Genomic DNA, 141022 nt, shown 5'->3' with positions numbered 1-141022 from the left:
GTCCCCATGAACTTACATTCTGCTGCTTTAAGTCAATTATGTCAATGTATCATGTAGTTGAAGCCAATGCAAATTCAGCAAAATTCTTGTCACAATGAAGAATGAATGAAATCCAAACATCAAACTATTACTATAAAGGTGTCGTCCAAGAGTGTGTGTGTGTGTGTGTGTGTGTGTGTGTGTGTGTGTGTGTGTGTGTGTGTGTGTGTGTGTGTGTGTGTGTGTGTGTGTGTGTGTGTGTGTGTGTGTGTGTGTGTGTGTGTGTGTGTGTGTGTGTGTGTGTGTGTGTGCGCGCGCCTTGATACGTGTTCCAAGTGTAAGATTAAGTAGAAGATTAAGCAAAGACTTTATTTTTGCTCTTGACTACCCGGCAGTCAAAGAATGTCTGAGCTCTAAATCTCTCACTGGCTTTAACAGCCTGCCTCTCGCCCGCCCTAGGTGTCTCTCAGCCCCTCTTTCGCTCTCACCCATACACACTTAAATGAGCGATCCCAGAGTAAAGGGGGCAACCCAGATTTCTGCACGTTACACACAACTGTACTACTGTAGAAAGACCAAAGGGTGCTGAGGTGTGTGTGGGGGGAAAGGGGCCTGGGGTGCTGAGTGGCAGGTTGGGGTCAGAGTCAGTGAGGCTCCTGTCATTGGTTTGTGTCAAAAAGTGTGTATTTAAGATTCTATTTTCTTCTTCTACTGCTCCTCTTCTCCCTCTTGAATCATCGGTCCCTGGTTTGATTCACTTAATGTTGTTGTTTGTATCATGTGTGGTTGCTATTTTGTGTTCCGCACGACTATATTTCCTTAACCTTCTCTTTAATCGATGGTGTCGGATAAAACAAAGTGAAGTCTCTCTGTTCTAAATATTAAGCAGGTTTTAGTGCGAGATGTTTCATTCTTAGACTGACCTCGACTCCATTATGAAGAGCTGAGGCGAGAGAGAGGAAGATGAGGAAGCACTCAGCAGAATACATCAGACCGATTTGGCTGAGAGCTCAGAGTGTGTGTGCGTGTGAGTGTCTGTGTGTTTGTTTACTTACACACTTTTCTGCGTTAGCTCAAATTTGATACGCAAGATAATGGTCAATGCAGAGTTTCTCAACCTCTGACTCCAGGCCCTGTTCTGGGTCCCTTTCAGATGAACATTAGGATGTGAGGCTCTCTGGGTCCTTTTGACCTGAAGCTGATATTGTCCACTTTCACACACACACAGCTCATCTGTGGGCATCAGATGCTCTTCATCACGACGCCCTCCGCTCTGCTCTTTATCTCGTACCTTCACCAATGAGGCAGTAACACATTAACGAGCCGAGCGTGAACAGAAGAACATTAAGATGAAGCTGATGGCCTAGAAAACCTGATAATGGACTGAATCCCACGCCGATTTCAACTGGGAACATTACACCTCATTGTGTTTTGTGTCTTTTTTGGGTTTTTGCTTTAGGCCAAATGATCTCTTGGGGAAGTAAAGTTAGAGCAGAAAAATATGTTTTCTATTCCAGATGAGTTGCACATTTATTCCTTTTGTGTTCTGTTGTGGTGAGACCTTCTCTGACCTTCTCTGTGGCGTGTGTGTGTTTGTCAGTGTTGATCAATCTCTCCTCATGGATGGATCATCATCAAAAGTTTAATTCTCCAATAAGTTTCTACTGCATGATTCAAATTCTTAGAGCTCTTCTCAGGTTCTCCTATTCCCAAGGAAAGGAGACCGTGTGTGTGTGTGTGTGTGTGTGTGTGTGTGTGTGTATGTGTGTGTGTGTGTGTGTGTGTGTGTGTGTGTGTGTGTGTGTGTGTGTGTGTGTGCCTCATGAAGAATCACAGAGGCATCAAAAGTCTGCCACACTTAATTCAACTTATTTCAAACACACACACACACACATACAGATTGATGGGCGTGTAGGTTGGCCTGATGTATTCACCTCACACACTCTGCCCTGTGTGGCTCCCTGCTGTTGTGTTAATTTCCTAGTGGTAATCACAGCATTGGATCAGCATCAGGGCCAGGCTGTGCACTAATGATTACAGTCGTTAGCAGGGCGATCAAGACGTCGCAGGTGCAAATCCCTGAATGAGAATCCACTGAAGTTGGAAGTTTTGACAGGTTAGACCTCCGAGCAGCAAGCTGATAAGGAGCTGGCTTAACCTGACTTGGTCTCCAGTGTGATCCTCTGTAAACACACTTTTCACGCAGTGTGACTGGTGTGCAGGGGGGGGGGTGAGAGAGGACGGAGTGAACAAAGTCTTAATCGGAGGGAGGAGGTGAAGGGAACGCTTTAATCAAAGCAGCTCCCAGACCATCCTCTCTTTTGTTTACCGTGCTTTTCCTGTGATTGGATCGAATTCCCCTTTGTCCCCCCCAATGCCAAGACTACGAGAGGACACAGAGAAGCACCGGCGAACCTCTGCGGGCGATCCGTGATCAACGACCCGTAGAGCCAGTGACGAGGAGGGAGGGATGGAGAGAGAGACAGAGAGAGATAGAGAGAGTTAGAGAGATAGAGAGGGAGAGATAGAGACAGAGTTGGCTGGCTTTGATGTATGTGGAAAGACTGGAAAAACCCAGAAAGATGGAGATACAGAGGGGGAACGTTGACTCAGCCGAGGTGACAGAGAGGAATAGTGATGGTGCAGAGATAGAGAAAGAACGGAGGGAGGCGCAGACGTTGAGGAATGTCGCAGTGTAGTCTTATATCACATTGCGGTTAGATACATACACAGGGTTTGCAGAGTGACACATCTCTTAGCAGCGCTGTCAGCTGCTGTTATGGATGTTCCTCTGGGGACCTGAGCGCCAACAAAAAAGAGCTGCCAGATAAAGACCAACCTACCTGAACGAGTGGGACGCTGGCACACTGGAGCGCATTTAGGGAAATTAAATGGATGCCTTCAAGTTAATTTACTTCCATTGGAGAGTGATGTAAGTGACACGGAAAACAAAACTAGATATTAAAGCAGAAGGAAGAGACATCGAGGGTGAGACGGACAAATTGGGCGCAGGGCTAAAGAACATGGCCCCCACCCTGTCGACCTCCGACTAGGCTTCCCTCCGCAGAGATTGCCGTGTTCATTGATGGGGAAACCGCCACAGGGATCACAACCCGCAACCATCAAGCAGCCAAGATTCCAAATTAGGGCAAATATTGAGGAAAGCACAGAGAAATGACAGAGAAACGAATGCCAGTGATGAAGAGCAGAAGGTTTGTATGGCTGGATGAAATGCAGAAAAAGAATTCCCCCATGTTATTAACTTGAGATTAACACTTGAGGCGATGGTGTGAAGGAAATGTTCCCGAGTCCCGGAACCAAACTCCTTTTGGGGCTGAACCAAGCCGCTGCACCTCAGGGTGACGCTATGTTTCTGCCCCCATGCCGCTGTGAACCGTGCTGTGTGTGTGTGTGTGTGTGTGTGTGTGTGTGTGTGTGTGTGTGTGTGTGTGTCTGAGAGCAGAACTGGGCCAAGGAAGGATTTGTCCTCAGTCTAGAGTCTTTGGCCGCGCTATAATAATGTCCTGCAGCTGTTCTGCTCGTTCAGCAGACGATGGGGTCAGACCTCGCTGCCCTCAAATGAAAACTTTCACACCCAAACAGACTGCAAAAAGGAAGAGCAAGTGTCAGGATCAGGGCAGCCGGTGTTCCATCAGCAGAGCGGCACGGTTAATGTTGCATCACGCAGCCGTGTTCTGTCTGTCTTCTCTCATTTGCACATTGAGAGGTGAATTTGAAGGGAAGTGTGTGTGTGTGATGGTAAAGGTGTGCTGGTCTCCCTCTTCTCTTCCTCCTCCACAGAGTCAGGCCATGCGGATCGTACGGACGGTCGGTCAGGCGTTTGAAGTGTGTCATAAACTCAGCCTGCAGCACACGCATCAGACCGCTGACGGACAGGAGGACAGCAGCAGCCAGAAAGACTGCAATGACTCATCCGTCACAGGTATGTGCACACACACACACATGTACACATACACACAGAGCATACACATATGCACCTGCTACACCTTCAGCCCTAGTTAGTCCATTTTCTCAAATTGCTTATTTCTGGACATACTTTATTTGAACACATGAGGAAGAAGTCTAGAAACTGTAGATCTGCAAGAATTGTGCGTGTCTGCACTTTCACCACGACCCCTAACTGCAACGGACAGTGTGTATCTCCTGAAACAACCTGAGTAGAATTTAAAGGGGTCGTGGTGGAAACTTTGTCATCTATAGATAATACAAAAAGCAGCGTTGTCAGTTTTTGAATTGCTCTCGCCTTTAAAAACACATTTCCTCACATCCGCACATAAACACCAGACAGTTTTCACATATTTGTCCTCCTGTAGAACTGACTGTACACACACACACACACATTCCTGCAGTGTGTGAGCAGGATAGGCCAGTGTGAATGAGTGAATGTCACGGGTGAGTCGGCCCGGAGAAAGGAGCCGTCTGGAGCATCAAACTCCAGCAGGGTGAGTGTCTCTGCAGCTGGGGGACACGTGGCCCTGAGTGCAGTCTTAAAGGACCGACAGAGACATTTAGCACAGACAGGATGAAAATAGGCTGAGCTTGCAGTTTCATACATAAGCGCCTAAACCGAGCCTGACAATCTTACATAACCACACTCTAGGTTTGGAATTTCACATTTTATTCTGAGTTCTTATTTTCTGCAGAAACATTCGACATCGCACTTATTGCCAAAACTATTTCATCTAAAATAATAAAGATCTCTCTGTTAAGACATCAGGAAAATTGGCTCTTGCTTAGAAATGAACTTGAAATTGTGTTAGAAACGATCGATGAAAGCTCAGCCGGCTTGTTCAGACGGATTTATAAGCTCCGGAGATGATTGGAAAAGTTTTCTTAGTGAGGAATTCAATATCAGTACATTTTCTGCTGCCACAGTTTGATCAGAGCTCACAGGGAGATTAAACCCATCCCAGCTCCAGCAAAGCTCCATTATTTTCAAAGAGTTTTCACGTCTCAACAATTCACTCATGAGACGGAACGCTTTCTTTTCCTTCAAACGAGCGATGTAACGCCGACAATTCAAAGGAGGCGACGCGAGTAGGCGCCGAGGACTGAGAGGAGTAGACGAGGGAGGAAGACTAGGAACAAGAGAGGGAGACCAGGACAGCAGGGTACAAAGGAGAATCAAGAGTGGAGACTGGCAGGGTGTTGCAGAGGAGAAGGAGGAGGAGAGCATTAATGACTGGGTTCAGAGGAGGAAGAAGTTATGGGGGATCTGAAGTCATTTAAAGTGGTTTTGATTTGCCATCTGCCTCACTGATTTCTCTAAAGTCAAGAAACAAGAAGAAATCAGCCAGAAATTAAAAGAATTCCACAAGCTGGTAGTTCTGCAGAGGAAGTTTACTCATTCCCATGACTTAGTCCAGTGAGGTGGTGATGGTAGTAATGGTTCCTTTGGTAATTTGGCTGCACAGGAAGCAGCCTGGAGTGAGATTCGTCTCCTGCTCTTTGTAGGAAACATGAAGAGCATCGATCCTCCTGCTGCTTCTTCACTAAACCTCCCATCGCTGTGACGTTTGAAGCTTCGCCCCTGATGCTGGCTTGACTTTAGCTTTTTGGATTTTGGAAGTCGCAAATTGATTAAAAGTGAAGTGAAAACTGCTTTGGTGAACAAACAACCAAACACTTCAAAGAGTAATTATTCACCGAGGAAGAAGAAGATGAAGCACCTTTCATTGAATCAAAATGTGACGTTGGTTTAGAAACTTCAGGCTGAAAGTCCACAAATAAGATCAAGGTTTACTTTGTGTAAACTCAACTTTGGCAGAGACGTTCCCATAAAGCCATGGGTCTCCAAGGTTAGGCTCTGATTTGATGTGTGTGAATGAGCTGCTTTGTGTCCTTCAGCATTGATTTCATCTCGAATGTAGAGCCCAGATGCTTTTAGAGTCGCTGCTGCCGCTCTGGTGTGGTAGAGTAACGGTATCTGCGCCAGCACGACGGGAAAGAAGCTCATCTATGACATTAAAAATGTATTAACGGGAACGTGATCGCTGCTCCAAAACAAGGAAGAGACGCAGAACAAACAAGAGAAGGCCTTTACCCTGGTGTGTGTGTGCGTATGTGTGTGTGTGTGTCTTCTGCACAGTGAGACAGTACACACAGGTAGCCTACACATACAAACTGTATCACTGTATGACTTGTGTATTTCTCTTCTCTTACTGGTGTGTGTTCTGTGTGTCCGCCCATGCGTGCGTGTGTTCATGTTCATGCTTACATGTGTGCGTGTGCATGCAGGCGTGCGTGCTTATCCACCTGTGTGTGTGTGTAATTTCCACGGCTCAGCTCGGGAGCTGACGGGCGAAGAGAAGACGGCGACAGTCGCAGAGGAGACGGACATCGACGCGGACGACGCAAACCAGTTGCCGTTGTCGCAGGAATCGAACGGTAACCGAGGAGTCACAGATCTGGACGCCACGGCCAAGGGCGCCGACGTGAACCGCACAGAGACCAAGGTAAAGAGGGATCTCACACTGTGTGAATGAGAGTGGGAGTGAGAGTGAGAGTGGGAGTGGGAGTGGGAGTGGGAGTGAGAGTGAGAGTGAGAGTGAGAGTGAGAGTGAGCGTGGGAGTGGGAGTGGGAGTGGGAGTGGGAGTGAGAGTGAGAGTGAGAGTGAGAGTGAGAGTGAGAGTGAGAGTGAGAGTGAGAGTGAGAGTGAGAGTGAGAGTGAGCGTGGGAGTGGGAGTGACTTTACTGCATGTAAAGCACTGTCCACCAGATTTTGCACAGCGTAAACAAAGATGTATTCTTTCTACTGCCCCCGCAGGCCATGCAGGTATTGCACCTTTTTGGAGATTGTGGACAAACATGGGATTTGCTGTATGTTTGTGTGTTTTGCGTTTTGTGTAGCTGAAAGCAAATATTCAGGCCTTTATCATTTTGTTAATCAGTTAAATGTTAACCATTCAGCATTTATATGATTGTATTGATCATTACTTACAGATTGACAGTAATTGGTCCACATGCAGGATCACAGTGGTTTACTTTATGACTCACACTACTTCAACATGCTTCATACACAGCAGATTATGTTGCCACTGAGCTGTTGGAAGCTGCAAACTTTCACAGCCGCCTCTTAACGGGATCGGACACACACACACACACACACACACACACACACACACACACACACACACACACACATACACACAGTCATGGTGGTAATACAAATGTGTGTGTGTCCTGATCTACAGTCAGTGCAGCTTCAGGCTTAGAGAGCTGCCAGGAAATGAAACGTCTGCTCCGGTCAGCCTGAGCCCCCCGAGTCCAAACATGGATTTGTGAAGTCTGGACACTCTTACGTTTGCTCTCTTCCCTCCTCAGGACTGATATTGAAACGTGTTAAATCAAACTTCTTCACTCTACTTAAGCTGTAGGGAGTCTATCAAATGGTTTATACTTCTCAATACGCTGCAGGTATGGCAAAGAAGAAGAAGAAGAAGAAGAGGAAAGAACAAAATGTGATCCCAGAAGTGTCATGAATGAGCCGTTGCCATGGTGTTTAATGAGTGACCCCCATTATGTTGAGGTGTGACAAGCGTTAACCCCGACTGTGGCGTGTTGATCACCGCACAGAGATCTGGCACAGCCTCGTTATTTTTAATTACCTCGCCGGCTTTCGCGTCTCAGGCTGTGAACCCTCAACCCTCCTCTCATGTGTGTGTGTGTGTTTGTGTTTATTTCCTCTCCGTTTCTGTCCACGAACTCGAGTCGTTTTTTTTGCCAGCCCGAGCTTCACGACCGCCTCGCTCTCGTCTCATCGCCGCCCCCCCGTGTTTGTGTTTGCGAGCAGCCAGACGTCCTCGCAGCGCTGCAGGCTCTAAACCCCGTCCCCCTGTGATCAAGCTGACAGAGTGGCGTGCTGACTCTTGTTTACTTGGGATGTATACAGGAACACGCAGGGGCTGTACTGGTGTTTTCATCCAGGCAGAGTGACAGTGCATGATGGGGGCAGAGGCTGGATGTATGGATGTAGAGAATAAGTTCATAATCTTCAACTCTCAAAACTGGGAAACTGGCAAAATTTCCCGAAATGCATCTCAGGCCAATATTCTCTGTACAGGCAATCGGGAAAGTAGCCGGTATTCTCTGACGATCTGGTAGAGAGAGGGAATGCTGAAGCTAATGAGGGCAAATGTGGAGAAGCTGAGGCCAAAAGAAGCGAACGAAGCCCAAGTTCTTTTATCTTCATTACATCACGACGGGAGAAATCATCCACTCATAACTGTTCACTGATTGATTCGGTCTGAACAGTTTTACGGCCCGGCAGAACTCTCCCATCGCTCAGGCAGTGGACGGCGCCCACGTCCATCCAGAGGCGACGTTATGACCAATTTGTGACTACTTGTAAAAATTAATCACTTCCTAATAACATTTGCTCAGAGTACCTTCATCTGTCAGAGGGGAGAGACTGATGAGCGCCGTCGCTTCAACCATCGGCTCCCACGCCGAGCCAAAGTGAGTTGAGTGCGACTTTGCCAAATCTGTAATGGAGGCTCAGCTAGACAGCTCGCCCCTAAATCAGCCGGCAGGTTTGTCTGTGGACGGACTGAAGCTTGGCCCATCGTGCCCATCTGCACTTCCGCCACATTCAAAATGGCTTTTTCAAGTTTTACTCGAAGCGAAGTCGTGGTTTGAACTCCTTTGAGGTCATCGGAATCAGGCGGCGATCAAAAATCAAGCTTGCCTTGTTTACGACAAGAAACGCCTCAAGGGTTATCGCATGATGAGGTTGGTAACTCGATGCTAGTTTAGATGTTCGTTGATGGATCGAGTCGAGGCGACTGATGAGACGAGCCGCGACGCACGGCGTGGTGTGAACCGAAGAGGGAGCCTTCATGGAAGAGCAGAGAAGCTATATAAAACAGGGACAATGCCAAACCAGGAGTCTGTGAGTGACGGCTCCTCTGTCGCACCCGAAAGTGGATGAAAATGGACGAAAATGAGCCATTAGTATATTCAAAAGAGAGAATGCGCTTCATGTCGTTATATATGAAAGGTTTTGTACGCTCACATGTAAACGCACACCTGAAGAAGACGAGATGCATTGTGTGTAAGCCTGAGTGTTACATGAGGTTATTCAGCTCCTAAACAGCGTCTGCGTTCCATTAAACTGGCCGTTATGAGAGCGTTCGCTGATTGAAAGCAACGTGGCGTGAAATCGCTGAAACAACTGACGCTCAGCTACGACCTCTACTCTCAGGTCACTGCTCCAGGGGAGGGAAGTGTGTGTGTGTGTGTGTGTGTGTGTGTGTGTGTGTGTGTGTGTGTGTGTGTGTGTGTGTGTGTGTGTGTGTGTGTGTGTGTGTGTGTGTGTGTGTGTGTGTGTGTGTGTGTGTGTCTGTGTGTGTGTGTGTGTGTGTGTGTGTGTGTGTGTCTTCAGTTTCCACCTTTCCAACCTTCAGTTTTTTTTTTCTTCAACGCATTTGTCGCTCAGCAGTTTGACAGATTGGATGGCGACTCGCAGGGACACGTGGAGTGTAACATGGAAAAAGATTTGTTGTGTGTGTGTCATTTGTACCCACATGCCCTGGGGGGCTTCTGTGGGAGCTCATGAAAATGAAAGAAGCCTGCGAGCGTTCAGGTTCACTCTCCTGCTGCCAGCTCAGGTTAGGCCTGACAGGGGACGGGTGGGGACGGGTGGGGACGGGTGAGGACGGAAGAGGAATGAGGCCTTGCTGCAACGCCGTCAAACCATCCTACAGGGCGGGGAGAATCAAAGCGGTGTCAATCTATGGATTAACTTCCTGTGTGTGTTTGGTCTTTCGTCATGTCGAGGGAACATACAGTCTACAGTCTCTCTTCTCTTCTCAAAGTTAGAGCGCTTTTATGACCTCAGCTACAGGAAAACAAACGTCCACAACTCCTCCAACTCTGTCCTCGTGGTTCACAACTCTGCGTGAGGAAGACGAGCAAGGTGGAAGATAGTTTGTTCTCCTGTAGCTGTGAGGTCATAGAGGCTTTCTCACGTTATGGACATTTCCTTGTTCTTTGATGGTTTCAGTCTTTTCCATAGAGCAGAACCTTCACGTACTTAGTTCGAGAGTTCGAACTTTGTTGGAGATGTTTGTTTGTTTGTGAAAGGAGGAAGAGGAGGAGAAGGAGGAGGAGATTGTTGGTTGTCAGCAGATAATTGACGGCTGACCAGTTTCCTCGGTCTGATGTCTGACACCTTCGTCTAAATTCATCCACACAATAAAACCCAAACACGACGACAGGATGCTGTTACCGACGTGCGAAAGCCTCTTCCTCGCCGCCGCCATTCAGCACCTGGCTAACCATCACATTTATATCCTGCAAGGCCTCCAGCGCCATAATAACACGGCGGGCGGCGTTTTCACACGTGTGATTACTCACCTGCTGCCAGAAACACACGGCAGCACACAAAGTTGTCAGGGTAAGAGAGGAGGGCAGACAGGAAGGGGCACCAACCACAGCGAGGATGATGAAGAGGCAAAGTGGAACACAAGTCAAATAAACCAAAACTAACATTCGCTCACTGCTGCGCCTCAAAAGCAATGATTTGCTGCTTTTCTAAAAATGATAATCTGTTAACGTTTGTTCGGCCATAATGACTATAAATGGATGTAGTGATGGATTCATCTCATTAATCTGTTATGACTGTGAGATGATGATGAAGATGATTCCTCTAAATTCACCTCATTAGGCCACAAAAGGCATTAAAACCACATTAAAGTAACTCAGGATTAAATGGAGACGATAGAAGACAAAATCTTCTTTGTGGACGGATGGAAGAGGAAGAAGAGATGATTCTGTTCTTTAGTCAGTCAGTGTGTGTGCGTATGTGTGTGTGTATGTGTGTGTGTGTCTGTCTGTGTCTCTGTCCTTTCACAGCATCCACTTATCGTCAGCCTTAACTTATGACCTCTGTGCTACAGGGACGCGCACACACACTCAGCCTTACAACACACACACACACACACAACCTTACAGCACACACACACACACACACACACACACACACACTTAGCCTTACAGCACACACACTTCTCTTTTCAGTCCTCCTCACTAAAGCAGGTAATAAGAATTCAGCCTCTTGACTTTTCACTCCATGGTTTTATTGCTCAGCTGAAAACGTCTGTGTCCCTGCTTTGATTTCTGTGTGTGTGTGTGTGTGTGTGTGTGTGTGTGTGTGTGTGTGTGTGTGTGTGTGTGTGTGTGTGTGTGTGTGTGTGTGTGTGTGTGTGTGTGTGTGTGTGTGTGTGTGTGTGTGTGTGTGTGTGTGTGTGTGTGTGTGTGACAGACGGAAGGCTGCCATTTGTGACCAGTCAACAAAATATGTCGTCATTTTAACGTCTCTGTCTCTCTCTCTCTCTCTCTCTGTCTCTGTCTCTCTCTCTCTGGATGTATGGATGAACCAACAAAGCTCTTAAGGCTCTTAGGTCTTGCATGTGTTGTTTTCTCTGATGAAGGTCGAGCAGGTGAATTCACAAAGACCTTGCGCCTGTTTATCTGAGCGATGAGCCGCTATTACCTCGTTTTAATTAGCTTTCATCGCACAAAGGAATTGTGAGCTCCTCACACACACACACACACACACACACACACACACACACACAAACACACAGAGTTCAATTCAGGCTTCTTCCTCTTCTTCGTCTTTGTCTTCTTCTTCTTCTTCTTCAGTCGTCATCTCTTTAGTGTTCAAGTAGGCGGCCAGCATTTTCTTTGAAACATTTCACTGATTACCTCATTAGAGCAAACAGCCTGCTAATGTATAGATCCTCCTTACATCACATTCCTCTCTCTCTCTCTCTCTCTCTCTCTCTCTCTCGATGAACTCGTACTTTGGTATCTTCTTTGTTTGTGTGTGTGTGTGTGTGTGTGTGTGTGTGTGTGTGTGAGTGTGTGTGTGTGTGTGTGTGGAGGGGGAGGAGCAGGGAGTGTAATTGCAGCTGGAGGAGGAAGAGATCTGTCTTCCTCTTCCTCGTCCCTGCAGACACTCAGCAGAATGGTAGGAAATGTATCGACCATCTGAACGGTTAAAATTATGAAACCAAGTCGCACCCATGAACCCACGGATGTTTACACAAGACTTGGATGAAGTCATGTATGTGAAAGTCCTGAAAACCGCCTCATGTTACTCACTTTTGTTGTGAAAATAGAACTAATTTCCTGTCGTCAGCGTCACACTCGGCTCCCTCAGCTCGTCTGATCAGGATGAATCTTCCTTGTTGTTTCCTGCACTTAATCGCTCTGGGATTGTGTGTGTGTGTGTGTGCACTTGCAGCGACTCTCATCTCTTTCAGAAAACACGGTGGAGCGTCTCTTACTGTGTTTAACGACGTGGGTCTCAACTCGTCAGGCTGCGTGCGTTTGTGTTGGATTAAATGCGATCAAATAAGCATGGAGGGGAGAGTGTGTGTGTGTCTGTCTGTGTGTGTTTGTGTGTGCTTGTGTGTGTCTGTGTGTCTGTGTTTGTGTGTGTGTGTGTGTGTGTGTGTGTTTCTGTGTTTCTGTTCCACCTGTGTGTGATCTCATTCTGCTCTGTTTGTTTACATTCCTCCACCTGCCAGAGGTCTCAGCACACACACACACACAAGTCATCAGAACAGAACCATCAACCATGAACACGTGTAAAACCCTTTTAGAGCTCCGCTACATGAAGTTATACATTCAGTTACATACAAATATTCTCACCTCTGACCTTTGACCCTGAACCCTCAGTTTGTTGTCATGGATCTCTATCCTATAGTTACTCATGTGAATGTGTCATTGACTGTGACCTCTGACCTGGTGGTCTTCTTCTTCTCTCTCTGGCCCTCAGGCTCCAGACGAGGCCTCTCTGCTGGTGTCCAGTCCCAGGATGCTGCTGCCCGTGTCGGGCTCGCTGCCCCCGGGTGCCCCCCTGTCCGTCCACCACCAGATCCAACTGCTCCAGCAGCAGCTCCAGCAGCAACAGCAGCAGACACAAGTGGCTGTGGCACAGGTTCGGTCTCACACACACACACACACACACACACACACACGCACACGCACATGCACACACACACAAACTCAGCTTTATGTAACTTATTTACCGACTAAATTACTGTGTGGGAGTTGGTTGCCATCTTTGTCTTCCTCCTCCCTTTGTTTACAAAAGGTTTTCAAGGTTTCTGATATTTCCCAGAAGATGTCAACTTAGATTTTAATTAAATCCAAATCAATTAGTCAGTCAGAGTTTATTTACTGAGTGCAATCGATGCCTGCAGCAACATGAACCCAGAGCCTGTCGGTGCACGTTCACGCTGCAGGGTGTGTTCCCTCAAGACTCACATTTACATACACACACAAGTAACACACACACACACAGACAGGCATTTTGTTTTTCTGTGTAATGAATAAATGGTGGATGGATACATTTAGTTTGCATGTTTAAGCACAAAACACACAATCGTTTCGCACAATCTAGTTGATGTGCAGATCCTGGAGAGTGTGGACAGAACACGTCCGACCCGTCATGGATGATTGTTACATCACTCTTAACATGGCCACTAGCACTTTAACCGCATTGTATTGGGTGGTAATGATTTGGGCTAACTGGATTTCTGACTAACTGCCTGAACATTCAACATTCTGCTACCGGCAACAATAGACTTGTATTTATATTTTATTAGATATATATATTTGTATTCTTAAATCATTGCTCTCCAGCTTCATAAATACAAGGGTGTGACATCAGAAGTAACGGACCAATCAAATCAGGACCTGTGGGTTTCTTTGTGACGCCGTAAATATGAGGCAAAAATACAAAACAAAGCAATTTCCCCTTAAAGCACCAGGAGTTTAAGGTGCTGTTTTACCTCCTAGTTTCCTCATCTGTGATCAAACACACACACGCACTCACACACACCTCTAAACAGCCTTTATGAGGGCTTTGAGCTCCTGGCACCACTGGAAGTCAAACAGTAGAAAGTGTTGAGCTGATTAGTTCAGGTGACGCTCAGTGTGCACGAACACGCAGAGGCAGAAGAGACGGGTTACACAGGTGACACACTCGTCTCATGCACAAGCTGTGTGTGAGTGTGCGCGTGCGTGTGTGTGTCACCAAGACTGTTTCCAAACTTGTTTGCCCATTAAAAATGATTTCCCCCGTGTCTTCACCTCAATTTCACACCACAGTAGAAAATAACAGTTTACAGCAGTGTTTTTCATTTGCCGCCGTCTCATTCTGTGAAAGCGTTAAATGGATTTCATGGAAAAGCACAAGTGGAAGCAGCCTCCCCCCCCTCCAAACTCAACAATCTCATTACGTTTAACGGCAGAGATCATCCGTGTTTATGAATTTATCATCTGAAACGGAACAAACGCCGCTGAATTTACAAAGTCGCCTGGTTTAAGCGTGCGGCGTCTGCAGAAGAAGGTAAACGTGACAATAAAGGGAAAGATGTGGAGACAGGAAGCAGTAACAAGGCTTCGCTGACATACGAAGCCAAGAGCGCTTTGGTAATAACAGCTTAGAAATTAATTGATAATGAATTAATAATGTAGGGACATAAAAATGTATCTTGTGAGCATTTCCAGTAAACTTCTGAACTCTCAGCAGCACAGAGTTTGATTTAGATCAGATGAGGAGAAGCAGCAAAGCCTGGAGACTCAAACTGTAATAATTGACATCTTATCTCCTCTCATCTAATCTCATTTCAGCTCTATTTTACATTTTATCTGTAGGACTGAACGCAGCACAGCCTTCATCCGTAATAAATAAAATCAATAAAATCAGCCTTAACCTTTAAAATGAGACGGTGAGCTCCTTTTTTGGTTCCAAAGTGCTTAAAAATGGTTTGGTCCAAGCTTTTCGCGGATGGTTCTAACTTCCCAGTGTTGAGTGTATGGAGGTGGCCAGGGTGCCAGCGGTGCAGTGAACGCCTCAGTCTTCCTTCTTCCATAGTCTAAGATTGAGTCGTGTCTGCTGTTAGATTACAGCACAGAAGTCATCTCGGGCCTGTCAGACTTTATAAATGAGGTTTCCAGCTGCGGCCACAGAGGAGAATCACCTCCATTTGTTGCTAAGTGTGAGGATAATGGAGGCAGGTGGCTGACTTCCACATCATTGTTGTCCTGTGTGAGGAGCAGCAGGAGGAGGAGGAGGAGGAGGACGTCAGAGGTACAGATACTTTGCTCGTTTGTCTCACTCCACGTTAGCTCAGGGGTGGGAGCAATGAAGGCGAAGTGTAGAGAGAAGCTGAGAACAAGACAGGAGGAGGAGCTGAAGTAGAGTGAAGGATGAATCCACAGAACGTGAACAGGAAGCTCTCAGATCTTACAGCAGAAGTGGAAATGTTGAAAGCTCAGGATGGAAGATGATTGAATATGTGCAGACGCTCTGCTGTAATCTGTCCCTCTGTGGCATGTAGGTGTGTGTGAGCATTAGGGAAGCCTCTGCAGATCATCCTGCTGCATGTAATAACTGGATATGAAGCTGTTCCCACTCCAAAAGTCTGCTCTCTGTTTCATATATTCAGTTTGTGTGTGTGGAGGCTTGTACTTCTACGTTTTGAGGTTCTGGGCTGGTGTTTGTGTTATCGGAGAAGGGAGGGAAAACACGAGGGAACACGTGCAGGCACGAGGAGACGGCGTGTAAAACACAGCAAACAGCATCGGCTCCACCAGAAAATCAGTGAGAATGTTAATGAAGTTTAAATGAGGGAAAGACGCTGGTTGCTTAATTACAACAGTTTAAGAGGGAGAGAGAGAGACAGAGGGAGAGAGAGAGAGACGGCGGGAATGAGAGAAAGAGAGAGAGAGACAGGGAGAGAGAGATACAGATTGAGAGACAGAGAGACATATGGAGAGAGACAGGGAGAGAGTTTCAATGCAAACTAAAATGTAATTTCCCAAATTACTGCATCAGGCAGATGTCACTTTGTCGCTTTGCTCCTCTCCGCGTCTCCTCGTCTCCTCCTGAATCCCTCGAGATGCCGCGGTCGTGAAATCGTAAATGGCAAAGAATGACACCGTGGCAGCCTGATAGCAGAGAGAGGAAATTACCTCTCACGCTCACTTTTGGATCTCTCATGTTTGGTTATTACTTGTGATAGATGTGCGACTGTGAAGATGATAAGGCCTCAGTGGGTGAAGCTCCTTCCACACACTCTATCCCACAACCGAGCTGGAATGGTCTTGACTCCTTCTCACTTCACTGACCGCTTCACTAACATCCAGCATGAAGGATGGAGGAAGAATGAGACAGGAGAGGGGTCAAGACGTTCACTGCTTAGCGTCACTGTTCTTTCATCATAGTGGGCGGACGGCTCCTTTGATTGGATGAATTATTCTGACCAAGGTCGAGGAACTAATGCATCATCGCTCGCTCGCTTTGGCTTCATGTGTACTTTCTCACATACCTTAATGTCCTAGAAGGTAGCTAGAACTTTCGCTGACTAGAGCGTATGTGTGAAAGAAGAAGTGTGTGTGTGTGTGTGTGTGTGTGTGTGTGTGTGTGTGTGTGTGTGTGTGTGTGTGTGTGTGTGTGTGTGTGTGTGTGTGTGTGTGTGTGTGTGTCTGTGTCTGTGTGTGTGTGTGTGTGTGTGTGAAGGTACATATTGGACAGCTAGTTTGGTGGACAACGTGTCAGGCTGCTATCTCGAGGCAAATATTTGATGCAAACATCATTGGGTCCTGAGTTTGTTTGAACGCTCGACACGCTGCATCGGCATTTTCAGTCCAAACAAACATGTGCAAAGATCCAGTGTGTAGTTGTTTTGAATAGTCGCCAGTTGCCAAATCCCAAAAGTTTTGTTCTTTAGATTATTAATTAAACTTAAAACAAAATTCAATGGATTTTCCAAAGTACCGAAAAAAAAGTCCCAAAATAGTGAAGTGAAAGGACAAATAGAGGTCGAAGAACATGTCGCACATCAAAATGAGACTGGCAACACAAGTGTTTCCTCTTGGTCGCTTCAGAATAAAAGCCTCCCATCCTAACACTGAAAAAGTAAAAGACATATTTGCTTATTTACATAGATTATGTTCATGTGCACTTGGTGGTGTGTGATATGTGTGTGTTCTCGCTCTCTCTCTTTGTCTCTGTCTCTCCCTCCTTCCATTCTCTCTCTTTCCATCCATCCAGGTCCACCTGCTGAAGGACCAGATGAGTGCGGAGGCCACGGCTCGGCTGGAGGCTCAGGCACGAGTCCACCAGCTGCTGCTTCAGAACAAAGACCTTCTGCAGCACATCTCCCTGCTGGTCAAACAGATCCAGGAGCTGGAGATCAAATTTACCGGACCCAACTCCAGTAAGTGGGCCGCATACCATACATGTATACATGCACACTGTACTCAGATGTTGGTATAGATGAAAGTTTGGCAAAGATTTGAGATCTGGAAGAGGGAAGTGTTGCCGTATAGTTTGTGTGGGTATGACCTGTAAATTGACGCAATTAACAGAATTTCCTGTTTGGTGAATGTACCTGACATACCTGTTGCATAATCAAACTCTGAGAAGAATCCAGTCTTTGAGGAAGTGCATGTGGGGGTTGAGCTCAAATCTTTCCCACCAACCACTGCTTCACATGTGTTTTGGCTCCAGCAGTGGTGTTGTTGGCAGGTATTCAGAGCCGTGTTAACATCATGATTGACTCTCTCCTCTCCTCTTGTTTGCTCACCAGTGGGCTCTCAGGACAGCCTGTTGGAGATCACCTTCCGTTCTACTGTTCCCCCGGTGCTCTGCGACCCAACGACCCCCAAACCTGAGGTGTCCAACCTGAACCTGCCCCCCCTGGGTGTCAGCGATGGGACCAGCAATGCCTTCAAATCCTCCAACGGGACTCTGGGAAGCCCACTAGGTAGGGACCAATGTCTTTTCAAACTGGAGTGTTTCCGCTTTCTCCCTGGGCCCCCTGGGCTCCCGAGGCCTCCGCCTACTCGACTCCCCACGCCTCCCTCGCCTCTCGAGGGCAAGGACAAGCAAGAGGGCAAAGGTCAAAACATCTTAGAGAGTCCAACACATTTTTTGTCACGCAACCTAAAATCTCTCGGTAGCTTGGACTTTTCAAGATTCCGCGAGTCGGGTATTGCGTCAGAGTACGAGTCGAACACAGACGACAGTGATGACAGGGACGAAGACGATGAGGGGGAGGAGGAGGAGGACTTGGAAATCTACGGCTGGGGAACAGACGAGGAGACGCTGAGGCTGCTCAATGTTCTCAACAAACAGGGAACACCTGACTGCCTGGGAGACGAAATTGCGGTTTAGAACTTGAACTTGCTGGAAACTTGGAGATACAACACAACAGCCTTCACTAGCGTTTGTCCGTCTTCTTTGAACTGCTGTCCGTAGGAAAAACCATGTAGCAGACAAACCTCTGTTAGATGTGCACAATTATATAGACAAAGCTTACACTAATTCATCAGTTTGCCAATACATCAGGGATTATTGATCAGTTCGCAATGTTCCTTGAAATATGCCCAATTTAACTACATCCTGTGTCGGCACGATGCTGTTGCACGTCCGTATTCGTTGTTAGATTGACGAAGACTAGGCGCCCATCGGAAGGTCTAAGAATGAGTAGTGCCCTCTTGGCCGTTGGACCTCATTGGCGATGGATCGTTGACAGAGTGAAGAACTTTTCAATGATTCTGTCACATATTCAAAGTAAAAGGTTTGATATTGATTGAAACAGGATGTGAGGGACCTTTTTAAACTCATAATGTGGCGTCTGTGGTCGGGTGAGGCTGCTTCCTCAGTCTGAATTGTGAATTTCAGTTTTACCACTTTGATGTTGAACCTCTGTTGCATTTGGATTCCACCATTTTTCCTTCTCTTTGCGTCAGAATCGCCTATTAATAAAACTCGTACTTTGATTTGTTGACATCTGTATCTTTAAAGTTATCAAGCGTTTCCTTCTTCATTCCTTCCCTCACCTCATTCATAATTATAAAAGACTATTTTAGACTAAAACCTCTGTACAAATGTTTGTTTCTACTTTTTCCTACTTTGTCCTCTTCTGTGACTTCTGCTGTTCGTCCCTTCGTCTCCCACATTGTTGACTTGGTATCGGCTGCATGTTTGCACTCTCGTCCCGGCGTTCCTCTCGCTTATTAATTTATGTAAAGCCGAGATTACTTGGACCTGGAACAATTCTGTTTGTTTCTTTTATTCATTACGTAAACAAAACTCAGCAGCTTGTCTTCGCCGCCGCCGACAGCCAAGCGTGGACTCATTTGTTAAAAGCCATCTGTGTGTGTGTGTGTGTGTGTGTGTGTGTGTGTGTGTGTGCGTGTGTGCGCACGCCCTGCAGGCAAACTGCTGTATTAAAGTGTTGGGTTTGTCTCCAGAACAGAGCGCCGGTTTGTCTCCGTGTGGTTTATCAGTGCAGGTGGCAGGAGCTTCTCCAATATTTGCCAAGGCCATGCAGATATCGCAGAGTTAAATGGGAATCGGGCCGTTTCTCAGTGTGCAAAGAGTCCTTGACCCGATACCATCGAACCAATCAGCTGGGAGCCGAGTCTGCCTGGTCCGAGTTAACCCCTTAACGCCTTCTATTGGAGTTTGTATTAGAGGATAAGGGAGATTCTGACTGACGGTATGTCTTTAAAAATAGCCTGGAATTCTGTTATCAAGTCTGGCAAAAGCAATCAAACAGGAGAACAGTGTGTGTGTGTGTGTGTGTGTGTGTGTGATGGGTCAAATGTGTGTGTGTGTGGGTGTGTTGAACCAACAATCAGAAACACCTGATGTGTTTGTTACATTAGTACTTTTCTGTCACTTTGACGTTGTACCCCATCCCCTGTGTGACCTGTGTGTGTGTGTGTATTAGCCTATCACAGCTCGTCTGAGAGACTCTGTCTGACCATCTGAATAATTGTTCAGCATCTCAGACGCTTAAAACAATTAACGGTTTATAAAGATTTATTCTCAGCATGAAGCCTCACAGGGGGATTGTGTTGATTTCAGTAGAATCTGTTTCCAGAGTCTCCAAACCATGAATCACAATATCGTTTCCTCCGTCTGCTCGGGTTGATTTATCCCTAATTACATTACAGTTAAACAAACGTTTGCTCATTTTGTTGGGGCTTTTTTTCCCCCCTGAAACTCCCTCAAGGACCCTTAGAGTTTCCCGAACACACACACACACACACACACACACACACACTTAAAGAACAGCTGCTCGGGCAAACGATTTCCTGTATGCTCTGTCTGTGTGTGTGTGTGTGTGTGTGTGTGTTCTCTCTTTGTAACTGAGTCGCCTCAGAGACTTAAAAGACGAGATAGAAACTCTTTCCACCTCTTCTTCTTCCTCTCTCTCTTGTGTAGTCTCTTGTGTTTTTTCATTTTCATTCTCTCTCCCATCCCATTTCTTCTCTGTTTTCTCTTATTTTCTTCCCTTTTTTGTTTCTGTTCTGTTTTCTTTAATCTTCTCTTCCTCCCTTTGTATCCCTTCCTCCTTCTCTCTTCTCATCTCTGTCCTCTTGTCTTGTACAAGATCACAAACTTCTCTTTTTCTTCACGTTTCTGTCTTTTCTTGTGTTCCTTCATGTCTTTTCTTCTTTCCTCTCCCCTGAGGTAAACACGGCCTCTTCCTCAGCGTCTCTCTTTCCTTTTTCTATCTCATCTTCTCTTCCTCTGACCTCCAAATTGTCACAGCACTTTTACGCTCTGCTCCTATGCTGGACATTTATAGATCACTAACAGATAGTGTTTGTGTTTTCACGCCTGCGTGGGATCAGTCAGGCTGCAGTTTGTTTCTTCCCTCTGTGTGGTTTCATGTCACGGCTATCACCCTCGCCTATCAACACTTCCAGAACGCTTTGAGGAGTCCATCTCAAGTCCAATTCCAAAGTCCTCCCTTGTTCCCGGTTATTCCGTTATCCTGCATTCTGAAACTCTTTTCCTGAAGCTGGTTTCTCAAACTGCTGCTATTGAGATGCTGGAATTCAAAACTGCGGTAGAAGAAGAGATGCGAAAAGTTCTAGAAACCCGTTCTGTGTTTCTCATGAGACTCATGCAGCAGTGACTGATCTCACACAGCCACAATCACAAAAGAAGGGAAGATTAGTTCTTATGTGACGAATGTCTTTCAGTTTCAAATTCATTCCCACATTTTTAAGTAGTTATTGATTCGGCCTCTCCACAAAGTTGGATTCTGATGAGACTCTAATGTGTCTTGTGCGGTTGCTGTTGTCCTTGTGTGTGTATGTGAATGTCAGTCATGACTCTATAATGGGCAGCGAAGACACAATAACAGGGAAAGTGTTTACTGATTATGATGAACCCGCCTCTGTGGTAAGAGTGTGGAGCCCTGTCTGTTTCAGGTTCATGTCAGTCTCTCTCTCTGCTCTCTGTCGGCCTCAGACACAAAGTCGTTCGACCAGAATCGCGTTTGGGTTGCTGGCACTGGTTGAGCTTCAAAACACCATCAGAGCTCGAATTTCCAGGAATCCAGGAATGTTGCCACCTTTTCCCAAATTTCTCTTAAACTTACTTGCAGGATCTCTCTCACTCACTCAATCTCTCTCTCCCTCTCTCTTTCTCTCACTCCCTTTCTCTCTCTCTCTTTCTCTCACTCCCTTTCTCTCTCTCGCTCTCTCTCTCTCTCTCTCTCTCTCTCTCTCTCTCTCACTCCCTCTCTCTTTCTCTCTCTCACACTCTCTCTCTCTCACTCCCTCTCTCTCTCTCACTCCCTCTCTCTCTCTCACTACCTAGCTCTCTCACTCCCTTTATCTCTCTGTGTGTCTCTTTCTCTCTCTCTCTCTCGCACTCTTTCTCTCTCATCCTCCATCTCTCTCTGTCTCTCTCTCGTACTCCTTATCTCTCTCCCTCCATCCCTCCCTGTCTCGCTCCCCTACTCCCTGCCTCTCCATCTCTCTCTCTCTCTCCTTCTGTGTCGACCTCCTCTACTCAGCATGATTTAATCGTGCAGCCGTGTTGACTGAAGGCCACGCTCCTTGGCCGGAGCAGAGCAGCAGAGGTTCGGTGACTTAAATCGATTTACCCGTCAACGCCACGTGTTGTTCCAAAGTGGGGTTAACTACTGAGACAGGGAGGGAGCAGCGCGGATCAATGCGCTTCTACACGAGCTCACGCTGTCACCTGTGTTCAAAACACACACAAACACACACACTCTGATACTACTTTAAGTTTCGATCCAACCATGCGAGACCAAACAGGTGCACACACACAAAAACTAGACGGCTTCATTAAGGGACTTCCCAAGGTCGCCTGTAATTAGCAGTCTGTACAAATGGAGAAGACACACACACTCACACACACACACGGCTACAGGGTATTTGTTGTTAGTGTGTCAGGGACATCTGGTGGGTCGCACATAAAAAAACGCACAGCAAACCGGCACCTTGCTAAAGATTAATGACGTCGACACCAAACGAGCCATGAGAATTAATGAACAACTCCGTTAATTAATGAGGCAAACTTGTGGCACATTAATGAGGCAAACCAGCAAAGAGCCAAACTTAAAAACCCGGACCGGCTGGATCTGATCGAGTCATTCGTTGTGTAACGCCCCCTACAGGTGAGAGTATGAGTTCCAAGCATCTCAGGGTGATGTTACCTAACTTGTGAGCGAGCGTGACGATCTTGAAGGGCTTTTTCCGGCCCCTCTCATTGTTTGGGGCTCTGTACTTACAACTGTGCGGCCATGTTCCTCCAAAGCTGAGGAAGAAGTGTGACGTGTCTGTGTGAAGGGCAGATCAGAGAAGTCCTTGGAGACGCTCCCGCAGTGCTGCTGTGTCTATGAAGTCGTGACCGGAACAAAATGATGGAGAAAACAAGTGGCTCATACTGGGAGGTGTGGGCAGAGGCAGGGCGGCCTGTTGCTGACCCTGATACACGACGGTTTAAAGGATTTTATTGTGTTCTATTTTCATATTTTACACAATCCCTCACTGGCTGACACATTATGTGATTGTTCAGCGTGGCTCAGTGTGACCGGTGATGAGTCAGCGATGAAAAGCTTTGAAGTGAATAATTGCTACAATCGAGATGAGTGCAAATTGATTCTCTTGGTTTACACTAACACGTAATTCCACAGAATCAGTGTGTTATTGTTGCCGTTTAGAGTTGAAGACTTGTTGATCCTCTCTTTGTGGGCGTTTCCCTTTACAGGGCTAATCTTTAATTTTACCTAACCACATTGCCAGCTGGTCCAGGGGTTTTTAACTGGCAACCACTAACCACTAACACCTACAGCAACATTGGATAAGTCTTTCTTTCTCTGTGTGTGTGTGTGTGTGTGTGTGTGTGCGTGTGTGTGTGTGTGTGTGTGTGTGTGTGTGTGTGTTATTCTCACATTCAGCTCTTCTTACACTCTGGAAGCAGCAGAGATCTCAGCTTTCTGACCAGATCTCTGCTGTGTGTGAACATCTGGATGTGGTGGCTGAGGGCACTTTGATGTTCCCATGATGCAGTGCTGGAGGCCACACAGGGCAGCAGCTGGAGCTCCAGATGTTAATAGCGGTCTCGAGTCTTTGATTTCCTCAGCCACGTGTGCCTGTCAGCTTCAGTCCTCCTCCTTTTCTTCTCCTTCTTCTTCTTTGTGTTTGGTCACACATGGACACACGGAGCCTGAAAGCTTCCTCGTGTCCCGAGCGTCACTTCATGTTCTTGCCGCCTCGTCTCCTTTGCTGCTGCACTCTTCCTCTTCCTCTCAGACGCTCACACTCCTCAGGGAGCGGCGAGGTCAGACAGGCAGCCATGTGGTAAATGGTTTGATGAATTATTGATCTGATAACGTTGCTATGGAGGAGACTGGAGACACCCAAACATGTCTGGCTGTGCTCCTCTTCTCATGTTGTCTCCTTCTCCCTCTGGTTAAAGCTCAGACTGGATAATGTGGCCTGAAGTTTATTGGTGATGGCACATTTACTGAATTTGATGAGCTTCCACATTCCACTTTATAGAAGCAGTGCATTGACGAGCAAAGTGTGACGAAGACAAATGAAGACAGAAGACGATGAAGCTCATTACATTCGGTGTACACAGTCCCTCATCTCTGCACTTCTCTCGTCTCTGTCACCGCCGATGTCAGCCGGGTGACAGAACTCAGGGTGACAGATTTGAGCTTTAAGAAACAATATCACACTTGTTTTGTGGAGACGTCTTCTCACTGACACCACCAGCTTCAGCCTCTTTGTGGTCTGTGCGTGCGTGTGCGTGTGTGTGTGTGTGTGTGTGTTCTGATTACTGATCTCTTCACTGTGGCCAGCGGCGGCACATTAAAGTTAGATGTAGCCAAACTTTGACGACAGACTTTGGGACTTGTTCACGTTCTCGTTAAAGTCTTCTCAGTTAGAGGCACAGACTTGGATGACGTGACTGTAGATCCACTTACTGAGGCGTGTGAACATTATAATCGGGGTGAGACGCCTCCACAGGTGTTTCCTCAGCAGATGGACTCTTCATGTCGTGTATTCCAACAAACAGGGATTCTGTCTCTTTTCATGTCCCTTGCTGGTGGTTTGGACTCATTTGATGTTCAAGCTATTTTGCAGCAAATGTAAAACTGCAATTCTGGCTCAGCTTTTGTTTTTCATTGTTGGTGAAGATAAACACTGTGTTGGTTGTCACCTAACCTCTGCCTCAGATCCTCCTGTTTCAAGTCTGGCCGCTAAAGGCCATCCTAACAGCTTCCTTCTGCCTTCCTCTCTCCCTTTTATCTGTCCTTTCCTCTCCACTTCACTCCGCTCTGGCTTTATCTGACCTGACTGACAGACCGTCCGTCCTCTTACCCCATTAGAAAGAGACAGCAAAGCCTGTGTCTGTGCTCCTGTCATTGAGAGACGTTGGCGCTGACTAAAGCTTCTTTCCAAGTTTGAGGAGAATAGAATAGTAATTGAATAACGTTCTGTATAAATGGAGAGGTCACACGGGGCCGTCCGCCAGCGTCTAGAGGCTCCTGACAGGCCTAGAGGAGACGTTAACCCAGTGGGACTAAAGGGTCAGTGTGTGAAGTACTGAGGTGACGTCGCTTTGTAAAGGTGAATCTGGAGTTTATTAAGAAAAATACAGTTTGTGTGTGTCAACGAGTTTCACCTGCAAATCTGCCCCCGAATCATCTTAGCAAGCTGACAGTATTTTGGCAACGAGTCGTTGACGTGACGTGTCAGACGGTGTGTGTGTGTGTGTGTGTGTGTGTGTGTGTGTGTGTGTTAGAGCATGAATACCAGCAGGTGTCACGCCCTAAGGAATGTACTTCACTGCAGTGGCTTGTAAAGTTTGTGACACAAGATTGACACCCTGTGTGTGTGTGTGAGGAATTGCGATTGTGATATTAAATTTCTCTGCTTTCAAACTGGGATGATTTGCCTCCTCACACACACACAGTGTGTCTTAATGCACTATCCAAGTTAAGGGCCCTAATTTACCACATGATCAGTAATGACCCGTTTCACTCAGGATTTGCATGTGCGTGCGTGCGTGTGTGTGTGTGTGTGTGTGTGTGTGTGTTGACAGCAGTGTGTTCCCCTCGCCTAAGAACAAAGCTAATGGTTTGCGTCTTTGATGGGTGATGTGGGAGCGGCGGCGAGCTGAGCTAATTACAGGCGGAGTCACTCAGACGCCGCACGAGACGGAAACGATCGCTGCGCAGCGTTTAATTATTGATCCTGATTAAGACAGCTGCTGTCTGAGAAACGACCCTGCAGTGTGTGTGTGTGTGTGTGTGTGTGTGTGTGTGTGTGTGTGTGTGTGTGTGTGTGTGTGTGTGTGTGTGTGTGTGTGTGTGTGTGTGTGTGTGTGTGTGTGTCAACATCAACATTGCAGTGATTAAACACAACAGAGTGACATTTCCACCATTGAAACAACACTGACAAAGAGCTGTACTGCATTCTGTTATCATGTATGTTCTTCTACTATTTGTCCATAACGTCCTCTCAGCTACTTCACGTTATGGAGCGACATCACACAAGCTGCAGACTGATGAGAGAAGGCACCCGGAAGTTACTTAAGGATAGAGATCCATGACAACATACAAAGGGTTCAGGGTCAAAGGTCAGAGTGACTATAGGATAGAGATCCATGACAACATACAGAGGGTTCAGGGTCAAAGGTCGGAGTGACCATAGGATAGAGATCCATGACAACATGCAGAGGGTTCAGTGTCAGAGGTCAGGGTGACCATAGGATAGAGATCCATGACAACATGCAGAGGGTTCAGTGTCAAAGGTCAGGGTGACTATAGGATAGAGATCCATGACAACATACAGAGGGTTCAGGGTCAAAGTTCAGTGTCACTAAAGGATAGAGATCCATGACAACATACAGAGGGTCCAGGGTCAAAGGTTAGAGTTACGAAAGGATAGCGATCCATGACAACATAGAGGGTTCAGGGTCAAAGGTCAACATATTAGTATCTTAACTAGCTTCAGAGGTAGAGGAGCTTTTAGCCGCTGATATTGAGGCTTTAACTGGGCCTGCAGCAGCACACTGGTGGACACTGTTGCCCAAAAGCTGTTGACAATAAACCATTTAGCTGTTGCGTAACATAATTCTCCTTCTGTGCCGTGAGATAGCTCTCTCTCTGTCGGGCTCATGTCTGCTCCGCTCGCTCCCTGGCCTCCCACGTACCCGACCGGCTGATTAACGCTGCCGGCTCCGATTTTACACCAAAGGGGGAGAAGCACGGCAAATGTCAAAACGCTTCAATCTGCTGGTTTATTCAGCGGCCGCTCCACAATTCTGTTATGTAAGAGCCGCAAAGCTGTGTGTGTGTGTGTGTGTGTGTGTGTGTGTGTGTGTGTGTGTGTTTTGATTGCGGTTTGATTCGTCTAAATTGGGTTCAAAAAGGCACTTAATGCTCCTCAAACATCATCAGATCTTTCTTTGATTCTTCAAACTGCTCATTTTGTTTGCTTAAGATCCAAATCGCTCAAAATATCACAACTTTACGATCTTTAACCAGAAGCATTAAGTCTCCCTCCCAGTGACTAAGCCTCTGCTGATGGAGCTATTTGGGAAATAAATGTGAATATTTACAGGCATTTTAGGATTTAACATCTTCATATATCTTCACTTTTCTCTTCCTTCCTTTTGCTGCTTTGTGTATTTTGGGTCAATAATGGGGATATGTGATGTTGATTTGCACGCTGGCTTCATTTCGTCGATCACAGTGGTTTGAATTTGTTCTGTTTTATTACTTTTAAGAATACAATGGACGAAGTTCTGAGCCTGAGGTCTTTATTTTTCCTCCTAATGTCCTCCAGCTTCCACGATGCTGCAGTCCAGTAATGATTCATGTGTGTATGAATAATAATGAATCACTTTTTCATTTCATTGCTGAACAGAACGTCTGACAGTCTGCTGACGTAGAATAGTCCTCTATACAAACGCTGTCGTGAGTTAAACAATCAGTGAGTTCCTTTTAATGTTCTGTAAACTTTGTAAACTTGTTTTGAAAAACAATCTTTATCCACCTGATTTATGGACCCAATGGCACTGCAGCACAGATAAACATCCCAGCTGTGCTAATTACAGCCACGCTTAAATATGAACGATTCATCAGATCTGCGGCTCTAAAATCACTAAAATCACCGCTGCTCATATCTGCACATTCAGACGGCTCAGAGCAGGAACGGTGATTTATCAAGGGAGGGAGAGAGAGGGATGGAGAGAGAGAGGGAGGGAGGAGAAAAAGAGACAGAAAAGTGATGGCGTGGTTATTTATGATTCAACACACAGAGAGAGAGAGAAGGAGGGGGATAGAGAGGGAGGGAGAGGGGGAAGAAGGGGGGAGAGAGAGAGGGAGGAACTGGAGAAGAAGGGGTGAGAGAGAAAAGGGAACACAGGGGAACAGAGACTGAAAAGAGAAGGGGGGAAGGAGTGAGAGTGGAGAGAGAGAGAATAATAGGGGACAGAGAAATAGAGGGAGTGAGAGTGACAGGTAGAGATGTGGAGAGAGCAGGAGAAGAAGAGAGAGATTTAGGAGGGAATGAGGGAAAAAGGCACCAAACTCAGGCAAGTGTTTACAAATGATGGATGATAGGATGCAGAAGCTTCAGTCTGAAGGCCGAGCAGCCTGGAGACATTCAGAATGAGAAGCTGAGGAGACGTCCTGAAGGTCTCACAGGTCCTGATGAGGACACCAGAGAAGTTCTGTCTGTCGCAGTGGGACCGTTTAATGTTTAAAGGCTTATTTGTAGGCATGTTGCACACACACACACACACGTTTCTTCTCTTCTCCTGCCCTTCACGGCGCCCTCTGAGGGTCTCGCTGCATTACTGAGTCCATCCGTTCCGTCTCCATTAGGAGCGGAGATGAAAGCAGCGCGGCCCCGGCGTCTGCTGGGATCGATGGGAATATTTTACAGCCTATGTAACGTGACGCCATCGATCCCTAGGCCGCCGGGCGACCTTAATGTACGACGGGGACGACCTTGACAAAGAAACATTCTGTGCATTTCAAACTGAGTACAAACACTGAACTAATCTACATAATGATCAGAGTTATTACTTTGGTGCTCTGCTGCTGTGATTGATTTATACGATGGCATCTCTCTCTCTCTGTCTCTCCCTCTATGTCTTTCTCCCTCTCTCTCTCTTCCTCTCTTCCTCTTTCTCTCTCTCTGTCTCTCCCTCTATCTCTTCCTCTCTCTCCCTCTTTCTCTCTCTGTCTTTCTTGCTCTTTCTCCCTCTGTCGCTGTCTCTCTCTCTCTTCCTCTCTTTCTCCCCCTTTCGCTCTCTCTCTCTCCCTCTTTCCCTCTCTCTCTCTCCCTCTTTCCCTCTCTCTGCCCCCCTCTTTCCCTCTCTCTCTCCCTTATTCCAAATGTCCTCTGCGTCTTATTGAATCGTATACCGGATGTCATTTCGCCGGGCGCCATTGGTCTGGACTTAATGAGCGCTCGCTGAAGTCGCAGCTGGGACAGCGACTGAACTTCTTAAATATTCTCGGGGCCAAAGGGATGTGGAAGTTATCTCCGCTCTGTTCTGATTGTGTCACATCGTCGTGTTCTGCTCCTCTGATCATCTCCCTTTCAAAGCCATCATGGGTCAGCGGTGATTGAGATTGCTCCTCTCAGCCGCCATCAGTCTGAGATGAAGCTCAGTGTGTGTGTGTGTCTGTGTGTGTGTGTGAGGTGAAACTCTGAAATCTAAAGACTTTTCTGTGTCTCACTTAAATGCTTTCCGAGAAACTTTTCTCCCCATGAGGTAAGAAGTTCAATAATAAGTGAAACAAATAACTCTACTCTTTTCTGATTGGTGTATTTATGCTTGTGTTGCATTTTGATTTTGTGTCGTGTTGTTGTCGCAGACGTGCATGCATGATGTCCATGACATTCATTAGTTTTGTTTATCACTGTGTGTGTGTGTGTGTGTGTGTGTGTGTGTGTGTGTGTGTGTGTGTGTGTGTGTGTGTGTGTGTGTGTGTGTGTGTGTGTGTGTGTGTGTGTGTGTGTGTGTGTGTGTGTGTGTGTGTGTGGTACTGCGCTGCTCTGCCATATGGACCTCATATATTTGCTGCATTGCTCATCAAATCCCTCTGAATCTCACTGTGATGGAGTCGTTCAAACCTGCAGACAGACGTGGAAACAAAAACACTCAATTGTCTCCCGCTTTACTATTAATTGGCTGACAAAATCTGCTCTGTTGACTCTATTATTACCAGAAACATTTCATTTTTAGCTTCTAATTCTTCTATTCTTGTCTGCAGCTTTGCATCAACCTCAGATTTGTCTAAATGTCAACTCGTTTTAACATCCTCCCATCTCTCTCTCTGTCTCTCTCTCTCTCTCTCTCTCTCTCTCTCTCTCTCTCTTCTCTCCTCAGTCGATCAAAGCATGTTTGAGAACTCCATAGCTCAGCAGCAGAGTCCTCAGACCTCCAGGCCGGGTCAGCTGTCAGCCCGCCGCTCCCCGGGATCCACCAACTCGGGCAGCGGAGCCTTTGACTCGCCGTCATCTGGAGGCCAGCAGAGGCTGAAAAACGCCATTAACCTTGGAAAGGCTGTGGGGGCAAAGGTCAGAGTCCTAAAACTGCATCTGAGTCATGGACAGAAAGTTTGTCAAAAGAGTTCTAATAATGGATTAATTGAATGAGTCAACAACTAAGTGAGAAAGATAAATATTTGCTGGTTCATGATGACGATGGTTGATATGAAACAAACATATAGAGTGTGTGTGAATCTGTTTCCTTCAGGTCAACGATCTGCTGAGGAGAAAAGAACCAAACCACATCGGGGACATCGGGGTCACAGAGGTCAACAAGAACATCGGGGCCATCTGGGGCTGCATGGACCAACACAACCAGACCACTGCCAACAGGTACACACTCACACACACACACACACACACACACACACACACACACACACACACACACACACACACACACAGACACACACACCTGACCTCTGAATGCTCTACCTACAGCTAATCATTACGGTCACATTACATTTTAATCGACTATGCTGCTTAAAAAGTTTGAATTCTAGTAAATGCATCAAAACAGCGTTCAAAAATTTTCCAAGGCCGCAACTTCAATTGAACCATAAAAACTAAAAAAGATTTATTATAGTGGTAGGGAAACAAAATCAGTATTACATTTGTGTTGTGCTCAGGGTCAAACTGGGAATAATTTAAGATATCTGTAGCAAAATTAGTTTTTTAATTCATGAAGGCACAGAAAAGTGACTTAGAATTTAATGAAAGAGACACTTTGACAATGTTAACAACCCTCACACACACACACACACACACGATCCAGTTTGTTTCTGAAGTTTGTTCCAGACGGCCTGTTTGATTCAGTCATAGATGAATCTAATCTGCAGTTTGTCCGTGTTTGTTGTTTCTGACGTTTCGCAATTCTCTCACGATCGCCGTCCCTCACACAGTCTGTAGAGCCTGATCGCAGCGTCATGGCAACTAATAAACCTCCATCAGCAGGTGCATTGACTCTGTGAGGTTACACAGCAGTTAGGTCATAACACTGCACACACACCCAGACAGGAAGCACCCAGCCTCCATTAAACAGGTGCTGTTGTGAGGTAGGGTTAGGGTTAGGTTAATTAATTGTGTCTACATATCTGAAGATGTTTGACCACTACCTTCCTCCTCCTCCTCTTCTTCTTCTCTCCTTCCTTCTAGCCACGCCTCCTCCTTCGACTCCTTCCCTCGGTTGGACCCGCCGCCCCCGACGGGGAGGAAACGTCTCCCACGAGCGTTGAAGACCACCCAGGACATGATGATCTCCTCCGACCCTGTGGTGTCCTCGCCAGACACCGCGGACTCCTCCTCCTTCCTCTCTTCCCCCGAGAAGTCACCTGTCATCGCCAAGGAGGAGCCGGTGAGAAACGGCGAGGAGCAGCTGGGCGAGAAAGAAGGAAAGAAGCAAGGAGAGTCGACGGGCGTCACAACACCAGAGAAGAAACCCGTGGCAGAGCGGGAGATGAGCAACGGCAAGACGGAAGGAGTGACAAGAGGAGGAGAAGAAGACGATGTGGAGGACAGGAGCAGCGAAGGAGGTGTGGAGGTGCAGCAGCTCCAGCTCTCTGTGCCCGACCTCATCAACAAAGATCTGCCCTCGCTGGAACCCAAAACCAAACCCTTAGACGTCTGGCAGAAGGCCCCCGGACCGGACTCCCGGCTAGCCTCGACCCCCCGCTCCGGGAAGAACCCCTACCGCATCAGCCTGGACGAGGAGGCGCTGCTGGGCAACGGCACCGCCTGCAAGACAAACACTGTCGCCAACGCCACCGAGGAGGCAGAGCCACACCCGGACCTGCTGTCATTCGAGTAGACGGCGGGTTCACAGCAGGACATCATCTCACAAAGCTGCTTAGGTTCTGCTCCAGAGTCTCTGCAGACGTCCAGGTGACGACCACATCTAATATTCACCCTCACTTTTTTAATATTTAATACTTTTAAACTTGCTCTATTTTGCTTTGGGGCAAAGGGAACAGAAGCTTCCTGTAACCAGCACAGAGATGTTTAATACTTTATAAGCCGTTTTAGCCTCAGTGGTGTAATTCAGCTCATTAGAAAAAACACAAACCCGATGATTTTAAATACAATTATCAAGAAAGACGGCTGAAAATATATATGTTTTGTGTTTTTAGCGATGGTCCAAAATGTGCTTAAGTAATGAATGTGATTAGCTCTAAATTGATTGAATACATACAATCTGGTGACGTAGTATCAGTGTGACATCTTAAGATGATGTAACAGTATGAACATTCATCACATTCATTTTCTGGCATTTGTTAGATTTAAAGGGACAGTGCGTTGCGTGTTTGTCAATAGTTCTACCACATATATATTAGAGTTTATCTGCGTCTGGCTGCTGATTACACACAACAGATGATGTAACGCTGCTTATTTTTGTACAGAGACTTCCAGTCGATGCAGTGTAGCAGATGTTAAGCCGTTGAAATCATATTTTGACGATCATTGAGCAGTCGATATTGATGTCAGGTAAAATGAAATGAAGTGGCGAAAGAAGGAAACGAGTGTGGATGTGTGAGAGAGCGGAGGAGTTCACTTTCAGCTCGTATCAGTGAGGCTGAGGAGCAGAAGGAAGAAGGAGGAGCTGGAAGTCTAAGAGAGAGTCGATCAGTATCTGAGTCCAGAATGCTCATTAAAGAAATCCAACAAGGAGAAATGGTAGAAGAAGAAAATAGGTTTCTTACAGGCTTTTATTGTGGCGAGCATAACGTCTATGTTTGTACTGTAGTAAAAGAACAACATGGATCCATAAGGTTCCATTCAAAGACCTACTGAAAAATCATCTGGTTGAGCTGAAAGTGAATTCCGTCTGAGCGAGAGGAGGAAGATGAGGAGGACAGACTGAGGAGAGAAGAGAGAGGGAAGGTGATGAAGATAGAGAAAGAGATCCAAGTGTTTATATTCAAGGAGGTGACAGACCAAAGTGCATCAGACGCTCGTATTCACTCACGTTCTGCTGGGAGCTTAGAGAGTTTTAACAAGCAGATAATTAATAACAACACGTCAAAGAAAATACTTTGTTAAAGGCTGTAAAGTCACACTTTATATACAATATACCAAAGTCAAAGTGTTTTATACAGTATAAGAGATGTGCTTGTTTTAAATCTGTGTATTTTAAATGTATGTTTCGTGTGTAAGACCACACAGTTTTTATCTGACGTAACGGGACCGAACCTGCCAATCATCCTGCTTTGTTCCTGTCAATCAGTACATCTGCATGCAAGCTGAAGTTTAGATTGTAGTAAATCTGAGTCGAGGAAAGGAATAACTGAACTAAACTGCTTTGAGCTTTTAATCTGGAATCTACAGGCAAACCTGCAGTTTCAAGGAAATTCTCGGTTCCAGATTTTGAGTCCGAATAAATTGTTGATAGTAAAAAAGTCTCAAAAGGGAAAACCTTCAATAAACACGACCCAAAATGCCACAAAAACAAACTCAATTGTTAGGATTCACATTTCGACTCTGGCTCTGTAAACTCAATGCTTTGCAAGTTTTTCACGAGCTAAATTTTGTCTAAGGAAATATTTGAACAGTGGTATTTCACTAGAAAAAGTCACAAAGTGCAAAAATGGATCCAAAAGCTTCACACAGGGACGATTGACTGGCAGCCGGAGAGGCGTTTTGGGGTCACGGACCAACAGAATGAAGGGAATGCGGAGCCGGATTCAGCCAAAGAAAGGAACCTTTGTCTTAGTTTGAGTCTCACTTTGTCTCTCTGTGTCTTTATCCTTAAAATGTCCTGCAACGTGGACAAAAGCCAAACCATTAATGTGGAGAACCCAGTGAATGTAAGTGCTAAAACCTTATGGAGATGAATGTGCAACGGCTGTCAGTTGAAGAGATACTGAGTCCAGGTTTCTATCATAAACCTTCTCAAGATTTAGTTTTAGCCCAAATGTGCTGTAAAAACGTCCATCTTGAGTCATTTAGTCCATAATTTAGTAGTAAAAGTCTGGTTTTCTGAGAAGCCTGCAGAGAGTGTGTTTGCTCTCTTAGCTGTTTTCGCTGCTTTTTCTCCTCATTTGATTCCACGCAGAAAAATGTGAATCCTTCACATTTAAAGCAGTGAGCAAAAGTAAATAATGACGTATGTACTATGTTCTAAACGGGAATAGATTTGTGGCGGGTGACGTTCCAAGCCGACGCAATTCCCAATGAACTATGACGTGAAGCAAGACTGCCAAGTGAACAACATCATTAAGTCAGATTCACTACATGCTCACTTTGTGTGTCATTAACTTCAATTGCCGTTCTTACAATAAACTGGACTGGAAGTAGAAAGGTTTAGGACTCAAATATCGACTGAAATGACTTGAACAGGAAGACTGCAACCTTTACTTCAGCACTTGGCTCCGATTGGTCTAAAATACCAAAACGATGATAAAGGGAACTTCCAGGTTCCTCGAAATAAAGCCCATTACCGAGACTGTCCACTGGTTCTTACTCAAAGGGCATGACAGCAAACACCCCTCTCTGGTGCTGTATGTAGCTCCTTTAGCGCCATATCAAGCGCTAACTTTGAGCTAACTTTTTGCGTTGACATATTTGAGGTCCCTTTATAGAGTGGAGAGATACAAATACGTGTTGTTATTTCAACTTTGTTTTCAGTCTCGCGTTCCAGATTTATTTCTGCGGTTGTCGTGGGAAACAAAGGACATATTATATGCAATGCTGACTGCTAGAATGAGCTCAGTAGAAAGGAGCAATACGCAGATGACATAACAGTGTTTTTCACAGAGCGCTTAAGTGGTTAACATCATGAAACTCTGACGTCTTTTACTTCACCGAGTGTTTGTAAGAGTTCTGTAACTGCCAAAAATACGTTTAAGAATCTGAGGACGGCGCGATGACGGAAGGTTTAATCACGTCGTCACTCAGCACAGAGATAATTACTGCACAGGAGTTTCTGACCTGACAGAACACACACACACACACACCTGCTCTGATGTAATAAGACACCGAATTGCTGCTCCTTATGTCTAAAACGCCTGTTTTCTTCCAAATATTTGACACTTTTTCGGCTAATGTGTCATCGGCACAAAGAAACATCACTGAAGGCGTTTTAAGACAAATAAACACACAGCAGCTCTGAGCAGATTTTCTAACTAAAAACCACTCAAATCATTTCCTTTTCCACTGGATGATGAAGGATCAGTGCTGTATTTTGCTGTATTTGTGTTGAAATATTCGCCGGCTCATTTTATAATGTTTGTGAATATGAAAATCGCTCTAACAAATGAAGGATTTATTTTGATGAAATGTCTGAGAATCTATTTGTTCTCCATCTGTTTAGTTTGCTGACAGAATTTGATTTTTAAAACGTTTTTTTGTATTGTTAATGATTGTTTCTGTGCTGAAGCTTGTTAATGTCATTTCAGCAGTTTCTCTGATAAATGAAGGAAGTTGATGGCTGCACACTAAAGCCTTCATAATTTAAACCTTAACTATTGCAAATAACATGTCATTTTAAAATTTTTATATATAATGAACATACACAACAAAAATCCCATTGATTCATTTATTTTTCATTTTTATTTCACATTTTTCTGATCTATGATTTTTTTTAAGTGGGGATTTAATAACTCCTGTATTGACTGTAATCTTTAAAAATGATGAAATAGACGAATGGTGTCTGTGTGTCTTTGTATTCTAATGATGAATGTGAGCGTTACCAACAAATGCATCCTTTCCTGTGATAATGCTGAAGCCGCTCACCACAACATCCTGTTTTGACGAATTGGATGTTCTGGACGGTTTTTAGCAGAGATGTTTTTCTGACTCTGTGTCGGCCTCCTGCACAGACAAGCTCTTCATACGGATTAGGAGACTTTTCCAGGCTCTTTTATGGGAGAACTTGGGAGAAGCAGGAGAGGAGACAGTGACGCTGCGTCTCTCATGTTTAATTCATCTGTTAGCCCCAATTCTGATATCTCATCATGGAAATCATTGACAGTTGTTTACCCTAATCTCCAAACTGGGGATGTAAACAACTAATCAACTGAGATGAATTATTGAAATGGCATATTTGCTTATTGAACCAGGCCACCATGAGTCACAGAGAGAGAGAGAGAGAGAGAGAGAGAGAGAGAGAGAGAGAGAGAGAGAGAGAGAGAGAGAGAGAGAGAGAGAGAGAGAGAGAGAGAGAGAGAGAGAGAGAGAGAGAGAGAGAGAGAGAGAGAGAGAGAGAGAGAGAGAGAGAGAGAGAGAGAGAGAGAGAGAGAGAGAGAGAGAGAGAGAGAGAGAGAGAGAGAGAGAGAGAGAGAGAGAGAGAGAGAGAGAGATTAAAGAAATCAAGGTAAATAATAGTTGAGGAAAAAAGTTAATGTTATAAACAAACACATTTGAAACATTAAAAGAAAAAAGTCCAAATATTACGATAATGAAGTTGTAAAAGTCCAGATATTGAATGAACCATTTAAAGCATCTAAGTAAATACGACTTTTAAGACGAATCAACGGCAGTCGATCCAAGAAAACAATGACAAACAAAGATCCATTAGTGAGGGACTAAAAGTCAAATATATGCCATTGTAAGGTGTTATTAGTGTGCATGTGAGTAAAGAGTGAAAGCAAATCTAATGAATGATTCCATTTACATTTATATTGTGGTTATTAAAAATATATCGGCATATCAGACCCCATGTGAGGTCCAGGCTGAGGCTGTAATAACTATGCAATGTATATTTAATTAAACTCTAATGGAAAAAGGCAGCCAGCAAGAGTGCACAACACACACACACACACACACACACACTAAATTGTGCTCGCTGAGGCAAAGTGCTGTGATTTGGCACGAGGAGGATAAATGTCACACTGATGCACTGATGAGAAGATGAAGAGCAGCGGGGCAGTGATTGCATGTGTTTCTTTCTTAATGTCAGAAACAGTGTGTAACACGTGTACAGCTTGTGTGTGTCTGACAGGCAGCACAGGTGAAAGAGATTACCTTTATCTTATCGGCATGGTGAGGGCGCTACAGTGTTTACGTTCAAAGTTTGGATGCATGTCTTACCTCTTCACACAATTAGCAAGAATAAGTGCAGAACAGGTCAGAGTTCATAGTCAGTTCTGAAGAAACATGAACACTTGTGATATTTGATTTGCTATTTCTGGTAATCAAAGACAGATTGGGAGAATGGACTTTCACTGGAAAGTGTCGGAGGTTGTGTGAGTGTTTTAAAAGTAAAACGACCCTTCCATGTGAAAGTATGAAGGAGTGTAAAGAGGAAGAACTAAAGGGTAAATGTCGAGTCTCTTTCCTCTCCTGTGTAGTTGAGGTGCAGGAGTCTCTCAGGTGGCTCTCTGGCCGTCTGTCTCCGCGGGGGACTGATGAGGTCTCAGACAGTAATTGCCCCGTCTGTCTCCTCACACGCCTGACTTTCATTAAACCGAAAGAATTTGAGTCTTCAGAGACAAAGGGTGCTGTGCAGATCGCCCTTACATTCCTCATGTCTGCCATCCTTCCATCTGTCATCCAGGAGGCCATTGCTGCCTCTCAGAGCCCGGACAAGGCCTCCTTTATGGGAGGAGGCTGTCAGACAAGGCTCTCTCGTCAGGGTGGGACAGCACTGTCTCAGCAGTGAGACACCCTGAGGAGCTTGACAGATCACAGATTCACTGATAAAATATTTACCTCAACCAGACAAATCAAATTAAATGTTTATTCATTTGTGTTGAAAATCCAACCTGGAGTCGGTGAGGTATGATTGTTTTGTGCGTTCGAGTGTGAGTCTCTTGATTGCAGTGGTTACCAGCCGACGCTCAACAATTAAGGAAACAAAGACAGAAGGAATTTTGGTAAATCTTGGTAAATATGAAGTGGCTGAAGGTTGTAATACAAAGATCTCAGATTGAACTTTTCCTTCACCTCTATTTTTTCTGTTCCATCGTTCTTAATCTTCACTTGCTTTTACTCATTCTTCTATTCAATCATTTTTCTTCTCTTTTTTCTGTTATATCATCCTTTTTTTCTCCTATCGTTCATCCGGTCTACACAAAAACAGATTGGACTACAAGGTTTCGTCAAGTCTGCGCCTGTCTGCTCTATTACGGCTGACTTGCTGCCCCCTGGTGGACAGCTTGCGACAATTGTGGATTTGGTCTTGTTTTGGGTTCACAATTCATTTTCAAAAATAGATGCACATTTGTCCAAGACCTCGAAGTCCTATTGTCATTCTTGCATTTTCTATGGAAACTCAGTTTATTGAAGTTACTGTCCAGGGCATAAAACATGATTTTCACCATTTTACAAAGGCTCCTCATATATATGAACGGCATAACCTTGAGCACTAAATAATGTAAAAAATGTATTGAATTTGTTTACAATAGCCATTGCATAGAAATAAAAATGGCTGTTGTGAAAAAAACTGATTTAATCACATAGATGTTTCCAGAAAAAATCTTTCAAAATAAGAATTACACAGTATCCGCTAAATCCAGTTTTATAAGGGTAGATAAACTTAATTCATGTGTTATAGCTCCCTCTAGTGGTCAGTATAGGTGATTTTCCAGTTGACAGTCACTTTCCAAGAGTACAAAACAAAGTTTTGGGACTTAATTAGGACTCCAACAACTCTTACCAAGTCAAATGGAAGCACTTTTCAAGCACGTCACCACTTTACAGCTGTAGTGAAGCACGTGCTTTATATAAATTGAGTTGCTACATACAAACCTTTCATCCAATCCCCTCCAAACTAACCTGAAACATTGTTCAGGGGGTCCTGCATTTGCATTAGCTGCTTTACATTTACATACATTCAGAAGCTCTATTTTGAATTGCATTACCAAATTATAGTAGTGGGAGACATGAATAGGGTCGGAACAATGACATCATGAATGATGTCACAGTTGAGATCACCGCCACAATCCAGAGCGATCCAGATGAAGCTGTAACCACAGACCAGATCTAATGGACGGCTCATATCTAGAGCAAGGAAAGAGCTTGAAAGCTCAGATTTCAGGCACAACACCCACATCGGAATTTTGGTCAAATTCAGTTTCAAGCACTTTTCATTTTCAACACTTAAAAGTCAAATTAAAATAAACTCCCCAGCAGATTGCAGCATGTGAGCCCATGGAGGTCACAGTATCATGCAGCTTCTTGTCACCAAACACAAAATCTAACACCAACAATAATCACAGCACAGAAACTTCAGTGCAAGAGTTTGGATTTTATTATTATAACCGTTAACACAATCAGCCGGGAAACGAGACGTGAGGACAAGAGGACAAAAGACAGCCGGGATCAGATCTTGTTGAAAGCTGCTATATCCACACTCTGGACCTGAAAGAGTAAAGAAAGAGCAACGTGAAGTAAAGCTGGTTACCGCCTGCAGGGAGGCGTTTTAGTTCAATCGTGATGGCGATGGCGACATGCTTGGCACTCACATAGTCCTCAAACTTGGTGATCTCCTCCTCCAGCAGGTCCGTTCCCACCTTGTCGTCCTCCACCACGCATGAGATCTGAAGCTTCATGATGCCGTAACCCACCGGGACCAGTTTGCCCATCCCCCATAGGAGGCCGTCTGTCTGCACAGAGCGCACACACTCCTCCAGCTTCACCATGTCTGTCTCGTCATCCCACTGAGACGGGCGGCCAAGACATAGACCAGGGATAAAAGGGACAAAACAGATGCGTCACTCAAGACTGTGTGTATAGTTTAGTTTGTGTACCTGAAGCAGTAAATAGTACAGTCATAACATCTGGATCATTTCATCACAAACACTAGAACGTCGTCGTCAATGACAACTTGTGATGTAAACAAACTTGGCGGCGCTGGAGGAGGAGACGTCACGCTGAGGACAAGTTCCTCCTCCAAACCCTCCACCATCATTGTCACGTCCTCTCTGACTCTCTTAACAGGTCACAGCGTTTTTATCAGCACACACACACCCACTTACAGGTTTGACGTCCAGTAAGATGGAGGACTTGGCGATGATGCTGGTCTTCTTGGCCTTTCGTTCTGCGTACTCCTTCAGTCTCTGCTCTTTCAGCTTCTCGGCCTCTGCGTCATCCTCCTTGTCGCTACCAAACAGGTCGATGTCGTCGTCTTCGTCCTCCTCTTCGTCTTTGGCAGGGGCGGTGATCTTTTGCTGGACAGTCATGCCCTGAGCAGAGAGAGACAGAGAAAGAGACTCGCTCAGGCAGGTGAAGACACGGGACGGTTTGAACCCAAAGCGTTCCTCTGAGGAGACTCACGTTCGTGCAGGGAGCCTTGGGAGCCGGCGCAGAAGGGGGCGGAGCTACGGCCACGGGACATTTCTCCAGAACCGCTACTCGACACTCCAGTTTGGAAAGTGCCGATCTCAAGTCTTCAACCACTGTGCAAACAAAACCAAAGTCAGCAAGAAGCAAATAAGAAGACGCAGGGATGAGGACCTGGAAGAAGACAGGCTCAGCTCATCATGACACAGATCAACCACAGAAGAAGAACATGAACTCAAACAAAAGGCTCCATAACAGCATAAACTATGGAAAATAAGCTTCATCAATCAACTGTCTTAATATATAAACACTCACAAAATTATACGGGGTTTTTGTTTTTATTATCAGCTGTTATTTCATTTCACTTTGACATGAGAGAAAGATAAAGAGCTAAAGTGTAACCACACGTTGAGCCCTTTTGTTCTGACCTTTGTGTAAACTGTGGTTCTCCAGCTCCAGGCTCTTGATGCGGGAGACGATTTCCCCTTGATCGCCTGAGCTGCTGCTGCCGCCGCTCTGCACACACACACACACACACACACACACACACACACACACACACACACACACACAGAGGGACGGACAGAGGGTCAGCAGAGTGGAGAAAGAGCGACATCTAGTGGCCAGAACTGCACGACAGCGCTCACAGCCGAAACACACAAGCTTGAGCTGGCAGGCACAGAGCTCCACACTTAGAACACGCAGAGGACACAAAACCAAGTCAAGGTCAACGTTAAGGTCAAACTCCATCGAGCGGGACGTCGGTCAGGCGCTCCGGCGGGGGAATGTGAGAAAGCTGGTTTGGTTTTTGCCCAGGGGCAAACACGCACACGGTGGCACTTACGGGCTGCAACTGGAGGCTCGGGGCCGCAGGAGCAGAACCCCTGAGTGAGGTCTTCAGCTGGGGGGCAGGGGGGCACAGGAGAACCAGGGGGAGAGGAGGAGGAAGAGGAAGAGACATGAAGACACATGCAGAGAAGCAGAGTTTGGAGTTTGAACCATGGAGCACAAAAGTAAAAAAAGAAACAAAGAGGGGACAGTTTGCTCTTAAAATAGGTCGATAGAAAGTGTGACGCTCGTGAGGCTCTCATCTTCATCAGCTCCTGCATCAAAGGTCAACATTAAGACACTGGATTCAGGTCTGGGTGACATGTGGCGCTGAGTGAACAGAGCACCTGGGCCTGGAGCCTGAACTCAGCAGAAACCGGAGCGGCCGGTTTCAAACAGACGCCTGGCTGAAAGTTACTGAGCAGGATCCACAGTGTAGCCACGCCCCCTCAGTCATCTTTAACACGCCGCGCTGACAGGCAAAGAGCTGAAACTGTGATGATGCTGGAATATATCGACTATATTGGCCAGCATGCCCGTCAAACCGGCCGCTGACCTCAGCAGACGCTCTAGGTGTCTCAAGGTGATACTCACTCCTGCCAGGGACTTCTGGATGTTCTCCCGGGCCCGAGCGATGTCCTGCAGAATGCTGTTGGCGCCAACATCCTGAAAGAGACGGATGACAAGTCCGTGTTTAACTCTGAGACACCCGAGTCTGTGATATGAGAGGCTTGATGACACTACATCATACTGTGCATCGCCTGGTCACTGTAGTCAAGAGGGGCTGAGGTCAGGACGGACGCGTACCTGCGTGGACTGCGAGGTGCCGTTGACCTTCTCGTAGAAGCGTCTCTCTGCGTTGTCGTAACTAGTTTTATCAAACCAGATCTTCTCCTGGGCCAGGAAGTCCACAGCAGCCATGGTGCTGCAGAGAGAGAGAGAGAGAGACATGAACACACACTCGGACCAACACAGAGTCCCTCCAGTCACATGACCTCTAGTCTGCTTCATTAGCTGCTGTAGGTTCAGTTATATACTAATCTGATCTCCCAACATCACAACATCACAATGCACCAACTCAGAAGTGACCTTGAAGAAATGAAACAGAAATGGAAACGTAAAAACTAAATCCAACAAAATGTAATAAAATCAACATAAACGTTTATGAAAATGAAAGGACCAGAAGGAAAAAACAAAAAGGGTGGAAGAACACAAAAGGACAAAACCAATGAAGGAGGAAGTGAGACGCTGCAGCTTCTCTCATACTTCCTCCTCAGCGGGCTGCTGGAGCCACACGGTGAAGCTTCTCTGTCCGGCCCCTGAGCCCCCTGAGGCCCCTGAGGCCCCGCACAGTGACCATGGAAACGCCTCTCGGCGGCGTCGTAGCGCCACTTGTCCAGCCACACGCGCTCGCTGTCCGGGTGGAGGAAGTGGCAAACTCTTCCCGCCGCCGCTTCCTCCTCCTCCGGGAGCTCAGCCGGCTCCTCCTCCTCCAGGATGGGGTGCAGGGCATGGAACACCTCCGCCTTGTTCTGCTGGACTGCTCGTTTCTCCTCCACAACAACCACCTGCTCCTCTTCTTCCTCCTCCTCCTCTTCTTCCTCTACCAGGCTCTGGGGGTGGTCGCTGTTCCTGGAGGTGGAGGGGCAGCTGGGTCTCTTGTTGCTGTAGAGGTTCTGGTAGAAGGCGGCCTCAGCGCGGTCGTACTGAGGTTTCTCCAGCCAAACGTCTCTGAGCAGCTCCACTGGGATGCGGGGGAGGCCGTTGATGGGCTGTCGAGTCATCGGTGTGGCGGCGGCGGCTTGCTGGAGGACGGGCGTCGCGGGGGTTGGGGTGAGAGACTGGTACCCTTCGTCAGGGGTTCTGGATGGGATGGGCCAGTCGGGGAGGGACGGGAGGTTCAGGGAGTTTGGGACAGATGGCTGCAGCGACGCTTGTACGAAGCGGCACTCTGCCCGGTCGAAGGTGGCCTTGTTCACCCACACGGCCTGGACCACATGGTGACAGGCCGCCTGCACCGTGTGGTGACAGGCCACAGGGGGCCGGGGGGCCGGGTGGTTCTCCGGGGCCGCAGGGGTCTTGCTCAGCTGGCTGGTCCCATTGCAGGAGTGAGCGAGGCGGCGCTGGTAGAGGCTCTCCGCCTGCTCGTAGGCGCTGCGCTGCAGCCACACGTGGGCACACTCCGCCTGCAGGCCCAGCAGCCCCGCACGGGCGGCGGCTGGCCTGCGCGTCCTCTGCTCCGGTTTCTCTACGTCCTTCCCGTCGCCCTTGGCCTCGGGTCGGGCCTCAGCGTTGGACGCGCGCTTGCGGCGACGGCGGGTTTTCCCAACGCGCTTCCCGTCCCCGTTTATGCTCCCGCTCTCTGGGGACGAGGACACCGTCTCTCCGTTTCTCTGGCTCGACTCCACCGTCCTTCTGCCCCCTGCCGGTGCGCCGGTGGAACGTTCCACTTGGCGGCGTCCGGCGGGCTTATCGTGTTCCTGATCAGGTGGGGAACACGGGGGGACCTGCTGAGACATCATCTCTGATCCGTTGCAGGAGAGAAAGAGATAACAGGTAGACGCGTTTGGATCGGTTACACAGAGACACAGAGTTCAGAGGTGAAGGACTGATGCATCACACTCAGGCACACCAGAACAGGGTCCAGTCAGGATGCTGCGTCTCTCCTTGATTCCGGGTCAGAACATCATTTTTAAACTTTAAACTGAATTTGCAGTTTTTGGTGTTTATTGTTCCGCACGTGTCTAATACACAGCTGGATTAAATACTTTTAACAGAATACTGTATGTCTCAACCAAGTCTGTAACATTTGTCTTGCCACAAAGTTGTGAACAGGTCGGGACACTGTGGAGTCGATGGATCAGTCCTGGTCAATCACGAGCAGCATGCAGGAGAACTGGAGGAGGAACATGCACATGAGCAAACCAGTACCAAATGAAAATGGACAAGTTTGGGATTTGTCAAGAGTCGCTATTGTCCAATCGTTCTTCAGAAGATGAAATTCCTCCCACCAAAGCAAAGACAGTCTGTCTCTAAAGATCAACCTGATGTCCTCTCGTTGAATCTTTATGGATGATATCTCAAGATCTTTGAAGACTAACTGGAATTCAACTTTTCTCTACACTTGACAGATCTGAATACTTATCGATTTAATGCCATCAACAAAACAATAAGCTTTGAGGGGATCTGATCATGTTCAACATCCACCAGCCGATGGATCTGTGACAAACAAACACAGGCTCATGCAGGCATAACACAGATGATGACATCACAGCCGCAGCGATGAGGTCATGCTGCTGTGAAAATGACACGCGCTCAGCAGAATACACACCCCCCTCCACGTGTCACCATGGGGGGCAGGGGGCTGAGCTAAACTAGTCATCCACCAGCAGTGAAACAGGTTCCACAGCTGCTGGAGGAAGTCACTTCCTGCCGTTTAGTGAAAACATCTCCGAGGTTCCCGACTCACCTCCTTCGATTTGTAGTGTTGAGCTCAAACTAGCGTCAAGAGTCAAAACGCTCGACGCGCTCTTTTCATCCAGTTAACCGCAGGCCAGTGAGAGAGAAATGTAACAATCACCACCTTGCAGGACGGATTAAACATTACAGGAAACACGACTATGTGAGGAATGAGCATGAACCCAAACCAAGGTGAGGAGGATGTCATGAGGAATACTCACCTGTCCAAGTCTGAATGCAAGACAAGAAGAAAGAAGCTGCGCGTTACAAGTGTTCTCTCTACACCAAGCCTGTTTAAACTACTGTACTTTGGGCTCAGGGAAGATTTAGAGCCCAAAACTTTCAACTCTGTCTCAAAATTGTGTATAATATATCCCAATAATAACAAATATGGAGAAACCTTTTTCAAAACCTTCTCAAGCTCTCTTCAGCTTTAACCGGTTTAGTGACAGTCGTTACATTTACATGAATGAAATTCAAAACTATTAGGTTACAATCACCCATGAATCACTCAAAGCAAACAGGACGTTGACATGCAGGTCAAAGGGTCAAAGACACTGGGAACAAGACAATAAATCATTGTTAAGGTGCCACAGACTCGCTGTGTTAACATACAGACATCATGTGTACATTCCATCATTGGTAACTTGGCTACATAATTTTATTTCAGTTCAGTTCAGATCAAAGCTGAATGTTAAACTCTTGTCTGCTATCTGAGATTAATATGTTACATCATTCCATTTACTTAAGATAGAGAAGAAAGACACGTCAGTGAATCTGCTGAGTGAAGGTTTGATACCATCGAGGCCCAAACACAGGTAATAAGAGCAGTTTAGTCACAATAACAGAACTGATGGAGACATTTAGACAAAAGTGTCGAGTCACGATCTGAAGATGATCATACAGGTCCAGTTTGACCACAGGAGCAATCAGACACATAAGACACAGCTGCTCTGCTGTTACAACACAAAAGGTGTCTTCAGGAGTGACATGACGAAGAATTGCTCAGAGACACTACGGCAGGGCAACTAACCAGTGAAACAACACGGAATCCCGGAACCTTGACTCAGAACCACGTCATTTACTACAACACACACTCACACGCAAGCACACACACACACACACCGCAGTACCAAATGGCAGTTCTCTGCCTCGCGCCACCGTGTCCTCATGAAGAGGTGAGCCGTTAGCAATCACTTAGCATTAGCCAGGTTTTAACGCCTCAAAGCGGGACCTGGTTAGAATATGAAACGGTTTAAGTAGCTCCTCCGTATAAACATAACACGTAACGCACACTGCTTGTCCATTTAAACACTGACACAGACGCATTCGTTACCATTTAGCTCGTGTGTGTGAATGAAGCCTCGCCGGCACTCAAACTGGCGCAGCAGCTAGCTCCTGTTAGCCTTCCGCCTGCTAGCCCCGACTAACAACCACAACCTAGCCGACGCGTTTCTGTCCGTGACCCGCAGAAATGAATGAAACCTCTGTTTTAGCCAAACCGCAGCGTAAAGACCCGGATGTGGGTCAGCAGCACCGTGACTTACTGGTCTGGGTTTGTGTTGTCGGTGGTGAAACTGGGCCCGTGAGGAGAAGAAGCGTGCTGCTCCGTGACTGACACCGAGAGGGAAGGAGGGAGGGAAGGAGAGGAGAGGAGGGAGGGAGGAGGCGAGGTGAGACCAAAGCTTCCTCCTCTCCTCTCCATTACACCTCGACTCCTCGTCTGCACACTGCTGAGTCTAAACATTGCTGATTGCTGATTTTTATGATATATAGATATTTATATTTCAGGGCCTTGTAATGAGAGGACCCAAACTGCTCTAACTGTGTCTCAATGGCCTCAAATAAAAGTACTTTGCCTTCATTTTAAAGTAATTGTTTTCCTTACTTCACTACCATTTGACTGTATAGATGGATATATATTAAGAGGCCATATAGTATTGATCATGAGAGACGACCTGCTGCTGAATCATCAACCTTTGTCCTGCCCTGATATGTGTGTGTGTGTTACATGTTACACACATCTCTGCATGTTGGGTGAATGTGCTGCAGGACATTTGAACCTAAAGAAAGCACTATAGAGAATAGAAACAGTACATCTCATCTATACCTGCTTTAAAAATTACTTTGTTAATGCGTCAAGGCGAATTTACATTAAATGTCAGATTCTTACCTCTTACCTTAAAAAGCACACAAAGCCAGTCAGTTCACATGTGACACTTTATGAAAACTGATTCCACACACTTTGAGTTGTAGATTATAAATATTCTTTTCTAAACATTGTTACACAAAGCCAGTATAAGTACATGGAGACTACACCTGATACAGAGACCGGAATGCACAATCACGACCATTATGCTCCCTAATTTCAGTCTTCTTCATTTGGCAAATATAAATAATTATATAACAATAATGTGACATAATCAAATAGGCTCAAATACCCCTCGACTCAAGAGGCAGCTCAGCCTGTCCACAGAGCAGCAGCCCGGCTCAGCTTCAACTGCTGACACGTGTGTGTGTTCAGGGTGCAACGTAATTACAGGCAGAGAACCAGTTTGGTCAAAATATGGCTTCATAAACTTTTCAATTGGGTGCTTACTTGCTGCATGACACGAATTCAAGCTGAGCGAAGCTGCCGAGTCCTGACAGGGCAAACCATCGAGAGGGGGGCGGGGGGTTAATGTTTGACATTAACGAGAAAGATTGTGGTTCAATTATCACTTTAAAGTTCCGTTACATATTCCACATTGCATGCACGTTATCATAATCCAATCAAGGGCAAAAAATCAGAGTGAGGGTTTTTAACGACTTTAGATGTTTCCTTTGGTTGCACCTTGAACCAGTCCATGCATGGAGCAGTCAGATCAACGTCCTCTTCACGTGAATGACAATGTTGAGAGCCAAGTGCTTCATGGAGCCGCTCTGAGCGTCAATATTCAACAAGATGTATGAAGATGTTTCCCCTGCGGAAGACGAGCCACTCGGTAAGACACCAGGCCGAGCACAGCAGGTGTGTTAGGAGGTAGGAGTGCAGGTGATGAGATGATGAAGAACCCATGAATGTTTAGACCGTGTGTGACAAAACCAAGTACGCCATGGCTTGATGAAGGTTTTTAAGACAAGGAGAACAGGGCGATGCTGGGGATTCTTGTTCATGGTGTTGGGTTTGCATTTCCAAAGTTCCAGCGTCATTGCAGTGTGTGTAAACATACGCTTACAGTGGTGTGGACATAAACACAGCTCTCTCGGAGAAAACGTACATCACATTTTACTCGTAGTGAATGTTGGAGGAAAGACAATATACCGGTTTACTCTATTCTCACAGCAAATCCCAGTGACCTGAGTGTTGAAGAAGTTAAGTTAAGTATGAATGCACTTATTCAGAGGAAGATACATGGAGGAAAGTGTTCAGCCGTTTGAGGCTCTGGTCACAGTGAGGTGTGACGAGTCATTAAAAAGCAAACGGCGTATTATTTCCTGGATCCTGCGGCGGCAGACTTCTGGCCGAGCTCTCTGGCCCTGTCGGTGGCCGACTCCACGGCGCTCATGGCCGCCGCCCTCACGCCGCCCAGCTCCAGAGTGTGGAGGCCGTAGATGGTGGTTCCTCCCGGGGTGCACACCTCGGAGCGCAGCTGAGCCGGGTGCTTCCCTGAGTCACGGAGCAGTCGCCCGGCGCCCTGCAACAGACAGACAGCACACCAGGGCCGGTTCAGATACTAGAACAATACTAGAACAAAATGTCTGATAATGCAACAGTTTCGGAGACACTGACCAGAACCGTCTGAGAGGCAATGCTGTGGGCTAAATTACTGGGCATCCCCATTTTAACAGCCCCTTCAGCCAGAGCTTCAGCAAACAGATACACCTGCAGAAGGGAACACAGGCCGCACAGTTAAAGGTGCAGGACAGAATGTTTGACCCAAAGTGAGACATAAGCTTCCCCCCCTTAAAATCCCTTTAACAAGCCATTACAGTGAGACTTCGTCATGAGAAACACTCACAAAGGCGACTCCACTCCCGCTCAGTCCGGTGTGGATGTCGATCCAGGCCTCCGGTCCTTCCTCCACCAGGCCGCAGCGGTGCAGGAGGGAGCGCAGCAGGGCGCCGTCCTCGGGCTTTGCATGGGACCCCCTCGCAAACAGGAGAGCCCCTTCCTGAACCACGCAAGGCAGGTTGGGCATCAGCCTGATGACGACTGCGTTCTGTGGCAGGAGCTTTAAACGGAAAGACAGGAAGCATGAACATCGCTCATCATCATCATTGTCATCGCTGCACTGCTGTTTGGTGACCTCACCTGTTCTAAAGTTGGCAGCGTGACTCCTGCAGCAACAGACACAATTATGTGTCTGTCGGTGACATGCTGCGAGATCTCACTGAGGACAGGAGGAACCAGATGAGGTTTGACTGCCACAAAGACCAAATCTGCGCCACATACCACCTCCTCGTTAGAGTGAGTGACGGCAATCCCCAGCTCCTGACAACCAGAGGAAGGGAAGTTACAGCACCAACCCATTCACACACACAATACATTACTGCATTAGCCCATTAGGACTTGCTGTCACTGCCTTTTGAAACAAGAACATTTGCAGAAATTCCTGCACATTTTTTGCCAACGAAATTCCAAAATGCTTCCATAGTGTAGGTCCATGGTGTTATGAGTAAAATAATCTTTACAACAGTTATGGCACTGCAGATCAAACTATGCAGATCAACACACAGACCTCCATGTGTTGTGTTTCAATTAAACCTAAAGATGAAGACAAAAACACCAGCGATAATGACGGCTGAAGTTATGATGCGTGAAGACGTACCTGAAAGCGTCCTAAGTTCCTGGAGGACGGGGCGCTCACTTTAACATTTACAGGGAGGACATTTCCCACATTTCCTACAATGGAAACATGAATGTGAGACAGTTAACGTGTTTTCTACATGACTGAGAAGTTCTCATCCTTAAAAACTGCAGTGGTTACTCGCCTTTACAATTGTTGTTAAACCCTGTAACTCCTCTCACACTCACCAGATATGATGCCCTTTGCGATGCCGTAGGCCATGTTCCCTGCACCAATGAAGCCGATCTTCAGGTGCGAGTCCATGTCAGGGTCCATTTTGATCTTAAAGATAAGACACGAGAAGAAAGAAGAACATGGTGGAGAACGTTCAGAAGGCCGAAACCAGAGATATGAGAACAAACAGCTTCAATACCATCATGATGTACAACCCATGAATCCATGATCTGATACATCACAATATATACACCATACAACAGTAAAGGGAAGAGGTTGTGTTACAATATTAAGCTTTTATGACACAATACCAATGTGTTGATGTAAATGAACTCTAATTTGGGTACCAGTGTATCCACAACAAATACTGTAAGTTGCTGAAGTTCTACACCAAATATGTCCTATGGGTGGACAGATGTGTCCCAATGCAAAGGCTCACTTGAAGTAGAGCCAAGATTTGAGGGACAAAGGTGGTGAATCAATCAAAATCTAATCGATTCAGGGAGTTCCTGTGCGTTCAGTGGTAAATTCGGGAAATACCATGTGAACATTTATTGAAGAAAGAACCGATTACAATGCTCGCTGCATACTTATGGCCCATCATGCACCCTGCCACTACCCGAAACTCATAACATCAACAGAACAATCACCCAGAACATTTACAATAGGTACTTGAAATGAACACGTGCATGAAAACTACATGGCCAAAAGTATACAGACACAGAAAATTTCAGTCCAAACTAAACACACACCACCTGATTTCAATGATCAAGACTCTGATCAATGAACTCAGTTGACAAAAGGGGTTCGGCTGGTTTAAAAGCTTCTGTTTAAATCCTATTTTTGCCTGTAATCGCAGTAAGAACAAGAGCTCACAGTGCCAAGTGCACGTGAACACACCGATGAAGGAGTGCTGGCTGACTGGGTTTAAGATGATCAAAATATTTAAATGTCTAATTCAATCCACTTACAATCACATAATCTAGTGAGTAATCTGTTAATTGTAGTAAATTTACTTTGATTTATGTTGATATCAATCACATTAAAGAGTTGAAATGACGTTTACTTGGTTTAAAGAGAAGGAATCTAATGGGAGCAGTGTTGTTGGCCAAGCAACAGCAGCCCAGAATGCCTTGCAAAATGCAAACATAAACAAATCAACAAAGCTTCTTTACTATAGCTACTAAATATAAACGAACTTTGCTGATTTTTTTCTTGTGCCTTACGTCATCGGCTGACTGAGCAGTTTGTTTATTCTGTTGCCGTTTGAGAAGTTACTGATTAATACTTTAATCAAACAGTAATATGACGTTTTAAATGCCTATAAACAAACTGAAAGAACTGTGAGTGTAACCTTCAGGTGTCCACATACTTTTGGCTGTGTAGAAGGAGTGTGGTGTGTTGCTGCTCCAAACCCTCACCTGCACCTCTACATCTACCCAAACAATCCAGAGGAGGAATCACAAGCACCAACGAGCGAGCGGCATGCACACATCCACACACACACACACATACACAGTGAAGGAATCATGGAATGCAATCACAAGCTAGACTGGATCCCATGGAGATCACCCCTACAATAAAATCCAGGTTCTGGGTGGGATTGTCCGGGCAGGGTCTGGACCAGGGCAGCATGGAAGCTTCTGCGTCCGAGTCCTCTGTCACGTCCTCGTTCCGTTCAGAGTTCACTGTAGATCCCACCAGCTGGTGCCTGGACTCCATGATCGCGATCATATTCTTCTCGTAGCGCCACCAGCCCTGTATCTGGCAGTTGGAGTCCGGCTGCCTCTTGCACTTGTAGTACGCACTTTTCAGAACTTTCCAGCGGACCTTTAACTGGTCCACGGACCTATGGTAGCCGGCCATGGTCATCCTCCGGTGAGCCACCTTGAAGAGTTTCCCGTTCCTGTTCTTCCTCCCGTCTAAGCATTTCTTCATGTCAAGCTCCTTGAGGATCTCCAAGAACAGCTCCGTCTCCTCCACCTCCCAGTTCTGCTTCTTGATACCCGTCTCCTCCATTGTTGTGACAGGGTAGCCTCGTTAGCTCATCGGCTAGCGATCTCTTAGCACGGCACTAATTTCTCAATGTTCTCGCGGCTAGTTTGCTAATTAGAAGCTAGCAGTAGCATGTTTGGTGTGTCAGAGGCAGAGCGGCGCATTAACTGCTCTCAACTTTGACCTTTTGATATGAACCCGTGTTATCGGAATAACAAAGGGCCCGTCTATGGAGCCCCCGTTAGCTGAATCCACCTCTGCCGCTGTTAGCGAGAAATAATCCAGAACAGATTAGATTAGCATTCTAATGCACGTGTTTGTGTTGACTGGGCAACCATAAAGTAACACGGAGTGAAATAAACACACATTAAGAAAAGGCGATGATTAACAGCTGCTAGAGTAAACGGAAGTATGAAGATGTTTATTCACCTGCTTTGTCTCAGATTTGCTCATGTTGCACACTTTTGTTCAAATCCAACCCGCAGTTTAATCTCGATTCAGTGTCGAGCTGTCAAAGTGACGCGTCCGCCAACCAGCTGGCCGCCTGAAAACTATCGGCCGGGTGTGTTTGGGTGACTAACCCACCCCTGCACGGGGCGGGTGGGTTCAATCCGGTCCACACCAATTTTTATCTTTTATCCTTATCACCAATATTGTGTTTAAAAAGGTCAGTGTATGTAGTATGTACGTATATGCTGTTTTCGGTATTGTGTGTGCTGATGTTCAATACGTGTATCGTTAAAGTCTGTCTCATCTAATAAAACTTTAAAATACAAATCTTGACATTGAAATGAAACTATTTATTTTCACGCTGAACATAAACAATTCTGCACAATATTACGTAATAATATTATGTAAATTAAACAATCGCTTCTTTCTACAGAAAGTAGTCAAATCTGTAACGTCGACACAGTTTGCCGTTGTCCTGCTCACGCCCCCATTACCGCCTCTTCTCGATTCCGCCGTGTAACAATTCGAGCGCACCCCTCGTCCTCCCAAAAATGTGAGCGTCTATTGGTTCGAGCCTCTGAGTGTGTGATAATTAGGACGGAGTAAGAATCGATCTGTTATAGTGATCAGCTGTGTGCGTGAGTCAGTCAGTCAGTCACCGCCGCCGTGCAGAACCAAACAGAAGGTACAGAAACGCCAAAGCAAACTGCACCAGAGTTTGTATCTATTTATAATCGAAACATGTGCGCTTAATTTGCACTGTTGCGTGTTTTGTTGCATGTGAATGTCTATTGCATTTCTGTTTTGTCCGTTTAAATCCGGCGCATTGTTCTTATCCTCACGTTGCAAAATTGTGAATGAAAGAAGTCGCGGTGCGTTGGAGGTCTGAGCGGTGCAGAGCGCAGACATGTCCGGGCAAAGCCTCCCCGTGTGCCCGCACTCTGCCGTGCGCCGTTGACCGAAATCTGACATTAATGAGATAAAATGTGAGAATGTATAGTGAATGTGTTTTGTATCAATCAAATATGCGTTTTCATCACGACTTAACTGCTGTTGCATCCTCCAAAGATTTTAATTTCAGGACAGCACAATGTGTGTAACTTGTTCCCCCTTTCTGTTCTTCTGATACTAAAACCCCTTTGAAATGATTATGTAATGCATTCATCCTGTGACCTCCCTGCTTCAGGCCACCATGCTCCATCAGCTGCACGTCCTGCTGGTCAGCATGCTGGTTTGCCAGTGTCCTGCAGTCGGTGGGTTGTTTGACTGGATGAAGAGGACTGAAGACCCTACAGCACCTCCTCCTCCTCCATCATCATCATTACCAGCAGCCCTGGACAAAGATGCCTCATTTGAGATGGCGGATGCTGATGAGAAGTTTTTGGCTGAGGGCAAACAGATGGAGCTCAGCCCGTTGGACAGCTGCCACCACAGGGTGAGGGGCTCGTTTGGATTAGACTAGAAGCTTTTTAAAAACAAAATGGGTGAATTAGTTTTAAAGCATGAGTACAATGACAGCGCGGCTCCTTGTTTAACCCCTGATCTAACCCCGCCTCCTGCTCAGGTGGTCTCTCGACTGAGGTCGAGCTGTGGGAGCCTGTCGGAGGAGCAGCTGGCCAAGCTTGGGGTCGTGCTGCTGAACTGCCAGGCAGAGAGTGAAGGCCGCAAGACCTTCAGCTGTACGGAGGAGATGGTGAGAGTGACACCTACAGCCCAAAACATGCAGGGGATGATGTACACACAGATGTAAACACCTCCATCTCCAGCTGAAGCTTTTTGTTCTTCATTTTCCAGACTATAAAACAGTGCACAGCAGACATGGACTCGGACACGTGGAACGCATACCACATCGTGAGCAACCGAGCGCGCTCCGTGTGCTACGCCACTCGCCAGCTGCTGTTTCGGCGCAGAGCGGAGCACACGGTCAACGCCCTCATCTCCACAGCCACCAGCCAGCTGGACGCAATGAAAGACCTGAAGGTAGAGTTGGAGAGCTCAGGGAGCAGGATGGGGTCCAGTCCAGGTGGCTCTGGCTCTAACCCGTATTGGCTTGTTTGACAGGAGGGCCAGGAGGAGCTGAGGGAGCTCACCTCAGCCTCCTTGGACAAACTCCTGCAGGGTCACAGCGCTCTGCAGTCCCAGCAGGGGAAGCTGTGGGAGGGCCAGGAGCAGATGGAGGGTTCGCTGAAGTCCAACCTGGAGCGCCTGGGCCAGGAAAAGGCACTCATCGCCTCGGGACAGGAACTGGTAGCCCAGCTGATTCAAGGCATCACAAAGAGAATGGGTGAGTTAAAGGGCCAGTTCACCCAAATCGCATCCCACACATCCAGGTCACTCTGAGACTTCTTGTATTCTTCAGAGAACGTGAGTGAACATCTGCACATCCAAGGCTCAGAGGTGCAGGACAGCCACAAGGCTATCGTCAGCGACCTAACCGACGTCAGACACCAGGCGCAGGACATCTACCAAAAGATCGGTACGTGAAACTGCACATCGTAACTAAAACAGTCACAGCAATGTCCCACTTGCCGTCAACGTCTCTGTCTTCCTATCTCTTCCGGGGCCCGTCGCTCTCTCAGATCACAGCATGTCCGAGTTCCTGCAGTACCAGGATCAGACCAGTCGCTACTACACAGACCTGATGTCCAAACTGGAGCGTATGAACGGCACCCTGGGGTTCATGCTGCACTACCTGGACAACATGCAGGGCCGAGTGGAGGAGAAGCTTAACATGATCCAGAGCTACCTGGGCTGGGCAGGTGGGACTCAGACCAGACTACAAACACACACACTTGCTTTACCAATAAAGGGTTGATTGATTGATTGATTGATGGCTCCCTGTCCTGCAGGTCTGAGTCTGACGGCCATGTGGACGTGTATGGCCCACACTGTGTACTTTGTGCTGTGTGCGGTGCTGCTGACCTTCCTACACTGTCCGGGCCTCTCGCGGGTCGCGTTGCTGCTCGCCGTCCCTCTGAACGCCGCCGCCGAGCTGAACCAGCAGCCTGCGTTGGACCTGAGCAGCCTCAGCCTGCTGCTGCTCGCCATCTCTCTGGGTACGAACACGAGACCCACGCTTCTACGTGATCTTCCCGCATACGTATGATGACGCCTGACATTTTTCATATGTGGTCTGTAGGTCACTGGTTTGTGAGTCGGCTGTGGGCGTGTCTCCAGGTCAGAGCTGCCCCGCTCCCTCTGGGCCTCTGCAACATTGTCGAGCAGCAGAAGTCTCCGGCTTCATCCGGCCACCCGTACCCACCATCATCTACGCCACAGAGGTCAGTGTGGAGCTGCTTCAGCCTGTTAGACAAGACTTTAGAAATACTGAGTCCAAGAAAAGGTTTCACCCTCCTGTTCAACCAGACATCTTGCAGCCTCAAGATGGTCGACTTGTTTTAATGTACTCCCATTTTGTCTTTAGAGATCAAATGGACGGCAGTCTGGACCAAGACGACCTGCTGAGTCAGGAGAGCATCATATCTGGTGAGCAGGAAACTACTACTCATACCTCTGATGAAGGGGCTTGCACTTCAGTCGGTCTTATTGGAGGTAATGATCTTCAGATACAGCAGCAGCTTTAGTGTTCCCGTCTTCATATTTTCCACAGGTGACCCTCGTATATCAGCAGCGTCTCCGCCCCACAGGTATCCGCCCACTGAGCCCAGGTTCATGCCACTGATGGCCACACCCTCTTCCTCGACGCCCAGACTGCTCCTGGCCCAGTCGCGCCTCTCAGGGGTGAGCGAGGGATCCAGCAGAGTGACACTCGGCTTTGCACCTTCACCTGCGTCACTAACTCAATGTGGCTTTATTCAGGCTCTGGTTGAGGACATCCCAAGAAACCTGGGAGGAGCTTTCGATGTGGGAAATGACTCGCGTGACGACTCCCGGAGTGCGAGTCCGACGCCATCGTACGTCAGCAACAGGTCAGTGGGTTTGACTTTACTCGACTACAATCCGTTTCTATCCAACAGTGTCTGCTTTTCAAAATGAAAGCTCACAACTTCCTTTTCTCGTGGCAGCTCTATGTCGGGCCGTCAGCTGTGCTGCGGCATCACCAAGACGGGGAAGGTGTGTAAGAAGAGAGCGGTGCTGGGTCAGGACTACTGCAGAGTGCACGAGGGAGGTCACGTGACCTACCTGCAGTAGTCAGAATCACCTATCCTGTTACTGTTTATGGGCCGTTTCCTGTCTGCTTTATTTGCACTTCGCTTGCGTATTTTAATATACTTTTATATTTGTGTTTTCTGACCTGTTTTAACAACATTTTAACTTGAACAATAAATAATTTAAACAGATGCTGGTTGAGATACTGTCTGTACAAAAGCGTTTATTGTTGCCATTGGAAACACTGGCACTGATAACTGATACAAGTACATCACTGTGTTCACTAAGCAGGGAGTCCAGGTGAGGTCACCTACATGTTCAAATCCCAAACCCTTGAAGAATAAAGGTGATAAAGACGTGCTGACATACAAAATGTGTCGGCATCTGGATTTAAAGAGCAGAGCGACTCAACACTCATGATTATAACACTCTGAAAGCCTACGTGTAGGTAGTGTAACATGTTGGTGTCAAGCCTAAGAGAGGGTTTTCAATCCTGGTCCTTCAACACTGCAGCACTGAACTTTTGGTAGGACAGTTAGCTCACTCCTCGCAGGTTTTCACCAGTAAGAGGCGCTACAGTCTCAATATATAGATGCCTGCCAGGAAGTTAAACCGGCTCTTTGGAGGTCAAATTCTACTTTGTAATAGATTATAGGTCAACATATTGGGATGTAACTAAACGTATAGCTTCATGTAGACAAGCTTTAACACGTGTTCATGAATCCATTCAGAGACCTACAGAGGTGGAAAGTGAACGCCAAATATTTAAAACATGCTTAAACTTACAAAACTACAATGTCAGTGATAAAGTTTGGTTGTAATTTTCCCACTTCCACATCTTGACACTGATTGATCTAATCAGCAGCGGCTATAGATGGAAACATTCAGTGCTGCGGTACCAGAGAACTGAGATTGAGAACCAGACTGGATCATCTGAATTCTGTGCGGTGACATTCTGTCTCGTCTCTGTTCACACACCGTGTGAGTGTGTGTGAGGGAGACAGTCAGGGGTCACGCCGACTCCATTAAGACTAACGACCTTCTGAAGATGAATCTTCACTTCACTTCTGGCGCTTCCTGTCGACTTTCTGCTGACTTGTGCAGCAGATGTTTCACTTTCGGGCTGCGTCGTAGTTGGCAACAAACCAATCGCAGGTGTCCTTCAACGCTGTAAGAGAGGACAATCAATGTTTAATCAAGACCCTAATCTCTCTATCTCACCCACTCACACAACCACCCACCCACACACCTTGGTTGAACGGCGTGAAGGCGAAGTCCGGCAGGTAGCGACACAGTTTTGCGTTGCTGGCGGTCTTCTTGAACTGTCCGTCTGCTTTGCTGCTGTCATACTGGAGGTCAAAGGTCAAGGACATTCCACTGGACTGATGCGATGACGGTCGGTGAAGGTACGGACCGACATGATCGATAAGCAAACTTCAGGTGCAGTGGAGATGAGGTAGTTAGGTACACACAGATGACGTTTACTTGCATATGTTGAAGGATACGACCACTTCACCTTTAAAGCTCAGCGCCTGCACCACTGACTCTGCTGCTTCTCTGATGGACACTTCATCTTCCTCCCCGACTGGCACCGGTGAGAGCAAAGCAAAGCAGCATCAGCATCAGGCCTTCACTTTGAACTAGCTGCTGGAGAGAAGATTTCGTTTTTTTGGGTGTGGACTCACCGGACAGTATGATGGGTTCAACCTCCGGATACTCCCGCAGAACCCAGAGGAAGAGCCGAGCCAAGTCCAGAGAGTAAATGAACTGCCTCCTCGGGGTGCCGGAGCCCCACACCACCAGAGGCTTCCCTTCCTCTAACCAACAAAACAAACAAAGCCATACAAATCTGTTTACAGTCCATGTGTGTCTTTATATGATACACTTGCGTCTTTAAGTGTGACTCACTCTGAGCGATGTAGGCTTTGTGTATGAGGCCTGGCAGCACGTGGCCGTCCTCGATGCTGAAGTTGTCGTGGGGACCAAACACGTTGGTGGGGATCACGGCTGTGAATCGACCCCCGTGCTGCTGGAAATACGCCCTGTGGAGAGTTCACATGGTATGAAACACAGCAGGTTTGGCTCTGATGTCTGAACTCTCTGCACCGTCTGTGTGAATTTACAAACCTGTTATGAACGTCAATCATCCTCTTGGCGTATGCGTAGCCAAAGTTTGAGTTGTGTGGAGGGCCGTCGTGGATCTGATGGTGAAACAAAGTCAGTCAACACTAGACTAAACACTTAAATGTCTACAGGAACACAAACTGCACTCGAAGCATCTTTAAAAGTTACAATCTCTTATCATTAAAAGTTCTATCCGATATCTATCACTTAATGATAAAGCACCAAGCAGAGCAGCTTTGTTCCGTCTCTCACCATGGTCTCGTCGATGGGGTAGGTGGTCTTATCGGGGAAGATGCAGGTGGATAAACAGGAGACCACCTTGACCACGCCCACTTCATGTGCCGCCTGCAGCACGTTGTCGTTGATGTAGATGTTGTTCCTCTGGAGAAACGCATACACATCAGAACACTGAACACCACACACACCCTGATCTTCATTTAGTATCACACACACATTATACTGCAGTACACACTCCTGCAGTGTGGTTGCCTCATACCCAGAAGTCCAGGTTGTACTTCATGTTCTTGAACAGCCCGCCCACCATAGCAGCGAGATGGACGACGTGTGTGGGCCGATGCTTCTCAAACACCGCCCGGGTCGCCTGCATGTCCCTGCACAGGGAAACAAACACACACTTGTTAGTTACACGCACTTTGTTTACATGGCACAGGCCGAGCTGTAACTCGGAAACGCATTCTCACGTGAGGTCGGCGTCCTTAGAGGAGAGGAAGATCCACTCCTCCCCCTCCTTGCCTCCTCCCTCCTTGCCTCCTGCCTCCTCTCTGACCACATGCTGTATGGCCCTGCCGACCAGGCCGGACCCCCCAGTCACCAACACCTTCATTGGACCCGTCTGCTCCCCTGAAACCTACAGACAGACACGACACAAAGGGATCATGAAACAGGGAGAAGCAGGAAGCGAGATGTGAACTGTTACTAACTGATCATAGATGTATCCTGTTATAATAATACCTGGCAATACATCATATTAGAGTTAAAGTTACACGACACCTAACACTGACTTAACAAGTGTTGAATGAAAAGTTCTAAGCCTGCCTTGTGGGTGTGTGTGTAAGGTTGCATGTGTGTCTGTGTGTAAACAGACACGACTCAGGTGAAACGCCACGTCAATCATTTGATAAAACGCAGCATAAATACAAACACAGACTGGCTAGTTTGTTAACATGAGAGTGAGATTAATGGAATTGTTGTTAGCAACACAGCTAACCGCACCAAGCCGAGACAAACTCTGAAAGTTTTAGTTAATATAGTGACCTCAGTGTACAGCTGTGACCAAGCTAAGAGTGCAGAACCAAGTTTAGAAGATGAGAGAGATGCGTTCATAACCTCACCTGAGCTAGTTTAACTTTAGCTACTGTCACCTTTAGATAATAGAGTGATGCAGCGAAACACAAACAACTCCGAGGATGAAGAAAGAACGCGTCTGTGTTTCTTTATTCTTTTAAAAACGAGACATCGCTACAATGAGCGTAAAGTCTCAACCAATGAAATAAGTAAAGTCGAGTCTCACCGGTTAGCTGTGAAGTGAAGCAGCCGGAGGAAGTGAAGAAGTGCCGGCGTTAAGCTGAGGGAAGATGTAAGGATGCTTCCGGTGTTACCCTTCGAAATAAAAACAGAGCCCGCCCTTCCTTAAGCGTGCCTATTTTACTATGAAAAGATCGCGTTAGTTTGTGAAGATGATGCGATTGTCAATCAGCTTCTCCTGTCAATCTAGAGACAGACAGATGGAAACCTTGCTCTTTCCACAGGCTTTCGAGTGAGAATAGGACAACTTAAAACCAGATTTCCAAATATAAAGGGGGAAAGTAGGAATATTTCAAGATATAAATGTTAAAGGAATAGAAATATTCTGCATCTCTGTCTTGCATGCTATTTCCTAATGCATGCTTATGTGTACTGCCTTGCATGCCTTTTTTGTACCTCTGTGTAATCCCAGTGGAAATTCCTATTGCACACCCTACCATTTGTAAAGAGGGAATCTCTCTCCGGAGGTTTCTTACTTTTTTCCTTATACACAAGACATTAAATGTGATATTTATACAAATAAAATTGACTTGAATTCATGACAATTCAAAGTAAATGAGTCCCATGTCCCAATACTTGGAATAAACTGATGTTGTTTCCCTTCCTGGTGAAATAACTTCACTGGACCCCCCCACATTCTTCATTTTGACGCACAGGCATAGACCCTCTACTGTTTGCTCAGGTCCTTCTGAAAATGACTTTATTCTCGTGCCATTCATTCATTTTCACGAAATACTTCGAGTGTCTCGAAATCGCTCTCTTGTTCCAACAGTGACCTTAACACTCCCACATAGCGCCGCGGAGCTGCATGTCAATCTGACATAAACAACATTCCTCGGGGTTCGGCCCAGCAACACAGAGGGTTCTTTGGCTCTGTCGGCTCACAAAGCGGCCAATTCACACTCGGGACTCGTGATAATGACTTGAACATCGTCCAGGAAAAGACTCCGCCTCTGGCCGAGGGGCTTTTATTGTCTTACCTGAGCCTGACACTCACACTTCCGCCCTCCTCCCCTTGTTGGGTGGAGCCGCCTGTACCTGGACTCAACGAAACGAATCAAGGTGGATTTTAGACCCAATAATGGAACAATAAGTGGACTTTGACGCGCCTCACTACCTTCGACTCACCAGTAAGTGAAACTATGATCGTTGATTCCGCTTTTCTGACCCAGATTGTGTTATTTAATAATCGCTGTTTGGTTTTAAAAGTAGTTGTTTGGTTGCAGGTGTTTCAGATTACACGCTGACCATGTTAACTGGTGACTTTCACCTAAAACTGACGGCAAATGTTGAAAACAGGAAGAGCGTTAATTTACTAAACCCTCCCATTTCTTTGACATGTTTACTATGATTTCTTTAAAAAAAGGACTTTGTAATTTTAAAAGATTTTGTACATTATGTACACATTTTAGAAGATCTACAGAAACAAGTAGCAATGTTTTTTCGAACCATCTTCATACGCATAATGTTTAGGTAACACATTGTGCCTCATTAGGTGTTATGTTTCAATACAGTACCAAGAAATAAGTGTTTTTGTTACTAAACTAAAGCGTCTGAATAGAAACATTAGCTTTTACCGTCATCACAATAAACAAACTACCCATTCGGTCACCAGTTAGCACGGTCACCAGTAAATCTCAAACACCGGTTGTGAAATCTTTTTACAACTTTGTTTATTGAGATCTTAAACAAAGTAATGGACGCCGAGAAAGACAGAAGACAATCTGATGACATGAGGAAATAAAGAGAAAACCCATTGAAATAAAAGTTAAATTAGATTTGGTTCCACACAACATGTTGCTTCCATAGAGGACAGTTTGACTGGCTCCATTCCATTTAGATTTAGATGTTGTAGTAAAAGAAGAAGAATTCACAAAGTAAATACGCTGACACAGCAATGAAAATTGAGATACTCAAGTTTGTACTTCATTAGATCTGAATTTCTACATCACAAAATCCAATCGAAAGGTAAACAGAAATTATTATTGGAATGGACAGCAGCAGCATGAATGTGTAAACACGTTTCATGTATGTATGAAGTCATAGTTTAGTTCTGAACAGCAGATTGTGTTTAACTCCCTCGCTTTTGACGTGGGTCAAAGGTCATTGTTTTGTTGAGCTTTGTTTCCCGTCCACACAGGTATGAGCCATCAGCCCCGTTCAAACCGGGACAACCGGAACAGAAATGGAGACCACCGAGACAGAAACGGAGACCACCGACATCACCGGGATCCACATGAGGGCAGACGTTCATCGCCAGACAGGTATGGCCTTTTGTCCTTATCTTCCTCCGACGGGCTGATCCATCTGAATGCAGTATGACGTCATGTCGTCTCTCTGTGTGCCAGGTCCTCCTCTCGACCCCCGTACTACCCTAGAGAGACCACGCCTACTCCTAAACACACGCGGGACGCCCCACGAGTGGAGCACCATGAGTCCAAATGCACACACATTTGCTCCAGGCGAGGTAAGCGTGTGTGTGCGTGTGTGTGTGGTGGAAGTGCTGTGTGGTGCAGGCTGCACAGGGTGGATCTGAGTTTCACTCTCAGTGTAACCTGCTCATTCCTCGCCCGACACTGGACGGACCGGTTTGCTTGCCTCGCAGGTCTTTTGTCTGCGTCTTCCTTTGGACTAAACAAATCCTTTGATTGGGGAGAAAGCCGATAACCTGACATCACGTCTGATAGATGAACAGCTGCTGGTCGCTTTCACACACAAGCACATACACAGTAGATTTTTACTGAACAGCTGATTTCTCTGTAGGTCTTATGGCTCCGCCCACCTGCCCGCTCAACTGTGTTGAATGTCAGGACAGCTGTGCTTGAGTAAAAGTAGACCATGTTACAAGAAATTCACCCATTACAGAAAATATATTTGGAAAAAACTACTTTAACTCTTTGTGCCCCAGTTATGGTTAAGAAAAAGTGCAACATTTCCAGTTTGAAGTTTTTTTATAAATGGAAATTTGAGTTCTCTCTCTGGTAACATTTGAAGTATTTCCTTGAAACATTCATACTTTATTCATTTTTCTGGAATATGTAGTGAGGTAAAAGTAGTAATTTGTGAAAATATAAGTACATATTTTGCCAAAACATACTTAAGTACATACTGATGAAGTATTTTTACTTGATGACCCAATCATCATTTACATTACAATCACAAGTAATGTAAACTGTACTGTTGCTATGGTTACCTACAGTTTAATATACCTTAGAGCAGTGATGTTTATTCTTGTTACCATGGTTTGAGTGCTGAAGCGTCTCGTCTGGTTCCCTCAGGCGTGGTGCTGATCTGCTCCGTGCTGACCAACGCCCTGGTCCTGATCTGTGTGGTGGCGGCTCAGATGGTGTCGTCAGGCATGTCGTCCATGGGCGGGCTGGGCGGCTTCAACATCAACTCCAACTTTAACCTGCAGGGCACGGAGCTGCAGCAGGCCCGAGACCTGGACATGCAGTACAGCCAGATGAGGGCGCCGGGCGTGTACGGCGGCACCTGCTTCAGCCTGGTCTTTGCCGCTGTCTCGCTCCTGTTCGTGGTCTCCGGCAACAAACCGGCGCACCGGTTGTCCCGGAAGCTCCTGGTGGGGGCGCTGGTGTTTCAGGCCGTGGGCGCCGTGGGTTACGTGGTGGCCGTGGGCCTTTACCTGCACTTCGTCATCGGGGTCAACGCCACTGATGTGTGCCAGCGACGGGAGCGGCTGTACGCACGCAGCGGCTACACCTGGATGAACTGCGACGTGAGCGGGGCGGACGCGGCCGTGGCCCTGTTCGGCTTGATCACGGCCATCCTGTACGCCGCCGGCACCGTGCTCACCGTCCAAACTATCAGAGGGGTGAGGCGCTACCTGCAGGAGCGCAAACAGCACGAGGCGGACAGGCACCGGACGCAGGGGGGCACCCCGCAGAGGGCCCCGCTCAGGGCTGAAACCACCTCTGTGTGAGGACATCTGGTGGACTCAGGGGGGCTTAGGGCTGATCTTCTCCTGATCCTTTTAACCTGTGAACTAAGCTGTGTTTTTATATTAAAATGTAATTTTATCATGGAAAGTTTTTGATATTGCGCTTGAACAAAGCCCCTAAAGTGACGCTGGCCAAGTTTGTGATGAGCACCAGCTGTTATCTCGTATGCATCAGGAACAACTCTGACCTGTCAGACTTCAGGATTCACTCTAGATGCTTCTGGGATGATAAGTGAAAACATACTCAGGAATTTGTATTTTTACACAGAACAATAAGAGGAAATAACAAAGCAGCTTGTATGTTCAGCATTTGTAAATATCAAACATTCACCGGGTCGTTTCCTGTGTGCACCAGAAACTTCCTCTCGCCAGCGTCACTTTAGTGTGTCTATACATTTAAACTGTGCAAGTTGTGAAGAATTCCTCTGCTAATAAATCTGCACCTCACTCTGTTGTGGTCTGTGGATGTGACCTGTGGCCTGTAGGGGGCGTGAGAGCACCGTGAGAGCCTCCAGCCCCTCTGCTGTGGTCCCCCTCTGTCCTCAGAGACTTTGTGCCAACTATGACATCATTGTGCCCCATCTCCACTGTCTCTCTCTCCCACACACACACACACACGCACACGCACACACACGCCACAGTGCAGTCACAGATTGTTCAGTTCTAATTATTTGACTAAAGAAATTCTCCACAGTGATGTAACCAAAGTTCTAAATTTGCCACAGATAAGACAAAGCTGCGATTGTACCAGCGGGCAGGTTCGCCGCCCGTTTGTTCTGCAGCCATCGGTCTCCGTTTCAAGTTACACACAAACACTCAGCCGCCATCTTGTTTATCTGAAAACTTAAATTTATTATATAGCAAAAGTAGCTCTCTTGTGCGATTTGCCATTGTCGATAAGTCCGTAACACTTTTCCCAGAACATTCATTGAGCTGGTAATAACACCTGTGGGGACCCCCCTTCCTCCTCCTCCTCCTCCTCCTCCCCTCGCCCTCCCACTTCCACTGCACCATCCTGAACTCTGCACACACCAACAGCTAAACCTGGAACATCAGCCTGGAGGAACATCTTCTTTTCTCTCAGAGAATATTAGTACACGTCAGTGACTAAGTCACTTTAAAGTATTAAACTCCTGGGAGTTAAACGGTTTACTAACTCCAACAGCTGTAAGGCCAGCAGTCAGACAAAAGGAGGGAAACGCTCCCGACAGGAGGACACATGATCCGAACGTACCATGAACATACGACACACAGCTCAAACAAAGGCTAATGAAAGCATTCAAAGTGCTCCTGAAAAACAACGTGATAAAAACAGAACATTAACTTAAAACGTGAAACTTTGATGGACATAAAGTGTTATAAAATTGCATTGCGTTTCCTGGGGCATAGAGTTAATCGTATAAAAATAAGATAAGAAAAAAACCTATGACTGAGCGATATCGGCCGCAGCTGAAAAACCATTTGAGGAATAAAGTCGGAACATTTGGAGAAGACAGTAAGAACCGAGCGAAGTTCTACTTTACAAGCTTCAACTTCTCAAATAAGGAAGTACTCTGTGTTCTAGTACATCAGCACCACATTAGCGTTAGGACATTAAAACAATTGCGCAACATTCTGTGTCCATTGTTGTGTGAGGAATAAAATGCAGCTGTTCGACGTCAGAGCTGCTGGAGTTCATCTCTCTGCTTTCTTTCTCTCTCTCTCTGCTTGAAAATTAACGACTTTATTCTCCAAACCTCTTTTTAAAGATTTTTCCAACTGGGGCCACAACACTCGTCATACAAAACTCACAAGTCTCTGTTCCTTAAGTTAGGATATTCAGAATACTTAGAGGGTGTGTGAGGCTTTGGAGGAGGCGGCAAGCTTGATGTTCTTCATCACTTAAGTTTTGCTTCTACTGGAGTTCCTGGATGAGAACCTGAGACCTGTGGACTGAGACTGTCCGGTTAGAGCGGCGTGATAAAGTAGTCTGCAGGCTTTTGGTAGGTGTGTGTGTGCGCTTGTGCTTGCTGGCTGTGGCTCTGCATCTGTTGTTGCTGTTGTTGCTGTTGCTGTTGCTGGATGATCTGGCGGACTTCGTCCTCCAGCTCTGGGGGGATGATGAGCTGGTCGTCAGGGTCTGGCTGGGCGGGCGCGCTGAAGTAGCCCCCCTGCTTTCTGACGGGAGCGTCAGCCGCTTCCTCTATGAGGTCCTGGTTCCTCCCTTGGCAGGCCACAGACCCGTTAGCCCGAGCTCTACGGCCAAGAGTCCCCGACCGCGTCTCCCCGCCAGGACAGGGCGAGGACGGGGGGATGGGCGAGGGCGAAGGGGAGGAGAGTTGCGGGGGCGACGGCTCGCTGTGTGAGGTCACAAACGAAGGAATGCCTGAGCTTGGGTGCATATGAGCGTGTTGAGACGCTGCACAGTCCCGGCCGTGCAGGCAGTGCACGTCGGCCTCCACCTCCACACGGCTGCCGTTGGAGAAGACGCCTGCTATGGGCTCCTCATCCTCGCTGTCCAGCCCGTTGTCGGACAGAGCACCAGAGAACTGCCTCTGGAAGGTCCCGCCTCCGCAGGCGGGTCTCCGTACGCCGGCCCGCCCCGACAGGTTCAGGTGGGAGGGCAGGGGCTCGGCCTGAGGGGGGGGGTCTTCAGACGAGGCTGTGGATCCCACCTCGCTGCTCATCTCAGACGTGCTGAACTCGCTGCTCAGCTCGCTCACCGTCCCCGACGAGGCTCCGGGCAAAGGTAAGCCGCCGTCGCCCGCCGGGTAAGGGTGTGTGCTCGGGTGTGTGTGCGTGCCCAGGCCGGGGCTCGGGGGCGGGGGAGGCGGCTCGCAAAAGCAGCAACAGTCCTGGGTAATGCTGAGCTGGACCACCACGGCGCTGAGACTGTCGGAGCAGCCGTAGCTCTGAGCCAGAGTCACCAGCTTCTTAGCGGCAGCCAGGGCGTCGGGGACGTTCCTCACCGCCTCCACCGCCTCAGCGGGAGACAGCATGTCCCACAAGCCCCGGCTCCCAAGGATAAAGAACTCGTCCTGGGGGGTTAAGGTCACTGTGGAGACGTGGGGCTGCGGGGTCACGGACGGACACAGGAAGGAGTAACCCATGATCCTGGTGGAGTCGGTCACGCCGCTGACTTTGTTATCCTGTAGAGAAGAAAGGACAGTTACATAATGTCCTCAAACACACACACACACACACATTATCACCAACAACAAACACATCTGTGCTGTGTGTGTGTGTGTGTGTGTGTGTGTGTGTGTGTGAAGGGGGTTGGGGTGTAAGCTTTTGGTTTGGTTTAAACTCCTCTCCCGGCCCTCCTCTATCCAGTTCAGGGTTTCCCTCTAACACAGAAACTAGTTAGGAGTGAGGTGTTGTTACCTCGGTGACGATGGCGTTGTGCTGCCGGACCCTCTGGTACTCCGGCTCCTGTTTGACCGTGTGCACAGAGGACAGTTGCATAGCTTTGCCATCTCGGCACAACACGGCCTGGCACTTCCCCACGTTGGCAGCCTTCAGGGTGAAGCAGCCGCCGTGTTCGCCAGGCGCCATGAGGTCATGTCTGATGTGACACAAAGCCGCCGAGCCGCCGAGCCTCTGGCCCGCTGTGCCCAACTTCCTGCAGAGAGACCAAAGAGACGCTGCTATCAGAGGAGCGGGAGCGGCTGCGGTCACCAGGAGGCGCTGTAGTGAGTCGTGATAGTGATAGTGTGTGTGTGTGTATGTGTGTGTTTACCTTTGCATGGTGAGGAAAGTGTTGGTCATGTAGTCTTCCTGCCTCTGTCCTCTGAGCAGCTCCTCTGCCAGCACGTCTCCCATGGTGCACTGCAGCAGGTAAGGCACCTCCACGTTCCTGTCCCCGTCAAACACTCCGTACAGAGCCTCGCGGATCCCACAGAAGCTGTCCAGAGCCAGGGCGGCCACACACAACCTACACACACACACACACACACACACACACGCAGGTACACATGAACACACACACACACCGACAAGTCAGCAGTGCACCATTTCTACTCATTGATGATGATCAGGTGGGAGCCAATTTATTCTTTATTATACAAAGATAAAATATGAATATATATGACAGTAAAGGTTCCCGGTGAGACCCTTGTGTATTGTTGAGGAGACACTGACTTGTTTTTGGCTCCGGAGGCTTCAGTGTAGCCGTGGCTCCAGACTGCAGGGGCCCCGTGGCTCTCACTCACACACGGAGCGGAGGGAGACGGGTCCACCCTGAAGCACCGGATGTTACTGTGGGGGAGAGAGAGATAGATAGAGAGAGAGGTAGAAAGAAAGAGAGAGAGAGAGAGAGAGAAAGAGGGCGAAAGGGGGAAAGAGAGAGGGAGAGAGAGATTGAGAACAGCTGGCTTCACGAGACTAAGACTGCAGCATGTGTGTGTTAGCGTGCATGTGTGTGTGTGTGAGTCGGTGTTCCTACTTGAGCAGCTCCAGGCTCTTGTGGCTCAGGTTGAGTCGGGGGTTCCCTGTGAGGTCCAGCTCCTGAAGCTTGGGAGGGAGAGCTTCGGGCAGAGTCACCTCGCTCAGCTCGTTGCAGCTCAGGTCCACACACTGAAGGAGACACACACGGTTAGGGATCAGACCCCGTGAACACAGAGGGACTTCTGCTCCAAATGTGTGTGTGTGTGTGTGTGTGTGTGAGAGAGTCAGGCTAACCTTGATCTCGGGCAGCTGGAGGACCTCTGGGAACACGTTGATGCAGTTGGAGTGTGCGGCGAGCGTGTGCATGCGCTGGCAGCTCAGGATGGTGGTGGGCACGGCCTTCAGCCTGTTCCCACTCAGGTCCAGCTCCTCCAGCTGCTCCAGACGGGCCAGCTTGCTGCAGAGGGGGGGGGGGGGGGAGGCGCGGTTACGCTTCGGGAAGCTTATTTCAGGAACCACATTTATCTAACTCGTCTTTCTCCTGACCTATAAACAGATTCTGGAAGGAGGCTGTGATTCCGGACTGGAAATGGACCAATTTTGTAGGATTAAGACAACTCGTAAAAGCAAAGGAATGTGAGTTAATGTCGAGTTTGGGAGGAGGCCTGCAATTAAATACACAAACCTGCTGGATCTGCTACATCTGAACACTAGCTGAAGCATTCACACTGTGTTTTAGGAGCCTTCCCTGTTTGGTAAACACCAACCAAACACTAACCAAACGGAGTAGCACGTTACCTAGCGGTGAAGGTCTGCAGCTGGTTGAAGGCCAGGTGAAGCACTCTGAGGCGTCCGTGTCCCGTCAGCAGAGGGACGCACTTGTCTGTCAAGCTGTTGTCGGTGGCGTAGAACTCCTCCAGGCCGCTGGACGTCTCCTCCGACAGGCTCGCCGGGGGGAGGCTCTCCAGTTTATTGGCGGACGCGTTCAAGTACCGCAAGCTGTGATGGAATCCAAATGACGAAAATGAAAATGAACTGAGGCCAGAGAATAAGGCGTGATGGCAAATGGATACAATGGACACAAACCAAAATTTAGTTGAAGCAGATGTGGATTAGAGGGTGAATCCGCCTCGAGTTTTGAACCTAACGCAAACCCGTAAGTAACCAGGGAGATCCGACTTTGACCAGACACAGAGCAGAGTTTGGAATTCAAACCTGACTTGTATCAGTAAAGATCCTCCAATATTTTGGGCTTTCACGACGTCCAGCTTCAAACCATGTGAACAGTTGGGTCCCGCCGGGTCGGAGAGTCACGTGTAGCTCTAGTGTGAGTGTTGTTGTTGTGTGTGGCGTGCGTGCAAACCTCTGGGAGTTGATGAAGAGGTTTTGCGGGAGCTCAGTCAGGTGGTTGTGCTGGACGTCCAGGACCTCCAGCTGTGACCTCTCGGGCTGCTCCGACAGCAGACGCACGTGGTTCCAGCCTGCCAGCAGCTTCCTCAGACTCCCACAGCGCAGCAGCCTGCAGCCCCACACACAAACAGTTCAGACACTCATGTAAAAGCGCTCGTGATGCCTCCATAGTTTGATGTGCTATACAAACAAAGATGGTTAAAGATCATTCATGTGGTGACAGTGTGCTTCACCGAAGATGAAGTTGGTACAGGAAGTTAGAAACACACATTTATTTGCTTTGAGAGTAAAACTGCATAAATATTTAATACGGCCCCTTGAAGCAGATCTACTTATCAACTGTTCATCAGGAGTGTTTGAAGTGTAGCTACCTACTTTATTAAAAGACTAGCTTGGCTCCATCTCAACACCTTTAAATCACATGCTCCCTAACCCAAGAGCTGTGATCAACCCTCCTGTGTGCTCTTTCAAAGAAGCAACGTCAAGAGCTTCATGTGACCGGGGGAAGAAATGCAGCTTGAGCTTTATCGCTACATCTGTGTAGCTATATATAGCACATCTATCCACCGTTGGAATCCATCTGTCTGCCCGACAATCAATTGCTTTCACGGGCTACGGAATGTCTGACTTCTTCTTTCATCTCTATGTTTGAAGGCTTTAACTGTGTTATTGGAGCAATAAATGTGTTAACGTGTAGCTTAAAGTGTGTGTGCGTGTGTGTGTGTGTGTGTGTGTTGATGTGACACTCACCGTACAGGGAGCTCAGTAACAGAATTATGATTGATGTCCAACACCTCCAGTCTGCTGCTGTCACAAACCCAGTCAGGGACGCGGTCCAGCTTGTTCCTTCAAGAAACACACAGAGAGAGTGTGATCAGAGTAACAGCACACACACACACACACACACACACACACACACACACACACACACACGTAGCCTCCTGCTTTGTGCTGTAAATAGGACGAGTATTCATAGATAACCACTGCTTCGTACCAGGACAAATCCAGGACAGTCAGATTCTCGGGCACAGGCTGCACCTCCACCTGTCTCAACTCTGCAAAACACACACACACAACATCCCCACTCTTAAAAGGTCCGAGCACCAACGCCTATTGTGTCTGACGGTATCTCTTCAGCTTCTAACACATTGTGCAGGATGCGCGTTGGTACCGTTGTGTGCGGCGTGGAGGCCCTTGAGGGCGTGGCCGCTGACTCTGAGGAGGGAGAGCGTGTTCCTGTCGCAGCGGAGGAGCTCCAGCCGGCTGAGAGGCCTGATGTCCAGCTCCTGCAGGCCAGCGTCCCTCAGGTCCAGCTGGACAACGTGGAGCAGCGACCCCGCGTCCGCCACCGTCACCGTATGGAGACGGTTCAACCTGTGTGACGACGAGACTGAGGGTTAATGTGTGGAATTCTATGAACATCTACAGGATTTTAATGGTGAATAACAGTGCACACTTTCAGTTTCTACTCTACTCTACTGCCTTTAACAAGCATGGAAGCTCTTGTTGTTTTTAGGCTCCAGTGAGTTAGATGTTGTGAGGTCAGTGGCTGAACCAGACGCTGGAGGTGGGATTTATGAACCCAAAGGACAAAGAGAGCAGAATGCAAGTACATTCTATACCATTACCCGTTTCTGCTGAGTCTACTCTTCCGTGGAGATCAGAAAGCAATCTTACAGTCAAATATTCCAAACACAGCATCTTTGGGACGTTAAATAATACATCAGTTCTGTTCCGGCACGTATTCTAAAATTGCTACATCACCGTCAGCGCTGATCTGCTTACCTGAGATCTACGTGACGAGCGGGCAGCCACTGCAGCCCGGCCACGTCCAGGACGGAGAGCCGGTTCCCCGCCAGGCACAGCTTCTCCACGGCCCTCAGCTTCTCCAGCACGGGCGGGACGCAGGTGAAGCAGTTGAAGGATAAGCCCAGGTAGGTGAGGCCCTCCAGTGCGCTCAGCTCCATGGGCAGGGAGTGCAGGAGGTTACCGTCCAGGAGGAGAGTCTGCAGGCTGGGCGCAGACAACAGGAAGTTCACGGAGAGGCATTTCATTTGACACTTGATATTCTGTATGCAACCGATACTTCCAATTCTGTTTGTTCTTGAATTTCTCCCCAATTTGAAGTGGCCGACAACGGCATTCACTGGACCATTTAACAATTCACAGCCCGTGACTATTTCCGAGATGGGAATGAATTTGGGCTTGATGAGAGCTGTCGGACGGATAGAGTGTGTGCGGTGCAGCACCAGCACCCCGGCAACGCCCCCCCAGCCAAACCAAATATGACTGCATATGTCTCAGAGAGGCTGACATGTGGCCAGGTGGTGAGGAGGGAGGAGGTCAAACACGATATGGAGAAGAAGAGAATAATGAGCCACGTTCACCAGCTCCTCCTCTTTGTTTGGCACCTGCAAGAGCTGGCTGCATCGTATCAATAGTGAACTGAGTGAACTTTACTGCAGTTTGTCAGTGGACAGAGCTGGAGTAGTGTGATGATCACGCCCCCTCCCCCCTCCAAGGCATTAATCAGGGATTATTGCTCTAGATGTCTGACATAAATGTCACCAAAGATACGATCCAATAAACTGGTATAGTGTTCGCCCCGACGCTACCTGGAATTCTATTACAGCAGCAGCGCTAAAAACAGATCTGTCCATGACATTTGCTTTGGTATTCAACTCACCAGCATCACACACACACACACAGAGAGAGAGAGAGCTGGTGGACACGATGTATACACACAATTGCATTTGGCCTCGAATTCCCTTTCTTACTGGGGACACTGTCAGCATGACTTTGCAGTATGATGATGATGACACACACACACACACACACACACACACACACACACACACACACACACACACACACACACACACACACACACACACACACACACACACACACACACACACACACACACACACACACACACACACACACACACACACACACACACACACACACACACACACACACACACACACACTGCAGCGTCAGGACAGCAGTCTGGTGAGGGGCCAGCTGCTCATTTAATGCACAGCGACCTGCGTTCTTCCTCTGCACTGACGGAACGACCGCGACAAAACCTAGATCCTGTCTGACGCGGTGCGAGTCACTCAGGACAAGCTCATCATCATCACATCATCATCATCATCCTCCTCTCAGACTAGTTGAACACTTTTGCTGTTGTCCCGCTCACTCACTTGTTCATGGCTCCGACCTCTGCAGGCAGACAGGAGAGGCGATTCACCGACAAGTTGAGCTCCTTGAGTGAGGCGATGTCACACAGGGCCGGGGGGAACTCGGACAGAGCGTTACTGGACAGAGTGAGACTCCTCAGTTTGCAGAACCTGGAGGGAGGAAGAGCAAGAAGCAGGAGTGGGGGGGCGGAGGGGGGGCAGGGCAGGGCAGAGGATGGGGGGGGCAGAGGGAGGTGGGGTGGTGAAAGAACAAAAAACAAGGAGAAACAGTGTGGAAAACTTTGTCAGTTACATAATCAGTCCGACAAACAAGGAAGGAAGCCTGTGGAGGTCTTTATGTAGAAGCACAACACACACACACACACACACACCACACCCACACCCACACACACACACACACACTTGCTATTTTAAGACGCATGTTTACACAAGTGGAGGCTTTCACCATAACAATGCATCATGTGGATCAGGTAGGCGCTCTCTCTCTCTCTCTCTCTCTCTCTCCTCTCTCTCTCTCTCTCTCTCTCTCTCTCTCTCTCTCTCTCTCTCTCTCTCTCTCTCTCTCTCTCTCTCTCTCTCTCTCTCTCTCTCTCTCTCTCTCTCTCTCTCTCTCTCTCTCTCTCTCTCTCTCTCTCCTCTCTCTCTCTCTCTTCTCTCTCTCTCTCTCTCTCTCTCTCTCTCTCTCTCTCTTTCTCTGTCAGTGTGTGTGTGTGTGTGTTCCTGGACCCTCCCCTCCTGTCCTAATCCAGTTCACGGAGGGGCCAGGGTGGAAGGCTGTGCCGGATCAACGTCCTTTTCCGAGGGAAAGCTGCGGCCGCACCATGGGAAAACACATTCCTGAAAACACTGCCGGGGGAAGTGTGTGTTTATGGAGGAACAATAGGAGAACACACCGTGCACACACTCGCTGCTGACGAGCGGCCAAAGAGAGACTGAAGAAAGGTGGAGAGAGGCTCCACACCCCAACTGTGCTCTGGACCTCAACCTAGATGGAAGAATGTCACCTCACCATGATCGCCATGGGCAACAGGGACACACTGGAATAAAACTAAACACACCTGCGTGCTGATTTGATTTGAGCTTCATTTACATTTGTGAGGTATAGAAACTTTCCCCTGCACGTCTTTGAAGCCCGACATAGACGCGAGAAGAACCTGCAAGGCTTCCACACAAGCAATCTGGATTTGAACCCAGGACCTTACTGCTGCGTCACCCTGTGAGGTTAAACCCAGACGGCTATGTTGGAGCGTGAACCTTCCTCTTGTTACGCTCCCACAGTGAGGCGACTCAGCTGACGAGAGGGGGAGGGTGTGTGTGTCTGTGTGTGTGTGTGTGTGTGTGTGTGTGTGGGAGGGGGGGATGCAGGCCATCAGCACGGCTCTTAAAACTTCAATCCCATCTTTATGTTCCTCTGTTGTTCTAAATTCATACACAGACTGTCTGGATGATGGACTTCCTGCACCTCAGCAGCAGCAACACAACTTCATAATGCAGCCCTTCAAATATTCCAATGGGTATGAAATCCGTTAAAGGAAAATTGTTTTGTAACTCGGCTGCTTATTCTATTTAGTCCTTAAAACATAAATATCACTGGAAAGGCCACAATTTTCTACTTCTGCAATTACCTGTTCTGTGGTTGGTTGCCATGACAGCGGGCTAACATGATGACTTAAATCATGTGTTTCTTTCTGTCCAGAGTCCCACAAACAAACTAAGGGTGACATTTCTTCCAAACGCGGCGTCAACAGCATCCAATTTAACCTGACGGCTCATTAAAATCCTCTCTAAGATCGGATCAGCTGACTTTCAAATCTTTCATCGTAGCTGTAGCTTTTAATCAGCCAAACCACACGGCCCCTCCGCTGTAATCTGATCCCTGCTGCTTCCTGTTCAGACCGTTTGGCGGTTTCTGAAGACAGTGAAAACTATTAATGGACAGACCACATCTAGAGAAGAGAGTGTGACAAGAAGGACAAAGACCTGCTTTCATCTTCCAGCTCCTCTAGCAGGCTCCTTCCTAAACACACAGGCCCTCTCTGACTCTGAGTGTGTGTGAGTGTGAGTCTGAGAGTGTGCGTATGCGTGTGTGTGTGTGTGCGCGCTGGCGGCACAAAACTCACCTGGTGAGCGCCGCCACCCCTTTGTGTGGAGACATGAAGTTGTTTTTGAGGTTCAGGTGCGTGAGGTCCTGGCTGTAAAAGAGCTGAGAGGGCAACTCCTCCAGACTGCAGCACGACAGGTCCACCGAGTTCACCCTCTGGGACGCGATCTGACACGGTGGAAGGGAAGGAACCAAGGACGTCACAAACAAGAACGCACAAACCCACCACAAACACTTCTCTCTAACAAAACCTGCATTTTATTCGTCTTTTAGAATCTGATTCCTTGACCTGGAAAACCGCATCATAGTAACTCCAATGACATCGTAGTTTAGGAGACATTAATGGAAAACGCACATACTAACACTCGTAATAAACGACATATGCGTCGGCTTGTAGGCTGGCGTACCTTTGAGGCTTGGCGTTGCCAGCGGAGATGCTCCGTGTACGAGTCGTAGCTGATGTAGTAGGTTTGGCCCTGAGGCGCGGCGGAGCTGAAGGCCAGGCAGTGGCTGTGTCTCCTCACCTCCTCCACCTGCAACAGGCAAACACCTTCTGCTTTCACTACGTTCCTACATTCCTACGTCACCACTACTTCATCAGGGTAAAGTCGACCTCTGCAGCTCAATGAGGTCCCTACATGTAAACAAGGAGCGCTGCATGCATGAGGGAGGGGTGAGCCAGGTCAAATGGATGCACTTGAGTGGCCTAGGTGTAAACGGGGATTACAAATGGACGACTCAAGACCGAAAACAGCTGCTGCAAACATCTGGGTTGGGTCTGGTGTGTCTCAGACGCAGTGCAGAGCTTGGCGGGGCTGCAGTGTTCATGTAAGCGGAGCTGCAGGTGGATGTGTGAGAGCGTACCTTTCCTCCGATGAGGGGGAGGATGTGCATCTTGCCCGTGTGGGCGTATTTGACGGAGGAGACGATGAGGCAGGTGCCGCTCAGCGTGACCTGCCGCTTTGACCAGCGGTTCACGGGCAGCGCCAGCTTCCCCTTACGCACATTGAACACCCCGGTAAGGTGCACGCGCTCCGATCCTCCCACACTGCGGGGCTTACCTGGAGAGAGAGAGAAAGAGAGAGACAGAGAGAGAGAGAGAGAGAAGGTACGGAAGGATAGAGAGAGGAGCGAGAAAGAGAGGGAGAGAAAAGAGAGCAGGAAGACACAGAGAGGGCAAGAAATGAGAGAGCGTTATTTGAGACTACACTGCTGATGATCATTAAAGAGGGACTTTTGCATAACTGCTTTCGGAACACACACACACACAGACACACACACACACACACACAGAGCCATGTTACGTAAGCAAGTACTGGCCTGTGGGTTGACAGAGAATGAGAGCGAGCGGTGATTGGGGTGTGATTTGTTACATTAAACCCTCCAGTTACACTACAGTCACAACGGGACAAACACACACGCACACACACACACACACACACACACACACACACACACACACACACACACACACACACACACACACACACACACACACACACACACACACACACACACACACACACACACACACACACACACACACACACACACACACACACACACACACACACGGTTTGTATTTTCCGCTCGGCCGCTCTCCCGCATCAGAGAAAGACTCACTGACAGTCTAGAATCAGATTATCTTGTTACGTAACGTCTTGCAACACCGGCATCCTATCAGCTGGCCGCTGCGCTCACTAAGCGTCACATCGGCCTGAACAAGCGCTCGAGTCCAGCCGCAGCTCCAAAGTTTTCCTCCGCCGGCTTCGACTCGGCCTGGGATAGTGATGACATCATGGCTAAACGACAAACCCACAGACAGCGGCGGAGATAAGAGTGTCATCCTGCTTCTCTCTCTCTCTCCATCGGATGTCCACCCATCAACCCGTCTACTGAACAGCAATGTCGTAGGGTTCTAGAAGTATTCGCCGGACTCTGCAGGGCGCTTGAAGGACACTGCAGGGTTCTGTTGTGGACATTGATTGGTCGTTCTTGTGTCCATCTCCAAGTCGAAACGAGGATGCACACCACGCACCAGAGATTAAAAGCCTGTCTCTGTCGCGCTGTTAACACGTCTCTAACATCAACTCTGTGTCTTTTTGTGTGTTTTTCGTACTCTACATACAATTATGTAGGAATCGATCTGAGCAGGGTGGAGATAAAGGGAGGAATGCGATATGCAGGGGGGAAACCAGAGACAATGTCCTCTCACATAAAGCACAGCCCGGGGATTCATGTCTGTCTGACCTTTCTTCACCGCGAGGTTCTCTTCAAGAAAATAGCCGCGCGACAAACACGCGGAAACTACGGCGGAAACTACGACGGAAACTACGACGGAAACTACGACCGGACCGTGATCGCCCCTTAAAATGGACTATTTCAAATCAATTAAAAGGAGACAGGAGTCAAGAGTTTGTTGTGGTTGATTGTGAATGAAGCCCAGTGCAGCCCAGGTGAGGGAGTGAACAGGCTGTGGGTTCAGAGATGTGATGGAGGAAGCCGGTGATCAAGTGCAAAGTCATAATGAGGTCAGCGCTGACTGATGATCTCTCTTAGATTAAAAGATCAATCTGGGAACGCCACAGAATTAACTAAGTGTTTGGCCTGATGTTGACAAGTAGGAGTTAAGTCCAGAGTTACTAATGGTTCTTGTTTTATCCCCCCAGACTCTCCTTGTTATAGAGGAGTTTACTTCCCCTGCTCTGCTCAGACGCTCACTGGGATGAGACCCATTTCAAATCATAAATATTAAACGCGTTCCAAATTGATGATGCGGCCCGACCGGACGCACAAAGCAGCGCGGTGGATGTAGCCTGAGCAGCGTGACACAAGAGAGACCAACAGCACCGATTTATCCAGAGCCCCAGACGACCCAAATGGGCGACTTCATCAATCCTGTCCTCCTTTAGTTTGCTGTTTTTTTTACCGGTGCAGAGCAGCACAACAGTTTGTTTAACCCTACAGTAACGCTCAGACATCAGGTTTGATCTGAATAGCTGGAGAGGAGATGATGAATGGAAACTGTTGGTGTGTGGTGAAATGTGTCACTGTAGGTGCTCGTGTGTGTGTGTGTGTGTGTGTGTGTGTGTGTGTGTGTGTGTGTGTGTGTGTGTGTGTGTGTGTGTGTGTGGGTGTGTGTGTGTGTGTGTGTGTGTGTGTGTGTGTGGGTGTGTGTGGGTGTGTGTGTGTGTGTGTGTGTGGGTGTGGGACGACTCGCATGTTCCAACATCCTGCAACAGCTGAAACCTCTTGTAAACATGAGCTGGACTAAAGATCATACATTTTCTTCTAATTCTTCTAACTTCACAATAATGTGGAATGTGCATTGTATAGCCCCCCCACCCCCACCCTTCCGTGGATGGGCTGGGTTAAAATACACACACACATACAGTACATGCCCTTTCCTTCCATCTGTTTCTCTGAATGGACATATCCTGTCCCTGAGCAAGCAGCCAATGACCATTTCCTGTCCATGTAGCACAAATATCCTTAGCACATCTCGTCCTTGACAAAGCGAGTACTCCCAGACACACCACGCATCTCTGCCGCCCCTCAGCCACACCAATGAAGGACTCCTCCTCATTACCACCAGCAGCTTGTTTGCGCTCCAACTTTGAGCCAAACCGAGTTGTGAAACAGCGAGACCGAGCTGATGTGATGTCGTGATGGCAACACCGCAGGGACAAAACAAGAGATTTGCTCCTGCAGCCAGCTACAAGTACTGCGGGGAGCTTGGGAGTGACAACATCATTCAATTTTGATGCTAGGACATTAACCTTGTAAAGTATAACAGTGACCTCGGAACAGAGGAGGAGGAGGAGGAGGAGGAGGAGGCTGCTGCTGCCGTCTGTCTCAGAGAGATCAGAAACACTGAGGAGGTGAAATCTGAGTTCCGATCAGGTCACTTTCCTCTTGCTGTCAGCACACTGTGTGAACGTGCGTGTGTGTGTGTGTGTGTGTGTGTTTGTGTGCGACAGAGCCAGAGAGAGAGAGAGACAAAAGGAAAGTGAGAATACACGGCAATGTGCATTCTGCAGGAAGGATTCTGCTGAGTCGAGCTCCTCTGGCTGGTCACTTAATGCCAAAATCAACAATTCTGTATATGGCAAGAAGACAGAACAGCAGCGTGACTGGAGTCTGACTGTCTGTTAGTCGAACCAAAGCCCGAACCCCTGAACACACCGGGGCTGGAGGAGTCTGGAGCGTCACTCCAAATGACAAAACTTCCTCTTAACTCCTCTCTAACAATCAGAATGTTTGCATGCGCTACATAACTGAGGCTATACTGCGTTTAAGGGAATCCAAGTAGCAGACCTGGATGACGCCACGGTCTATTCACTTCATAAGACATCTATATGTCTTAAAGCAGCGTGTTCCGCCTCAGTGTGCAGGACTCCTCAAACTGTGATGACGCAACACACGAGAGCCGCTTAATCACACGTCTGCCTGTAATCGCAGTGAGGGCAAATACCTGCAGTGTGTGTGTGTGTGTGTGTGTGTGTGTGTGTGTGTGTGTGTGTGTGTGTGTGTGTGTGTGTGTGTGTGTGTGTGTGTGTGTGTGTGTGTGTGTGTGTGTGTGTGTGTGTGTGTGTATGTATGTGTGTGTGTGTGTACACAAACCAGGTGATTAGCCTTTATGCAGCATCAGGACATTTCCCCACTAAATAAATGTGATAATGAGGACAGAAGTATTTACAAATGGAAACGATGCCAAGTATAAAAGGTTTCTTGTGTGTGGATGTGGAATCCTCTATTTTCTCTTTAGGGAACAGAGAGAGTTTAGAGGTATAACGTGTCTCAGTTACTGCTAAAGGAGAGGCGATGATGATCAGCGGGTGAAGTCACCTCACTTCTGCTCCCGGGCGCCGACACGTCACAGTAACATGAGAAACGATGATGTGACGGCGAGAGAGAGAGAGAGAGAGAGAGAGAGATAGAGGGAAGAACGTCACTGAAGTCACTGCAGGCCAGCTTTTCATTGAATAATCATCATGTTGTGGGGACGGAAGGTTCTTTATGTACCGGCTGACTCACTGAACGTGTCAATGGAACCAAAAACAATAACCTGAATCTGTGTGTGTGTGTTTGTGTGTGTGCTTGCGCTGAGGCTAACAGGTCTGTGTGCTCCAAATGTGTGTACTTCCCAAATCAACACTAGAACAGACAAGTGATTATTCATAGGGGTCACCAATGGCTGTAAAATAACACCCATTTGTCTTGTGACTTGTGTGAATGTAGAACCATTTCATAGCCATCAAACCAGTTCTGGTCTCACGACTCCCATCACGCAAGGACCACTTCCACTTCCCTCTCACGGCAGCTTTTTCCCTGCTCTTGTCACGGCTGCCTGTCTGTCTGTGGGTCTGTCGGTCTGTTAGCTCTGCGTGGAGGGCCCCCCGCTCTCAGTGGCATAACTGCATGTCACGCTTTGTTCCTCTGTCACGCTGCTGTGGGAACCAAGTGTGTGTGTGTGTGTGTGTGTGTGTGTGTGTGTGTGTGTGTGTGTGTGTGTGTGTGTGTGTGTGTGTGTGTGTGTGTGTGTGTGTGTGTGTGTGTGTGTGTGGGAGGGGGGGTACATGGAGAAGGGGGACTTGTTTGTCTCGCCATGTTTACAGTCCGTTTCACGACGCCCTGCATGTACATCTGCACTACATTCTCTCAGCTCCTTCACGTTATGGGGCCACATCGCACAAGCAGAAGGCCAGATGCAGAGATTTGAGGGTCAGAGGTCACTGATAAATACTCGAGGCACTCCGAGGCAAAGGTGAACATTTTTTGTATGGAAGTAAACTTGTCGAGGAGCTTTGAGAGGCTTTCTGTTCCACTCTACACACTCCAGATCTAGTGTGGGCTGGCACGTAAAAGCCATATATCTCTAAAAATGTGCAACAAAAATGTCAGCGAATGATGGAAGACGTGAAGGGGACTGATACAAAACATGTAAAGGACATGAAACTGGATTCAGTGCTTGGAATGTGTTCGATGTTAAAGCCACTATCTGTTACGCCCTCTGTCATCACAACATTATTGACTCCTTAATCCTGTCAAAACAAGGTCAAAAACAACATTCCCAATTCTTCTAATCCCACGGGAGATCATATCTGTTTGCTGCTCCACATCTCCGCAGACAACAGGATCATTACCAACAACAACAACAACAAATGTATAAAGCCTCATAATTTCCCGCTTTTGGCGTAGCAAAAGATCACACCTGTTACCTCCAGATGTGTCTCCCTGCACGCTCACACACACACACTGGGGGGGCTGTGGCGGGGCTTTTTACGAGCACAACACTGGGCTTTGTCCCAGAAGGACAATTGAATACTCTTGTTTAACAGTTGGAACGCCCAAACACAATGACAGCACTCACGGTACAATGAGGATGGATGGACAATGCATGAGCGGTGACACGCCAGGCACACACAGCTCAAAGTGACCCGCTGGAACTCGCTCTTAGTGGTTGTGTGTGTGTGTGTGTGTGTGTGTGTGTGTGTGTGTGTGTGTGTGTGTGTGTGTTTAGACGGTGACAGAGACCTGCACACCTGCAACTCACTGTTTCTGCATAAATCACTGCTCACCCATAAAAAGGTATGAAATGTTTGTTTAACCTACAACAGAGAGTGTAAGAGTACTCACCAAAGTAAAAGCGGATCAGGCAACCGATCTCTGGGTTCATCCCCTCCTCCTGCACCCTCCACGGGTCCTCAAACCCCAGATGAGTGAGGTACTCATTCAGTATCTGCAGAGGCCTCTCGTCGTCCTCCAGCCGCCTCACAGCACCACCGTGCAGCTGGACAAAGAGAGCCGGGGTCGGGCTGCTACTAATGGGGTCCGGCCATCCTTTGCTCTCCCCGGGGACCTCCGGGTCAGGCTGGACAGATGCTTGGCTGGTCAAGGGTCGAGTCAGAGAGCTGCTGGAGGGAGGTTTGATCAGGATAGGTGTGTCTCCGCGATCGCCTCTCCCGGCGTCCTCCTGCAGCTCGCTTGACACCTGACTGGAGGCGCCGCGGGGGGCTGTGGCGGTCGCGTCCGCTTGCTGCTCTGTTGCTGCGGCGTCGCCGACTGAATGCGCCGGGGAGGAGGTGAGCTCCACCTCGTCTGAAGAGCTCTCGAACGGATCCGGTCCTTCCGTGGCGCTGTCACAGTTGGGGCTCACCACCGCGTCTGTACCCAAGCCCAGGCCCGGGTCACCGAGCGAGTCGCGGTGGGGGCTGCTCCTGGGTCCGCTAGGGCTGAAGTCCTCACAGGTGCTGCTCTCCATGTCGGAGCCGGAGTAGGCGCCGTAACAATCCGCCATACACAGACCCAGATCCATCCCCATGTCGCTCACGTAAACCTCCGATGAAACGTGGCTGGTGCTTTTATCGTCCGACAGCAGACTACAGGAGCACTTACACCCCGGGTAGCACTGCTTTGTGCCGCCGCCGCCGCTCTCCTCTGCTTTGGCGCTTTTGGCATCCACACCCTCGTTAAAACTTTGAGTATCGTCATTCTGTCCGTAACCGTTCTTACAGTGATCAGTTAAGTCGACTAAACCTGTTGCTTTGCAGTGAATTCTCAGCACCGCCCCGGTTTTGCCGCCTCCCAGCTGAGTCGCCATCTCCCCGGCAGTGGTGTCCAGCGTGCAGACGACAGGTCGCGGGTAGGACGGAGTGAGCCAGTCGTGGACGTGAATACATCCGCGCCGGAGCTCCGATCTCACCCACGTCTTGTCCGAGGCCTGGAGCTGCTTTGGCTGCTTCTGCCGGAGAAACGTCTTCCGATCGAGGCTGAGGGTGCTCAGGGGCGAGGCGGAGGGTGCGGGGCTCGCCAGCTCGGCAGCAGCGGCGGCCGGGGAAGCCCCCAGAGAGAGGTTCCTCCGATGCCGCTGCCGCCGCCGGTTCAACAGAGAGTTGACAGAAGTGCTGCTGTTGACCGACGCGAGGCTGTAGATGCTGGCTGTCTTCACGGCGGGCATGTTGGTATTCTTGGCTGCGCCGCCGCCGATAGCGTTGGCAACTTGGCTTTGGTAGATCCCGTTTCTGATCGCAATCTGGAGCAGGGAGGTGGCCGCCAGTCCCTTACCGAAGAGTTTAGATTCCGCGCCCCCTCCATCATCCTCCACGGCGCACGGTCTCTTTGCTGCGGGCGGCGGCGGCGTCAATCCAGCGGGCTTCATTGAGTTACTCTCGCCGGTAGAGTCCACCGGTCCCTGCGTGGATGAAGTTGTAGGGGCTTCGGGTTCGTTTCCCTTCAGGCTCGCGGACCGTGCGCTCTCCATCCCGGCTAACGGGAGCTAGCGTCGGATACTTGACGAGATCCCCCTGCAGGTGAATGCTAGCCTGTGTTAGCTCGGAGTCGTTAGCTCGCTCTAACTCAAATGTATCTGGTTTTAAATTAGCTTAGCATGCTAAGGTACTGCGCAGTTCGTTCAGGGAGTTATTCCGCTACATCATCCCATTTCACACGGAGCCCGTTAGCCCTCTGACCGGAGCTAACCGGCGGTTAGAGACGGTGAGACACGTTTCTAGCTGGTCGCCATGGAAGCTAATGCGAGAAGGCGCGACTGGCACTGTGCAGAGTGACGGTCAGACACGGCGGACAGGGCGTGGTCTCATTGGATATGAATTATGATGCATTCACTGCCAGTCACAGCGGTTATGTTATGTTATGTTGTGTTATGTACGGGCTACTGTTTTGTATTTAAGTATTTGATCGGGTTTTTTTACATGGTGTTATCATATCTACAGTTTTAGAATGTTATTATAATGGGTATTTTTTTTACTACTCAGCTTGCACTTTATGACATGGGAACTTCTTGTTGGTGTAACACAAATTTCCCCCATTGCGATCAATTCCTCTGTTGAGATTGAGGTTGGGGTTGGGTCATATGTTTCTGTATCGAAGATGGTCTTCTCTGCCCACAAGTAAACAACCAAAAAGAATTTCACACAACATTGCAACATAACCGCTTTAATTACAACATCAAAAATTCCGAGTTTTTGATGACCTTAAATGCAACATTAAGTGAACTACTTTCTCGTCTCGTATCGTTACACAATAACATAACACAGTAAGAACATTATAGTCGGCTACGACTTCCTTTCGCGACGAACTTTCCTTTTGCTGGTGGATGTCAATCGAACAAGAAACAAACGCGACCATTTATGTTCATAGCAATCTTATGTTACGTCTGTTTGTAAGCGAATCAGTGTTGTAACTCGTCTTCTGGCGCTACCTTGTGGGCTCAATGGTGCATCACTATTACCACTTTTAAAAACACCACCATTGATTATTATCAAAATCGATGTTTGGAATTTGAGGACCACTAACTATGCTAAACAGGGCAAGTAAGTACAATAAAAGAGTTTATGAGAATGAACATTTTGTTCATAATAGTTTATTTCCCTCACAACACACATAGCTTCATTTAAGGTATACATACAGTTAGTTTATAGCTATAGTTTCTATGCAATCCTAAAATTCTGCATATATTTATAATACATATTTGTACAGCCTTTGAGTTTACATGATGGATGGTTTTGTTAAGTGGTGTCATATTTCTAGAGGCTCTCTAGGCTGCAGTGTAACAATTTCTAAGCACAGTTACAAAACAGTACATTTGTTGTGGTGGTGTTTTGGAGGCAGAGGTTTGGTTTCTTGTTAGTGTCATTTCGTTGGCTGAGCACATGATCTTTATTCACTTTCACATGTACACTCACTCTCTCTCAAACGCACACACACACAAGGGCGGGCTGCTGTCAGATTGCAGCCAACAAGAGGGCAAAGTGCAAGACTGCCCTGTAACAGTACAGTACCTCTCTCTCTCTCTCTCTCTCTCTCTCTCTCTCTCTCTCTCTCTCTCTCTCTCTCTCTCTCTCTTTGTCAAGCCTCCACCTTATTTCCCTCTGCACTCACTCACACAGAGTCTCTCACTCAACAGGCTTTATATTGCCGTGATTCCTCACTTCTCGTTTCTTTCCACACTAAGTTAAGGTAAGACGTTTCTTTTTTCTATGAACCTATTTGACTCTTCTGTGCAGCGCTGACTGACTGTAGTGCTGTAAGTCAAGTTCTCTGAAGTGTGAACATGATAGAATGTTCATTCATGAAGTTCGTCTTCCTTGTAAAGCCTCGAAGGCCAGTGGTCCAAATTCCAGAGTAAAGCAGTATTTTCAGTAAACAAGGAACAGTACATGCCATGAACAGTAAATCTGAGGGGATTAAGAGTCAAAAATGTCTTTTAGATGCAGGGGGATTAACCTAGTGACACATAGAGACACTGAACCCCAAGAGATGTGCTCCTCTGGGATTCAGTGTGTTTTGAGAGAGACATTTAATCTTGCATTAAGTCTTAAAAGCCCACTTTACCTAGGATGAGTGAAAACCTGAATAACACGGATTTCCAATGCAAATGTACTTGTTATAAACTCTCAAATGGCACCATTTTGATACTAGCTGTCTTGTATTAGACACAAATTGAATAATTTCAGCCTACTGGTGGATGAATTTGGGCTATTTATGAGCAATTTAGATTCTATAACTCAATACAAGCGGCTCCCCAGGGTTCAGATGTAATAAAGGGACATTTGTCTTCCGTCAATCTAAGATAATTCGTAAAGGAAAAGCACTCAGAGGAGGAGAGGGGAGCCTAAATGGAGACCAAAGGGTGGGCACAGTGACATTTCATCCTCGTATGTAGGACACACACTTACCCTAATGATGAATCTATTTGCAATGCTCAGCCGGGGGATTTTCTGCCAGTTTGTGCTGTGAGCGTAAAGAGGAAGGAGAGAAAGGCAAGAAACAAAGATGGATAATCCATTTTGGAATGTGTTCCTTGAAAATGTGAAACAGAGACTATAATTAGATGTGGCGAGTTTAGCTCAAGGACTTTGCTGTCCACTAAGCAGCTCTTCCTATAGAGAATATGTGTGTGTGTGTGTGTGTGTGTGTGTCTGTGTGTCTGTGTGGTTAAGTTACACACTTCCGTTTGTTTTGGTTCTTCAGGCTGAGCACTGACAGATTTAGATTAGTGTAAAAATGTCACAAAAACAGAGAAGAAATACACAATTGGAGACGAGACAAGTGAGGCTCATTAAACCTGAACAGTGTTCAAGGACAATAAAGTAGAATAGAATAGAATAGAACAGAATGGCTTTTATTCTATTTTCCTTTTCTCTACTTGACATCTAAATAGCTGCAGTGTAAAAAAAAATGGATTGTGGAAATTTCCAAAATTTCCCAAAATACAGTCCGCACAGTCAATCTATTCAGCCTTGACTGAGGTATGATCTTTCTCGGTGCTCTCTAGTGAAAAAGGTCAGGTGAGTGTTTACTCTGCTGGGGTCACATGACCGGGGTGAAGGCGAGGTCAGCGCTCTATCTGCTTCACTCTCTGCTGATCTGACTCCTACACATGAGCGCCAACACGCGTGTAATTGCCTCGGTCCACATGTTACTGTGCTCCTTTAACTTCAACACTAAACAAAGCAGAACCAGTAACAAACAGCAGACATGAGAGTGAATCTGTGCCACAGTTTAGTGGCGTTAAGATGTCGAGCAATGAGCTAAACTGAGACCAAAACTCAGATTGACCTTTTTATTGAATTTGTCGTTTATTTGTAGAGCTGCAGCTGCTCAAATGTTGGCGTTTGTCATTTATGCAGCACCTGCAAATTAGACACTCATGATTGAAGAGGAAAATGAAAACTTGCCAGGGTCTGAAAATAAACAAAACCAATCAAAAATAAATGATCGATGATTGAGAATATTCTTGATTTTTTTTTAAATGTGACTGCACATAAAGTAGTAAATAAAAATTTAGAATTAACCTTAAGAAATATCAATAAAGGAAGTAATTGATTCCCAAAACATTCTACCCATAAACAATGTAGAAAATGAATGATGAATTAATTTAAAAGAATATAAGATAATGATTCATCACATCACTGTATTGTGATTGATCGAGCCCAAAGAGTGAAGGTTTGCAGTTCAGGCAGCGTCCCCCTCTGGATCATTAGGTCACATGACTCAGATGGGGTTTTACTGATGACGAAGCTTTCCGGTCACTTCCTCATTTTTCAGCCTTAACTGTAAATTTATTCACGCTCACATCCAGGAAAATTAGGTTTATTATTGATCATTCCAACTTTATTTACTCTCAAATGTGGCTATGTGGGGTAAACGTTCAGCTGATGAAGCACAAAACTGATAATGAATGTTCTATAAGTATCTGCTGACTTGTAGTGAAAACGCTCACTTCCTTAACAAAACAGTCATACTTCCACATAGGGTTACACCCACGATCTGTATTTCACTTTCTAGAAGCTCATGTGACTGAAATCTGTCATGGAGGGAGTGCAGAGAATGGATCTGACCTACATCACTGAGCGCATCATCACCATATCCTGTCCTGCTGTGTGTCCGGAGCAGATCTACCTGCAGAGCCTGCGTGACATCGTCCTCATGCTGCAGTCAAAGCACTCACACAACTACCTGGTGAGACCATTAAGAACATGAGAGGTCACGACCTTCTCTGCCTCATCATGACCCTCTATACTCATATTATCCTTAAAGATGAACCCAATCATAGCTGATGTCAGGCACTAGTCAGCAAGTGAAAACAACAGAATATTGTGATTGTTTCTTCAATCTACTCGCTTCTGAATCGATCCTTTCTTCTTCAGCTCATCAACCTCTCAGAGAAGAACGACTCCCTCACTCAGATGAACCACAAGGTGAAGCCATTGACCTTTCTGACCTTCCCGAGAGGTGAAAAGCTACTTCACATCCATGACGTTTGTGACTTTTGCCCGTCAGATTATGGACACGGGCTGGGTGGATCTGCTGGCTCCAAACCTGGATCAGGTTCTAAGCGTGTGTGCCACCATGGAGAACTGGCTCCAGAAACACCCCAAACACGTCCTGGTGCTCCACTGCAGGGTAAACGTGGCCTCTCTCACTCTCCTCACCTGTCCTGTGTTTGTGTTCTATATGGACTGATTCTCTGGACGTCTTCAACAGGGAGGTCAAGGCCGTGTCGGAGTTCTGGTGGCTTCTTACATCCACCGAAACAACACATCAGCCAGGTAATGACACGTCACACGGAGCTAAACTGGGCCTAAAGAGGAAGAAGTATTTATATCAGCTTCAACTGGAACAGTACCAGGAAAATACTGCAATACAATGATAAGTCCTGTATTTCAATATTTACTTAAAGAGTTAAGTGTAAATAAACGGTGAAAGGAACCCAGCGTCCCGACAAAATGTGTGAGTTTTGATCACTGCTTTGCTCCTCTGTCATACTTCATGTTATGTTCTTAGTGACATAAGGAGTCAAAGACAGTTTGACACCCTGCAGTGCTGACAGAGCAGCAGGGGAACAATGGAGGCTGCTTTACTGTCTGTCCGCGAGACAAAGGGCAGCACGTCCCTCTGGAGAGACTTTGAACTTGTTTGATCTCGGGGCAGGAGCCGGTTGCCGTTGGAAACATGTGAATGTATTAACTCTTAATGTGCCGCCGGGGGCCTTTAAAAGACACAAAACAGAATGTGTGTGTGTGTGTGTGTGTGTGTGTGTGTGTGCCTCAGTGCAGACGTTTCTCTTGACCTCTTCGCCATGAGGAGGTTCTACACGGACAAACTGTTGCCGGTCATGACACCCTCACAGAAACAGTAAGGGTCAAAGGTCAACCCTGCTTCCGCTTTTTTGTTTTGTCTTCACTTCTTTCTTCCCTGTTTCTTTCCTCCTCCGTGTCCTTCCTTCCTTCGATCTTTGCCTCCTCCTTCCTCCTCATTTTATCTGAAATCCCCCAAACTGGAGATAAGAGGTTTCTCTCCTCTTGGTACTAAACTAAACTCAGCTTCCCTCTGACTGAATACTTTTACTCTAGATACATTATATAGACTGATCTGATGCCTTGCTGGTGTTGTGCAGGTACGTGTGGATGCTGGGTGCTGTGCTGCGGGGGGGAATGAGGATGAGTCCCTCTCCTTGCTTCCTCCTCTGCGTTGTTCTTCACGGCCTTCCCAGAACACGACCAGACGGGGGTAAGCAGACTTACGCCACTACTTTTGTCAAATTCAACAGTATTACAGTCCAAAGGTCAATGAAATATATTTGACTTACTTGACATTGACTATACGAATGATCAACAGAATCTTGAATGTTGAATTTCAATAATCACATACAAGTAGGCTTTAATATCACATTATTAGACACAAGAATGACTTTGTCTGTATTGTACTTTCAATATTCAGTGTCTGTATTATACTGAGATGTTACTAATCAATCATTTTGATCGATCTTTTGGTCACTTAACCTTTTGTTTCAGGATGCTGCCTGTTCCTGAAAGTCTATCAGAGGCTACAAACTGTTTGCACATCAGCAGTCTAGTAAGAGGAACATCTTGTATTACACAGTAAAGCTCTCAGACATGTGTGCTTAATGAGGATTGTATACCCAAGTACAGATTTGATGTTCCTCCTCCATTCTCCTCTAAGCGTGGCAGATAATGTGTGTTTGTGTCCGTCACAGCCACGTGCACGCAGGTCACACAAACGGCCTCTACTTTGTCCTCCAGCCGGCTCAGCTGCTTAAAGACGACATCATGGTGAGTTAAGAGTCCGTACGTCATATTCTGACTCAGCTTGTTGCAGTTTGGTCGTGTCGTTCATCTTTCCACGAAATAGAGGAGCGTTGCATCTTAATGTATGTGAGTCAGAATGGCAAGGAAACTGTAAAACGGCATTGGCGAACATCATAGAGCCCTTAAAGCAACATATGAAGTTAAGTTTGGAGTGTGCAGGTGAAGCACATTTCACGTTAAATGTGACACACTCTGCCTTTGTTTGCTCTGTGCCTTTCTGCCGCATAAACACAGGTGATAATTTTCCTTTATTCTTTGGCTTTGTTATCTCTGTAACTATATCACAATCTCATTGAATAAGACGTACGAGTGTGTGTGTGTGTGTGTGTGTGTGTGTGTTTGGTCTGGCTGCAGGTGGTGTGTTATGATAAAAACAGCCGGGCAGGCAGCCGGCAGGTCATCTTCCGTCTCCAGTTTCACACGGGCATCATCCAGGGACACTCGCCGACCTTCTCCAAAGTGGACCTGGACTGTGCCAATGAAGGTGACAGTATCTATAACAGGCAGACTTCACTCCTATCAGCCGCTTTCATTCCCTAGAATCATCAATCAGTCTTCCTCTCTAGCCCCTCCACCCTTTGTAAATATGACCTTCCAGGGCAAACACGGGCAGGCATATCAGCAGGTGTGAAGTACACAAAGATAAACTGTGTGCCAAGTCTACTTACCGGCCGTCTGACTGCTGTTCATATTCCAGACCACAGATTCCCAGAAGATGGAAAAGTTCAGCTGATGCTTTCTGACGGTCCAGAGAAGATATCAGGTAGTTTATCATTTCCTCTTCCTCAAAAATACCCTTTTAAAGATCTTAAAGAGGACCATCTTCTTCTTTTTGATGCCGGGCTCTATCTGGAGACGTTGCAATGCTCCATTATGCAAGTAACACGCTAGCTCACAACAGGGATGCACACTGAGTGAAAACAGTTCATGTACAAAGGTAGATGTGTAGTCAAGGTTATGTTGGATTATACAGGTGTGTCTCATAAAGTGCCGGCCGATTTCATTTAATCTGGAAAGTAATAGATATATTTATTAGAAAACTTGCACTTTTTGTGTAATTTAACTTGTGTGTACGGTGACTTGCCCCCCTGAAGTTAGCCAGGTGGGGGCGGTATTGCAGAGCAGTAGTGGCTTTGTGCACCAGGCAGTCTGCATGTCAATGAAACAGCTAAACTGGCATGGTACACACACACACACACACACACACACACACACACACACATATGTAACACAAGCATACACAATCTCCGTCTCTCAACAGGAAGCAATAAAGTAGCTTATCACACAAACACATCTCACAAGAATTTAGATTTTAGATACTGTGCACAGGAAAACATACAACCACACACACACACACACACACACACACACACACACACGCACATACACATATGGATAAACAGGAAACGCCCATCCAAGACTTTGCAGCATAACTAAAATTAATGTTCTCATTATTCTTTAAATCAAATTTGAAATAAGATCTTGGGGTGTGTGGAGTCAGCTGATGTTATGTTGTGTGTTCATACCCTGGTGTGTGTGTGTGTGTGTGTGTGTGTGACTTGTTGTTGACTAATGACTCCTGACTGAGGCTGCCTGTGTGTGTGTGTGTGTGTGTGTGTGCAGGCAGAGAGCTGTGGCACAACGGACGCACAGTGACGGTGGATTACGACACCTTGGAGCCTTTAGTCAGACGAGATTCATTTTCGATTCCATATCGACGCTCACCTCCTCTGGAAGCAGGTAAGCTGCTGCATGGGATTCTCTTCTGTTCAAGTGGTTCCTCACCCATCTTTTTAATGTTTCTTCTTCTCTTCTTCTTCTTTTATCCCTGTGATCTCTTTGGCTCTGTTCTTAGGCAGGATTTCACAGGTAATCTATATGTTTGAGTAAGCTGCATGTTCTGTCCTCTAAATAAACGTGTCTGTATGGCTCACAGTGGTCTGGAGTTTCACTGCGTCTGTGGCAAGAAGTGAGCTTATTCGAGTCTTATTTGAGAAACAGTCTCAAATAAGACCTAGTTTATAAAGGCCAATAGCTTTGTTTATGGTTTTGAAAACATATATTCAACCTGAAAGTTTTGCTTTTAATATTAAAAGATGAAAATATTTATCCATATCTATTCTCCTGTTGCTGAGCCACTGTGCACACTGAGTGAAAAGAGGCATTTTTAGCTATTGTCTCTTTAAGGTTACCTGGAATTGTATCAGAGCTGCATGGAGTCTGAACTGGCAACGGCCACGTCAGGGAAACCATTAACCTTGTACCTTGACAGTGTGTCTCACCAGGTGTGTTACAACATGGTGATATCATCATGATATCAACATGGTGCAGAAGTACAGGATCAACCAATATGAAGCTTTCAGGGCAGTTCAGGATTTGTCTAACTCTCTTACTGTCTAACATTGGTGTCAAACTTCAAGCTTTTGGGAAATCAATGTTGGCCAAACATCTCTTCTTGGGTGTGTCCATCCAAGTGTGTGAATTGGTAAATTAACATGTTGCGGAGATGAAGAGCCAATCAGAATGAAGCCCCCACTTCAGTGCAGGGCCAGTGTATTTACATTACATTACGAGCATTTGGCAGACGCTTTTATCCAAAGCGAGTTACATTACATTACCACCCTACGCAGAGGGACAATTGAGGGTTCGGTGCCTTGCTCAGGGGCACCTTGGCAGGGACTCGAACCGGCGACCCTCCAGTTCCCAAGCGGAAGCTCTACCCACTGAGCTACTGCCTCAACATTTGTAACACTGGGCACATTTCTATAGATGTCAATGCTTCCAGTGGGTTGTTAATGTTGCTGTGAGTCTGCTGGACGTGTGGGCAAACACACACATGAGCCAAAACAACCCTAACATAGACGATAAGAGAGAATTGTCTGCCTGCTACTGGCCAATAATCAATTAATACAGATTGATATGACTGACTGATAATCAGCCATTCATTAATTTTGGTTGTAAAAATCCTGGCTCCTCCTTTGTTTTGGCATTGAATTCACATTGTACTTTTCTAGCTTGTATGTTTGCCTTTTGTGAATGAAGTAGATTTATTTCAGCACAGCGTCTCATTGTTTGTAGGAACCAGGAGAGTTTCATGTCCAAGTCTCCAAGGTGCTGCAGCAGCTGCTCCGCTAACACTCAGAGAAAATCACTTCCAGGTCCCAGACTATCAAAGTCACTCCTCCTCTTGTTAATTGATAACTGCGATCTATAAAACACAAATACGTGATTTATTACCCAGTAATAAGGTTTAGTCAGGTTTAGTATTTAGGTTTATTAGTCACCGCGTATAAACCATTCTTAAGCATTTCCCATCAGAATGTGGTAACGCAAACCTACTACCCATACCAGCCTGGCTCTGTTCAGTCTTTCTCTTACTTACATTGGCAGAAATGCTCATTATCCCGATGTTAAACGCTTCTTTGGGTGCTGGTGCAGATGCTGAGAGCGTCCCTGTGGACTCTGGGCTCCGCTGTGGTCAGTGCTGTGCGGTAAAACTCTGGTCATCAGTGTGACAGCTTACAACTGTTGTGGTCACAAAGGGCTCTTTGTTGCCCGTGTGAGTGGGCGTGACTGCCATCATCCAGACAGCAGGCCGGGCAGGGCCGTGTGTTTACAGGCGGCTGCTTTTTTTTCCAAGAGTTTCCATTGAGCTAGAATAACTGTATGCACAAAGAGAAACACGAAAACACACACCCAGACAGCTCCAACAATCACCGTAACTGCTGGTTGAGACCTCGGTTCCAGCTGTTTTATGCTGTTGCTAAATCTGCTCCAGCCAGCCATGTAATTATACAGACCGATGGTTGAGGATGAAATACGGAAAAGTGGCATGTAACACACACACACACACACACACACACACACACACACACACACACACACACACACACACACACACACACACACACACACACACACACACACACACACACACACACACACACACACACACACACACACACACACACACACGCAGCGTGCAGACACACTGTCGGACACACACATGCCGACTGAAGCCTGATATACCAGCAGGCCGATATAACCAGCTGATAGTGCTTATGGCCCGGATGCTACTGTGTGTAAGAAGAGAGATATAGAGGCAGCAAGCGTCCATAGACTTTTGACGTTTTATATACTTTTTTTTATACTTCTTTCCACAAAATTCTTGATTCTTATAGAAATGTTTTGATGAAGAAATACTCAATTCTTGAATACAATCTTATTGAATAATCGCTGTAGAAAGAAACACAAGAAAAATTAAAAACAAATTATTTCAAAAAAGAGAAAAAAGTGTCATAACAACAAAGAATTTAAAGAATTTAAAATATAGATTCTCGAAAGGACTCGTAAACTGACTTACAGGGTTGAAAGCCAGTATCTGCTTTAAATCTCCAGTATCAGTCCAGCTCTAACTGCGACACTTGCGACACATACCACATGAATGCAACACACAAACACACACATACACTCACACACATACATGGCCATTACGTTAACCGCCGACACACACGCATGCACACGAGCGGAATGAGGGAGTCAGCCAGTAACAGAAAAAAAAGTTGTTTTCAGCCACAGGTGGTTCTGCTTCAGACCCTCGACCCACTCCAGGCTCTCCACTCTGCACTCTGCTCCACACTCACAACACTACCAAGCACGCAAAACACTCACTAGAGATTTGGATGGATGGATTGTGGTTGATTGATAAGTTGTGAGCCAAGCATAGAAAGATTCACCTCCTTATTCTGCTGTCATACGGGTCCTCCACTGTCCCCTCGTGACTTGAGGCTGGACAGATTCAAGCTCAGGACTTTGTCATATTTGGAAAAGTACAGGAAGAATTAATCAAGCATATTATGAGAGAAAAGACCAGTTTTGTCTTGTTCAGCCTTGGTGGAGGTGTAAACTCTCTGTCTAGTTATGACCTCCTTCACCTCTGTTGTTCTCTTCTTTACCAAACAACAGAAAAACGAAAGGATCACCACAATGTGCAGCAGCAACATCATGACCGCAGTATTATAAAGTTCTTTCAGGGATTTTGGTGAAAAAATGTAATAAGTGAAGCATTTTGTGTTCCTATCCTATGGGGTTGTGTTTTTTCAAGTTTATGAGGTTAATGTTAATCTAGACGGAGTGGCCCTGCATCTCAAAGCCAGTCTGGGTCGGACAGAAGCTAACACACCGAGGTCACGATGTACGAAATGTGAATTAACGGCAATATTGACATTAAACTCTCATAACGGCACACAGCAACTTATTCAGTCATAGTGCAGATCAACCCGTCAGCTTCTGTGTGTGTGTGTGTGTGTGTGTGTGTGTGTGTGTGTGTGTGTGTGCGTGTCGCCTTCAGGTTCAAGTTGCAGATTGCTGCTTGTCTGTCTATTTCCCCTCCACCCCTTCTCATGCCCCCATCCCCCCTTCACACACACACACACACACACGCGTCTGTCCAGGGCCCGCCCCCATGTTTACATTCCCCGCTCCATATTTGGATGCCTCAAGGTCCTGGTGCCTTTCTTTCCTCTCAATGTGCATTATGTGTTTTTGCACAAACTCCTTAAACCTGCATGTGAGTGCGAGCATGTGTGTGTGAGTGTGTGCATGTGTGTGTGTCTTTGTTTGTGTGTGTGTCGTGCCTGCATGCCTGCTGGCTGGTGAATGATCCACCCGTCAGTGCCTCCCTCATGCACTAAGAATGCACGAGTGCACTGACTGCACCCAGAGTTACCTGGAGAGCTGCGGGCAGGATGCAGGGGGGAGGAGAGGAAAGGAAGGGAAGGGAAGGAAAGGAGGGGACGAGGGGGCAACATTTCAAAACGGCAGCAAAGGCGGAGATTCAGTGGAGAGCAGGAGTGATACAGAGAGAGAGAGAGAGAGAGAGAGAGAGAGAGAGAGAGACACACACATAAGACACAGAGAGAGAGAGAGGGAGGACACTGGGGGGCTATTAGCACCTTAAGAGAGGAATTTCCCTTGCTTGTCTTTGCTGAGACGGAGGGAGCAGCAGAGGAAGAGGAGACCTCTCAAACAAACTGCTCTGCCTCTATTTTATCCTCCTCCATTCTCTCCTTTTTCCCTCTTCCCTTCCATCTGTTTTCGTCCTCATCCTTTGCGTCCTGTCCTGTCCTGTCCTGTCCTATCCTATCCTCGTCCTGTCCTCGTCCCTGCCCCTCGCTCTTCCTCCTCTCCTGTCATCTGTTTCGCTTTTCCTCTGCTGGACTCCGTTGGGACTTCATACACGGGAGGCTTCATCCGGTTACTCCTGCGCAGTGAAAGTTATTCGCTCCTGACTGCCGCTCTAGTAAGTTGCTCTAATAAGCTGCTGCTCTCTCACGCCGTCCACGTAAGTCTGTCTGTGTTTGTGATTTGATGTCTTTTTAGTGATGAGAAGAACTGAGGAATAACATATTGTGTGTGTGTTAAGTTAAAGTTTGCAATTTTTAAGTGACATGGTGTGTTTATCAGTGTTTGTGTGTGTTTGTGTGTGTGTGTGTGTGTGTGTGTGTGTGTGTGTGTGTGCGATTAGACCAGCTGTGAGGTTTTCATGCATGTCTGGTATTTGAGTTTTATTGCCTTTCAACTGAAGAGGACGTGCTCAGCAGTGGTTTGTACTGTGAGTGTGTGTGTGTGTGTGTATGTTGTTTCAGTCACTGTGCTGTGTGAGCGTTGATATAAAACCTTCTTATCTTCTTATCGTCAGCCTGTAGTTATAATTTCTGTCTAGTCAAGATGTTTCCCAAGTTTGTAACCACAGCAGGAACAGGGAGTCAGTTAAAGTTTAATTCTGTGTGTGTACGTGTGTGTGTGTGCCTGCACGTGGCCCTGTGATCAGCTCTGTCCGGCCCCAGGTAGAGCTCAATGACAGACACGTTCCTGCCCTATTGTGACACCAGAGCCAGAAAGTAACTAAAGTACTAGAGGAGGTTGAAGGTGATGGTAAAAAATAAAATGTTGTTATTTTTCCTGTGCATTTTTAACCCTCTAAAAATCCTAAAATAGGTAATTATCTGTTTTTGCAAATTAACTCCTCATTTACAAAACTATGTAAAGGATAAGTTCCTTTTTTAAGCTTAACACTGTTCCATCATTGTCTCTTATGTTGCCAGTCCTTCATGTTTGACCTCATACACGTAAAGGAGGAAGTTGTATTACATAAGCTGGATGTGAGGGTGTGACTTAAATTTGTAACACGTATGAGATGATGCAGCAATAGTTGAACTGGCTGACATAACATTCTTCCTTTTACTGTCTCTGCTTGTTTATGAAGTAAGTTAAAGGCAGGAATTCTACCTGTAATTGAGTTTTTTTCCATTGTGGTATTACTAATTTTATAGAAGTCGCCACCGCAAGACACACACAAACACAAATGCATCCACCAGCTCCACACAATGGCGCTCTGTGCTCTGTATGCGGAGTGTGTCTGGGGTGCAGCAGGTGGTGTGTTTGTGTGTCTGCGTGTCACAGTGAATCACACGCTGTAGCCGTGTGGGTATAGATCACATATCAGCCACGGGCAGCCACAACTCACTGTACCTACCTGCATGTGTGGGTGTGGGGTTAAACTCGGGCACGTTGAGAAAATCAGCTCAGTCGTTACTCCAGATAAGTGCTGGAATTTTCCAGGTTGGGATCAATAAAAGTCTATCTATCTATACTTTCATTGGAACCGCATATTGCGACATTTATTGCCTTCATTGCAGTACAATCAAAGTGAAACTGCACGTAACTATACTGATCGTGGGAATAAGATTCATCTGCACACGTTATTAAGCATCATGTACCTGCAGCAAATGGAGGAAACTTGTTCATCTTCATCACATATTTGCCTTAGGATAGTTAATGTAACCATAGCGACACACCTCTGATATGAATTATATATATTCATATTCTGTGTCTTTTCCACAGGCCTGCCTCGAGCCCTTGACCCTGGGTTTGGCCCCGTGTATGCCAAAGTGAATAAGAGGAGCGTTGAGGAAGGCGCTTCGTTCTGGCCGACCCCTAGCAGCCCCACCTGCAGTGACCGCGCCCCCTCTGCCAGCAGCGACTCGGGCCTGTCAGTCACCTCGCAGGGCCGAGCCACCGCTTCCAAAACGCTCAGCACAGGGGCCGAGCGGGACGGCTGCGCCCAGGCCAGGGAGCTCGTCTCTGGGCTGGACCCGGAGCCGGCCCGGCCTCCTCTGGAGGTCATGACCGACCATCCCAACTCCGGTGGAGGGGAGGGGGACATAGCTGGAGACCAGCGCGGCCTGGGACATGCTGTCAATGGATTGACTTTGTCCAGCGAAAGGGAGACGGATATTTTGGACGACGAGGAGGAAGTACATAATGAGGTGTCCCTTTCAGTCTTAGAAATGCTGAACTCCAGCAGCATTTGCTCACTGTCCTCTGAAAACCTGCCAGAGGTTCAGCGGTCGGTCCAAAGCCAGTACGCCACACACTCCTGGATTCAACAGCAGCAGATGGCGGACATCACAACACATACAACACACACAACACGCACATCACGCACAACACGCACAACACACTCAGGTTACCTCTCTGTGGATGGGGAGGAGAGCAAACCCGGTCCCCTGGTAGCTCCTCAAACACCGCCCAGAGGAATCAGCAGCAAGGATGCAGTGGAGAGAGGCTTGACAACTGAGGCTGGGACACACAACACAGACATTACACAATCCACACAGTCCACACTATCGTCTTTGTCGGAGACGGCGTGCCAAGACGAGGAGCTGGACGAGTCCATAGAGCAGCTGAACCAGCTGATTCTGGACCTGGACCCCACCTTCATCCCCGTTCCCACCCGTTGTGCCCCCCTGTCCCGCTCCGCCTCCCTGCACAGCAACGGCCTGAGCCACAAGGGACGAGACCACCTGTCAGGTGAGACCAAGACAGAGCACGACTATAGATGTACTAACACCACAGTGGAGACTACTGCCCTGTATTCAGAGTACTAACACAGGAAACGTCAATTAGTATTACAGCTTCACTTCCATCCATACATCCACTCTGTACACCTGTGCAGGGTCATGACGGGGTCATAGGCCTTCACAGGGGTCAATGAGCAAGAGGAAGCATACAAACACACACACACACAAAATACACACGTGAGCTCTGTGTACATGCACACACACTGATCCATCTTAGACAGAACCAAAATGTTTACATGAGCTATAAAGTCCATTTATAATCCCATTTACACATAAGAGACTCGACAAGACTCGACACACAAGGGTCTCTCTCTGTCTCTCTCTCTCTCTCTCTCTCTCTCTCTCTGTCTGTGTACGTGAGTCAGTGCACGTTTCTTCACGGTGAGGGACATAAACACAGACTTGAGCAGGAGAAGTTGGTCAGTGGCTTCACCACCCCCCCTGCAAGGTACTACCACCTTGCACTACTATATGAAGTGAAACACAGTACAGTGACACGACAAAGAGGATCTGAGTGTTAAACACAACGATCGACTGTTACACCACAACCACGGAACATCCGCCTGAACCAAGAGGCCACAAATACACACACACACACACACACACACACACACACACACACACAGACGAACCCTTAAGATGCACGATGAGAGGGGTGGAAATGAACTCAAGTACTGTAAATGTTTGTTTCTTGAGTACTTCACTAGTATTTCCATTTTGGCAGACATTACAAGGTTCCTCTCAGAGGGAAACAGTGAACTCCACTGTGCTAATACTGTACGTTTCACCCTCTACATGTATCCTAACTGCAGTTACTCCTCTAGTTACTCTGCGTTCTGTTATTCCCTCTTTCACTTAGATACAAATTGGAACATTTAGTTTGAACATTTATTTTTGAGTATTTTTCCCAACATGTATTGCTACTTTTATTCACCCAAAGTGTACTTCATACACTCGTACACATACAGAAGGTGTGTGTGTGTGTGTTTGCTAAAGGTGTGGGGACGTTCCTAGATGTTCTTGCTGTGCTGTGTAAGCAGAGTGAAATCAGAACATCAGTGTGTTTGAATGTAAACACACAGAGGAGAGAAATGTTACATAATGAAAACGGGCAGACTGAAGCTCAACGTGAGGTTATGTGATCCTAAACATGACCGTATGAACACTTTAAAGAGGACATGAAATCTTTGCTTCAATAAGAATGAAACGCACTGATCCTCTAAGATGCTTTGTTTCTCCTCTGGACGAGTCTTGAAGGACCTGTGGGACCTGTGGGTTGGACTGTTTGGATCTATCTCTACAGGCATCAACCTAAAGTTCTGACAGTTTGACAGTTTGATAGTGTCCAGCACACACTGTCTTCTTCCTCTGAGAGTAACTCAAACCAGAGTCCTGTGCGTCCTCGCTGGTGCTGACAGGATGTACGACTCTCTGTGTCTTTAAATCAAAGCAGTTCTGGCTTTGCAGGGAACTTCCTGCTATTGTCAAGGAATCACAAACACACACACACACACACCCACACACACACACACACACACACACATTGTGTCATTGTTACAAAAGTCCAGACTGAAGACTCAGTGCTGTAGTGTCGCTCACACTCTTCACCAAAATGTCATCTTAGAAGTTCATTTTAAACTAGAACTGGTTTATGACATAATGAGGCTAAGTCACATCTATCTTCTTCTTCTACTATTTGTCACCAAGAGGCCCTGTATGTTTATCTGCACAAGATTATGTCAGCTACTTCACGTCATGGGGCGACATCACACGAGCTGCAGACTGATGAGAGAAGACACCCGGAAGTTACTATAGTATAGAGATCCATGACAACATACAGAGGGTTCAGGGTCAAAGGTCATAGTTACTATCGGTTAGAGATCCATGACAACATACAGAGGGTTCAGGGTCAAAGGCCTCTTGCTGTCATCCTTATACGTCCGTCAGCCTCCATACACACAGTATTTAAATTAGTTTTTCCAAATCATCCCTAAAAACATAGATATCAGCATGCAGCAGCACTTGACCGCGGGCGTGGCTCGCTCTCGCCTGCTTTCTGTCCATGCCTTATTTCATTCCCGCCCTGACGGCACAGATGACAGATTTACGCTCCGTCGTGTCCGGGGGGAAAGACCCCGCAAGAGGAGGCACATTTCTGCGCTGACCTTCGTCCCCGATTCATTTTCTGCTGAAGGACTCTGGGGTCATAGGTGGATGAGTAATGCCGTCACTTCCCAGCTCCCAGCATGCAGAGCAGCTGCTCCATCAAAGCCAACCTCGGCCGGTGGCTCACGTGGGAGCTCCAAGCGGTCAGGGCGGCCTCGTGGGTCTTGAATCATGTCCATCTGGGGGAGCTGCAGCCGTGTGTCAGGAGGGGTTATGTTGCGTTAGTGCTGACAGTTGACCTCTAACCTTGTGTTTTTGTACGCCGTTGGGTCAGTGAAAGGTCTGCAGCTTTACTCTTCAAATCATGGAATTTTGACACAGGAAATGGGGCGTGTGTGTGTGTGGATTTATGTAGGTCGGAATGTGTGTGTTGGGGTTCGGGGGGATGGGGTGGAGGGAGTGAATGCTGCTAAAACAACAACGACTCCACTTATTCCAGTTATTTTAGCCTCTAATTGATTTGTCATCGTCTTATTTTCTTAATGAAGAATGATTTCTGTCTGTTTCCACTATAAATTAATCTGTAAACTACAAAAATCTGTTTTGGAGTGAAGTAAAATGTAATATATGTTCAAAAACGTAGCTAAATACATTGAAAATGTGTCTTGTATTAACGTTTTGAAGCCCATAAACCTAAGCACACACACGTCTCCATGTGGATCTGTTGATTAAACAGGCAACAGTGAATCAAAACTCTGCTGAAGCTCACAGATTTGTTCCAGAAGTGGATCGGTTCAGTTCGCAAATCATTTCCAGAAGGAGATTTGGTCGCGGCAATTTTAACAAGACAAAACAGTAATAACAACACAGCAGCACAGACACAGGAAACACTAGTTAAATTTTAAGTCCCTGGTTAAATGATTTGGTTTCATTCATGCGTTTGATGTCCTTCACAAAGCTTGACTGAACATCACATGCTTGTTGTTCAGAGCTCGGCCGTCAAAACTTTGTTTATTTAAACGGGCTCAATTTTGTTTCTATATGTGCTCGTCTGTCATCATCTCTTGAGTCAGCGGAAACAATTTTTGCTTAATCTTGGCACGAATTGCAATAATCAATGGCGACATCAGCTTGTGTTTGACTCAATCCATCGTCACCTAGGCTCAGGACTTATCAATCTACCCTTCTCTGCCTTCATACTGTCAGGACTCACTTAGGAGTAGCTCTTCTCTACAGTGTGGACGTCCTCGGGGTGTGTTTGTAACTCCCAACGCTGTGTGTGTGCGTGTGTGTGTGTGTAGGTTGTGTTTTCCAAGGTGATGTTTTGAGGCGGGCTTATGTAAGCGATCAGGAATGCCTTTGAAGCCAGACACAACTCGGCTCATCCTCTGGGCTGCGTATCGTCTAAGGTCTCCTGTCTGTGTTGCCGTCAGCTGGGCCCGATCTGCTTTCATGTGACGGCCAAACAATGAACACAGTAAAAGTCGCAACATTTACCCAAAACCCTCAGGAGCCTGAAGTCGTTTTGATTTTAGCTTTCATTGAATTTGTCTTTCATGTGCAACACAAAGCCCTCAAACTAAAGTTTCATCTGCTTCATGCGACAGGAAGACAGAGCTGACAGGAAATGATGCCTCAAAAATGGCGTTTTCTTCCCGTAACTATCAAAGAAGAAAAGATGAAAATGTCTTACGATGTCGTGACGCTTGATGCAGACAGCTGAGATAAAAGAGTCCCTGAACATGCGTGCTTACCTGCTTCACGCTCTGTCAGGGACCAGCTGACGTCAATTATGAAGCAGTTCTTAGAATTGGATTTGAACTGAGACCTTTATTTTGGCGGGACACCGTACATCCGACGTGGCAGCGGAATGGAACGGACTCAGCCGCACGAGATCACCTCCAGTTTGCTCAGACAGAGGGATCCAGCGGTTCCAGTTGTTGCACCGGTGCCTCCCATTGGTCAGTCTGGGGCTAACCTGCAGGTTAGCATGGATGTAGCGTACCACAACCAACAAAGCGTCCATCATTTTCGACAAAGACAAGACCTTGTATTTGCGTTTTAAGGGGACATATGAAGCAGGTTTCCACGTCCTTCATAGATATTTCACATAATCTGACATAAGTGAAACCTGAGCACCGTGTGTGCGAGCCCAGAGTGTGTAAGAGGGAACGGACCAATCAGAACCCAGCTGTAACCCCGATGGACGAACTGAGTACTGCATGTTCCTGTTAAAGAAATCAGAACACTGCACCAGCGATATGGGTGTGTGTGTGTGTGTGTGTGGAGGTGTGGATGTGTGTAAAGTTTTGTAGAAGTCTGAGAGTTTGAGTGTGTATGGGATGAGGCCCAGCAGCCGAAAACACACACACACACACACACACACACACACACACACACACACACACACACACACACACACACACACATCTCTAAAGAGACGGGTGATTGTTCCAACAGATGTTTTTCCGACGAACCCCATGATATTCCACCATCTGGTCACAGTGCAGTGTGCTTAGTCACAGGCTCTGATGATAGCACACACACACACACACACACACACACACACTGGAGTTGCCTACAAACAGGTCGAACAACAATCACTGTCATCAGCTTAACTGCAGAGTGGAGTCACAACATTGAGTGTTCACAGGTTCATGACTACTTCCTCACGTTTACTCCAGTACTCCTCACTCTTTCCATACATTTGTAAAAGTACTTGAGTACTTTTCCTCTGTGGCTCTGTAGCAGAGGAACACGTGAGCGACTCACATTACAGATCAGACTCGCCGTCTTTGTCTAAGTCTGGTGTTTCCTATCTGCCTCCCACATCATTTCCCATCAGCCTTTGCTCTCTCTCTTGTCTCCTCTGCCCCTGCAGGTTGGAAGAAGCACGGGCAGGTCAGCGACGTGACGGACTACCCCTGTCTGCAAAGCCCGGGGTGGAAAGGGGGAGGGGCTAAGAGCTCCTATAGCCCCACCCCCTCACCTTCACAGGTAACAACAACAACAACAACAACAAAAAAAAAGCTCCCTGTTGCCCCTTCTCCCAGCTATCTCTTTGCAGCAACACACAGATCATATGACTGATGTCCTCGGGGTGTGTGTTTGTAACTCCTAACGCTCTGTGTGTATGACCTCATTCAATTCAAAAAATGAAATGTCATTGTTCATTCTCCTCCACCCTCTTTGTTTTTTGAAGCGCGGTCATCTGCACAAATCCAACAGTGTGAACTTCAGAGGACAGACCCCTCTGATGGACACTTCTGACCTTGTCCCACCCACTCCAGCCTTCCCAGTATCTCCTCCAACACCCTACGGTAAGACTGGCGGCGTCAGCACACACACATTAGCGTGGTGTGTTTGTGTGTGTTTGAATGTGTGTGTGTTTGGAGTCTTATCAGTCCTGTGTTCCTTCTCTTCCCAGTGAAAGGTTTCTCAGAGTTTTCCCAGCTCAGCAGTGGAACACAATGGGATCAACACAGCTGGACACAAGGTACACACACTGGGACACACTGGGACATCTGTCAACAAAGCAACTTCACTGAAGTGCAACTTTTTAAAACAATTTAGCAGTTCAGCTCCACAAATGCTGACCGACTAAATCAGTGAATGACTTAAAGTAAAACAATAATCCTGTGTGTGTGTGTGTGTGTGTGTGTGTGTGTGTGTGTGTGCGCGCGCGTGTGTTTGTGTGTGCGCGTGTGTTTGTTTGGCAAGAGCAGTGAAGTCTTTAACCCAAACACTGTCGATCTGATTGCTGTCAGACAGGGTTCAACAGAAAGCTGGAATGTTCTCCCACACACACCCACACGAACACACACACACACACCTGGCCTGTACTTTGTTGCCATTGCTGTGTACAGTATGGGTTTGCGGCTGTGTGTGTGGTTTTTTTACACCACACAATTAAACCACATCAGCTGATGCTCGATGTCCACTAATGTCTATTAACAACAGTTGACGGTTAAAGAGGAAGAGACCATTGCTGGCAGGATGTCCACTCACTTCCTGTTCTGGGAGGGGACAGGAGGAGAGGGGAGGGGCTTCTGTTATGTAGCTGGGACATCCGGAGGGAGGAGGACGTGACACAGCTGCACTGCAGCAAAGATGTCAAACCTGTGACCTGAGCGTGTGTTTAAACGTGTGTGTCGCGCTCCTGCTGTTGTTTTTGGTCGGGTTAATTCACCTCAAAATACGTATAGATTCAATAGATTATTTAAAAACAATTGTGCAGATTTGACCATCAAGATAAGGAGGTAAAGTCTGACTACAAATCTCTCAGTTCCTCTAATTTGACCCCCCAGTTTGACCCACAATCAGAGCCGAGCACCTTTAAAGGCCTCAGGTCCGCTGTTTATGGTAAACAGGTCTGTCAGGTGGCAGGATGGAGGGAGAGCTGATGGACGAGAAACAGCAGCTGATCCTCCTCTAAGCTGGACGGACAGAAGAATGAACAAAGGCCACTGAACATCTTTGACTCACTGCTGTTTTTTCGGGGCAGACAAGTATTTCCTGCTTCCCACGTGAAGGCAGACATCAGGCTGCCACACAGAGCTGCGCTGTGGAGACAGAGCTCCCTAAATCCCCTAATTAAATATGTTTTGTTTTGTGTTTACAGTCTTTTTGGTAATCGCATTTTGACCCTGGGGCTTCACACTGACCCCTGCAGCACCATCGTGCAGGGGGGGTGTGGGGACGGAGCATTCAGGGAGCCCAGAATGTTTTATGTGCTGCTGTTATTAAGAGTTTGAGCTGTGATGCCAAGCAGATGTTTGAGGTTCATTTATAGAAGCACAGACCCTATAAATCACTTTATTTACTGCTATTACCACAATTCATCAGGTCTCCTTTGTTGTTGCTGCTGTTGTTTTTAGGATACATATTTGGACATTTGTAGAATTTCTAACACAAAAAACTGCACATTTAGATTAAGTTTTGATTTCTGGAATTCTATCCTAAAATCAAACTGAAAATCAGGAAATAAATCAAGAATTTATCATCATTGCTATAATTATTATTATTATTTTCATGATTGTCTGTGCTGCAGACGAAGTTGCTGATTCAAAGGCAAAAATCATTCAAACTGTGGGAAACAAATTCCCAAGATTATATGTTTTGTGCATTGTGTGTATTTGTTTGTGTCTGTGTGTATCTGTGTGTCGGCGCAGCAGCACCGAGCAGTTATGTAACAACATTTCCTCTGTGGCCAAAGCTAAATAAACAGCGTCGTGGTGCAGGAGGGGCAGATGGTCCCCTCAGCCAAACACTTGACTGTCTGAAGCACAGGGGTCAAAGGTCAGGAGAAAGTGCAGGGGAATGTTACGGCGAGTGGGAGGAGGAGCTTTAGATCATTTGTTGTGAGGAAGGATATGAAGAAGAATCGCACGGCGAGGTTGGGTTCAAGCCCCTGATTCAGGACGCTGAGATCCGATCCCATTGCGGCCTGGATCAGACCTCAGTGGGCGAGTCCAGCCTTCCTCAGCGCCCTGTGGACCATCATCATCCATTCATTAAATGCCTAATTTCATTCTTCTACTGCTCAAATAACTTCATGAATGAGAAGGAAGAGGAGGCGGGGCTAAGTTTGCAACTGGTGGGCGGGGCTTGATCAATGAATGATAAGAGATAATCCTGTATTTGTCCCACAACGGGGAAATCCACAATGCGTCTCAGCTTTGCATTTAGACCTGTACAGCTATGACTGACATCCCATCACGTTGGCTTCTGATCATTGCATTAACACGTGACCTCATCATACAGATAAACAAACAAACAAACTACACTGGCAAATGTTTGTAGACATTTGAGCTCTATTACCAGCCGTTGACAGATGGACTCGTGTCCACTGCAGCTCGCTTCCTTTGACACTGAGGTTAAATTAAAGCAGGCAGCACATGCTTCCATTGAAACTAATGTAAACTGAAGACAATTGAATTAAGAGCTTTATGGTGTAATTTATGATGTGCTAAGACGAGACACATGGCAGGAGACGTGGTCACTTTGTGTCTGCATGCCTGTGTCTCCCAGTGTGTGTGTGTGTGGGGAGCAGATGGTGGGAGTTTGAGACACATGCCCTGACAGAGAGGCCATAGACACTCTTGATCAACCGCCCCCCCCTGCTTCCCTCTCTGGCCATAAAAGGCCACATGTAACCTTTGACTCCCCTGGAATCCATTTTGATTGGGAGAAAGCACTCGCAGTGGCCCAGCAGGAACAAAGCTCAGTGGTCAGCCGGCGAGAGAGGAAGAGGGGAGGGGGGCTTATGTAGACAAGGATGAAGGGGGGGGAATACTTCTCCTCCTCCTCTGTCCCTCCCTCCATACAATTCAGAGCTAAGCGGTGGCACAACAAGCTCGGAAACAACCGGCTTCAGTTTATTTTCCCATCTGGGGACAGAAGGAGTTGGGCATGCCGACGCTCTGATCAGGACCAGGACTCCTGAAAAGCTTCATTCAGTCGGGGGCTCCGATTGCTTTTTCAGCAGCGGACCTCTGCTAGCCAGTTTCAGTCAAGTCGGGAGGCAGAGCGTCCCAGGGAGAGAGAGAGAGAGAGAGAGAGGGAGGGAGAGAGAGAGAGAGAGAGAGGGAGAGAGGGGGGTAAAGAGTTCGGGGTAAACAGGAAACGGGAAGGGAAGAAGACCATCCAAAGTGCAGGAGAGTTCTGTGAGGGTGTCACCATGACGACTTCTCTCGGTACGTATAGGGGTGCACATGCTTGTTGTTGATGGATTCTGCTGTAGTGTTACTTGGCATGTGTGTGTGTGTGAGAGAGAGTGCCCTGAAGTCTTATTTTCTTTAGAAACAAGGTGAAAATCACTGGGTTTGAAGATATTTCAAATCTATTTTTTTTTCTTTCAAAAAGTAGATTTATATCAGAGAGAAGTTGAAGTAACCAACCCACAACTTTTAAGACTCAGTGACAGACAAATGTGAGTTGATATGTTCACATTATAAGCTTAGGTGTTTTATGTGTTTATTTATTTATGAAACCTTAAACCTTTAAACATTTTAACTTCTTCACTCTAATTTCTCAGTGATGTTTCTGTTATCATCACTTTATGAATCCTGTTCTTTCTCTCTCCGTCTGTTTTCTTTGAATATGTTCAGCTTCGTTTTACATTCTGTTGCTTTGTATTTTGGTCTCCATGCTTATCAGTTTTTAAACCTATATTGTGCTTTGAAATTACAATTTAATTGAAATGTAAAGCGATTTCAGTGGTATCGTTTTTATGGTAACTGCTATAGGAAGGAAGGTCTGATTGATTGGTGATTGACTGATCAGACTGGGATCCTGTCTCTGTCTCTATGTCTGTCTCTGACTCCGTCTCTTACACTCTTGTACTTTGTTGACAGACGTTGAGGTTCTCTTCTCCATTATCTCTCCATCACCACTCTTCCTCCTTCACTCAGATGCATTCTTCCCTTTCAGCCTCGTTCCCTCTTGTTTTGTCTCTGTTTTCTGCTCATTCTGTCTCTTGTTGACACAACGTTATCTCTCCCTCATGGGCTTTTTAAGGAGTGCACATACATGCACAGAAACACTTCCCTCTCTCCTCCACGTCTCTGGAATTTGTTTCTGGCATGCCTGTGTGTCTGTGTGTGTGTGTGTGTGTGTGTGTGTGTGTGTGTGTGTGTGTCTGTGTATGTGTGTCCACTCTCTCTTCCACCCCCTCCACATCTTTCTCTTTTGAGCAGAAAACGATAAACTGCTCCATTGTCTCTGCCTGCTGCTGCTGCTTTGGTGGAGCTGGCTGAGATGCGCTGGGCAGTGGTGTCCGTTGTGTCTCAGTCGTCTCCTCCTGGGACAGTGAGATGGTTTGTTCCACTGCTTTGTGAATGATCTCATCCTGTAGAAGGCGATCCTGGCCTCCATCGTGGAGTCATGGAACTCTTTTTCTATTGGTGGTTAACCAAAGAGGCTGTTTCTCCTCTTTTTTTGCACCACTGACCTGGACTGATCTGAGCAGGCTTTGAAGGCAGCAGCTTTGTGTGTGTGTGTGTGTGTGTGTGGTGGTGGTGGTGGTGTGTGTGTGTGTGGGGGGGGATGTCAGAACTGAACGTTACTGTGTGACATCATCTCTGGGGTTCAACCTAAACACACAGCGTAATGCTACACTTCCAGATGGACCACAAATAAACCACAGCAGAGCGGAACAGACCAACATTTTGGGAAGTGGATGTTTATAGACTGTTTGTAACAAGGCAGTGGCAGGGGCGCACTTTGGGACTTTGGGGGGCCAGAGGCAAACTCAGGTATTTGACCCATTTCTCAGCCTTTTCCCAAGCCAACACAATGTTGGCTTTCAAGGCACAAACCTTTGATCTTGATCCAAACTATGGCCTCATACAAACAGCACAGATGAATTATTTACCCATTCTGAGTAGAAGTGGAAAACAAGAGGAGTACTTTGATTCAGATTTTAAAGGTTAAATATAAAAGTCAAAGTCAGGTAGCGAATGTAGGTCACAAACTTTGCAAACTTTCATGTGACACCTCTGGATACACTGAGAGACCTCCGCCCCTACCCCATGCAGCTCTGACCTAAATCAAATGAACACATTGTTGGCACACAGAGGTGTTGCGGTTGCTAAGAAACCTGGCTGTCAGTCAACTGTGTGCCAAACAAAAGCCATATACATGATCAGAAATTGAGCAAGAGCTCCATGAGGTTTTGTGTGTATTTTTACAGATACAGATACAAACACAGTGTGACTCGGTACACGTTTATGTGAGCAGCAGGAAGTTGTCAGCCACCATGTGCCCATGTGCCAGGTTGGAAAAAGTGTCTAATATTGTACACAGCATAAGGTTACTGACGTGTTACTTAGAGATGCTGCACAGATTTCTGCTTTCTCAGAAATGTTTCACAAGACAACAGGAAGTATAGGGGTCAAGGCACAGCAAAAACAGCAAGTCTCAAGGATGGAAAATGTTGACAGCAAAGTCCAGATTGTGAGGACCAAAAGGAAAGAAGGAAGCAAAGACGGAGGATCCCTGAGGATACAGCTGAGCTTATACAAGACAACCAGCTCGCAGCAAGTCACAAAAACCACTTGTCTCTAAGATGGCAAATCAAACTACAGATTAACATCAAAGTTAATAAACATTTCAGACTGCCTGATATCGTTTCGATTCCAAACCATGACCGTAATGGAAGGCGGCTGGTGTCTCATATCACAGATCCACAGTGTCAGGCGAGGAAGAGGGAGGATGTGAGGCAAAGAGAAACCTTGCGACGTCCTTGAACTGTCTGATAACGCGAGCAAGACTTTGTTATTGTGACAAAGTGAAGTTAAACAGTCTTCACCCTCCTCTCTCTCTCTCCCCCTCTCTTCTTGTTTGTTGTGCGCTGTTGTTCTTCACTCCCTCTTCTCTGGCCTCATACCTTCTCCTCTCCCCTCTTGCTCCATGGATCCGATGAAGCCGTCTGTCCAAACAGCAGCGCGGACAGGACAGAGGGATGTGATTTACTGAGGACCTCCTGCTAGCGTCTCCTCTCTATGGAACAAAGCTCTGCGTCTCCACTCAGCAGGATTTGAGGTTGATTGATTTTTACTGACATGGAGATGGAAACGCTAAATACCTGATCACATTCCAAAGCTGAGCTATCCTCAAATATACAAGATTCCCTGAATATAACGTCCAAACTGGGCCACTGACTGAGTGTTTTCTGCTGGTCTGGGTTTTACCTTCAAATTTCACCCACTTAAATGAACTTTGTAAACATCACCGGAAACTTTGCTCTTATTTTAAAACTTATGAGGAAGTCAAACATTGAGTCCACATGAAGACTCTGGGCCTCAGGTTGATGTCATGACCTCATTTGGTTTCTCGTTCTTTTCTTCTTTTGCCACATTTCCCTCTGCATTCCCCCGAGAGGCTAAAGTGTATGAAGGCTGTGGACAGCTGTAACAAACCATAGACCTTAAGACCTGTCAGCCCAAGTGTGTGTGCGTGCGTGTGTGTGTGTGTGTGTGTGTGTGTGTGTGTGTGTGTGTGTGTGTGTGTGTGTGTGTGAGCATTCCTGTGGTCAGCAGGGAGTCTGTAAAACCTCTTTACTCAAGCTAAACTGTATGCCCATCATTGTCTGTGTGTGTGTGTGTGTCTGTGTGTGTGTGTGTGTGTGTGTGTGTGTGTGTGTGTAGGCTCACTTCTCTGTACTTTGACGTCGCTTGGCAAGAAAATGTTTGTATGCATGAGTGTGAGCAAAGTGCGTCTTTGTCAGGAGCAACAGAGAAGCTCTTCAGCCGCTCTGCACATGTGACCGCTGTGAGCTTTGCATCTTTCTCTCCACTTCTCTCTGTTTTTCTCTTTCTTTTCATTCCATCCCGATGATGCAACAGCCTCAGCAGCAGCATGAGGGTTGAAATATGAGGGGATATCTCCAGATAACTGCAGCTGGGCTTTATAGATTAATGGAGCAGCGTCTGGGTGAAGGTATGCACATGTAAGGCTGTGTGCTGTGGGGCTCTGGGCAGTGGTGCCCACATGGGTCTGTGCCATCTGGAAGTGGTTCTGCTCCGTTCTACCCAAACCAAAGAGGCTTTGTTCTGAGCCGGAGCGAGCGAGCGGCTCCAGAGTAACGGACAGAAAAACAGAGCGGAGAACATTAAAGCGGGAATCGCACAGCAAAGTGTGACAACGTGAAGAGACGCTGCAAGGTATCAGGGCTGAGCCACCTGTGTGTGCGTGTGTGCGTGTGTGTGTGTGTGTGTGTGTGTGCGTGTGTGTGTGTGTGTGTGTGTGTGTGAGTGAGCATGTACATATGTGTGTCTATTGCATAATTTGCACATATGAATGTCTGTACATATATTTGTGTGTTCAAGTGTGTTTGCTTCAGCACTGCATACAGCACAAGACTCATCAGTGTTTCTGTCCACAATAATAATAGTTCTCCAACTTCTTATATGAGTTCTTACCAAAGAAATAAATAATTTAACACTGTAAGTACATTAACAAATGCATTACTTGTTTTTTTTTTTTTTTTTTAATGTAATTCTAATTGTGAGGGTTATAGTCCCGTTGCGTTCTGTTGCTCTGTGTTAGCCACGCACCTGCTTTGCTACATTAACTACAGCAGCAGAGTCGACCTGCTAGCTAGCTCCATCGTCTATATAGAGAAGGGATGTCTGGTTGTCTTGCTGCTTTTCATTGTATTCGCTTGGCGAGAGTGATGGCAATGCTAGCAGCAAGGATAGCTTACTGCTAGGTAGCAATGCTGCTAACTCTTGGTGAGGCGAAACAAAAAAGCGACGTTAAGTGAATTGGCAGCTTGAGTTCCGCGGATGACTGTTCTGATATGCTCAGAGTTCAGAGGTCGTGGTTCATGGTTCTGAAGGCTTGTTCACAATTAAACCATCACTCCACTTCTCTGTCTGTCCGTGCAAATATTGCCTTTGTTCCTTTGAGCAACAAGCAGGTCATTAAACACGCTCTTTGATGATAGCTTTGGCGTCGCCAAGGCTAATGACAACATTAGCTTGCGTAGGGGTTAACAGGCGCTGAGTCACTTTCACACAGAGTTCAGTAGTTTGGGTCGTTCCTGCTGTAGCTGAGAGATGTGAGGCTCCGTCTGCTCTGCTCTGGTCTGAGGTCACTGGAGTGGAGGTCATGAGCGGTGGGGTCAGGGTGGGGTCAGGGTGGGGTCAGCCTCAGTTCTGGCTGTTCTGTAATTAGTGGATGAGCTGAGCTGAGGAGCAGCAGATGTGACAGAAACCATGGGAATGTCGAGCTGTGAGCCAAGGGAAATTAACGTTTTGGCTCTCTCTCTCATCCCAATCATCCCAGAGAGACGGACAGTGACTGTGGGAATGTTTGGGGAATCCTGCTGTCTTCGGACTGTCTCACTTTGTGTTTGTGATTACGACTGCTGTCCCAAAGTACAAGCAATATGAGAATAGAATCGTGTAGAAATGTTGCCAATATCCATAACGTCTCATGTCAAATGAAGTTTCAGCAATTACGTTCTTTCTGATGGCGTTAACGTTCTTCTTAAATTATGAAAACAGTATAATATAATGATAGCATTGGAATGAAATGAAATTTTCTAAATATATAACTGTAGAAATGTGCAGAAAGTTAAAGGAAAGAACGTTTATATATTTATATATATTTGGGTGAAGTGAAGGACAATGTGCACTGAATCACCCTTAAATAGCTTCACTATGTTCAGTTTAACTTATTCGTCTCAACACTGATAACACATTTCCAAACACCAATTACCGACAAACAAACTGATACATGGGGTACTCCTGCAGTAATTACACACACAGATACTGCACATACTGGGGTAATAAGCTACAGTACTTACACACACAGATACTGCACATACTGAGGTAATAAGCAGCTCCTCATAAATTCACGCTTGTAGATATATGATACAGCGTGAATAATGTTGGCACCAATGCAATATGGGTGGGAAACGTTTGGGCGTGTAATGTAATCCTGCCTAAAATGTGTGTGTGTGTGTGTGTGTGTGTGTGTACCCCCACACATGGCCCAATGTAATGACTGCTATGTAAACTATGCAGACAGATAAATGTACATTTGTACTAATCCAGGCGTGGGATAGTGTGTGTGTGTGTGTGTGTGTGTGTGTGTGTGTTCATGTGTCGCTGGTTGATGTATGTATGTATTTTGTCCTGTCTGAATGATTCCAATGCAGTAGTAGACCTGATTTTTCCTTTATTTAATACCTTGGAGAAGCAGGTGGATTTTGTTTCAAGTCAAAAAACATTTGCAAAAAATGTAGCTTCACATTCCTGAAGTGAGAATATGAGCCAGTAATCAGCTCACTGATTCCATTGATCTCCTTTCAGTGTTATCTATACTTTCAGAAGTTCTAGAAGTTCTTTGTCGGCACGTGTGATTATATAATCCACTTGAGCTGATGTTGCTTGTTCAAGGTCAAGTCCAGATTCCTTCATCTGAAAGAGTCTGAATGGAGGGAAGGAGAGGAAGAGGAGTGGAGGGGGGATGGGGTGAAGGCAGAACAAGGAGGTCTTTATGACCCAATGACTCATGCTGCTCTACAGGCCTGCTGGTGGCCCGAGGACGCCTGAGGAGGCCTGCCCTCATGTTTGCTGAATGACACACAGTGTTATCGGAATGTCAGAGTGCCATGTTAGGATGTATGGAAGCACACTCACACTCACACACACACACACACACACACACACACCCTCAGCAGCATATTTTCGTCTCTCTCTCTCTCTCTCTCTCTCTCTCTCCCTCTCTCTCCCTCTCTCCCTCCCCTGCCTCTCTCTGTCATTTCTCATTCTGTACTTTTTTCATCTGAAAATGAGAACATTTTTTCACTGTTTCATATTCAAAATTACACTGAGTGGCGCTGTAGCACTGGACAAAGAAAAAAAAAAAGAAAAAAGGGGGGGACGGTTACTGTCCTTACCCAGTGGTTAGTCCCTTCACGGGCATGAAAGCTGCCACCACCAGGTGCAAATCGCTCCATAAAGCTTTTAGCAGAGCATCAAGACCAGAAATAGAGCATCACATCAGAGAGCAGAGAGGCAGAGCGGTTAACAGAGCTGGAAAATTAACGGTTCAACAAAAGACCAAATTCCTGTCACTGATGACAGGCGTGTTCCTCTTCTTTTATCGCACACTGACATTCCAAACAAAGGTCGCTCAGCAGAAGCAAACACAAGCGTCAGTCGTTGGTTAGACAGATATTATTTACATTAAACTGACACTTCCGGGGAATTTTTTCCAGTTAGTTTGTGCATGAGAGCTCACATCCTGTTTGTTTAAAGGGGGTTGTGTTGGTTTTCTTAACGGTTCCTTTTTTTTTTGCCAGGTTCCCGCAGCTTCCTGGACAGTATGAACCACGCCGGCAGCTCCGCAGATGGAGAGCTCTTCAGATCGGATGTGTCCGTCACTCCGGCGTCCTGTCAGAGGATCTTTGGCTCCATGTGCTCTGTGTCTTCAAGTAGCCCCCTCCCACACACAGACAGGTATACACACAAACACACACACAGGGGGTACACCACAATGGAGGTTTGTAAAACTGCACAGGTGAATCTGTTTGACTAACCTGATCAGACAAATGAATGCGTAAACTTAAAAAGTTCTGATCCTGACCCATGATTCAAAGCTGCAGGCTGAATAGTGACCTGAACCCAGATCCAGTTTTCCCAGAGATCTGTTCTTAGAAGAGAAAATCCAGGATTTACCTGAATTCCAATTCAACAAATCCAATTAACTCACTAATCCTGCTTTTTGGAATGTGCCTACCTGCTCCGATTCAAGTTCATGAACCATCAAAAGCTCAATCATCTTAAGACTTAAGTATAATAACAAGACCTGGAGACTGAGGTTCCAGAGGAATTGGGTCACTTATCATTGTTTTTTTTGTAAATTAGAGCATTGAGAAGATATTTGCTGTTTGCTTATCAGATCTTTGAATGAACCCTTATGAGCCCACTTTTTATTTCTTCTGAAGCACAAAATCAGATGTTTACACCTCACGCCATAATGACACTAACCCTCTGCTCCTCTGCAGCTCCACCCCACCTCCAGGGTGGCAGGACAGAACCACAAACTCCCAGAATTCCCTGTTTCAACCCCAGCCGTCACCTCCTCTCAGCCTCAGCTCCCCCAATGCCCACAGCTCTCCCAGAGGGGGCCCGAGGATCCAGGGGGGCCCAGGGGCCCACAGAGAGACAGATAGCTCAGACTTGTCCTCATTGCTGTTGGGGAACGGAGGCCTGGAGCACAGCCTGCTGGAGGTCATGGAGGGCCTCGGGGACCTGGGCCTGGGGCTTGGGGAAGGAGGCCCCCCACCGCTGCTGCCTGAGAAGAGGAGGACGGGAGAGGGAGGAGAGTTTGGCTCCCGCTCGCCTTCACTAAGTGGATTTTCCAGCCCTCGAAGTGGCAGCAGCCTCAGCATCCCCCTGTCATCCTGCATGACCCCTGACCCCCTCAGAGGACTCGGCGGGGCCCCATCACCTGGAGCAGGTAAAGCGCTCTGTGAGAGTGATGGTCCTTCTTTCTCTGTGCCATTAAGATTTCAGTCACAACTATGACCACAACTATGACAACTATGACCACTGTGGACAAAGTATCTGGACCAACAATGGAGATAGACGTATGCAGAAGTAATAAGGATTGTAAAGCTTTGCCTAGCGTTCCTGTCACACGTCCATGTTGTCCATGTCCTGTGCGCATGCAAGATATTTACATTACTACTGAGTTTGCAAATCACACTATTGTGTTTTTACATACATCATAAATAGGAAATAGCAGTCTTTCTTTGTAATGTAGTGTAATCTAAATCACTTGGTTTTCATATTTTGCACAAATGAATGGAGGTGCAGAGAAGGAAATGGAAAAATCCAAAGCTCAACATCATGCAGTATTTGAAAGCGATGACATATTCTTCAGTTAAAGATCTAAAACATCTTCCTTCACCTCTTTCACTTCTTCTCCCGTCATATTTGTCATATTTGTCATATTTGTGCCACCGCCGGCCTGGCAGCTAATGCAGAGGTTTGATTTGTGTCTTACAGATCTGGGCAGTAAGCACGACAATGTGAAGTTTGTTCAGGACACTTCCAAGTTCTGGTACAAGCCAGACATTTCCAGAGAACAAGGTAAATATTGGAATTGAACAGGCGAGCCTAACGGGCACTGCAAGGCTGATAACGTGCCCTTGTGCAAAGGGTTCCTCCATATACAGCGAGAGGCCGGACGGTTCTAACTTTAGCTAATCTTTGTTTTCCTCCCTCTGACCTCCAGCCATCGCCGTGCTGAAGGACAAAGAGCCGGGCTTTTTCATTGTCAGAGACAGTCATTCGTTTCGTGGGGCGTACGGATTGGCTATGAAGGTGGCCACGCCCCCTCCTTCTGTGGTGCAGCAGAGTAAGAAAGGTAAGAAGAAGAAAACGCGGGGGATACAGATACCGAGAGAGGAAGTGCGCTATCGTTATTTTCGTTTAACGAAAATAACGTTATGATAACGAGATAACGAAACGTTTGCCAAAGATAAGCACATAGAGCAGCAACGGCCTGGCAGAAGAGTGAGAAAGTATAAGGAGGTGACATCTATCATACTCAGGTTCAACAAAGACAACAACAAACAAACAAAACCACACAGCATGGAGTTTGATTGCAAATGATGTCTTCATATTGATCAGTGTGTCACGTTTCTGTTCGATCAAGGCTTATGGACATTAGTATATATAGATTTGTCCCGTGAAGTTGATCTCATTGTCACAATAATGGAATTAGAAACACATTATCTTCTTTTTTGTTTTTTTTTGAAAGATTGATGGCTGATCAGGACAGTCTGGTATTGAGCCTGCAAATTAAGAATTGTCTTTTGGGATCATGTTAAAGTTGAAATATTACAGTAGTTTGTGCTTGTTCTCTGTCTGTCCTTCGTCGTCTCTCTGCAGCAGATCTGTCCAACGAGCTGGTGAGACACTTCCTCATAGAGTGCACGCAGAAAGGCGTTCGTCTCAAAGGCTGCCCCAACGAGCCCTACTTTGGTAAGAACTGTCTCATCTGTTATTCATGTCCCTCTTTACATTAACATTATAAGTCTCTGCATTTAAAAAATAGGCAATTAGAAGCAGCAGTCCGTACAATTACTTTTTAACACATTGAAGTAAGCTTACTCAGAAAAACAGATCGAGATTTCGCAACTGTAAATTGGTCCCATGCCCCATATGACATCACATGACATCGTAGCTGAAGATGACCATAGTGGGATGTCGTGATGTCATGTGATGTCAAAGGTCATATGTGATGTCATGTGATGTCATATGGGATGTTGCGACATGTCATATGAGACATCTTGAGCTATTGGGACATCTTGAGCTATGGGACTACTTGTGTTTAAATGTATGAATGGAACTGTGTGTTGTTTATTTATTGTTATTTATTGTTTATTATTTATTCATAGTTGTTTATTCATAGTTGAATGCTGTTACTGTTCAAAGATTCAGGCACAGCACAAATGCATTTTGTTGTATTATCATGTACAATGACAATTAATGCTATACTATTCTATTCTATTCTATTACGCAATGTTTCCGCTCACTTTTTCATCATTCAAAAATACCATTACAAGTTAAAGTCCTACAAAATTGGTTTGATGAATATTCAAAATTGTACTTAAACAAAACGTCTTTTGCTTTTTGTGGCGCAATATCATGGACAGTTTGTGCTGAACATTGTCAAAGTGTCCAGTCTTGAGGCTGACGCCTATAAGCAGCTGAACTCCTTCGTTTCAGCATCAAAGCAGCAGAAAACAAAGGCAGCACAAAGTGCTGGCAGTGACTTCACATTTCCATGTGCTGACTTAAGGATTTTATCTCAGCCAAGTGTGCAGTTTGCTCCTTGCATCCATCTTCTAATGATCCACCACTGTGACCCCAGCGAGGTTACTACAGTGAAGCAGCGGATGAGTCAAATGTTGTCCTCTGGCGCCCTCTAGTGGCCAGAAGTGGCATGTGCAGTTTACTGACTCACTAGTTTTTTCTCTTTATGATGAGAAAATTTGTTGATAAAATGTTCTTGACACTTTGATTCACTTCTCTTGACAGGAAGTCTCACAGCCCTGGTTTGTCAGCATTCAATCACTCCACTGGCTTTGCCCTGCAAACTCATCTTACCAGACAGAGGTGAGCGTTGAGTGTGTTTGGTCAACTTTTCTGCTAAATAGTACTCTCTCATTTATTCTTGCATTATTATTAATTATTTTGAAACTCCAATCAAACACGTCTGTGTTTGTGTGTGTGTATGTGTGTGTGTGTGTGTGTCTCCAGACCCAGTGGAGGAACTGAGTGACTCATCTACACAAACAGCCACCAACTCAGCAGCTGAACTCCTTAAGCAGGGAGCAGGTAACAACTACAAGAGAGGAACACAATCCTGCCAATGTTAAGGACATTGAAACAAATCATTCAATGCCCCACAGACTGATGAACATGGGAGAAAACACACATTCTTAAGAATTGATAACCCTGGTCCTTATTTACCATGTACGTTTTTACCACCAAGGCAAATTAAGTCATTGCTGGCTTTGGTATCAACCTTTACCAAGGTGCAGCAGGTTTTCACGAACAATACAAGATGTGACAAAGGCGATCTGAATTATATCTTAAAAGTTAAAAATTCTTAGAAAACATCATTTGTATGTCATAGACAACCATTCAGACGACTTGTCCTGTGTTAACATTGGGTTACCACTAGATGGCATCAGGAAAGAAGACTGTGCACTCTTGATATGGATATCAGTGTACCTCACACTCATATTTCAGCCTTAGCCTGGATGAAAGACAGCTCAGAATCACAGATTGAGCTACTTGTCATCACAGCAATTTCTTGCCTCTAACCTACAATCAGCATATAGCCCGACTCCTCTCAAGTTGATCCCACAAATTCTACCAGGAATTTGGTTGTCATGATGGATAACCAACTTACCTTCAAGGAACATGCTGCCCCAGTCTCTTGGTCATGCAGCTTTGCCCTGTACAACATCAGGCACATCAGACTTGTCTGAGTATGGGGCACAGCTCCTGGTACAGGCTCTTGTCATCCCACGCCTTGACTTCTGCAATGCCTCACTGGCAGATCAACCAGCACTTGCATTCACTTCAAATGATCCAGAAACAGCCCAAAATAGCACACGTCACTCCTCTGTTCAAAGCCCTCCATTGGCTACCAGTTGCTGCTTGCATCAGAAACAACTCCTTCAAAAATAGCGTCCAATATGGCACCTGAGCTGTCATGTCATTCAGGTTCATGCACAAATGGCGCCTGGCCCCACCACAACCTGGCCCTAAATCTCTAGAATCTAGACTCTTGTCCTTTTTGGTCCTGAGGTGGTGGAATGAGTAACCAAACTCCATTCAATCTGCTGAGTCCCTCGCTAAAGCCCTTCACACCTAATGTCTACCTACATCAAAAAACAAACAAAACTTTAGCTTTACTGCCTCCAGGTTTTACCTCATGGCACCAACTGTTCATCCTATTGTTCAACTAGATCTTAGCTTCATGGCACTTACTCTTGTTGTTCTCTCCAGACTAGATCTTTGTTTGTGTTGTTTTTTCAAAACCTTATATAAACATTGCTTTGGATAAAAGCATCTGCCAAATGAGTCAATGTAAATGTTCATGAGTGTGGTGTGTGTGTTACTGTGCAGCGTGTAACGTGTGGTACCTGGGCTCTGTGGAGCTGGAGTCTCTGACAGGACATCAGGCTGTCCAGAAGGCAACCACGCTAACCCTCGCCATGGACCCCCCGTCGGCCTCCACCGTGGTCCACTTTAAAGTGTCGGCACAGGGTATCACGCTCACAGACAACCAGAGAAAGTGAGCACTCAAACACACACACACTCCTCAAACTCACCTCGTCAAATACGCCTATACAGATTGTGTGTCTAATCCTCTGTATGTGTGTGTTCTTCTAGGTTGTTCTTCAGGAGACACTACACGGTCAACACTGTCATATTCTGCTCCCTGGACCCACAGGGACGCAAGTGAGTGCTGCAGCTTTACATTAATCACCTCAATATGGAGCTAAAATACTAATGGACAAGTATTCCAGTACCAAAGTAGGAGCTGACCCTGCATGTGCTTTTGTGCGGTTTGTCTGCCATGAAAGATTTATGAAAACACTGGCAATGTTTTTGTAGCAATAAGCCATAAAAGTCAGAGATTAGAGACAAAATCCATTTGGTTTAGATGAAGAGTTAATTTAAGGTCTTAGTCTAAAATGCCTGATGTGTGCCTTAAATGCTCCACTTAACTTAATTCAGTGATCTCACACTGTGACCTTATTTGGGGAAAAGTAATCAGATCTGGTGCTGAACTGAGTTCTATCCTTATACGTAGGAAAAAACGACTATTGCAATGCATGTAACCATAATAAGTTAGTGTATTAGATTTGTTATCAGATATGTATACATTTGTTGCCCAGTAATGATGTAATGACTGTATTATGTCATTGTGTCTCAAACAGATGGACAAGAGGCAGCGGCTCCACTGCAAAGTAAGAACTGCTTCTCATTTGTGTTTATTTTTCACTATTATTCTTTTAGACTTCACTTTCCTTTTTGTCCCTTAAACATTTGATTGTTTAAGCTCTAAAAAATGGAATGGTTAATTTGGTCTTAGCCAGCTCACGGGGTTGACGTTGCTTTCCAATCAAAGTTGAACGTTTGAAAGTTGAAAATTCCGACTCTTTCTGTCTCTACCTCCCATCAGGATATTTGGCTTCGTAGCCAGGAAGTCTCAGAGTGAGACTGAAAACGTGTGCCACCTGTTTGCCGAACACGACCCCGAGCAGCCGGCCAGCGCCATCGTCAATTTTGTCTCAAAGGTCATGATCGGGTCGCACAAGAAGTAAAGGGAAACGAAAGCGAGCGGACTGACGAACTGGTCACCTGCTCCAACTTCCTGTAAATATGAGCTTGGACCTTGTAGAAAACCCAGCCAGGACGTCCCCCACACACACTCTGATGCTTTGTGGTACACGCTGAGCTGCACCCCTGTGATTTCATATTTTGTGGCACAATAGTGCCACAAGAGGGAGCCATGCGTAAAGGTGAACCAGTCTGTCACTCTTGTAAATGTGGAGACTCTCTGTATATAAACACAAAGACACACAACACTTTATTCTGATACCGATGGAAATTCTGAATATTTTCTTCTCCCTAAAAATGTGTCAGTCTTTTTGTTTCGTCCATAAAGCACCAGCAGTGAGAGCTTTGGCGCTCTGAGAGACACAGCTGATGTTGTCGTCGCCTTGTACTTAAAGATGGATTTATTGTACTGTGTTTATATATTGCTCAAAGTATTTATCCCTTACTACAGATGTGTATAAGTTTCATTTTTTTCTAAATTCGTGTTATATATTTTTGTATATTAACATGTTGTACATTAGGTTTGAAAGAAGTGTACCTCACATGATATGCTCTTTATTGTTGTGGAGCAAATATTGTGTTGTATTTAGCATGTAGACTGCTACATAATGTGTATTTGTTGCATTACTAATTTAGTTATTATGTACCAATGGCACCAATACAAAGTCCTGCAGTAATCATGGTTCTCGAGTGCATTTTAATAAGAGATCATCGCAAACAGAAGAGATGTTAAATTATAAGAGTTACTGATTATTTCATCTTATTCTTCTCTGCCTTATTAAAGTACAAACAGAGCCAGATATTTGCTGAGTAATTAATATTTTAGCCAATAGATGGCAGTAATCAGTCACCAAATGATAGACCTCACTGAAAAGTAGTTTGGAATACTGTGTGTGTGTGTGTGTGCGTGTTTGAGTAAGCCCGAGCACCACCGTGACCCCCAATACAATTACAATTACAATTTGTCTTCAGAAACAGCTGAATAGAATTGTTTATGCTATAGTGTTTAAGAGTGTGTGCAAGAGAGAGACCGAAAGAGAGAGAAACCTAAGGAGAGAGAGAGAGAATACCAAAGACAGACAGACCTAAAGAGACAGAGAATCCTGAAGACCTAAATGGAGAGAGAGAGAGTTTAAGGGAGAGCGAACTAAAGAGACAGGGGTACCTAAAGAGAAAGAGTTACCTAAAGAGAGAGAGTCTTCGAGAGAGAGAGAATCCTAAAGAAAGACAGACCTAAAAAGAGAGGGAGAGAGATAGAATCCTAAAGAAAGAAACACCTTAAGAGAGAGAGTGACCTAAAGAGAGGGAGAGAGAATCCTAAAGAAAAACAGACCTAAAGAGAAAGAGCGATAGAGATCTAAAGAGAGAGATAGAGAGGGGCCTAAAGAGACAGAAGTACCTAAAGAGAGACTTAAAGAGCAACACCTAAAGAGAGTAAGAGAGATTTAAAGAGAGACTCCTTAAGAGAGAGAGAGAAAACCCTAAAGAAAGAGAGAGACTTAAAAGAGAGTGAGAGACCTAAAATGAGAGTGAGAGAGACTTAAAGAAAGAGACACCTAAAAAGAGAGGGGGCCCCTAAGAGAGAGAGACTTAAAGAGAGAGAGACTTTAAGGGAGAGAGAGAGAGAAAGAAAGAGAGAGAGAAAGAGAGAGAGAGAGAGAGAGAGAGAGAGAGAGAGAGAGAGACCTAAAGAGAGAAAGAGAGACTTAAAGAGAGAGAGAGAAACCTAAAGAATGAGAGACCTAAAAAGAGAGAGAGACCTGTGCTGAGAGAACTGTGCTGGCACTTGCACTTCCAGTTAAGTTCTGAAAACATTTCACCACACACGCACACACATTGCCATGGTGACTCAGACCTGATGTGACTCCCATGTGACTCAACAGGTCACCTCACCCAAACTGAACGGTTTTCTGAGGATGAATGGCGCTGACTCAGAGCGGAAGAAGCTTCATAAACGAGTAGCCAAGCATGAGGTCTACTTGTCATTTCAGTGTTGATGTGGAAGCTAAACCTTCCGATTATGCAGACGTCACACAGTCACACGATGCCTATCATACAACAACAATGGAGGTTGGGCGGGATGGGCTGTCCCTCCGGTTACCCTGTAAACAATAACAGTCTAAGTCTTTGCTCAAGTGTTTTGCTGCAAAGATTGTTTATTGATTTAACTGAAATGAAATGCAGATTTAATCCGGTGAATCTATTGTTTATATATCAATCAATCACTCAATCAGTCTCTGTTTAGTTGAAAACCATCTCCACTGACCTCTCTGCAAAACCATCATGTACCACAAGGGGTCCACGCACCCCTGGTTGAGAAACATCCCGTCGCCTACACATGGTAGGACAGGCCGGTTTGAATGTGTGATAGGATCCCTGGTGCCTATAGACAGACGGAATGATGTCTCTGCGGTCGCCTCCATTCTGTGCGTCTGCGCTGTGACTTCCAGAGGTCAGATCGTCAGATACCAAACGTGAATGAGGCTCCATTCAGCCCCTGCTACGGGAAGTGGGACAGAGACACGGACTCGCCGCCATCCTGATAGGACAGACACAGGGAGACGGCGGGGGTGAGGGGGAGCAGCGGTGGTTATAATGCGTGTGTCTGCATGGGGGGGTTGTTTGTGGGGGGTGTCGGCGGTGGATGACCTCACCATTACGGGAAACTTTCCCACAGCCTGCACACAAAGAAGGCCGTCAAAAGGTAAAAAGAATAGAAATTTAACACAGTGTGTAAAAAGGAGGCAAAGTGCGGAAGAGCGGTTAGCAGAGGGGACAGAGGCTTTGGAAGAGGGGGAGTTGTCTTCTCTTTCAACCGACAGATTTTTGGAGTTGATAGAAGTCACATCAGCACAGTTTACATTTACAGAATTCACAATTCGGGGGAATTTGCATCCAAACTCCTCCTGACACACGTACCAATGACGTTTTTTGTAAGTTGGAGCATTTTAGAGATATTCACTTATCAGGTCTGTAGAGCAAAGAAATGACCCTAATGGATCTTTGGAACACAGCTCCTATTTACACACGGCTTTATATTCAGAAACCTCTTTATTTTTCACAGATCTTTATCCTATAGTAACTCCGACCTTTGTCCCTGAACCCTCTGTTTATTGTCATGGATCTCTATCCTATAGTAACTCTGACCTTTGACCCTGAACCCTCTGTATGTTGTCATGGATCTCTATCCTATAGTAACTCCTGGGTGTATAGTATAACAGTAAATCCAGGAGATAAGTTGAGCTTTGATTGTGGAGGGCAGAACTTCTTTGTGCAGTAGAAGAAACAACAACATGGGTCTATAAGGGTCCATTCAAAAACCTACAGACCCGGATGCATTTTGTGAAGTCACTGAAATGTCGTCTGAAATAGAGGGGAGTTGCTAAATTGTTCCATCACAGCAGGAACGCAGAGCTCGGCTTTCATCCTCGATCTGCTGAGTCACCTGCCGCCATTTTGTCCTCTAGACCTCCGCTTGCACTTCCCACTGCACTTCCTGTCTGCCGGCCCGCGAGCACCTGGTGGCCTGGCGGTTTTTCATAGCGGCCGCTGGACGACATCACATTCCTGGCATTGCTCGTTCCAAATGGTGTTTGGAAATCCAAAAAGCCAGCTTCCGTTTGGGAATGCCTACCTCACAGAGTCCCTCTCAGCCTCTGATCCCCGGCCTCCTCTCACTTTATTTGAGTTAGCTATTTAAAGCCCATGCTAAGTGCGCCGCTGCAAACATACACTCCATTTCACACACTAAAACCAAAACACACACTCCATCTCACACACTAAAACCACACCGGCCCACAAATAATCCCTGTCCTATTTTTAATTTGGGGGTCTGATGGGACTCAGCCTGCAGCCTGACGGGAACAGCTCAGCCACTTGATGCTCATTACAGCACATTTGTTTAGTTTGTAACGAATCTATTAAACAATCTGAGCAAAAAAGCAAGACTTTTTATTTCGGTGTAAACACTTTAGCTTTAAAACTTTAACTGAGCGACGATGTGCAATACTGAATACGCACCGCAAATGAGAAACACACACACTTGTCATTCACATTCATAGAAACGTTTAATTCATCATGCAAATAATATATTTTCTTGCCTTTCATTGGGGCTATTTCCCGCGGTCATTGTCAAATCCGGCGCGCGCTTGCTAGCCAGCTAACATAGCCTAATGTTACAGTGTCTGTGACGTAACCAAACTTGACAGCAGCCTCGTTTGTTTAACTGACAGCTGATTGGCTTATAATCATTTTGGGATTGGAGGGGGCGGGATGTCTGTGAATTTGATTGGATAGAAATTTAAACAGGTTTCCTAAGTGACGTTGTGTTGTGAAAAGTATGTATCCTCTGAACCTTCGGCGAGCTACTCAGAAACGGGTGGCGAGCTACTGGTAGCTCGCGAGCGACCTGTTGGAGACCCCTGTCCTATAGCAATGGCAGATGTACAGAACTACAGAATTTATGTGTGAGTGTGTCATATTTCTATTCAATCAGGGAATTCACTCCTAATAAGCACCTCTTGAGCTAATGAATCAAAATGTAACCATCTTAAGATGGGCTCCAAACTGGCACGGGATGGCAGCAGCATTGCTCCATATGCTCCTTGGATCCATGTGTTCAACCTCTGTCACATCCAAGAACAATGAAATATGAACGTACCACACAAATCTGCTTCCAACACACACTGGAAACAAAATCACATACTTTGATATCTAATTCCAGGGTTCACACGAGTATGACTGCTCCATGCCGTCACACACACGCACACGCACACACGCACGGCAATCAGGATTTCAGGCCTACGTGCTCGCAGGCACATGCTGAGAAAGCAGTGCCTTTATGGCCCGCCTCTTCATTGCATTGTTTCTGGGATAACTCACTGACACACACACTCACACACACATACACAAAAGACTTGGGTACTTGGGTATCAGCGTCAGTCTTAATGAACCTGTCTCTAGGGGGCGGGGCCAGGGTAATGTCCCACACAAAGAGCTCCCGCTGGGCCACCGAGCCAACCAGAGGCCAACAGATTAACTTGCATTACATCAGCATCCCCACAATACACCTAATGAGGGAGGGATTATGTGTGTGTGTATGTGTGTGTGTGTGTGTGTGTGTGTGTGTGTGTGTGTGTGTGTGTGTCTGTGTGTGTGTGTCGGCTCTCATGCCATTGCATCACTAATTAAATGGAATGACTCACTTTTGCTGATTCAGTGTGTGTTTGGATTGTGTGCGCGCGGGGACACACAGGCAGGCGCTGAAACACGCAGACACACACATTCAAGCGTTGCAGTTTAGACGCCGGTGTGTTGCGTGACAAACACGTCTGTGTGTCTTTGTGTGTTGCGACAGTCTCCTTGTTGTCCCTGGTCGTTTCCTGCCTCCCTCCAAAGCACTCTATTAGACGTGACGTCGCTCTGGTTCACGTTTCAGCTTTTTTCATCTTCAGTTTCAGCCTCATTCTTTCTCCTTTTCTTCTTGATTTCCTCTCTTTTATTGGCTTCCACTGTGCACTTAAAGACTCGACTGAATGTGGGAACAAAGTCGTGAGTGCACAAGTGTGTCCTGCAGAGAGGAGTGCATACCTCTCTTCCTGTCCTCCCTCCATCCTCTCTTTCTTTCCCAGGATTCAGGTTTTGGAAAGCACGACACAGAGCTTTGCCTGCTACATTTGTGTGGCTGCAGCTCAATGTCATTAGACCAGCATATAACACAAAAAAAATTAGTGTTAAACTATACTTTAAGTACTCTGAAGCTGATTTAACCTGAGCACTCATGTTCTACTCTTTTCTCTGTCTTTGGTCAAAGTTTAGCTCCGTTCTTTGGAGCATTTTTGAGGAGTTTTCCACATGGCATCATAATTACCAATGCCTAACAGAGATCTCCTAAATGGACATTTGCTCTAAACTGTATTATATCTTTAATTAAGTTTAACTATTTCAGCTTTTACCTGGAACAACTGTGTGACTGTCATGTTTGCTCATTAGTGAGGAGAGGCGTTTATTCAGCCTTAGCCCAGCTGGTGTGAGCTGTCAGCTCCTCCTCCTCCTCCAAGCCCAGACTGTGTGCAATGATGTCATGGTGTGGTAGGGGTGTGGCAAGGGGTGTTGGGGGTGTAAGGCATTAGGGGCAGGATAACAATAATGGCTGAACCCTTGACCTTCTGGTCGTGACCTTCTAGAATGGTGAAGTGAAGCCTCTTTGCGGCAGCAGGGCCGGCCCTCACGTGGCGACTAGCCTGCTGATAGCATTAGCATGGACTAATGACCCGAGGTCTTAACCTCAGGGCAAAAGGGTCGGGGAAGACCCCGCGCCAAAAGTGTCCACATATCTGCATACAAAGCCCAGTGGACAGCGTATATACACACGTCTAAAAACAAACCCCAGGAAATACATGACTGGAAAAACACGGGTAACCTGATGCAGATTCACACGCTTCAGCTCATACACACACAAACATGAATATAGGAATGCATGCATGCACACACAATCCCATCCAGGTAGAGTTACCTCCAACATAAACATCTACACCCAAAGAAAGCTACACACCCTCTTGGGGACACATTCCTGTATCCTGAGCCCGGCGCAGATAAGCGTCTTGTGTGACTGGGACACATGGGCTGAGTTTGGGCTAATTCAGCACCTGGGAACCCCTCCGCTGTCGTCCTCCACCCCTGTCTAACTCCCTCTTTGGGAACAAACCCAGCCTTGTGCAACTCCCAACAATGTCAGTGACACTCTACACTGCCCCATTGCCACTAATTGTTAGCTCACAATGCTTCCTGGTATTGTGCTCAACAATGCCCACTCTGAATAGAGAGTCTAACCTACTTGTATTGTCACTAATTGGTTTCTTGAGAGGAGTAGAAAATAGGGAGAGAAAGGGAGAGAAGAGATGTTGGTAATGGACTGCAGTTTCATTGGAGTAGCCAGTAAATAGAGTTCACAAAGGGCTTTGTGGGGTCGAGGGCCGAGGGTCGGAGGTGAAAAAGAAGAGGTGCACCTGCACTCTCCACAAGCCGACAATGAGCTTATTCAGCTGCTCTGCCCAGCAGGACCGCGGAGGATGGAGGCAGTGCCTGTCTCACAGCCCCAGAAACCCAGACAGGCCTGCATTTCCACCTCACTGCCCATGGCCCAGTCCACCCACTCGCACTGATGGAGCACCCGGAAAAAGATATGCCGCCGATTTGACAAAATGTCATGAATTTCGGGGAAACTGCATCTGAAATGGATCACTCAGATTGTTTTGTTGTAAGAAGCAGAAGTTGTGCTAGAAGAATCAAATCATATTTGCACCACATGGCTGCATTGAGCTGTAGATGATCACCGTGCAACTTTACAACACTGCCATGTTGTGAATGAATGAAACAAAGGTCAATAATAATCATTAATACTCTCATAAAATGGCATAACCCTAACCCTAACCCTAACCCTGACAACAAAATAACGCAACAAAGACCTGCACAATGTCACTATAATATGGGTAATTATCTCACAGCTCAGTTACATTTTACAATATCAAAAGTATATGTTGATGCAGCTTTAATGTGTTTTTGTAAGAGGAAGCCTGAGACTGGGGCACAGGAAGGGGGAGGGGCTTGGAGATGACCCACTTATACACAGGTGTGTTTTGAAGTGTGAGAACACCAGAGACTGAGTTAAAGGTGAAGCTTTTGTCTTTTTATGTACATATGAGGTACTCCTGTATGAGTGTGTGGATGTATGTATGTGTGTGTGTGTGTGTGGTTGTATGTGTGTGTGTGTGTGTGTGCGCGTGTTTAGGTTTGTGTTTGTGTTTGAATGTGCATGTTTTGACATTTGGTTGTGCATCCTTGTGCACGTGTTTGTGTGTGTTATAGGGTTTGCAGTCTGCCACAGAGCCGTGTTGCTTCACTTTAATCATTATAATTGTAGCCCCATAGGCAGGTATCTGATGTTTGATCATATTATTCATAATGTATGAATTTATTGATTTTATTCTATGGAGTTTTGAGTTTGTTAATGTGCTAAATGTGACCTTTGGTGGTGCGGTTCTGCTGGTTTCTAGCTGCTTGATCCAGAGCTCTGATAAAAGCTACGGGAAGGACTTTCTCTTGGCAGTGACAATAGCTATCCCCTCGCATTGCTTCCAATTGCCAAGTCAAACAGTGCCACTCAGTGGACAGTCTGGCTCATAGTTTTTTTTCAGCTTTAAGTGGGGGTACACAAAATTCTTCTGTTAAATACAATCAGTATTTCTTGTTGAAGTCACCATTTTTAGTTCTGCAGTTCAATGTCAAACGCCAACGCACACAGACTCCAGAATATAGAAGTTCAGAAGTGTGTCTTTGTCTGCTGTCCGTCTTCTGAAATGAACATCTGCGTCCTTCTGGAAGTACATTCACAGCTTTAGACGTCACTCAGCTCATCAGCAGAATCTGAAGAAGAAAGGCAGGAATATCTGCCCCGCAGCCTCTTAAACACACAGCTGTAGCCACAGTTAATTACTCGTCTCAGTATTCAGCCCACATCGGCTCTCACGTCCCTCCTCCTCTCAAGACGACCCAGAGAAACCAGGCATGAAGTTAGAATCTGTCTTTTAAAAGCATATGAAAGTGAGTGCTACTGACCAGCAAGTCATTCTCCAACACTGATCTGAATGTCTCATTATGGGGAATCGTTGCTCTGCGTTGGGCTCGGGCACGCCGTTGCGTCTTTGGTGCCACGAGGCTCGAATCCAAGTTAAGTGTGAGTTGTTAAAGTCAAGATCGAGTTTGCCTGAAGTCATCGAAATTGTGACTGATATATGTTTCGCTGTGACGCCACACGAGTACTTTGTTTGCCAGTAAGTACAATACAGGATGACAAACTTTGCTACTCTCCTGTTTCATTCTTCACAGTCAAACGTTTTGTACCTTATAAGGTTACACAGCTTATAACAAATCTTATTTGGGATTGAAACTCAGGGGACTAATATCAGGGCAATGTGTATCGTGCACTCCCTCACTGCAGCTCCATATAATGAATGTCTTCTCATTTTTTCTGCAGATCTCGTTCTCTCTCTTGTTTTCTTAGTCCATTTTTGGTCTCTTCTTTTACTGCTCGGCCTACTTTTTCTCCATCTCCGTCTATCTGCGTTAACTTCTGGAGACGACAGATAACTCTCGCTCCATCTCTTTCTGTTGCCTGCACACACACACACACATACCTATAAACATGCATGCAAAGAATGCAAACACACACACACACACATACACACACACACACACACACACATACACACACACACACTTTTAGACACACTCCCACGTTATACACTACCGTGGAGTCCCAGGGCCATGTTTTTGTTTCCGTTGTAGATGTAACTGGGTAAATGCAGTCGCTGCTGACAGAGGAGTCTCAACGCTGGAGACATTCCCAGAATGTAAAGTCTGCACTAATGCAGGGCTGCATATGCAAAGGGTATAGGTTACACTCTGTACATTTACATAGAAGTAGAGTCTGTTTATACACAAGACAAGGCGACTCATCTATTTTTATTCTAACATAATGCAAACACCATGCTGTGACCTAGATGTTATTGCAAATGGATCAATTCAGGTATGTAAAGGGTTACAGCTATTTCCGCAACACACAATCATGAATCCTACTTTGTCGCTATGAGGAAAGCTCTCACTTTACCCACCGAGCTACACTCCAACTCTTCACCTACGGCTGTAAGCTCGAGGTCGCGGACACAAGAAGAGGTCGTGGATACGAGCGGACGAAAGGTCAGGAGGAAAAGAACTGCTGCTCACTTTAAACTTAAAGGTGCCAGCTGAGGAGGTTCTGGTACTGTACTGTACATCCCATCTGGAATGGGAAGGTCACAGGATCCCCCAGGAAGAGCTCCAGAACGTGACCAGGGAGACGGGTCAGGGTTATGTAGCCTGTCCTGTGCCTCTTTCAGACTCCTCCCTGCATCTTTGGCACATACACATTCACATAACAATAATAATAAGGAGAAAAAGAACACAACCAAGCTGGACTGTTTCACTGTGTGTGTTCGCCTCCATTGGCTGATCAAGCCTGCTCCACTTCTCAACAACACACACCACCATGGATGAAGATTGCACCATTGTTGTGATTTGTTGGTGCTTTGCACTCGGGCCATTTCATGAAACATGAAAAGTGGACAGAAACAGAGAAGGAGGATTGTGAGGCAGGATGGGTAAGAAAGGACAAAAAAGGGGGGAGGGGGAGGGAAGAGCAGACAACAATATAGAGGGAAGGGTGTGATATGGGGTTATAGAGAGGGAACCAATGCAGGAGATCAAGAAAAAGTGAGTGAGTGGAAGAGGGTGAGAGAGAGAGAGAGAGAGAGAGAGAGAGAGAGAGAGAGAGAGAGAGAAAGAGAGAGAGAGAGAGAGGTGTTGGTGCTTTTTAAATAGCCTACGTGGAACACCAAATCCCTTCAGCAGCACAAATCAGCTGACTGACTGCCACTTGCCAAGCGGGAGGTGGGGGGGCAGGGCTTATAACTCTCCCACTGACACATTCACCATGCAGAGAGAGAGGGAGAGAGAGAGAGGGACAGAGAGAGAGAGAGAGAGAGAGAGATAGAGAGAGAGAGAGAGAGAGAGAGAGAGAGAGAGAGAGAGAGAGAGAGAGAGAGAGAGAGGGACAGAGAGAGAGAGAGAGAGAGAGAGAGAGAGGGACAGAGAGAGAGAGAGAGAGAGAGAGAGAGCTTCTTTATCCGTGTTGGCCCTGCAGAACTCTATCCTGTCTAAACATAGACCTCCTGGTGCAGCGGAGGAGGAGGACAGAGGAGAAGAAGAAGAAGCAGACTGGCATGGAAAGAAAGAATAAGGGGGTAGGGAGAGAGATCCACCGTCTTTCTCTCTCCCTGGCACACTGTCCTTCAACACTTGCTCACTTGCCTCTGCAGTTAGTAAAAACAACTTCAGTGTGCAGGGAAAATGCTGCTTTAGCACCGTCTGTATAGTTCTTGTTCTACTGAGCTTCTTCCTACAGTCAGTATCGCATCTAATGCATTGGTTCTTTTGCAGCAGACAGTGAAGATTGTTCAGTATGTCTAAATTTAGGAGGCAAAAGTTGAAACTTAACTAGAGGAGCGTGTGCGATGAAAGTACACAAATCATGACACACAGCAGAACCAGAGTCGCTATGTACGAAACAAGCTAACAAGCACCAGAGGCTGACCGCTATAGATGAAACACGGAGATGTGCATGCACAGTTGCATTACTCTGGATCTTTCCCACGGCGCCCATCTTTGCATCATCCCGGCAAAGTGTTCTATAGACGCCGGAGAGAAGGTGGGAGAGAAGGGGATGACTGGAGAAAGGAGTACGGCGAGTGTGTGTGAGAGGGAGAGAGAGAGAGAGAGAGAGAGAGAGAGGGAGAGAGAGAGAGAGAGAGCAAGAGAGAGAGAGAGAGAGCAGGGTCTTGTATTTGTTCTCTTTCTTTTCCTTCTCTCTCCTGATGTCCAGCCGGTTTCCTGCTTTCCCAGAATAATGCAGAGTTTATGAGGCAGGCAGAGGGCCACGCTTTATAAATGGCACTGTCTAAACCTCTCTCTCTCTCTCTCTCTCTGTCTGTGGCAGTTCCTTCATGACATTTGTGGACGGCAGCATGTGTTTGTGTGTGTGCCTGATTCCGTCTGCGTGTGTGTTTGTCTGCCGGGGCTGCAGGTGGCACGGAGAGTTCGGGCCGGCGGAGTTGCTCTTGGCGGACCTCTGGGATTCTTCGGCTTGTTGGGATGTCCCCCATATTGGTCTCCCTGCTCCTCCTCTGCCTCGTGTCTTCATTTGGTAGAAGTGTCACCCTTCCCCCCCCCCCCCCAACCCACCCCACCCCGCCTCACCCCTCGCCGTAGAGTTAAAAGCGACACTCGCAACCTGTCGCCCCTTCACTCCCGAGCCACTCCCCCCGTAACGCTTCCCAGAATATGACGGATGTTCCACAGAAGCGATGGTAAATCTTCAGACGTCCTTCGTCTCGTCTTACTCTGGGTCGTTCCCCAGCCATCACACAGCTCTCCCTCTCCTCCCTTCTCCTCCCCTCTCCTCGTCTAATCCTTTCCCTCCCCTTTCCTGCTCTGAGTGTTGACTCCATACAGACAAACATCACAACATAGCAAATATCCAGGAATGTTTCTGTTCATTCTGTTCTTAAAAGGAACAATATTTCCTGCTGTATGAGATCATTTACTGTGTTACTCAATCATCCAATTCATTTTTTCTTCTTCCTGTTTACAGTGATTACATGTTTTTTCTTTAAAAAACATTTTCAATCATTACCTGCTGTTGTTTAATTTTCATTCCTGTTGGTCTGTAATGAAATTTGGTGGAAGGTTCGGCTGTTTGGCAAATCCACGATTCTGGATGCAGATCAAGATTCCATTTCCCTCCAAACTCATTTCTGTCATTTGTAATTATAAGCAAACGAGTGTAAACACCACTTTTGTTTTGTTGGCATTTTTTCCTTTATTTGACCAGAAACTGGAGCGTGAGACAGGAACTGTGCCGAGGGAGCCACAGCGCTCACCGGCAAGGATCCAAACGAGGACGCCACAACCACTTGGTCCCAGACCAAAACCACCGGGCCACAGATTTCACCCAATCTCCACCAAATTTGTTCCATAACACATCTGGACTGAGACTGAAACTTGGTATAAACTCTCTTTGATGCTCCTCAACATTTTCCGATGTACGGTTGCCAAATTGTGAACTACCAGAACTCTGGAGGGAATTGTGCAATAGCAACCAAAGCTAGCTAGCTAGTTAGCTACTTTGCCTAAGGACCATGTAGTGTTGCTAACATTTTCTTCCACACTACTTTACTTAGAGACTAGGTCAGCTACAGCTAAACAAGTCTGTTTACTAAGGGGTTATGCGGCCTTGGTGAAGGTATGTGTGCTTCGTTTGACTACTTTCAACTCTGCTAATCTAAAATATACTCAAATGTAGATTCTAAATATGACAAATGGCCGCATGAGTGACAGTCCCAGCATCCCCCCCCCCCCCCCCCCCCGCACAAAAACCTTCAAAAGCACACAGGCACGCAGCACACTCATGTAACGAATGACAGGAATGCACGCACACTCCTCCTGAGACACACACACACACTCTGAAAATCAAAGCAGGCATGCATCACACATTCACATAATGAATGAGTGGAATGATATGTGAGGTGCATCCCTGCTGTGAGGCGTAATAAAGAGAGACTTTGATTACATTCCTGTGTGACCGGACGGATCCCACTTTCCATTCTCCTCCCTGCCAAAGCCATGTTTTATGTACAGCCTCTCTGTGTTTTCATGATGCGGGGCAGGGATGTGGAGCCTGTGGGGGTGAGTCGCCCATGATGCATCCTTTTGATGTCCCACGCTCGAGACCTCCCAACATTTTTATGTCCCACCTGCCACTTAGGTTAGAGGTGCTGGAGCAAAGACCAGAGAGGCAGGGGGGCCACAACACAAAGAGACATGTGAGGAACACGCAGGCTGCAGGATTAACAGGGGGGGACGTGCAATAAATGTGTGCATGGCTAACGTGCATCTGTGTTTAATGATCTGTAGAATACTGTATGTATATGCTCCGGCCTGGGGGGGGTTAACCCTTTGATTGCCACAGCGCAGGTACAGGCGGCGGAGCTGCTGTAAGAGCGCAGAGGAGTTGCATCATCTCGCTGAGAACAGCGAGCCGACTGACCTCACAGACGGGAAAGTCCAGCTCCATCGCTCTCAACACAGCTTTTACTTATTATTTATTGCCCAAATATATTAAAATAAGGAGACAACTGAGGGTTTGATATGATTCAAGCTCATTTTAGCTGCTCAAACGGTGTATTTATTACATATTTTAAAGACTGGGTATGGGTGAGATGTGTGTATGACGTGTGCGTACTGATGTATGTGTAGATATTTTAAATTTTATTTTTCTATGCAACCAGGATGCTCCAACAGAGTTTTTTTGTATAACATGACAATTACAATAAAGATCTATCTCATACTGATTTGTAATGATGATCTAATACAAAAAAGTGCTTTAATCTATACACCTTGTTCAATACACCTTGAACCTTTTCAGCAATCATCTGTCATTGATATAAATGAAATCTGCAGAATGAAATCAAAATACAAAAAAAGCTAAATTTGCTTCTTTCATGTGATAATAATGTGAAAAAATGATTTGAGAGTAAACATAATACACAAACAACTGAATAAACTGAAGTTATTAAAACACTTCATTGATATAAATGTAGACTGAAGGTCATAATTCACTTGGAGCTACTTATCTGATGCGCATGAAGCATTTCTGGGAGATCAACATGTAAAATTGTGTAATTTTGTGCCTCTCCGAATGTATTTGCAAAACTTCCACACTGACCTACAAAGGGTTAAAGTCAGATACATGTGGATGACGGCATCTCATTAAAGCGTCTTCATTTCTTCATTCTGTCGCTGTCACAGTTCCTGTGGCTTCCATCAGGCTCCCGGATGATTTGACCACAGTGAATTTAACCCTCTGATTGCACAGCTCAGAGGGTGGGGGGGGGATGGGGGCGGGGGCGGGGGCGGGGCTTCATCCCAGCTGTGGGTGTAGCCATTGGCCGTGGCAAGGAGGCTGGCAGACAGCACGGCTGAGATGTGATTGGCCGATTAAAACCTCCTGATCTGTCTCCACCAGTCGGTGCCAGTCAGGTGACAAGCTGCAAAATCAATGTTATCAATCTGTCCCCCACCATACGCAGGAACCCCCCACTGCTTATGGGGAGTTGAAATTCATCGATGCAACAAATCCTTCTTACATCTCCCCAAGTAAACTGATTAAAGACTAATTTCTTATTTGTGGCAGATTAGATTTGTCATGAGTCGGGTGCTGTCGTCACAAACTGGCACTGACACCTTTAACAATCATGCACACTGAGTGTTTGTGATGATTATAAGATGTGGTCCCCGTAAAGCCCTGGCTTCAGTATAAACTGCGTGTGTGTGTGTGTGTGTGTGTGTGTGTGTGTGTGTGTTTGTGTGTAGTCGTGTGTGTTTGTGTGTGTGTGTGTGTGTGTGTGTGTGCGCTTGCGTGGTTGTGTGTGTGTTTGTATGATGTCACGCCACGTCCCCGCGCTCTTTGTCTCGCCTGTCAGCCGCGTTCAAGCAAAAGTGCCTGTAAATTATGTTATTTTGACACAGCTCTCACTCTCCGCAAAGTAAGTGAGTAACATCGCGGGTCGTCCACCTGTTTGGGCTGCGCGTGTGTATATACATGTGACGTGTATTTGTGTCTGTGTGTCGGCCTGATGTGAAACATCTCCTTCATCACGTCGGTGCTCTGCAGCCTTCGTGGTTTCCCTCCACGTGTTTTATCACATTTAGACAACTGTGTTAGTCAGAGCTGTGAACAGCTCGTCCCCATCCCCCCCCCGCTCTGACACACACACACACACACACCATTAACCACAGTTCTACAGTGATACTTTCAAATTCATGACCTGCGCTTGAAAATTGTGATATTTGATATTCATTTTTGATGGTTTTCATTTCATTCAGCTCAACAATCTAATCAAAGCTTCTTCTCAATTTACTCAATGAGTACATTTACATACGTGTTAAAACTTTGATTATAATGCCAAGACGGGAAGTGCAGCGATAATCTGAATGTTTTCATGTAAATTAAGTGAATGTGAGTAGATGAAAGTCACTGATATCACTGTTTATAAGCTAGAGGATTATATTATATATATTATATTTGCAGGTCTGTAGCTCTTTGAATGAAAACGAGTTAAAGCCTCTAAAAGCTCCACTACATGAAGCTATAAGTTTAGTTTCTAGAGATACTAATACGTTGACCTCAGACCTTTGACCCCTCACCCTCTGTATGTTGTCATGGATCTCCATCCTATAGTAACTCTGACCTTTGACCCTGAACCCTCTCCATGTTGTCACGGATATCTATCCTATAGTAACTCTGACTGAACTTTATGTTGGGCGACCTGAGGATTGAGCCGGCGCAGTGTGGACGTGGATTCTTCAAAGTCATCCTGCCTCTCTAATGCGACACACGCACATGCATAAGCACACACACACGCACATAAACATACCACAGGCTATATTCCTATTTGCATTTTTGACGTCGGTGCTGCGGGCCGTTCCCTGCCCGCTGGTGTGAACGGCCCGGCTGTAGCGCACCATGTACTTTTGTGGCGACGAGCGGCACTTTCAACTTAACGAGGCCGTGTACCGCCTGATTCATTTACTCTAAAATACATGTTGTGGGAATAAGAACAGTGTGTCATTAGAAGTCACTCTGAGGGAGCGAACGCAGGAATGTCTGCTCGGCTCCATTTGCTTCTCATCAAGTCGCTGCGTTTACATGCACGTCAACACTCTGATTATAGCACCAGTGAAGGAACCATCTCAAATGTGAATAAAATGAGAAAGAAGAAACGTGAAATTTATTGCAGTTCAACCCGTTAAAGCTCTGACAAATCTGATCGAGTCGTTTAAGCTTGTTTGCATTTTCTATCAGAATGTAAAGAGACACAGATGAGAAGCATAGCATCAGTTTATCAGGTCTTCCTCTCTGTCTCCTCACACACACACACACATACCATGAAGAATGGAAAGGCCAAAGTCTGAAAGCCTCTTCTTCTTATTCATCATCTTTGTCCTCTGTTTTTTGGCTGCTAATGAACTCCCTGACTAGCCTCGTGTGACGCAGACTGGCCCAACGGCAGTCAGGACGACTCCATATATAATGATCTTTTCTGTTGTTCTGTGGACGATCATCATGGCGAGGACTTGCACTCACACCGCGTTTACACCGAGTTCACGTATATTCAGAGTGATAGAATTGGTTCCATTCAAGTGTATGACTTAATCACATTTTTGAGTGTGTGTTAAAGTGGTGAATGTACGTTTTAGTGTGTGTGTGTTAGTGAGAAATACAAAGCAGAAGAGAGACAGGAAGAGGGAGAGGGTGTGTGTGTGTGAGTGGTGTTAAGAAAGTGTGAACTCCTGCTCTTTTGTGACCTGTTAAAATCACTGGTGAGCATTGAGGACAGGGAGAGGGGGGATCAGCGGGTCTCAGCGGGGAGCAGCCCATGGTTGACTCACCCTTCGCCCCCCCGCTGGGCCAATCTATACTCTCTTTCTTCTTCCTGCCTTATATCTGATTTTGAAAGTGTGTCAAAGCCACAGTTATGTTCGTTTCAGTCCTGTGTGTGTGTGTGTGTGTGTGTGTGTGTGTGTGTGTGTGTGTGTGTGTGTGTGTGTGTGTGTGTTCGAAGGGGAAGCCTCTGGCTCTGGGCATTCTTTACGTGCTGACTGTTGGGCATCATGTCCAAACCACACAGCGTAGCCTGGTGTGTTTCTGTTGGACAGGAATGTGTTTTGTGCTGCATGCAGCTCCAGAGGTCTAATTATGCTGCGTTTGGGAGCACAGACACCCCCGTGTCAAAGACAGACTCTATAAATCACACACACTCATTAGTGGGAAAATCTGCTCTTTTCTATTCTTTCAAGGGCTTGGCAGTGCAATACAAAGCCACGACAAATAAAAGCAATAAACTATTTATTGTCTCGGGGGTAGAAACGGTCCCATCTCTGCACACAGACAGGAATGGCATTTACGCAAACCAATTGGCTGTAAACGCTTTTTATTTGAAACCCAGGATATAATTAGAAACTTGTGGCTTTCCAAGAAAGGATATGTATGTGTGTCTGTGTGTGTGTGTGTGTGTGTGTGTGTGTGTGTGTGTGTGTGTGTGCCTTTGTGAGCCCATGTGTGTGTGTGTGTTTTCTTACTTTTTCTCCTCTTCATTATGTCAAGTAGCTTCCAAATATTTTGTGTCAGAAATAAAGTTCACATGAGGAATTTCACAGGCGGTTGTGGCAAAGATACATTCGACTATATGTCCTGCAGATATGAATGTGACATGTACGAGATGTTCAGTGCTCGCAGAAGAGGAAGGAGCTCCAGAGTCGTACCTGCATCGCTGCAGAGTATCGCGTGATCACAGTGATTTATCCTGCAGCGTTTAATGCAAACACACCACTGAGGATCATGGCACAGATTACAAACTGGAAGGGTTATTTTCCTCCATTTTGCCATAATCCTCCTGGAACTATGTGTTTATGACATAAAGTCCCAGGTCGGTCACTCAAATACTCTGATTATCTTTATGTACTGCAATTAAGTTAAAAACTCAAAACACATTTTTAAAATGCGTGACATGCAGATGTTTGGGTCGTCATCGTCGCTGAAGATGCGTCGGATGATACAAACGGTTTAATATTGGAGGAGCCGAAGCAGCTGATCGGTCAAAGATGTGTGCAGGGAAGGAAGTCCCAGTAAACACACATCAGCCTCTTCCTCTTCTTCTTCGTCTTCATCTTCTTCTTCTTCTAAGGAGATTAATTGTATCGGTTTTCCTCCGTTTTATTTCAGTCGTCCATTGTTGATGAAAGGTATCGTGTTTCCTTAGTAAACTTGAAAGGAATGTGTGTGTGTGTGTGTGTGTGTTTGTGTGTGTGTGTGTGTGTGTGTGTGTGTGTGTGTGTGTTCCTCCACCTGTAACTCGAACCACTGCAAAATAACTAGAGTGGTGTTTACAGACCATAAACAGAGGTTCAGATCTTCAGACGCTCTACCAAGACCCTTGAGCGATCAGTGTGTTGTTGTTGTTGTTGATATTGAGCGTTGGAGCTTTACGTGACATTTTGAGAGCTTTCACTCTGCTTCCTGTGTGAGCATGAAGCTGCGGCGTGAAGCTGCAGCGTTCTCCTGCCTGGTAATGTAGAGCAGGTGGCGTGGAATCCGTCTGCAGGATGGATGTAGAGCGTCAGATATGCAGCTCGGGCACATATTGCTTTCGCTCCCGGAATCTTTATTACTTCCCCCCCCACCTTCCAAATCAGATAATATGATGCACACAAACATCCCTTCCTGTCATCCCCCTCCACACCAGACTCCCACACGGCCTTCCCAGCAAGGCGAGAGGAGCGGGATGTGACCGCGCATGAGTTACGCCAGATTAATCTGCCGTTTGACGGGAAGCGCGTCGCTCTGCCGCTCGGAATTTTTGGCCGGGAGGCAGATTTAAGAGCTGGAGTGAGATTACATTTTCATTCTTCTCTCTTTTTCCAGAGCTGACAGGGGAGCACGCTGTATTTACTTTACCAGCCTTTTACTGCCACACACACACACGCACACACACACACACACACACACACACACATATGCACACACACACGCATATGCACAAAGCGATAAAGTGGTAGAGCCATTAATTTCTCCCTTCTTCACACACACACACACACATATACACACACACACACACACACATACACACACATACACACACACACGCACACACGCACACGCGCACACACATACACACACACACACATGCACACACACATGAATCAGCTGCTCTCTTTCAAACATCTAATTTATAAGATACAAAGCATTTAAAGTTTATACGTCAGGAATTCCTCCACACACAGCTCCTCCCCTGCTGGAGCATCCTGTACTAACACAACACCGGAGACCTAATAATTCCATCCATGTCAAAGTGAATACATGTAAACATTCAAAGGCCTACAAACCTTATGAGTGAACGCCAAATATCTCCGAAATGCTCCAACTTAGGATAAAAGCACATCAGCGACTTGGTTTGGAAATTTCCATCACCAGGATGTACGTTTACGTTTCTTTCCACTGTGGTATTGAAGCTTTCATGAAGGGCCGTCAACCATCTTGGCCGTACCTTAACTTTCCCTCACAGCCTGTCAGCTAGTCCACGTGTGCGAGTGTCCATTAGGAGGCCGGTGAGGTGCGGGAGTGAGCAGCTGTCGGGTGCCTGAGTGCGACGGCTGAGACGAACTCCCTCCCCGCACACGCCAGACGAGCTCCACATCACGACCCAATCAGTCATCCACAATCCAAACAGCACGTCAGCCGCACAGGTTTAGCCGACGGGCGGTGGTTCGGCCAAATCCACTCTGCAGCGAGTGTGCCGGGACGTGCTGCCTTTTAGCCTTTTAGCCCGCTGTGACACACACCTGTTCAGTGTCAGGTCAGCACAGCTCTGACGTGTGTGAACATACACAGAGGGAGGATGGGGGATGGGGGCGTCGGGTTCTCGCTTTACTTAACGCTTTACTTTACCTTGACCTCCGCAGCTGCGATCCAGAGGTCAGCGCCAAAGCTAACCAACGCTAACACCCAAACCTGAGCCACAACAAGCCACAATCGAGCCTTTTTACTACAATACATTCATGTTGCTGTACTACTGCTGTGCTACTAGCTACTTTGAAGATGCTGAC

The 141022-nt window shown here is 46.6% G+C and overlaps 8 protein-coding genes across 12 annotated transcripts in view; 4 read left to right on the top strand and 4 right to left on the bottom strand.

Moving 5' to 3' along the window:
• LOC143003649 (carboxyl-terminal PDZ ligand of neuronal nitric oxide synthase protein-like) overlaps positions 1-35518 on the top strand; it is a 104688-nt gene extending 69170 nt beyond the window's left edge. Inside the window, exons 6-13 of one of the 2 annotated variants that reach the window (XM_076154421.1) lie at positions 3781-3922; positions 6286-6455; positions 12789-12950; positions 17076-17241; positions 17614-17790; positions 29724-29914; positions 30093-30217; positions 31040-35518. In XM_076154421.1, coding sequence (XP_076010536.1) covers positions 3781-3922; positions 6286-6455; positions 12789-12950; positions 17076-17241; positions 17614-17790; positions 29724-29914; positions 30093-30217; positions 31040-31691 — 1785 coding nt within the window. In that variant the 3' untranslated portion in view covers positions 31692-35518. Of the gene's footprint in view, positions 1-3780; positions 3923-6237; positions 6456-12788; positions 12951-17075; positions 17242-17613; positions 17791-29723; positions 29915-30092; positions 30218-31039 lie in introns of both variants that reach the window. The other variant, XM_076154420.1, reaches the window with a different exon arrangement.
• A 3527-nt stretch (positions 35519-39045) lies between these two features.
• eef1db (eukaryotic translation elongation factor 1 delta b (guanine nucleotide exchange protein)) lies at positions 39046-46106 on the bottom strand. The gene is made up of 8 exons (XM_076154427.1): positions 45934-46106; positions 41735-41852; positions 41522-41593; positions 40528-40615; positions 40094-40215; positions 39796-40002; positions 39283-39477; positions 39046-39178 (listed from the first exon to the last, which is right to left on the bottom strand). The coding sequence occupies exons 1-8, from the start codon at positions 46089-46091 to the stop codon at positions 39140-39142; spliced, it is 999 nt and encodes a 332-aa protein (XP_076010542.1). The 5' UTR covers positions 46092-46106; the 3' UTR covers positions 39046-39139.
• Positions 46107-47063: 957 nt separating this feature from the next.
• pycr3 (pyrroline-5-carboxylate reductase 3) lies at positions 47064-51780 on the bottom strand. The gene is made up of 7 exons (XM_076154521.1): positions 50968-51780; positions 49404-49497; positions 49198-49271; positions 48681-48860; positions 48388-48600; positions 48159-48251; positions 47064-48063 (listed from the first exon to the last, which is right to left on the bottom strand). The coding sequence occupies exons 1-7, from the start codon at positions 51406-51408 to the stop codon at positions 47857-47859; spliced, it is 1302 nt and encodes a 433-aa protein (XP_076010636.1). The 5' UTR covers positions 51409-51780; the 3' UTR covers positions 47064-47856.
• A 579-nt stretch (positions 51781-52359) lies between these two features.
• Positions 52360-56113, top strand: bmb (brambleberry). Its single transcript, XM_076154480.1, has 13 exons — positions 52360-52519; positions 53021-53269; positions 53399-53527; positions 53629-53814; positions 53896-54118; positions 54194-54310; positions 54414-54593; positions 54684-54890; positions 54974-55115; positions 55259-55320; positions 55445-55575; positions 55654-55763; positions 55860-56113. The coding sequence occupies exons 2-13, from the start codon at positions 53027-53029 to the stop codon at positions 55984-55986; spliced, it is 1857 nt and encodes a 618-aa protein (XP_076010595.1). The 5' UTR covers positions 52360-52519; positions 53021-53026; the 3' UTR covers positions 55987-56113.
• A 41-nt stretch (positions 56114-56154) lies between these two features.
• On the bottom strand, positions 56155-59695 carry LOC143003597 (GDP-L-fucose synthase-like). Of its 2 annotated transcripts, none has more exons than XM_076154362.1 (10): positions 59600-59695; positions 58770-58936; positions 58565-58679; positions 58321-58449; positions 58072-58145; positions 57853-57986; positions 57630-57761; positions 57450-57529; positions 57194-57293; positions 56155-57112 (listed from the first exon to the last, which is right to left on the bottom strand). In XM_076154362.1, the coding sequence occupies exons 2-10, from the start codon at positions 58910-58912 to the stop codon at positions 57057-57059; spliced, it is 963 nt and encodes a 320-aa protein (XP_076010477.1). In that variant the 5' UTR covers positions 58913-58936; positions 59600-59695; the 3' UTR covers positions 56155-57056. The 2 variants fall into 2 exon arrangements, with proteins under 2 accessions (XP_076010477.1, XP_076010478.1); XM_076154363.1 differs by lacking the exon at positions 59600-59695 and adding an exon at positions 59421-59593.
• Positions 59696-60539: 844 nt separating this feature from the next.
• On the top strand, positions 60540-64016 carry LOC143003598 (MARVEL domain-containing protein 3). Its single transcript, XM_076154365.1, has 4 exons — positions 60540-60743; positions 61754-61877; positions 61962-62080; positions 62892-64016. The coding sequence occupies exons 2-4, from the start codon at positions 61756-61758 to the stop codon at positions 63551-63553; spliced, it is 903 nt and encodes a 300-aa protein (XP_076010480.1). The 5' UTR covers positions 60540-60743; positions 61754-61755; the 3' UTR covers positions 63554-64016.
• A 282-nt stretch (positions 64017-64298) lies between these two features.
• LOC143003710 (PH domain leucine-rich repeat protein phosphatase 1-like) lies at positions 64299-83282 on the bottom strand. The gene is made up of 17 exons (XM_076154503.1): positions 81293-83282; positions 75518-75714; positions 75061-75186; positions 74673-74821; positions 72556-72702; positions 71132-71359; positions 70518-70720; positions 70341-70401; positions 70097-70192; positions 69300-69455; positions 68735-68935; positions 68231-68393; positions 67995-68125; positions 67691-67807; positions 67290-67484; positions 66935-67172; positions 64299-66699 (listed from the first exon to the last, which is right to left on the bottom strand). Exons 1-17 carry the CDS (start codon positions 82914-82916, stop codon positions 65518-65520), a joined length of 5214 nt encoding a protein of 1737 aa, XP_076010618.1. The 5' UTR covers positions 82917-83282; the 3' UTR covers positions 64299-65517.
• Positions 83283-84477: 1195 nt separating this feature from the next.
• tns3.2 (tensin 3, tandem duplicate 2) lies at positions 84478-121508 on the top strand. Of its 3 annotated transcripts, none has more exons than XM_076154358.1 (27): positions 84478-84631; positions 86963-87136; positions 87325-87375; positions 87458-87580; positions 87662-87726; positions 88229-88312; positions 88575-88687; positions 88972-89032; positions 89175-89250; positions 89641-89770; positions 89984-90049; positions 90910-91026; positions 97192-98160; positions 103198-103313; positions 103519-103636; positions 103744-103812; positions 114133-114289; positions 114838-115292; positions 115844-115927; positions 116073-116204; positions 116735-116824; positions 117884-117961; positions 118106-118183; positions 119486-119654; positions 119753-119821; positions 120304-120333; positions 120549-121508. In XM_076154358.1, exons 2-27 carry the CDS (start codon positions 86987-86989, stop codon positions 120688-120690), a joined length of 3792 nt encoding a protein of 1263 aa, XP_076010473.1. In that variant the 5' UTR covers positions 84478-84631; positions 86963-86986; the 3' UTR covers positions 120691-121508. The 3 variants fall into 3 exon arrangements, with proteins under 3 accessions (XP_076010473.1, XP_076010472.1, XP_076010474.1); XM_076154357.1 differs by having other exon boundaries at positions 84479-84631; positions 116732-116824; XM_076154359.1 differs by lacking the exons at positions 84478-84631; positions 86963-87136; positions 87325-87375; positions 87458-87580 and having other exon boundaries at positions 87667-87726; positions 88234-88312; positions 116732-116824.
• Positions 121509-141022: the final 19514 nt, after the last annotated feature.

Source organism: Genypterus blacodes, unplaced genomic scaffold, assembly GCF_046128005.1.
Source record: "Genypterus blacodes isolate CSIRO-AG114 ecotype Tasmania unplaced genomic scaffold, CSIRO-AGI_Gbla_v1 ptg000062l_1, whole genome shotgun sequence".
NCBI classification, from domain to species: Eukaryota; Metazoa; Chordata; class Actinopteri; order Ophidiiformes; family Ophidiidae; genus Genypterus; species Genypterus blacodes.
This window is presented reverse-complemented; position numbering and strand designations above follow the sequence as displayed.

Coding starts and splice junctions, on each gene's coding strand:
- pycr3 (XM_076154521.1), bottom strand. CDS start 51,408: ATGGAGGAGACGGGTATCAAGAAGCAGAACTGGGAGGTGGAGGAGACG. Junction 49,498..50,967: donor CCCAGAACCTGGATTTTATT/GTAGGGGTGATC, acceptor CTTATCTTTAAG/ATCAAAATGGACCCTGACAT. Junction 48,252..48,387: donor GCGGGAGTGGAGTCGCCTTT/GTGAGTGTTTCT, acceptor TCCCTTCTGCAG/GTGTATCTGTTTGCTGAAGC.
- LOC143003598 (XM_076154365.1), top strand. CDS start 61,756: ATGAGCCATCAGCCCCGTTCAAACCGGGACAACCGGAACAGAAATGGA. Junction 61,878..61,961: donor AGACGTTCATCGCCAGACAG/GTATGGCCTTTT, acceptor TCTGTGTGCCAG/GTCCTCCTCTCGACCCCCGT. Junction 62,081..62,891: donor ACACATTTGCTCCAGGCGAG/GTAAGCGTGTGT, acceptor TGGTTCCCTCAG/GCGTGGTGCTGATCTGCTCC.
- tns3.2 (XM_076154357.1), top strand. CDS start 86,987: ATGGAGGGAGTGCAGAGAATGGATCTGACCTACATCACTGAGCGCATC. Junction 118,184..119,485: donor ACTCCTTAAGCAGGGAGCAG/GTAACAACTACA, acceptor GTTACTGTGCAG/CGTGTAACGTGTGGTACCTG. Junction 120,334..120,548: donor GGCAGCGGCTCCACTGCAAA/GTAAGAACTGCT, acceptor ACCTCCCATCAG/GATATTTGGCTTCGTAGCCA.
- eef1db (XM_076154427.1), bottom strand. CDS start 46,091: ATGGAGAGGAGAGGAGGAAGCTTTGGTCTCACCTCGCCTCCTCCCTCC. Junction 41,853..45,933: donor GACAACACAAACCCAGACCA/GTAAGTCACGGT, acceptor CTCTCTCTGCAG/CACCATGGCTGCTGTGGACT. Junction 40,003..40,093: donor CCAAGGCTCCCTGCACGAAC/GTGAGTCTCCTC, acceptor CTCTCTGCTCAG/GGCATGACTGTCCAGCAAAA.
- LOC143003597 (XM_076154362.1), bottom strand. CDS start 58,912: ATGAAGGTGTTGGTGACTGGGGGGTCCGGCCTGGTCGGCAGGGCCATA. Junction 57,762..57,852: donor CAAAGCCTACATCGCTCAGA/GTGAGTCACACT, acceptor TTTGTTGGTTAG/AGGAAGGGAAGCCTCTGGTG. Junction 57,530..57,629: donor TGAACCCATCATACTGTCCG/GTGAGTCCACAC, acceptor CACCGGTGCCAG/TCGGGGAGGAAGATGAAGTG.
- LOC143003710 (XM_076154503.1), bottom strand. CDS start 82,916: ATGGAGAGCGCACGGTCCGCGAGCCTGAAGGGAAACGAACCCGAAGCC. Junction 70,193..70,340: donor ACTGTCCTGGATTTGTCCTG/GTACGAAGCAGT, acceptor TGTTTCTTGAAG/GAACAAGCTGGACCGCGTCC. Junction 67,173..67,289: donor ACTTTCCTCACCATGCAAAG/GTAAACACACAC, acceptor GTCTCTCTGCAG/GAAGTTGGGCACAGCGGGCC.
- bmb (XM_076154480.1), top strand. CDS start 53,027: ATGCTCCATCAGCTGCACGTCCTGCTGGTCAGCATGCTGGTTTGCCAG. Junction 53,270..53,398: donor TGGACAGCTGCCACCACAGG/GTGAGGGGCTCG, acceptor CCTCCTGCTCAG/GTGGTCTCTCGACTGAGGTC. Junction 55,321..55,444: donor TCAGGAGAGCATCATATCTG/GTGAGCAGGAAA, acceptor TATTTTCCACAG/GTGACCCTCGTATATCAGCA.